The 103,185-nt window shown below is 39.5% G+C and overlaps 1 protein-coding gene across 1 annotated transcript; it reads left to right on the top strand.

Annotated features, from left to right (window-relative positions):
• The first annotated feature begins 19,790 nt into the window (after positions 1 to 19,790).
• On the top strand, positions 19,791 to 89,033 carry PIP4P2 (phosphatidylinositol-4,5-bisphosphate 4-phosphatase 2). The gene is made up of 7 exons (XM_006055362.4): positions 19,791 to 20,000; positions 52,182 to 52,330; positions 59,925 to 60,031; positions 61,500 to 61,623; positions 72,773 to 72,825; positions 87,480 to 87,570; positions 88,214 to 89,033. The coding sequence occupies exons 1-7, from the start codon at positions 19,895 to 19,897 to the stop codon at positions 88,355 to 88,357; spliced, it is 774 nt and encodes a 257-aa protein (XP_006055424.1). The 5' UTR covers positions 19,791 to 19,894; the 3' UTR covers positions 88,358 to 89,033.
• The last annotated feature ends 14,152 nt before the right edge of the window (positions 89,034 to 103,185 follow it).

Genomic DNA, 103,185 nt, shown 5'->3' with positions numbered 1-103,185 from the left:
AACACTGGAATGGGTTGCCATTTCCTTCTCCAATGCATGAAAGTGAAAAGTGAAAGCGAAGTCGCTCAGTCGTGTCCGACTCCTAGCGACCCCATGGACTGCAGCCTACCAGGCTCCTCCGTCCATGGGATTTTCCAGGCAAGAGTACTGGAGTGGGGTGCCATTGCCTTCTCTGAATGGATGGGTATGGGTGAATTAATTCAGATGACCTTTATGTCTACTAATGTGGGCAAGAATCCCTTAGAAGAAATACAGTAGCCCTCATAGTCAACAAAAGAGTCCAAAATGCAATACTTGGATGCAGTCTCAAAAATGACAGAATCATTTCAGTTTGTTTCCAAGGCAAATCATTAAACACCACAGTAATCCAAGTCTATGCCCCAACCACTAATGCCAAATAAAGATGACGTTGATTTATTCTATGAAGACCTAAAAGAACTTCTAGAACTAACACCAAAAATGATGTCCTTTTCTCCATAAGGAATTGGGATGCAAAAGTAAAAAGTCAAGAGATACCTGGAGTAACAGCCAAGTTTGGCCTTGGAGTACAAAATGAAGCAGGGCAAAGGCTGACAGAGTTTTGCCAGGATAATACACTGGTCGTAGCAAACACCCTCTTCCAATAACACAAAAGATGACTCTACACATGGGCATCACCAAATGGACAATGCTAGAGCCATATTGATTATATACTTTGCTGCTAAAGATGGAGACTGTCTATACAGTCAGCAAAAATAAGACCTGGATCCGATTGTGGCTCAGATCATGAGCTCCTTATTGCAAACTTCAGGTTTAAATTGAAGAAAGAAGGGGAAACCACTAGGCCATTCGGATAGGCCACTCAATCGTGCCCTACTCTTTGCTACCCCATGTACTGTAGCCTGCCACACTCTTCTGTCCATGGGATTCTTCAGGCAAGAATACTGGAATGGGTTGCCATGCCCTCTTCCACAGAATCTTCCCTATGCAGGAACTGAAGCCGGGTCTCCTATACTGCACTGAGCCACCAGAGAAGACCTGGGCCATTCAGGTATGAACTAAACCAAATCCATTATGATTATATAGTGAAAGTAATGAATATATTCAAGGGATTAGACCAGAAGAACTATGGACAGAAGTTTTTAACATTGTGCAGGAGGCAGTGATCCCCAAGAAAAAGAAATGCAAGAATCCAAAGTGGTTGTGTGATAAGGCTTCACAAATAGCTGAGAAAAGAAGAGAAGTGAAAGGCAAGGGAGAAAGGGAAAGATGAATCCAACTAAATGCAGAGTTCCAGAAAATAGCAAGGAGAGATAAGAAGACCTTCTTAAATAAACATTGCAAAGAAATTGAGGAAAGCAATGGAATAGGAAAGACTAAAGATCAGAGATCTTGTCAAGAAGATTGGAGATATCGACAGAGCCTTTTATGCAAGGATGGGCACAATAAAGGACAGAAATGGTAAGGAACTAATGGAAGCAGAAGAGATTAAGAAGAGCTGTCAAGAATACACAGAAAAATGAAAGATACTTAGTTGTGTCTGACTCCTTGTGACCCCATGGACTGTATAGTCTATGGAATTCTCCAGGCCAGAATACTGGAGCAGGTAGCCTTTCCCTTCTCCAGGGGATCTTCCCAACCCAAGGATTGAACCCAGGTCTCCCACATTGCAGGTGGATTCTTTACCAGCTGAGCTACATGAGAAGCCCAAGAAAAATGGAGTGGGTAGCCTATCCCTTCTCCAGCAGATCTTCCCAACCCAGGAATTGAACCAGCCTCTCCTGCATTACAGGTGGATTCTTTACCAACTGAGCTATCAGGGAAGCCCTAAATGTGAGACCAGACAGTATAAAACTCCCAGAGGAAAATATAGGCATAACACTCTGGCATAAATTGTGATAATCTTTTTTGACCCATCTCCCAGAATAACAGAAATAAAAACAAAAAATAAACAAATGAGGCCTAATTAAACTCAAAGTATTTTGCAAAGCAAAGGAAATCACAAGCAAAATGAAAAAACAACCAAAAGACAGGGATAAAATATTCTCCAAAATTTACAAACAGTTCATGAGGCTTAATATTATAAAAACAATCAAAAACAAAAAAAAAAACCCCAGAAAACAACAAAATTCTGTAAAGCAATTATCCTTCAATAAAAAATAAATAAATAAATAATGGTCAAACGTCTAAACTGACATTTCTCCCAAAAAGACAAACAGATGGTAGAGAGACACATGAAAAGATATTCATGATCACTAATTATTCAGTTCAGTTCAGTTCAGTCGCTCAGTCGTGTCCGACTCTTTGTGACCCCATGAATCGCAGCACGCCAGACCTCCCTGTCCATCACCAACTCCTGGAGTTCACTCAGACTCACGTCCATCGAGTCAGTGATGCCATCCAGCCATCTTATCCTCTGTCATCCCCTTCTCCTCCTGCCCCCAACCCCTCCCAGCATCAGGGTCTTTTCCAATGAGTCAACTCTTCGCATGAGGTGGCCAAAGTACTGGAGTTTCAGCTTTAGCATCATTCCTTCCAAAGAAATCCCAGGGCTGATCTCCTTTAGGATGGACTGGTTGGATCTCCTTGCAGTCCAAGGGACTCTCAGGAGTCTTCTCCAACACCACAGTTCAAAAGCACCAATTCTTCGGCACTCAGCTTTCTTCACAGTCCAACCCTCACATCCATACATGACCACTGGAAAAAACCATAGCCTTGACTAGATGGACCTTTGTTGGCAAAGTAATGTCTCTGCTTTTGAATATGCTATCTAGGTTGGTCATAACTTTCCTTCCAAGGAGTAAGTGTCTTTTAATTTCATGGCTACACTCACCATCTGCAGTGATTTTGGAGCCCAGAAAAATAAAGTCTGACACTGTTTCCCCATCTATTTCCCATGAAGTGATGGGACCAGATGCCATAATCTTCGTTTTCTGAATGTTGAGCTTTAAGCCAACTTTTTCACTCTCCACTTTCACTTTCATCAAGAGGCTTTTTAGGTCCTCTTCACTTTCTGCCATAAGGGTGGTATCATCTGCATATCTGAGGTTATTGATATTTCTCCCAGCAATCTTGATTCCAGCTTGTGTTTCTTCCAGCCCAGTGTTTCTCATGATGTACTCTGCATATAAGTTAAATAAGCAAGGTGACAATATACAGCCTTGACGTACTCCTTTTCCTATTTGGAACCAGTCTGTTGTTCTATGTCCAGGTCTAACTGTTGCTTCCTGACCTGTATATAGGTCTCTCAAGAGGCAGGTCAGATGGTCTGGTATTCCCATCTCTTTCAAAATTTTCCACAGTTTCTTGTGATTCACACAGTCAAAGGCTTTGGCATAGTCAATAAAGCAGAAATAGATGTTTTTCTGGAACGCCCTTGCTTTTTCAATGATCCAGCAGATGTCGGCTGTGACGGCGCATAAGCATGGCTGAAAGGAGCTACCCCACGTCCAAAATCAGGGGCAGAAGCCGGGAGGACCCCATGCCCAAGGGGCAGCGGCCAAGAGGAGCTACCCCACTAGTTATTAGAGACATGCAAATCAAAATTACAATGAGATATCACCTAACATCAGTCAAAATGACTATCATGAAAAAATACACAAACAATAAATGCTGGGAAGGAAGTGGAGAGAAGGCAGGCCTTCTACGCTGTTGGTGGGAATGTACATTGGTATACCCACTATGAATAACAGTATGAAGGTTCCTTAAAAAACTAAAAATACAGCTTCCATATGGCCCTGCAATTCTACTCCTGGGCATATATACAGAGAAAAACATTGTCCAAAAGTATATGTGCACCCCAATGGTCACTGTACGCTGTTTACAACAGCCAAGACACAGAAGCAACCTAAATGTCCACTGACATAGGAATGGAAAAGGGAGATATGGTACATATATACAATGGAATATTAGTCATTAAAAAGAATGAAATAATGCCATTTGCAGCAACATAGGTGGACCTAGAGATTGTCGTCCTCGTGAAGTAAGTTTTACGCAGAGAAAGAGAAATATTGTATGGCATCCCTTGTAAGCAAAATCTAAAAAGAAATAACACAAATGAACTTATTCACAAAACAGAAACAAACTCACAGACTATGAGAAGGAACTTATAGTTATCTGGGGGAAGAGTGGGGGAAACAGATACTTAGGGGTTATAAGATAGTCATGTACACACTCTTGTACCTAAAATGGATAATCAACAAGGACCTACCATGAAGCACAGGAAGCTCTACCAGGTGTGTGGCAGCATCGATGGGAGGCAAGGCTGGGAGAGAATGGATGCGTGTATGCGTGTGGCCGAGTCACTCTGCTGTGCACCTGGAACCATCACAAAATTGTTAATCGGCTATGCGCCAAAATAAAATAAAAAGTTAAAAATAATAAATAAAGTGGGCATGTGTATATGTAGAACTTACTCACTTTGCTGTACATCTGAAACTAACACAACACTGTAAATCAATTATATTCCAACAAAAATTAAAAAGAAAACTAGCAGCATACTATCATTTTATCATAGTATGGCCACAGGACTGGAAAAGGTCAACTGTCATCCCAATCCCAAAGACAGGCAATGCCAAAGAATGTTCAAAGTACAGGACAGTCACATTCATTTCACATGCTAGAAGATTATGCTCAAAATCCTTCAAGCTAGGCTTCAACAGTACATGAACCGAGAACTTCCACATGTACAAGCTGGATTTAGAAAAGGCAGAGGAACCAGAGATAAAATTGCCAACATCCTTGGATTATACAAAAAGCAAGGGAATTAAATATATATATATATATATATATATATATATATATATATCCACTTCTGCTTCACTGGTTATGCTAAAGCTTTTGTGTGGATCCCAACAAACTGTGGAATATTCCTAAAGAGATGGGAATACCAGACCATCTTATCTGCCTCCTGAGAAACCTGTATGCAGGACAAGAAGTAACAGAACCCGTCATGGAACAATGGACTGGTTCAAACTTGAGAGAGGAGTATGTCAAGATTGTACACTGTCACCTGCTTATTTGACTTATATGCAGACTACATCAAGTGAAATACCAGGCTGGATGAATCATAAGCTGGAATCAAGATTTCCAGGAGAAATAGCAACAACCTGAGATATGGAGATGACACAACTTTAATGACAGAAAGTGAAGAGGAACTAAAGAGCCTCTTGATAAAGGTGAAAGAGGAAAGTGAAAAAGCTGGCTTAAAACTCAACATCCAAAAAACTAAGATCATGGCATCTAGTCTATCACTTCATGGCAAATAGATGGGGAAAATGAGGCAACAGTGGCAGATTTCATTTTCTTGGGCTCCAAAGTCAATGCAGACAGTGACTGCTGCCATGAAATTAAAAGATACTTGCTCCTTGGAAGAACAGCTATGACAAACCTAGACATGTATGAAAAAGCAGAGACATCACTTTCCCAACAAAGGTCGTATAGTCAAAGCTATGGTTTTTCCAGTAGTCATGTATGGATGTGAGAGGTGGACCATAAAGAAAGCTGCTGCTGCTGCTGCTAAGTTGCTTCAGTCGTGTCCAACTCTGTGCGACCCCACAGACGGCAGCCCACCAGGCTCTGCCATCCCTGGGATTCTCCAGGCAAGAACACTGGAGTGAGTTGCCATTTCCTTCTCCAATGTGTGAAAGTGAAGTCACTCAGTCATGTCCTACTCTTCACGACCCCATGGACTGCAGCCTACCAAGCTCCTCTGTCCGTGGGGTTTTCCAGGCAAGAGTACTGGAGTGGGTTGCCATTGCCTTCTCTGAAGAAGGCTGAGCACCAAAGAATTAACACTTTCAAACTGTGGTGCTGGAGAAGACTCAAGAGTCCCTTGGAGATCAAACCAGTCCATTCTAAAGGCAATCAACCCTGAATATTCACTGGAAGGACTGATACTGAAGCTGAAGCTCCAATACTTGGGCCACCTGATGTGAAGAGCTGACTCATTGGAAAAGACCCTGATGACGGGAAAGACTGAAGACCGGTCAAAGGAGGAAAGAGCGGCAGAGGATGAGAAAGTTAGATAATATCACTGACTCAATGGACATGAATTTGAGCAAACTCTGGGAGATAGTGAAGGACAGGGAAGCCTGGCGTGCTGTCACATTGATTCACAAAGAGTCAGACATGACTGATTTACTGAACAATAGCAAATCAATGTTTGTTTGTTGATCTAATTAATATAGATATGTCTAAGAGTCATTAACATTAAGCATAGTATTTTCATTTTTCCTAGGTTTAATATAAGTCAAATAAAATCTTGTTATATCTGTTATAAATTTGTCACCAAAGAAAGTAACCTGATGTGAAGAAACTTCTTAGAAAAGAAAATGTAAATGAGATAAGAACTTTCAGATAAATGCTATTAAGAACAATCATGTTGGACCGGAATTTCTGTCTAAAATAGTCTCTCAAGATTTTAGTAACTTGAATTTCTAGGGTTATCCTAAACTAAGTGATAGAAGATTATTGAATAGCTAGGTCATTTCCAAATATAGTAAGACCCTGAAACATTAATTACTGAACACTGGCATCACCAACTCGATGGACGTGAGTTGGGAGTTGGTGATGGACAGGGAGGCCTGGCGTGCTGCAATTCATGGGGTTGCAAAGAGTCGGACACGACTGAGCGACTGAACTGAACTGAACTTCCTCTTATGGAGAAACTAAAGTGATTTTGGACTATTAATGAATATGTTTGGTGCCATCCTGAGACATTCTCTATAAGAAACCAAAAGTTTTTTTAGAAATTATCAGCGGTAGTTATGTTGGCCAATCTACAGAATGTTAGCATAAAGAACCATTCATGGTTGCTGAAGGAAAGTAGAATGTGTATTTTAGTAAAGGTATGAAGAATGGAATTGCATTTTGTTAGGGGAAAAGGAAGTAAGTTTGACATGGATGTCTGTTTCTGAATGGAAAAACAAAGTTATGAACATAGAAAGTGATAAAAATATTTGTGGACAGTTGACCCTAATAAGAGAGTTTTGTGCATGTTCAGGATTGACTAAGCTTAAAATAAATTTCACTGGGTAAATCAATTTAAAAGTAATCTGGTGCAAAGCTTGAATTTGGCTTTTCTCTCTGTGAAGAGGACAAGCTTTCTTCAGATGTTGAACTGTCTTCAATAATAGATTTTATGCTTCATTACCTCTTAATTGATCTGTTATGTATATGCCTTTGAAATCTTTTATTGTTATTTTGGCTAGGCAATAAATACTGTTTTACAGTGACCTGTAATCCTATCTGACTGAGTGTTATAAATCCATTTTGATATCTATTGACAAAACTTCCTAAATCAAATTCTAATGAAGCCATTTTAACCTCTAGCTAACTTTGGGATGCCTCAAAGGGCCCCTGAAACATCCAAAAGAGAGATATTAAACTAATTAGGTTCATTTAGTATGTTTAATTGCATGGGAAGGATTGTCAAATGAGTAATAAATCTCCTCAGGTTACATTAAATGGTAAATGTTACTAATATGGATATCCTAGAACTATACGGAGTTCTTAAAATTCTGATAGAGCCTGATAACAAATGCTATCAGTCATAATTAGAGTTACTATCTTAGTGTTGTCACTACAGTAACCAAATTTCTTTGTCACTTGCATTATAATCATGAATGGATAAGAAAGCTGTGGTACATATACACAATGGAGTATTACTCAGCCATTAAAAAGAATACATTTGAATCAGTTCTAATGAGGTGGATGAAACTGGAGCCTATTATACAGAGTGAAGTAAGCCAGAAAGAAAAACACCAATACAGTATACTAACGCATATATATGGAATATATATGGAAACAATAATCCTGTATGCGAAACAGCAAAAGAGACACAGAGGTATAGAACAGTCTTTTGGAGTCTGTGGGAGAGGGAGAGGGTGGGATGATTTGGGAGAATGGCATTGAAACATGTATAATATCATATAAGAAACGAATCGCCAGTCCAGGTTCGATGCAGGATACAGGAAGCTTGGGGCTGGTGCGCTGGGATGACCTAGAGGGATGGTACGGGGAGGGAGGTGGGAGGGGGGTTCAGGATTGGGAACACGTGTACACCCATGGCGGATTCATGTTGATGTATGGCAAAACCAATACAATATTGTAAAGTAATTAGCCTCTAATTAAAATAAAAAAATTTAAATAAAAAAATACTTTAAACGTGCCTTAAGACTTTTGTCCTTATATACAGTTATTGTTTTATTCTAATTCCTCTGCAAAAATGATTCCTTTCAAGATTTATAGAAAGGACTTATAGATAAACACAAGTTTCTAACTTTCAGACCATAATGCTGACCTGAGTAAGAAATTAAAGGAAACTAACGGGAAACTTGATGGTATCATGAAAGGTTAACAAAAGGACTGAACTGGTGAACAGGCTTATAACTTTTATGGTTTCCATCTGAAAAAATTACTGATTTGAATCTGTGTTTTCCAGGTGTAAGGAATACCTTCTCCTCAAACTAATTATGACTTATAGTAATTTGGTAAAGAACTGAGAAGACATCAGAAGTAGACAGCTTACTCAAGATGCTGGACTTGACTCATGATCATTTACAGTGTTTTCCTGACTTCTTGGATTTTTACATATGACTCAAAAGTTTTCTATCATGAACATGACCCTATGCTAATTTTAAAAAATCAATCCAGTTGTTGAAAAGTTAAAGTGAAATTCACTCAGTCATGTCCGACTCTTTGCGACCCCATGGACTGTCAGAATACTGGACTGGGTAGCCTCTCTCTTCTCCAGGGGATCTTCCCAATCCAGGGATCAAACCCAGGTCTCCCGAATTGTGAGCGGATTCTTTACTAGCTAAGCCACCAGGGAAGCCCAAGAATACTGGAATGGGCAGCCTATCCCTTCTCTAGGGGATCTTCCCGACCCAGGAATTGAGCCAGGGTCTTGAGCATTGGAGGTAGATTCTTTACCAACTGAACTATCAGGGAAGCCCAACTGAGTGATCAGGGAAGCGAATCTTTGAGTTTTTGGCCAGTTACCTGTGTCAAGTGTTTCTAAATTACCTTGGTGCTTCACTCAACTCCAAGGCTCTAATTGGAAAATGGCCTTTAGGAAATTTATTTAGAAGAAAGAAAGTTCAATTCTGTTTAGGCTACTCTTGATATTAGTAGATAGGATCCTCTTACCTGGCCAACTAGTAATGCCTGTTCTGACCATGGCCAGAAAAATGAATTTTCTTCCAAAGTTCTCAAGCTCAATCAGAACAATAAGCAAAAATTCAGTCAAGGAATAAAACCTCCAACCATTATGGGATTGATTGATGTGGTTAACACCTGACTGTGGTCATGTACGTTTTAAGGCCCCCCTCCTTTATCTTGGGAACAATTAAATTATACTAACCCTTTGACTGTGTGGATCACAATAAACTGTGGAAAATTCTGAAAGCGATGGGAATACCAGACCACCTGACCTGCCTCTTGGGAAACCTGTATGCAGGTCAGGAAGCAACAGTTAGAACTGGACATGGAACAATAGACTGGTTCCAAATAGGAAAAGGAGTACGTCAAGGCTGTATATTGTCACCTTGCTTATTTAACTTATATGCAGAGTACATCATGAGAAATGCTGGGCTGGAAGAAGCACAAGCTGGAATCAAGATTGCTGGGAGAAATATCAATAACCTCAGATAATGCAGATGACACCACCCTTATGGCAGAAAGTGAAGAGGAACTCAAAAGCCTCTTGATGAAAGTGAAAGAGGAGAGTGAAAAAGCTGGCTTAAAGCTCAACATTCAGAAAACGAAGATCATGGCATCTGGTCCCATCACTTCATGGGAAATAGATGGGGAAACAGTGGAAACAGTGTCAGACTTTATTTTTTTGGGCTCCAAAATCACTGCAGATGGTGACTGCAGCCATGAAATTAAAAGACGCTTACTTCTTGGAAGGAAAGTTATGACCAACCTAGATAGCATATTCAAAAGCAGAGATATTACTTTGCCAAGAAAGGTCCATCTAGTCAAGGCTATGGTTTTTTCCAGTGGTCATGTATGGATGTGAGAGTTGGACTATCAAGAAAGCTGAGCGCTGGACAATTGATGCTTTTGAACTGTGGTGTTGGAGAAGACTCTTGAGAGTCCCTTGGACTGCAAGGAGATCCAACCAGTCCATCCTAAAGGAGATCAGTCCTGGGTGTTCATTGGAAGGACTGATGCTGAAGCTGAAACTCCAGTACTTTGGCCACCTCATGCGGGGAGTTGACTCATTGGAAAAGACCCTGATGCTGGGAGGGATTGGGGGCAGGAGGAGAAGGGGACAACAGAGGATGAGATGGCTGGATGACATCACCAATGTGATAGACATGAGTTTGAGTGAGCTCTGGGAGTTGGTGATGGACAGGGAGGCCTGGCATACTGCAATTCATGAGGTCGCAAAGTGTTGGACATGACTGAGCGGCTGAACTGAACTGAAGGATAATCAGCCTAGTATCACTGGAAAATTGGGCTAGGAGTGCCAATGTATAATTTCCCTAAAAAAATAAAAAATAAAGATTGGTACAGAATAGACTAACTCAGACAACCTAAGGATACACTGGGCTCCACCTAATGGAAGTTCTTAGCATAATTCTCATTTATGACTTTAATAATATGGCTAGCTGTGTTATTGGTATTTGCTTATTTTACAAGATTGTGGTTTCTTGCAATTACCAAATATCTAACTAAGCCTCCAACAAAAATAATGATGACTAGGTGACTTGTTGGAGAAGGCAATGGCACCCCACTCCAGTACTCTTGCCTGGAAAATCCCATGGATGGGGGAGCCTGGTGGGCTGCCGTCTATGGGGTCGCACAGAGTAGACACGACTGAGCGACTTCACTTTCACTTTTCACTTTCATGCATTGGAGAAGGAAATGGCAACTCACTCCAGTGTTCTTGCCTGGAGAATCCCAGGGACAGGGGAGCCTGGTGGGCTGCCGTTTATGGGGTCGCACAGAGTTGGGCACGACTGAAGCGACTTAGCAGCAGCAGCAGCAGGTGACTTGTAGCAGTTGATCAGATATATAGCTTGGTATGTGATCAATGATTATAGTCATGCAACTCTAGATATGGGAAGATGCAATATGAGGGAACATCTTGCTGTTCTATAGCTAGAAGATAGGTGTCCAGAGACCTTTGACTTTTAAGACTTAGTCCAGTAGTGGCCTATGAGAAAAATCTTCACCAGACCTAGGAAAGAGCCTTCCTAGCCCCATGGGAGGAAATGGTCATGAAATGCTTCCCAAAGTATGGTTGCATTTGTGAACACAAGGGGGTCCTATCAATTACAAATCGTCACTTGCCAAGGGGATTTGCCATCTGCCTCTGAGGGGACTGACTCGTAAGCTGCTACAGCGGATGACCTTCTACACGCCCTGAAGGGAATCCAGCATGGATAACAGGAATGAGGAGCTTTGTGCTCCAGGAAAAGTGTGGAACAGTTAGATATTTTCAGGATCTGACTTTACAAGCCCAATCCTTGCATCGCCTCACATCTAGAAAACCACTAAATGCCTTCATGGTGACTTCAGCTCCACGTGACTAGCAGAAAATCTTTCGTAAGATAAGTGCTTGATCACATGAACTCCCCCTTCACCAAAATCACATATATTGACCTTCCCTCCTACCTCTTTGAGCACTTCAGAGCTATCTGAGGTGCTTTCTCCTGGGCTGCAGTCCTCATTTTGCCCCAAATAAAGCTTCTCATAACATGTTGTGCATCTTTTTTTTTTTAAGTAGACAGAGGCTCCAGAGTAGCCTGACTCCCAAAAAAAGAATGGACAAGTGGCTCACCCCAGAATGATACCCACAAAAACACAAACAACAACTAAGCTGTGGTCACCAAAACAAAAAATCAAAGGAGGTATAATCTCAGATTCCACCTCTATTCCCAGACGGAGGTCTCCAAACACATGGGCCCAGATCGTGAAAGAGCACAGATCAAGTTGCCCACTTCTCACAAAGGAAGTAGCCCAAATGGAGTGGAGAGAATTCCCAGCCTGGGCAAGTGGGAGTGAGTCACTCCCAAAGACACCAAACGTGGCCTGCAGATCCAGACTTTCCCCGGCTCCAGACAGCCTCGTACCAGGGGTGGCTGGTGCCCTTTGGGGATAGTCCCTCTGAGATCCCTGGAGCAAAACGGGTTCCAGCAGCTGCAGGGGGCTCAGGGAAGGGCCTATCCGCAGCCAAGGTCGACCTGCCACGGGCACAGAACCAGACTTCTGCTCATTCACCAGAACTGTTCTTGTAAGTTCATGTGTTCAAGTTTTGTGTTTTTGGGTTTTTTTTAACCTCATCACCGTTTATTGATTTGTGAACTGTCGAGATCACTGCTGAAATCTGAGACTCACTCATCCCTATCCTCCTCTTGGCTTCCACTTGAAAAGGAAGTCTGGAGCAGGACCATCCCAAACACCAGAGGGTGGAAGGGAGACATGGGGGGGCAGGTGCAGAGGATGCAGGGAGATGAGGGGTGGGGGAGGGGAGGGGACCAGCGTGCATCGTTAGGCTCCTGGGGACACACACACTCCCTGATGCACAATGAGGCCAAACAAATCCAAACGTCAGTCTGGAGCAGAGAAAGGTTTAATGCAGGGCCAAGCAAGGAGACTGGTGAGTCATGCCCTAAAAACCCCTGAGCTCCCCAAAGGGTTTTGGCAAAACACTTTTAAATGCCAGGTGGTGGTGGGGTCGCAGGGTTTGTGGTCAGCTGATCAGCTCATGCCCAGTTCCCTGACTGGCTGATGGTGAGGGAACAGCGTGGTGGGGTTAATTTTATCAGTCCTTAGGCTCCAGGAGGCCTAGGGCTATGTGCTCATGGTCATCAAGTAGTTAGCAGTTTCCATTTGGTGGGGGGGTTTCACTTCTGCAGAACAGCTCGGGAATTGTGCAGCCAATACTGTTACCTAGGTGCTTCAGAGAGAAGCTAAAGCAGAGGAGGGGGGGGAAGGTCCCACAGGGTCCAGCTCAGTAACACAGCTGGCTTCTGAAGCCATGGGAAAAGTAGGTTTCTTATCATAAAATGTGTTTTTACATTAATCAACTGCTTCTGTGGTCTTAAATAGGTTTCTCTATGAAATGTGTGTATGTGTGTCTCCGAGGGCTAAAAGGATTTTTACAAAGCAGCTTTATTCTAGTAGATTGCATTAGTTAAAGCTGCCACAACAAAATGCAAAAGACAGCTTACACAACAGAAGTTTCTTTCCTCACAGTTGGAAATCTGTAGAAGTCTCAGAGCAGGAGCTCAGATTCTGGTAAAGACTCTTTTCCTGACTTGCAGACAGCTGTCTTCTCACTGTTTATTCTCCTGGTATTTCCTCAGTGCCAATTTGTGGAGAGAAAGATAGAGAAAAGCAAAGAATTTCAAATCGAACTTCTCCAAAGCATTATGCCCCTTGAAGAACTCCCCTTTGTCTTTCTTAATGGATTTTTTTTTTTACACAAAATACTTTGTGTGTTTGTGATAGATTATGAAATGACCTCCAGTGAATTACACCTCTCTGCATCCATGCTTCTCTGCATGTAACATGCCACATCTTCCAGCAAGAGACTGAATCTGTCCCTCTGCCTGTCTGAACGTGGGCTGGCCTTGTGCCTTGCTTTGACCAATATAATACGGAAGAAGTAACATTGTACATGTTCCAAAACCTTGGGCTTGTAAAGCCTTGGCAGCTGTGTCTTTGCCCTCTAGGTACCCTGTTTTGAGACTGACATGGAATGAAGAAGCTCAGGGTAAAAGTGCATTTGTAGACAGGGATTTAGCCAATGTAGCTTTCTTAGTACCCAGCTCATCCACCAGGTGAAAGCATCTTTCTGAAAAGTAAAGCATTGCTGTTTTAACCAACGAGGTTGTAAGATGCTGGATTCTTACAAAGCAATAAAAAGTGGTACTGAAAGTACCAGGGCTTCCCTGGTGGCTCAGAGGTTAAAGCGTCTGCCTGCAATGTGGGAGACCCGGGTTCGATTCCTGGGTTGGGAAGATCCCCTGAAGAAGGAAATGGCAACCCACTCCAGTATTCATTCCTCCCATGGATGGAGGAGCCTGGTGGGCTACAGTCCACAGAGTTGCAAAGAGTCGGACACAACTGAATGACTTCACTCACTGAAAGTACAAACCAAAAGATAAATCCAACAGAGATTGGTACTTAAAGTGAGAATAAATAAATAAATGCAACAGAAACTGGTATTGCTCTAACAAAACCCAAGTATATGGTATGCCACTGACCAGGGAGACTGAGAATGCTGGAAGGTGTAGAGGGGAAACTTTTAGTAGAAGCTATAAAAGCAGGGAGGAAATTGCTACAAAGACGTGATAAACTACCAATGAACTACTGCTTGTGGTAACTTGGAAGGTAGAAAATGCACATAATGAACTTGTTGATCTTGCTAATTTCCATCCACGATACAGAAAGTAACAATTAGCTTCATTTATAAGATAAAGGTGTTTGATAAGATAAAGGTGTTTGATAAAAGGTGGCATTTTATATTGCTGCCATAAAAATTATCACAAACTTAGCAGGTTAAACAACATAATTTTATCATTTTATAATTCTGTCAAAGTCTAGGGATGATAAAAATTTAAACTAGATAACTAAAATAATATTAAGTAAGAGTTTTGTTGTACGAAAGGATAGTTTGCAAACTGGGCGTCTTCAGATCCAACACTGAGGTAAAGCTCAGAGGCATGACATCACAGGATGATTTTATAAAGTGGAAGCAAGAAAATTGTTTAACTTTTACAGTGATTGGCTATTACAATGGGGGTTTCCAGGTAGTAGAGGATTGGTTAAAGTGATTATCTTATACCATTTTAGGAAGATGATTATAAGTCACTTATAAGAAAAAACCTAAGTTGATTTTTACTTTTGTTCATGAAATAAGCTAGATTTATTTTGCTTATGTAACTTCAATGATTTTTTTGTCTGCTTGTGGGATTTTCAAACCTGGTTTCTATTTTGTTCTAATTTAATGCTTCTGTAGGTCAGAAGTCCAGTAGTTCTCCCTGGCCCACAGTCAAGGGATTAGCAGGGCTGTGTTCTACCTACAAGCTCTAGAGGAAGATCTATATGTCACCTTGGAAAAAACGCAAGACATAAAGGGTTGTGAGTTTAAGTTTTATTCAGAGTCTTACTGAGGAGTGTAGCCTGGAAGACAGCTCTGAGGAAGTGCTCCAAAGAGGTAGAGGAGGAACCAGAATATATTTATGTTTTTTGGGGCGGTGGGGTGGGGAGGAAGGACTAGGAAATACAAACAGTCAAACTTAAATCTTGATAAAAGATTATTGCTAATCACAAAGAACAAACATCTCAGGTTAATTATTTTAGTGCTTTTCCATATATGGAAGATGCAAGAACCTGGGGTCATTGAAATTCTTCCTAAGACGTGCTTCGATCTAGGGGCCTGTTTATCCAAAGCACAGAGTGCCTCATCCTGCTTTTCATTTTGGATTCCTCTCAGGAGACACTGCAGTGGGTTTCAGCTTAACCCTTGTATAGGTGGGTGATGAGTGATGCTTTTTGTTCTTCTTTGCTCACGATTTCTTTGCTCATTAAAGTTGTTTATAGAATCGACTTCTTTGTGGCTGTGGGACTGAAATCCCCACTTCCTTGCTGCTTGTCAGCTGAGAGTCACTCTTAGCTCTAAAGGCCACCCACACTCTTTACCTCCACCCACAAAGTCAGCAGTGGTAGGCTGTATCCTTCTCACACTTCTAATCTCTCCTCCTTCTTCTGTGAATACTGCTAACTATGACCAGGAAGGTTCTCAGCTTTTAAAGACTCACTGGCCCACCTGGATAATCTAGGATAGCCTCCCTATGGTAAGATCTGCATTGCATAATCACATGTGCTAAATCTCTTTTGCCATGTAAGGTTTCCCAGGTTCCAGGGACTCGCATTAGACATCTTTTGAGGGGTCGTTATTTTGCCTATCACAGAGATGAACTAAAAAAGAACTTTGAGTTTACAACAGTATTTAGAGGAAAAGCAGAGGGCTCAGACCAGTCCAGTAAGAGATTTTTAACAAGAAATGGCCTCAGGATAAAATTTTAATCCAAGGGATGGCTATAAAACCCCTTGTGAAGGCACCAGAAAGATTCAAGCAGTGACCTGAAGACTTCCTTAGCTAAGACAAAGGAGTTTCCACAAATCTGAAGGGTCTCAAATCTGACTTAGCTTCACTTCCATAAAGAATTATGTCTGTGGCTGTGGGAGTAGGAAGTAAACCCTAATCAGATTTATAAGAAGCCTGTAAAGATTTTAATGGAGTTTATAAACTTGGATTAAAAGGAAAAGAGACATTTCACAATTTTTAAAGGACCTCTGGGCCTCCAGTGTTAGACAGGAGGCAGGCTGAGAAGTTATTCAGCTGCAAACAGGAGCCATACCTTATGGACAAGAAGGAACTCAGTGACACAGCACAGAGGCAAGGAGAGCAATAGGTGAGGAAGCTTAAGGACACCGGGAGCAGAATCACCCCTAATAAAGGAGCGTTCCCTGGCTCCAGTGGAAGGCGACTAGTGACATATGCTCAACTGGATTTCAGGAGTCTGTGGTTCAGTGTATGTTACGCTTTTCCCATTCTAAATGCAAGTCATCTCCCTCCCCTCCCCTGACGAAACCAGAGTGTTTATGGCTGTTATCCTCTTCAGTTTCACTGTTAAATGTTGGAGACTGGGGCAGATGGAGACGAGGAAGGCACATCATTTGTCTTTTTTCAGTTCGTGGCTCCCTGAATAAACAAGTGCTGCACTCAAGGAGCTGAATCTGTGGAATCATATTCAAAGAACTTTGTCTAAACCTGGATTGATTTAGATGACAAGATGCACAAAGATGCTTATCCCATACTGTTATTACATACATATCTGCTTATACCATGCTATTATTCCAAAAGTGAAAGTAAATAGTGATGGCAAAATATCATAATCATAAAATGCCTTAGACTGACCAGTATTTTGGGCTTCCCTTGCAGCTCAGTTGGTAAAGAATCTGCCTCCAATGCAGGAGACCTGGGTTCGATCCCTGGGTTGGGAAGATCCCCTGGAGAAGGAAATGGCAACCTACTCCAGTATTCTGGCCTGGAGAATCCCATGAACTGCAGCTTGCCAGGCTCCTCTGTCCACCGGGCTGCAAGAGTCAGACACAACTTAGCGACTAAACCACCACCATTTAACATTTACTGAGTAACCATAAACTATAATATTATCTTTAAACTAGAATGAAGTGATGCTCATCTAAAAAAAGTTTTTTTACTTTTGGTAAAATTTGACATTGTGGCAAATATAATCTCAATATACCCATTACCTGTATCATCCTCAAATGAATTCTGAAATGAATAGAGAAATCACATAAAGAAATAAAGAATGAAAAAAAATTGATACTGATCATTATACCTGGGCAATAAAGGAACTCTAGTTGTAAAGATATAACAACAATAACATAGTCAGATGGCAAAACTCTGGTCTTCTGATATCAAAATGTCAAGAAAGACTCTTTTCACTTTTTTCCTGTTAACGATTTATTTTAGTAAGATTCTGGGACTGCGTAGCATTTGTTCATACACTCATTTATTATTTATTTGGCAAGCATTTATTGAGTGCTTATTAATGTGCTGTGCCTTGTATTAGATACTGGAGATGTAATAGTGAATGAGATAGAGTTGGTTTCTGATCTCACAAAGTCAGCTGGGGTTAAAAGCTGAGTGGGTCATGAAAATGTAAACACAGTATTACAATAAAGTGGGATAGATGACAGGATAAGACACTACAGTCGCCCCTTGTCCTTCTCTGTCCCTGGGGGATTGTATCCAGACCATCCCATCCCACCCCTAAAGGATACCGAAATCTTTGGATGCTCAAGTCCCTTACATAAAATGGCACAGTATTACACAGTATTGCGTGTGACCTATGTACATCTTCCCATGTACTTTAAATCATCTCTAGATTGCTTGCAATATACCTAATATTGATATAATGTAAACAATATGTAAATATTTGTAAAATACAATGTAGATGATATGCAAACAATTGCCTAAACCTGACAAATTTATATTTTGCTTTTTGCAATTTTCTGAAATCTTTTCTCCAAAAAATTCTGAACTGTGGTTGAATCTGTGGATGTGGAAACCCACATATATGGAGGACTGACTTTATAGAAATAGGATTTTGTTCATTCGTCTTAAAGGTTTCTTTATCTCCATAGCTTCTAGGCTGCAAATGTAAAAACAATGCTGTTTCTTTTGTAAACTGTTCCCTTTTGCAGTGAGTGCTACATCTTGAGCCCTCACATTCCAGGTTTCAGAGACCTATAAATGCCCTTTGATTATATCCTATAGGAATCCTTATATTTTATTGTATTCTGATACTACTGACCCACGAACGATGTTACATAATAGAAAACATTATACTTTGATTTTCCCTTAGAATTTCTGGCTGACGCCTAAATGGATTTTTCAGAATAAAGAACATCCTCAAAGGGCATGTAATGTAAGAGGTAGTTTCAAATGTCTAGTTTGCTTTCCCCCTTGCTCCTTTAAAGCCACAGCCCATTTAAAGACTACCGGCCTCATTTTTCGTTTGTTTTTGACTCTGCTGCCTCATGGGCATCTTGAAGACGAAGGCCATGCCCTACTCATCTTTGCAGACCCGTGACCACGTGATAATTATGTGATGAATGACTCAGAACTGTTGCAGAAAAATCATTGGTTTGAGATGATGACTATTTTCCCATTGCATTTTTTTTTAATCTGGGCATGGTCAAAACTTTGATTTAAAGCCATTCTAGTGAGCCACCAAAATAAGAAAAGAAAAAGAAAACAAGCAAGATGAGAATTGTGACCTAACTTGTTTTCTATGGTCTCTTTTACATGTGACAGATTATTTTAAACCATTAGCTAAAGAAAACAGTTTTGTCTTGCATTATTCATAAACTTATTATCATATGTGTGTCAGCGACAATACAGTACAAAAACAAAACTAACATGACAATCCATTTTGTAAAATGAAACTTGTAAAAGCCAACACACTATGCATCATCTCAATAAGGTACTGTTACTAGAGCGCCAAACATATTTAAAAATTAACAAGGAAAAGCAGGGAATGGCACTGATACTCCAAAAATCTACTTCCTCTTAGATATCAGAGGTTGAAAAATGATTTCCCGACAAAACTAGCAGCCCTCGAGAAGGAATTCATAACCCCAAGCTTTCTTAGGGTTAAATATGCTCTCTTCATATAACCGCAGCAAGTTTGACAGCCAAGAACTCCTCTTTCCGCCCTGGAGGAGTTAAACGTGGATTTGTGTTGGCTGTAGTTTTCCTGTCATCAAGCCACAGGCCTTTTTATCCCCATACAGGCTTCCTCTTTCCCCTTCTTTCTCTTTAGCCAAGGAAAAGTCAAGTACAAAGAGGAAAGAGTTGTACCCTTGCATCCCACTTAGCTCCTGTGAGGTTTTGGTGACCCTTCTATCCCACTTGGCTCCTCTGTGTTTTTGGTGACCCCTGCATCCCACTTGGCTCCTCTGAGGTTTTGGTAGCCCTTGCATCCTGCTTAGCTCCTTTGCTTTTGGTAGCCCGTCCATCCCACTTGGCTTCTCTGAGGTTTTGCTGACTCTTCCATCCCATTAGCTCCTCTGTGTTTTTGGTGATCCTTGCATCCCACTTGGCTCCTCTGAGGTTTTGGTAACCCTTGCATCCATTAGCTCCTCGGTGCTTTCGGTGACTTGGCCCCTTTCCCTCGCGGTCTTCCCCAGTGGGCCCTCCCCTCTCCGCACCCCGCCCTCCTCCGCCCCCCGTTCCCCGCCCCGCCCCGCCTCGCCGCCTCCTACCGTGTGACACAGCCCGGTCCTCCGAGCGGCCGCGGCGCCGACACCGCCTCCCGGGGCCGCGGACTCGGCCTGCGCGGCCGCCTCTGCCGCAGTCATGGCTGCTGACGGCGTGGACGAGCGCTCGCCGCTGCTGTCCGCGTCCCACTCGGGGAGTGTCACTCCCACGGCGCCCCCGTACCTCCAGGACAGCAGCCCCCGAGGTAAGGCCGGAGTGCACCTCTCCACTTCACAGGGGAGAAGCCTCGGACGTTCAATAGACCGCGATATCGGAGGCGGAGGCTGGGAAAGACGGAGGCTGGCGGTGCCCCCTGAAGGGGAGCCCGCCTGCCCGGGAGGCCCCCCAGGGGCTTTCTCGGGGTGTAGTTTGGGGTGTGTGTGAGTGTGTGTGTTTCGCCCCTTCCTCCCCACCGGTATGGGATGTGTGCGTGTGCACCCTGTCTGTACTTCGCCACTTCTGACCCACGTACGGGATGTGACATGAATTTCCCAGGCTGGGCTTTGCTGTTTCACAGCAGCTCCTGAACTGCATCTGGATGGTTTGGTGCAGATCTTCCGTAGTCATTCACAGTTCCTTTCGGGTGGCCGAGAAGCCGGGAGTACTGCTCAACCTTGGCGTCTGTCCTTGAAAGGGCTTAGTTTGAAAAAATATGCATCTCCTACCATACTCCGTTCAATCAGGGAGTTGCCTTATCAAAAGGAATGGACGTTACTAATATATCTGAAACCTCTGCCCTTATTACTCCTGCTTGTAAGGAGTATGTGTTAGTTTGAGTGGTAAATGCAAAGGAATAGAAGGCAAGATGGAATATTTTTGATGCATATCTAAGACTGAAATGGACTCTATAACATTGCATATTTCTCTTTATTTCTTTTCTCAAGGTGGAATCAAGAAAGGTTTGATGGCAGTGGGATCTGAAGAAAATGAGGGGGAATCTATTTAGCAAACTATTCAATTATTCCAGTAACTATCCTTGTTCTAAGCCTGTAGTAGAAATAAGGCGGAGTCAGGAGTTAAAGATAACTGGAAAGCAGAGTCAGGGGTTATAGGAAATGGAAGGCTAGACTGAAAAAACACTTAGACTAGTGAAAAGATTGGGCAAATATGGCTCTTGCAAATGTAGGTTGTGTATCTCTCTTTTTTGGATAAATGTGAGAGGTTTAAGGAAGCACACATTAATGATTTTGAAAATGTGAGTGGATCATGTTTCTTGTAACACAACTTTTTCTAAGTTCAAGTCTGAAATTGGAGCAGCTGTAGAGCAAGTTGAACTTGCCGAGTATTTAAAATTTCTGTTTAGCACTTTATAACTTCAAGAACAGCAATCTAGTTCTTAATCCACACTTAACAAGAAGCAGGACAAAGGAAAAAGATGTTTAGTTGTGAATAATTTAGTGTGATTGATGAGTTGAGAAATAAGGTGCTAATGGTACAGATACTCACACATTGAAAACCCGCAAGTCATGTTTGTTGGCCAGCATTAAAGATGTGTTAGAGGACCACTTGGGGGAATTTCCTTTAATGGGCAAATTTGATGTTAATATATTTACTGTTATCTAAATTTTATAGTCTCCATTAGATTTAAACACTTATTAATGACTGTTTCAACTTATCAAGTCACCTTTTTAAGACAAAATATTTGACAGTTTATTGAGAGACAGAGTTTAGATTTAAGAAACTGTTTTATAACAGATTTTCATGCCTTCTATCTGGTATTTTTTTTTTTTTATTTTTAGTCAAATAATAGCTAAATCATCCCACAAAAATGGTCATAGTCATGGATCTGCTTGTAGACTTCTTTATCATTTGCCATGCAGTTGTTTAATCTGATAAGACTTCTGAAATCACACATTAAGGTAAAAGTTCCAGCTAAGGCACTAAGAAAATGAAGTTTTATTCCAGAAAACTTTTAACAACCAAAGAAATTCAATGTGTTATAAAATTCAACTGAGTAAATTTTTGAAGTCTTATTGGCTTCATTTATTGATTCATGAATCAGGCAGCCTCCCATCTAGCATATAGAAAGGAACTCCAGGGAGCTATCAGTACAAAGTTTAAAGACTGATATAGGCAAAAGGCAGTGGGACAGGGAAATTATACTAGCAAAAAGTGGATGGATTGTGGCAAGGTCACTTTTCTTTAAAGGATGGCAGGTCTCTATCAGGCAGGTTGTCTCACTAGTGCTGATCAGGAGATTGCTGATTGATTAGGTTAACATTTCATTTCTGGGAGAAGCATGAAAGGTGAAAGGTGAAAGTGAAGTCGCTCAGCCGTGTCCGACTCTTTTTGACCCCATGGACTGTAACCTACCAGGCTCCTCTGACCATGGGGTTTTCCAGATAAGAGTGGGTTTCCATTTCCTTCTCCAGGGGATCTTCCTGACCCAGGGGTTGAACCCAGGTCTGCATAAGTGATTCCAATTCAGGCTTGTTGTCTTCTTCTTAACAATTGACTTAGCCAAACGATCTTTTCACCTATTGTAGAATTTTTTTCTTAACTGGTCATTGAGACAGGTTAGATAATTAGAAACACTAATATTATATGGCATAATACCCAGGAAGCAAGAAGCATAAATGATAAGTAAAAGGCTTTTTTTTTTTTTTTTTTGCATTTTTGGCAAAATATTTTTTCTAAATAAATAACAAATAAGAATATTGATAAATATTTTGAGAAATACATAGGATCTGATTCTAGAAGACCAGTGCTAGTCACTCATTCAGTAATTCATTGGTCAGGACCATGTGCCAGAGATTGCTCTAGGTAAACAAAACTAACCAAATTCATGCCGTCACGGAATCCACATTGTAATGTGGAGAAAGAATAAGTACAAACATGGTTGAATCACTTCAGATTGCAAGAAACAGTCTTTCACTAGACCAAATATTTTTAGTAGTTGACATCAATTAGAGTTGAGAGGCTTGGGATTCAAAAGACCAGAAATAAAACGTACTTTTTGATAAAGAACTTTGGCTTATGATAATTACCATCTATAATTATCCAGACTTTAAAAAAATTTTTGTTGAAGTGGTTAAAAGCCATAACTAGTGAATATTACAGCTACTAACCACTTCTACAAAAAAAAAAATTTTAAAGTCTGGGTAATTATAGGTGGGTTAATAGCCATAACTAGTCAATATTTGGGCTTCCCTGGTGGCTCAGATGATAACAGATCTGCTTGCAATGCGGGAGACCTGAGTTTGATTCCCAGGGGAAGGCATGGCAACGCACTCCAGTATTCTTGCCTGGAGAATCCCCATGGACAGAGGAGCCTGGTGGGCTACAGTCCATGGGGGTCACAAAGAGTTGGACACAGCTGAATGACTAAGCACAGTGAATATTTCCTCCAATTCAACCTTTCACCCTTTGTGTAACTTTCTAAGAACAGGGATGTGAGATCCCACCAGAAGATGAAATATTTCATTTCAAATAGAAACTTGATAGAAAAAAGAAACTTGATAGAATGTTTACTTATAGACAAGTTATGACTCAGATGGTAAAGAGTCTGCCTGCAGTGCAGGAGACGCAGGATCAATCCTTGGGTCAGGAAGATCCTCTGGAGAAGGGAGTGGCTACCCACTACAGTATTATTGCCAGGAGAATTCCCTGGACAGAGGAGCTGGCAGGCTACAGTCCACGGGGTCACAAAAAGTCAGACATGACTGAACGACTGACACTTTCCCTTTTTTATTGATAACATAGTGAGAGGCAGTTCGTATTTGGGTCTCATTTCATTTGTGTATCAGATCCCCCTGGGTTTCTAAGTAGAATGCTTCTAGTGGTCTTTGCTATCAGTACTGGATTCCTGTGTAGAGTAGGAAATCACCTCTCCATTTGGTATACTTTTCTGCTTTTCTTAAATCATAGAAATTAAAATCAAAGAGTTTTAGCTTCATTTGAAAGGAGATTAGAAACATACCACAAAACTTATTCAGTTTAGCTATATTTACTTGCTTTCTTTATACATCTGCTAATTTTATAGATAGGATGTGGCAAATGAATATGACATCTAAATTCATGAGACATCATCTGTGAAAAATGGTTTATATTTGGGTTGTCTAATTATTTATGCATTGAATATGGGAATGTGATTATCTACTTCACTATAATTCTGTAGGGAAAAGGGTACTTTGTTATGCAGAGATATTTCATTTGTTTAGTTTATTTCTGTTTGTTATTTATTCAGAAAATAAATACTGGAATACTAGCCAGGCTTTGTGGTAAGAAAGGAAAAACAGACATGGCTTTTCTTCCAGGTTAGTGAGGGATATTAAGACAAAAATTACGTAGTCATTCAGACAAATACAAAGTGCAGTGGGGAAGAGGACAGTGCTAAAAATATATCCCATGCCCTGAGGGTATAGAAGATATCATGAAAAGATTTAGCCTGATTAGGAAAGTCAGGAAAGGCTTTCATCAGACTTGATTTAGGTATGAAAGCTGAACAGTAGTTAATTTGGCAAACTGGGGATCAAAAGAACACTCTAAGCAAAAAAAAAAGGGGGTTTGTGCAAAAGCCTTTAGCAGGATAGAGGATGGTGAGTACCAGGGCCAGAGAGAAGGCCAGTGTGGTGAAAGCAGAAACAGCAATAGGAGATGAACTGCAGAATGGGAGTAGAGAGGGTGCTGTGGTTCGTGTTCTCCAAAGACTTTCCTCCTCTCCTAAGAACTATGCTTTTTGATATTCAAGTCCTAGAATAGTTCTTCTCTTTGAATCTGGACTGATATTGTGATTGCTTTTAGGCTACAGAATATTGTAATAGAGACCTGGATGACTGGAGACTAGGCCACAAGAAGTCTTCTAGCTTTTGCTTTGTTGTTGTCCAGAAGCTCAGTTGTATCCGACTATCTGCAACCCCGTGGACTGCAGCTCGCCAGGCCTCCCTGTCCTTCACTGTCTCCTGGAGTTTGCTCAGACTGATGTCCATTGAATCGGTGATGCCATCCAACCATCTCATCCTCTGTTGTCCCCTTCTCCTCCTGTCCTCAATCTTTCCCAGCATCAGGGTCTTTTCAAATGAGTCAGTACTTTGCATTAGGTAACCACAGTATTGGAGTTTCAGCTTCAACATCAGTCCTTCCAATGAATATTCAGGGTTGATTTCCTTTAGGATTGACTCGTTTGATCTCTTTGCTGTCCAAGGGACTCTCAAGAGCCTTCTCCAACACCACAGTTCAAAAGCATCAATTCTTTGCTGTTCAGCCTTCTTTAGGGTCCAATTTTCACATCCATACATGCCTACAAGAAAAAGCATAGTTTTGACTAGATGGACTTTGGTCGGCAAAGTGATGTCCTTGCTACACTGTCTAGGTTTCTCGAAGCTTTTCTTCCAAGGAGCAAGTGGGTTTTAATTTCATGGCTGCAGTCATTGTCCACAGTGATTTTGGAGCCCAAGAAAGTAAAGTCTGTCATTGTTTCCATTTTTTCCCCATCCATTAGCCGTGAACTTATGGGCCTGGATGCTATGATTTTAGTTTTCTGAATGTTGAGTTTTAAACCAGGTTTTCACTCTACTCTTTCACTTTCATCAAGAGGCTCTTTAGTTCCTCTTTGCTTTCTGACATGAGGTTATTGATATTTCTTCCAACAAGCTTGATTCTAGCTTGAGTTCCTCAAGTCCAGCATTTCGCGTGATATACTCTGCATATCAGTTAAATAAGCAGGGTGATATTATACAGCCTTGACATACTGCTTTCCCAATTTTGAATCAGTCTGTTGTTCCCATGTCCAGTTCTAACTATTACTTCCTTGAGTTGCATACAGGTTTCTCAAAAGGCAGGTAAGGTGGTCTGGTATTCCCACCTCTTTAAGCCAGTTTGTTGTGATCCACACAGTCAAAGGCTTTAGTGTAGTCAATGAAGCAGAAGTAGATGTTTTTCTGGAACTCTCTTGCTTTTTCTATGACCCATGGATGTTCGCAATTTGATCTCTGGTTCCTCTGCCTTTTCTAAATCCAGCTTGTACATCTGGAAGTTCTCGGTTCATATATAGTTGATGTCAGGCTTGAAGGATTTTTAGCATTACCTTGATGGCATGTGAATTGAGTGCAATTGCATGGTAGTTTGAACATTTTTTGGCATTGCCCTTCTTTGGGATTAGAATTAAATCTGACCCTTTCCAGTCCTGTGGCCACTGCTGAGTTTTCCAAGTTTGCTGGCACATTGGGTGCAGCACTTTAACAGCATTGTCTTTTAGGATTTGAAATAGCTCTACTAGCTTTGTTCATAGTAGTGCTTTTGAAGGCCCACTTGACTTCACACTCCAGGATGTCTGTGGCTCTAGGTGAGTGACCACACTATCATGGTTATCTGGGTCATTAAAACCTGTTTTGAATAGTTAGATTCTGAGTATTCTTGCCACCTCTTCTTAAACTCTTCTGCTTCTGTTAGATCCATGCTATTTCTGTCCTTTATTGTGCCCATCTTTGCATGAAATATTCCCTTGATATCTCTAGTTTTCTTGAAGAGATCTCTAGTCTTTCCCATTCTATTGTTTTCCTCTACTTCTTTGCATTGTTCGCTTAGGAAGACTCTCTCTCCTTGCTATTCTTTGGAACTCTGCATTCAGATGAGTATATCTTTTTTTTTCTCCTTTGCCTTTTGCTTCTCTACTTTTCTCAGCTATATATAAGGCCTTCTCAGAAAACCATTTTGCCTTTTTGCATTTCTTTTTCTTGGGGATGGTTTTTATCACCACCTTCTGTACAATGTTATGAACTTCTGTCCATAGTTCTTCTGACAGACACACTGTCTATCAGATCTGATCCCTTGAACCTATTTGTCACATCCACTGTATAATTATAAGGGATTTGACTTAGTTCATGATTTAATTGCCTAGTGGTTTTCCCTACTTTCTTCAATTTAGTCTGAATTTGGCAATAAGGAGTTCATGATCTGAGCTACAGTCAGCTCCTGGTTTTGTTTTTGCTGACTCTATAGACATTCTCATCTTCAGCTGCAAAGAATATAATCAGTCAGATTTTGATATTGACCATCTGGTGATGTCCACATGTAGAGTCTTCTCTTGTGTTGTTGGAAGAGGTGTTTGCTGTGACGAGTGTTTTCTTGGCAAAAGTCTGTTAGCCTATGCCCTGCTTTGTTCTGTACTCCAAGGCCAAACTTGCCTGTTACTCCAGATATCTCTTAACTTCCTGCTTTTTCATTCTAGTCCCCGGTGTTTCAAAGGGCATCTTTTTTCCTTTAGTTCTAAAATGTGTTGTAGGTCTTCATAGAACCGTTCAACTTCAGCTTCATCTTCATTAGTACTTCAGGCATAGACTTGGATTACTGTGATGCTGAGTTTTTTACCTTGGATATGAACTGAAATCATTCTGTCATTTTTGAGTTTGGACCCAAGTACTGCATTTAGTCTTTTGTTGACTATGAGGGATACTCCATTCCTTTTAAGGGATTCTTGCCCATGGTCATAGATATAACAATCATCTGAATTAAATACGCCCATTCTGGTTCATTTTAGTTCACTGATTTTAAAAAAGTCAGTTTTCACTCTTGCCATCTCCTGTTTGACCACTTCCAATTTACCTTCATTCATGGATCTAACATTCCAGTTCCTATGCAATATTGTTTGTTATAGCATCGGAGTTTACTTTCACTACCAGACACATCCACAACTCGGCATTGTTTCTGCTTTGGCTCAGACTCTTCATTCCTTCTGGAGGTATTACTTTGCTCTTCTCCTGTAGCATTTGTTGTTCCATCACTCAGTTGTGTCCGACTCTTTGCGACCCCACAGACTGCAGCATGCCAGTCTTCCCTGTCCTTCACCCTCTCCTGGAGCTTGCTCAGACTCATGTCCATTGAGTCAGTGATGCCATCCAACCATCTCATCCTCTGTCTTCCCCTTCTCTTCCTGCCCTCAATCTTTCCCAGCATCAGGGTCTTTTCCAGTGAGTCAGCTCTTCTCTTCAGGTGACCAAAGTATTGGAGCTTCAGCTTCAGCATCAATCCTTCCAGTATTAAGAGTTGATTTCCTTTAGAATTGACTCATTTGGTATCCTTGCAGTCCAAGGGACTCTCGAGAGTCCTCTCCAACACCACAGTTTAAAAGCAACAATTCTTCTGTGCTCAGCCTCCTTTATGGTCCAACTTCACATCCATGCATGACTACTGGAAAAATCATAGCTTCGACTATACAGACATTTGCCTTTAAAGTAATGTCTTTGCTTTGTAATACGCCATCTAGGTTTGTCATAGCTTTTCTTCCAAGGAGCAAATGTCTTTTAATTTCATGGCTGCAGTCACCAACCACAGTGATTTTGGAGCCCAAGAAAATAAAGTCTGTTTCTGTTTTTTCCCCATCTATTTGCCATGAAGTGATGGGACTGGATGCCATGATGATAACTTGGACTCAGGTAGTGGTAGAGGTGGAGAGATAAGAAGACATTAGGAATTACTGACATGGGGCTGATGATAGATTAAATGTAGAAATGAGAAGGAAGTGTCAGGCTATTTCCTAGAACTCTGGCTTGTACAGCCTGGTATGGTTGCTTACACTGAGACATAGAGAACACCAGAAGAGGACCAAGTTTTGAAGAACACAAATCATGAGCTTAATTTTAGACATGATGTATTTAAGGTACTTTCCTATATCCAAAAAGAGATCTCAGATAGGCAATTGGATCTAGGGGTGCAGGGCTAATAATGAGGACTGGGCTGAAAATATAAAATTGTGTCACATATTGGTGATAGCCAAATACATGGATCTTGATTTAGAGTTGCCCAGATCCACACCAGTGTGGCACAGATTGTGATGAGATAGAACATACATGTGTTAAGATGTTAATTATCCTCTATCTGTGGAGTAGCAGAAGCCTTTAGGCCAGTGGCCTCCAGCTTTGAGTATCTATACAAAGATTTTCATTTTCTCTGTGTACCAAAATGTTTAAAAGTTGGAAGCTTATCTGAGCCCACTTAGAGAGAGAACATGAGAAGAGGAGAGAGCCTCGGACAAAGCTTTGAGAAACTCCCACATTCAATGACCAGTTACATTAAGATGAACCTGTAAAAAGGCTGATAAGTTTCTTCCAGTGATGTAGGGTGAAAACCAGGAGACTGTACTCTTACAGAATCAAGGAGAAAAAAACACTTCAAAAAGGGAATGATCAAACATGTCAAAAGCTACAAGAAAGGACAAACAGATATAATCTAAAAAATGTCATTTGAATTTAGTGTCATGAAAGTTATCAGTGACCTTGTTGAGAATTGTTTAGATGTTTATATGCAAATCCTTTTTAAGAGAACTGAAGAACTGTTCATTTCCATCTAATGTAATATGCTAATGTACATTTATTTTAATCATAAAATTACCTCAAATCAACTTCAATAAAGAGGTTAATACTCCTTTATTGCGAAAACAAGCTTAGATTACCTATGAAACATTTTAGAAGGCATTGACATTTCCTTTTCACCTTGTTTCACTTTAAAAAGTGTGTAAATTCACAGTTGCTTGAGGAAATGCTTTCAGTGACTAGAAAATAAATTGACTCCTGGTTGGAGACAGAAGTTATTTAATATGACCCTTTGTACATCTTACTTAGAAATTGCACAATAAGGAAGGTATATTTTAGTGGTTCTCTTATGTCCTCTCCCTGAAGACATCAAAGTGAAAATGGTTCCTCACTTCAACGTCTCTACAGTGGGGCAAAGTTTATTTCACTTAGAGCTATGTCCTACACTAGGCTAGAGTTTCACTAGACGCTGTAGAGTGCCTTGATTCAGGCTGTTGTAACAGAATACCATAGACTGGATGGCTTAAACAGCAAACATTTATTTCTCACAGTTCTGGAGTCTGGGAAGTCCGGGGTGGAGGATCCAGCAGATTCGGTGTCTAGTGAGAGCTCTCTTGTGGGTTGCAGACCCCCCGACCTCTCCTTGTATCCTCACGTGGCGGAAAGAGGGCAAGAGAGCTCTCTTGGGTTCTTTTCAGAAGAACACCAGTCTCAGTCATGAGATCTCCATTCTCATGACCTAATTATCTCCCAAAGTTCCCACCTCCTAATAACCATCATATTGGAGGGGGGTAGGATCCAACATATGAATGGTGAGGGGATCACGACATTCAGTCCATTGCACTGAACTAGCATTCTTTAATCTCTTGGGATAGTCTTAAATTTCTGAACCTCCTTGCATCCTTGCAGAGTTTAAGGTTGGCTGTGGATTGGCAGGATCAGATAATGTCGACCCAGAGACCTACACTTAACCTCCTGTAAGATTAAATTAAATTCTCATTTTATTTGCCAAGGTTTCTGAAAACCCACCAGAAACCAGTTGTCACAATGAGGGGAAATAGGTGCAGCATATTTAAAATCAGCTACCTGAAGCTCCCAGTAAGGGTGTGTATCTGCTGTGATACTGAGAAGGTAGGAAAGCTTGATTTTGTGCTGTGCTGAAGCTCATCTTCCATTTAAGGAAATTTTTTTCCCAATAATTCTTTTTTTGTTTGTTTTTTACTGAAATATAGTTGATTTACAATGTTGTTTCAGGTGTATAGGCAAGTGATTAAGTTATATATATATATATATATATAGCACCCCACTCCAGTACTCTTGCCTGGAAAAATCCCATGGATGGAGGAGCCTGGTAGGCTGCAGTCCATGGGGTCGCAAAGAGTCGGACACGACTGCGCAACTTCACTTTCACTTTTCACTTTCATGCATTGGAGAAGGAAACGGCAACCCACTCCAGTGTTCTTGCCTGGAGAATCCCGGGAATGGGGGAGCCTGGTGGGCTGCCGTCTATGGGGTCGCACAGAGTCGGACATGACTGAAGCGACTTAGCAGCATATGTATATATATATAATTTTAAGATTCTTTTCCATTATAATTTGTTAACAAGATATTGAATATAGGTCCCTGTGCTCTGCTTGTACAAAACAGTTCTTGAATCCAAATCGGCTTCACTGAGACCATATCCTTATGAAGGGAAAATAGAGCCCAAACATTACTGAAGTATATCTTCTTCCAGTTTTCCAATATTCTGGCAAGCCTGTTTCCTATTATAATCCTTTTCTGTTATAATCCTATTCAGCAGGCTCCATGAATAAAGCTCCATGATTCTTTTATTCCATTTTATAATGCCCGCATAGCCTCCTGGCTCTACCAAACATCTTGAAAACGTTTATCAAAGCACATTTCATTCAACCATTTCAAATATTTGAGCACCTGTTACACTGATCCAGATGACAAGGAGCTTACATTTCAGTGACAAATGCCTTTGCTAAGCTTTACAGTTCCAGAAACTGAAGAGAATTAAGCATCATGAGGATAGTTAACTGGCCATGTGGGGAGTATTTCAGGCAATGTGTTCAGAAAAGGTATCTCAGAGATAGCCATTGCTCAGACACCTGAAAAAGAAGTTGAGATCAGTCGTTGGAATGTTAAGGGAGGAGTGTGTCAGGCAGCTGGAACAACAGGCACAAAACATGTTGTTTTAAAACAGAGGACAGTTGTTCAGAGTGTAGTGACTTGGGGGGAAGTATGGTAGAAAGTGTTACAGGTCTAGGCTAGGATACACCAGAAGAGCTTTGTTGATGAAAAAATGCACAAAGTGAAAGTTATGAGTTAAGCTTTATTTGGGGCTAAATGGGGAACATAGCCTGGGAGACTGCCCCTCAGATAGCCCTGAGGAACTGCTCAAGAGAAGTAAGGGAGCGGTCAGCATATATGTGATTTTAGTGAAAGGGGTATGCGTGCAGCGAAGCACTCATTTTGGCAGAATGTTGCTGCTAGTCATGAGGAGCAGCAGTCTCTCCATTAATGATTTTAGTCTTTTTCTAGATATGAGAAGATGCAAAGGGCTTTCCTTAGTGTCTCAGTGGTAAAGGATCTGCCTTGCAATACAGGAGGCACAGGTTCAGTCCCTGGGGCAGGAAGATCCCAGATCTCACATGCTGGGAAGATCCCACATGTCTTGGAGCAACTCAGCCCATGCACCACAACCACTGAGTGTCTGCCCCAGAGCCTAGGCCCCACAGCTGCTGAAGCCTGTGCCCCCAGAGTCCATGTTCCACAACAAGAGGAGCCTCCACAGCGAGAAGCCCCCACACAGCGACTAGAGGGTAGCACCCATTTGCCGCAACTAGAGCAATGAAAATGCAGCACAGTCAAAAAAGAAAAATAAATGAAATCAATAAAATCATCTGTTTAAAAAAAAGAAGATGCAAGAAATTGGGCTCGTAAAATCTTCTCCTGAGAATACCTACCCCTCTAAAGGCCTGTTCTGCCAGTTTTTCCCCCAAACACAGAATGCCTCATTCCTGATCGCCTCCCTGACCTCCTTTCAGGGCGTGCTGAAGGTCAGCAACTACAGAGGCTAGGACTTCATCCTTGTAGAGGCAGATGGCGGGTAACAGGTTTCATGGCAGCTTTGTTGGTCACCATCAGAGATGGGACTGTGTGCTCAGGGTAACGGGAGCCATGGAAATTTTGAAGCAAATGAAAGACATGAAATGTGAAATGTTTTGCCTTTAAGTAGATCATCCTGATTGATGTTTAGAGAATGAATTATTGGGTGGGGGTAGTGAGAAGAGGCTAATAAGACATGAAACTAATCAGAAGGCTGTTGGAGTGAAATAGGCAAGAGGTAATGGTGCTCTGAATCAAGGTAGAGGTGAGGGAAGCAGTAAAATATGGCTAGATTAAAGACATATTTTAAGCAAAGAGCAGCAGGACTTGGTGAAGGATTGAATCAGTGGAAAGAAAGGAATCACACATTTCCCAAACTGAGCTAAATAGCTAGGTAAAAAATGTACTTTTTTTCTAAAGTGGGAAAACTGGAAGAGTTTGGTGTGTGGAGGGGGATGAGAAGAAAGAAGGACAGTGGAAATAAATATTTTGTTCCAGACAAGTTGAGTGTGAAATACCTTCAGTCATCATTCAATTGAAAATGTCCAGTATGCAGTTGGATATGCAAGTCTGGAATCTAGGGAGAGATCAGGCCTGAGAAATACATTTTATTCAACAGTTACCTATTAGATGTATGGTAAGGCTTTGCTGTAGTGGGAGATGATACTTTCAGCTTCTCATCTATTCCCAAGGATTCTTCATACTCTTCAGAAATGTCAGACTTTTAGGATACAGCATTCTGTTAAAATCTTGCAAGATTTGCCAGATGGATACAGATGTTAGATAGATATATACAGATGTTAGAGAGGAGACTCATAGCAGGATGTATGTTCACAACTATATTTCAGAGCAGTAAGCAACTGTCTGGGAAGTGATCAGTGGAAACCCTAAGCCTTCCACTTTAGAGGAAAGCCGACAACCCTGAATACAGCTTTATGCTCAGCTGTTACAAGTTTCCTTTTTATAAGGATGAAGAGATATTGTACAACCTAAGAATGACAACCCTTTAATCAATTTTAAAAGGGAATGCATTCTGCCTGCTGCTCTGTTCTTTTGAGAGAATTTCTACTTTTCTTTTTTTGAGGTTGGGTGGAGAGTGCATCAGAGTTTGTGTTGCTTTGGCACGTCCCTAGATTTTTTCCCTTTCCTATTATAAAGTGAATTTCTTTTTCTCCGAAAGAATACAAATAAATATGTAAAAAAGAAATGAAAAATGTGTCTCCTCTTCCTGGTCTTCAGGTAAGTTCCTCAAGCATTGTGTAACTGAATTCCTGCGTAGCCTGAGATGATCTGCCACCGGCTGTGCTGCTGCTACTGCTGCTAAGTCGCTTCAGTCGTGTCCGACTCTGTGTGACCCCATAGATGGCAGCCCACCAGCCTCCCCCATCCCTGGGATTCTCCAGGCAAGAACACTGGAGTGGGTTGCCATTTCCTTCTCCAATGCTTGAAAGTGAAGTCGCTCAGTCGTGTCCGACTCTTTGTGACCCCATGGACTGTAGCCCACCAGGCTCCTGCATCCATGGGATTTTCCAGGCAAGGATACTGGAGTGGGTTGCCATTTCCTTCTCCAATGAAGGAAAGTGAAAAGTGAAAGTGAAGTCGCTCAGTCGTGTCCTACTCTTAGCGACCCCATGGACTGCAGCCCACCAGGCTCCTCCGTCCATGGGATTTGCCAGGCAAGAGTTCTGGAGTGGGGTGCCATTGCCTTCGCCACCGGGTGTAGTTTGGCCTAAAGGGACCTGACACTTTTGAAATCTGTCAGCCAGTTAATAGCTGTGACCTCAGAGTAGTTACTTTACAACTCTAGGCTCCGTTTCCCACTTGAGAAGGAGTAATATAGTGTGTTCCCTTTTGCTTTTTCATCTCATGACAAAATTGTTCTTGGTAAGGAATCTAGATATACCTAAGATAAAAATATCTATAACTTTAAAATATTGTCATTGTTCAGTTGCTCAATCGTGTCCAACTCTTTGCAACCCCATGGACTGCAGCACACCAGGCCTCCCTGTCCATCACCATCTCCTGGAGCTTGCTCAAACTCATGTCCGTTGAGTTGAGTCAGTGATGCCATCCAATCATCTCATCCTCTGTTGTCCCCTTCTCCTCCTGGCTTCAGTCTTTCCCAGCATCAGGGTCTTTTCTAATGAGTCGGTTCTTCACATCAGATGGCCAAAGCACTGGAGCTTCAGCTTCAGCATCAGTCCTTCCAGTGAATATTTAGGATTAATTTCCTTTAGGATTGACTGATTTGGTCTCCTTGCTGTTCAAGGGACTGGTTATTATCTTTGTTTTTACCTCACTCTTTCACTGCCAATGTCCCTTTTTAACTTAAATTACTATTTCTTCCAGTATACTTTTGAAAATTGCAAAGACAATATATTGAGCATTAAGGAGTGTTACATAGCTCTTTTAAGCATCAGAAGCCCAACTAGCATGTGATACTTTTTCTTCTGTAGAAAGTATTTGTATGTGCCATATGACCAGTTAGAGCACTTGATTCAAAGCATGTATTTCTAAAGGCAGTGGAAAAATCTCTTTTCCTCCCATGCTTTGTCAAGTTGAGATATTTAAGCTTTGCACATCCATAATACAAATTTAAAACCTGTATACAGAAAGCTCCTAATAGTTGCATCTGAACAGGTGAAGTTTTAAAATTTCAGAGATTAAAGTGCTACGATTCACCATCCAGAGGAAAAGCGATACTTAGAAATGATAGTGAACAGACTTAAAATAAGAGACTTTCACCAACACCTGAGTTGTTATTAATCCTAGAACATAGGAATTTCCCGGAGAAGGAAATGGCAACCCACTCCAGTACACTTGCCTGGAAAATTCCATGGATGGAGGAGCCAGGTAGGCTACAGTCCATGGGGTTGCAAAGAGTCAGACATGATTGAGCAACATCACTTTCTTTCTTTCTATAGTTCCTTTTGAAGAAGGAAATGGCAACCCACTCCAGTGTTCTTGCCTGGAGAATCCAATGGACAGAGGGGCCTTGTGGGCTGCAGTCTATGGGGTTGCAAAGAGTAGGACATGACTAAGCAACGAACACATACACACACATAGGAATTTCCCAAATAAACACTGATCTCTACTGAGCTGTATAGGTTCTACCAGTTAATACAAAATTATTTTTAAAATTTATAAGAAAACTATTTTCCAGATTTGCAGAATTCAGGGATCCTGTTCTGGTTCTCTACATAGATAGAATGCTTTGTGCAATGCCTTGCACAACAAAAGTAGTATTTTCATTTACTGACAGTCTCTAATGAGAACATAGGTTATTTTTAAATCTACTAGACATGCCTGAAAATAAGATGGGCTTCATGGAAGACATACATCTTTTATGACCTAGTCTAAGAAGTCACTTCTGCCACGCTTAATTGGTCAAAACAGTTATAAGTCACCTGCATGTAAGGTGAAGAAATATAGACTTCAAATCTAACTCAAGTGTAGATGAGTGTCAAAGAATTTTGCAGCCATATTTAAAACCACCACAATAATCTGTGACATATACACAAATGGAAACACTGTGCAGCTGGAAAAGAAATGAGGAAGTTCTACATACCTCTATGGAAAGATTGCCAGGATATAAAATAAAATGAAAAACGTCAGATGAAGAACGATGAAGGCCTTTTTTTTTTTTTTTAACAAAAATGGAGAAATGAGAATATGTGTGTGTGTATATTAATATTACCTGTACTAGGCTTAAGAAACACTGAAAGGACTTTAAAAAAATGATTTACCTGAAAATCTTTGAAGTGGGCCATGATAAATTAGCACAGAAATTGGAGTAACACTTCTAAGTATACATTTTCTGCATGAATATTGATTTTTGGGTCATGAAAATGTGTTACTTATAAAAATTTAATGTATTAGAAAGCACTTTGGCCACATCATGTTATTGATTCTCGTAGATTTTATCCTTGACTGGGACCCTGAGTACTTTAACATATGCTATTTTTTAGACCCTATCCCTACCTCTCTGTACAGGCCCCTGGAGCAGAACCTTGCATTTCTTTGTGTTTGATTTAGTCCATTGCTCCAACTGGTCAAGATTTTAATAGGAAGTATCCTGTTTTCATATGGGAAATTGTGCAGATGCACATGTGTATGTTTTTCCTAAGACCATACTCACTGCTTCATACCAGTATCATTTATTAGCCACTTCTAGTCTACTCTAGACAAAGATTTACTTTTTGCTTACTGTGGGTAGGTTAGTAGGAAAGGGATTTTGGAAAATGAAGCATTCAAATTCTATCCATTCATCAAAGTCCTTTCTTTTTGTGTAATCCTTTCTAATCTCTGTTACTGGACAACATTTGTTCCCAAACCAATATCTCTCAATGTTTCTACTATATATTTTAAAACTTATTTGTGTGCATGACCTTATCGAGGAAGACAAGGGGGGAGACAGGATTCTTGAATCTTTCATCTCTGAGTTCTACATAGTCCCTTGCACTTGATCTTATATTTCTAGGCATTGAACAACTTATCAGTTGTATGAATGAATGAATGAGAAAACAAAGAAGGATGCATGCTGGTGATTTTGAAGTCACTTAGGAAGTGAAGGTTTATAAGGAGCTGGAAGAACATGAGAACAAAAGGTGGATAGGAGCTCCACCATTGTACTTCCAGCTGGCTACAATGAGGAACTCCCCACACTTAATGGATTAACTTTTGGGTTTTTTTTTTTTAGTGGTTTCTCAGTTTTTATATTTTAATAGGAATGGAAAAGTGGGAGCAGTAATGTTTTATTTTCGTGGGCTCCAAAATCAATTTGGACTTTGCAGCCATGAAATTAAAAGATACTTGCTCCTTGGAAGGAAAGTTACAACAAACCTAGACAACATATTAGAAAGCAGAGACATCACTTTGCTGATAATGGTTTGTATAGTCAAAGCTATGGTTTTTCCAGTAGTCATGTACTGATGTGAGAGTTGGACCACAAAGAAGGCTAAGTACCAGAGGATGGATGCTTTTAAATTGTGGTGCTGGAGAAGACTCTTGAGAGTCCCTAGGACAGGAAAGAGATCAGACCAGGTAATGCTAAAGGAAATCAACCCTGAATACTCATTGGGAGGACTGATGCTGAAGCTGAAGCTTTAATACTTTGGCTGCCTGATGCAAAGAGATGACACGTTGGAAAAGATCTTGATTCTGGGAAAGACTGAGGGCAGGAAGATAAGGGCATGACAGGATGAGATGTTTGGATGGCATCACCAACTTAAAGGACATGAGTTTGAGCAAATCCCAGGAGATAGTGAAGGACAGGGAAGTCTAGCGTGCTGCAGTTCACAGGGTCACAAAGAGTCGGACAAGACTTAGTGACTGAACAACAATAACAACTTTTGTCTATAATCTATTAATCCTTAGGTCATTTTTTTTAAATGAGTGAAATATTTCAAAATGGAAAACTATTGAGTGTAATATTATCCTTCATCTATCGTATCATCTAATTTCATCAGAGCTTAACATTATGCTGTGCTGTTTCATGTGTTTAAGCAAATAACACAGAAATCCAGTTGAGCTTGTTCCCTTCCACATACACTGAGTTGATCTCCCCATATTTTCTCATCTAAAATGCTTTAAAGCAAATTTTGGGATCAGTTATACTTCAGATCAGATCAGATCAGTCGCTCAGTCGTGTCCGACTCTTTGCGACCCCATGAATCACAGCACGCCAGGCCTCCCTGTCCATCACCAACTCCCGGAGTTCACTCAGACTCATGTCCATCCAGTCAGTGATGCCATCCAGCCATCTCATCCTCTGTCGTCCCCTTCTCCTCCTGCCCCCAATCCCTCCCAGCATCAGAGTCTTTTCCAATGAGTCAACTCTTCACATGAGGTGGCCAAAGTACTGGAGTTTCAGCTTTAGCATCATTCCTTCCAAAGAAATCCCAGGGCTGATCTCCTTCAGAATGGACTGGTTGGATCTCCTTGCAGTCCAAGGGACTCTCAAGCGTCTTCTCCAACACCACAGTTCAAAAGCATCAATTCTTCGGCGCTCAGCCTTCTTCACAGTTCAACTCTCACATCCATACATGACCACAGGAAAAACCATAGCCTTGACTAGACGGACCTTTGTTGGCAAAGTAAGGTCTCTGCTTTTGAATATGCTATCTAGGTTGGTCATAACTTTCCTTCCAAGGAGTAAGCGTCTTTTAATTTCATGGCTGCAGTCACCATCTGTAGTGATTTTGGAGCCCAGAAAAATAAAGTCTGACACTGTTTCCACTGTTTCCCCATCTATTTCCCATGAAGTGATGGGACTGGATGCCATGATCTTAGTTTTCTGAATGTTGAGCTTTAAGCCAACTTTTTCACTCTCTGCTTTCACTTTCATCAAGAGGCTTTTGAGTTCCTCTTCACTTTCTGCCATAAGGGTGGTGTCATCTGCATATCATGTATTTTAAAGCTGTGACTCATGAATACTTGTAACCTGCAAGTTGTCATTTAGCGTGTATACCTAGTTGTATGCAAAGGAGTGGCTGGCTTTCTCTCAGAAAATGAGCACAATCTGTGACAGTGAAAATGAGCTGTCTAGGAAGAGTGACAGGGGAGGAATTTGTTTTCTCCTCATGCTGTAGGAGAAGCGTCTAAATTTCTAGGCAAGTGTTTTTTTGCCTTGGAAATTATTTTTCTGTACTAAAAAAAGAGTCTCTATTTTTCTTGAAACACATACTTTCTTGGAAGCAATATTGTAAACAACAAGTTAAGAATGGAGCCATGCATACAAACAGTATGATTTCACATATATAGGGTCAGAAAAAATTCCTTTTTTCAATAAAAATAAGCATAGTAGTTGATGAAATGAGAGAAGAATATGTAATTTATTAACTGTCAATACTGGAAGGAAGTACTAGTGCCACTGATGAAATGCACTAGAATGAGGCAAAAATATTGCTTAATGAGAAATAGATGGAGCAGAAGCTTTTGTCATCCAGGAATTGGTCATTGGCAGATCACTTGGCATTTCATGCCAGTATCTCCAGTTATATAGCAGTATTTTAGAAAAGGCAGAGGAACCAGAGATCAAATTGCCAACATCTGCTGGATCATGGAAGAAGCAAGAGAGTTCCAGAAAAACATCTATTTCTGCTTTATTGACTACGCCAAAGCCTTTGACTGTGTGGATCACAAGAAACTGTGGACAATTCCAAAAGAGATGGGAATACCAGACCACCTGACCTGCCTCTTGAGAAACCAGTATGCAGGTCAGGAAGCAACAGTTTGAACTGGACATGGAACAACAGACTGGTTCCAAATAGGAAAAGGAGTACGTCAAGGCTGTATATTGTCACCGTGCTTATTTAACTTATATGAAGAGTACATTATGAGAAACTCTGGGCTGGAAGAAACACAAGCTGGAATCAAGATTGCTGGGAGAAATATCAATAACCTCAGATATGCAGATGACATCACCCTTATGGCAGAAAGTGAAGAGGAACTAAAAAGCCTCCTGATGAAAGTGAAAGTGGAGAGTGAAAAAGTTGGCTTAAAGCTCAACATTCAGAAAAAGAAGATCATGGCATCCGGTCCCATCACTTCATGGGAAATGGATGGGGAAACAGTGGAAACAGTGTCAGATTTTGTTTTTTTACAGCCATGACATTAGAAGACACTTACTCCTTGGAAGGAAAGCTGTAGCATATTCAAAAGCAGAGACATTACTTTGTCAACAAAGGTCCGTCTAGTCAAGGCTATGGTTTTTCCTGTGGTCATGTATGAATGTGAGAGTTGGACTATAAAGAAAGCTGAGCACCGAAGAATTGATGCTTTTGAACTGTGGTGTTGGAGAAGACTCTTGAGAGTCCCTTGGACTGCAAGGAGATCCAACCAGTCCATCCTAAAGGAGATCAGTTCTGGGTGTTCATTGGAAGGACTGATGCTAAAGCTGAAACTCCAATACTTTGGCCAGCTGATGCGAAGAGTTGACTCATTGGAAAAGACCCTGATGCTGGGAGGGATTGGGGGCAGGAGGAGAAGGGGACGACAGAGGATGAGATGGCTGGATGGCATCACTGATTCAATAGACATGAGTATGAGTAAACTCTGGGAGTTGGTGATGGACAGGGAGGCCTGGCGTGCTGTGATTCATGGGGTCTCAAAGAGTTGGACACAACTGAGCGACTGAACTGAATACCTTTCCTGCTCAAACTCTTCCAAAAAATTACAGATGGAAGAAAACTCTGAACTCGTTCTATGAGGCCACCATCACCCTGATAGCAAAACCAGATAAAGATATCACAAAAAATAAACTTATAAGCTAGTATCACTGATGAACATAGATGTAAGAATCCTGAACAAAATTCTAGCAATCAGAATCCAACAACACATTAAAAAGATCATACACCATGACTAAGTGGGCTTTATCCCAGGGATGCAAGGATTCTTCAATATCCGCAAATCAATCAATGTAATACACCACATTAACAAATTGAAAAATAAAAACCATATGATTATCTCAATAGATGCAGAGAAAGCCTTTGACAAAATTCAACATCCATTTATGATAAAAACTCTCCAGAAAGCAGGAATAGAAGGAACATACCTCAACATAATCAAAGCTATATATGACAAACCCACAGCAAACGTTATCCTCAATGGTGAAAAATTGAAAGCATTTCCTCTAAAGTCAGGAACAAGACAAGGGTGCCCACTTTCACCATTACTATTCAACATAGTTTTGGAAGTTTTGGCCACAGCAATCAGAACAGAAAAATAAATAAAAGGAATCCAAATTGGAAAAGAAGAGGTCAAGCTCTCACTGGTTGCAGATGACATGATCCTCTACATAGAAAACCCTAAAGACTCCACCAGAAAATTACTAGAACTAATCAATGACTATAGTAAAGTTGCAGGATATAAAATCAACACCCAGAAATCCCTTGCATTCCTATACACTAATAATGAGAAAACAGAAAGAGAAATTAAGGAAACAATTCCATTCACCATTGCAACAGAAAGAATAAAATACTTAGGAATATATCTACCTAAAGAATCTAAAGACCTATATATAGAAAACTATAAAACACTGGTGAAAGAAATCAAAGAGGACACTAACAGATGGAGAAATATACCATGTTCATGGATTGGAAGAATCAATATAGTGAAAATGAGTATACTACCCAAAGCAATCTATAGATTCAATGCAATCCCTATCAAGCTACCAACAGCATTCTTCACAGAGCTAGAACAAATAATTTCACAATTTGTATCAAAATACAAAAAACCTCGAATAGCCAAAGCGATCTTGAGAAAGAAGAATGGAACTGGAGGAATCAACCTACCTGACTTCAGGCTCTACTACAAAGCCACAGTTATCAAGACAGTATGGTACTGGCACAAAGACAGAAATATAGATCAATGGAACAAAATAGAAAGCCCAGAGATAAATCCACACACATATGGACACCTTATCTTTGACAAAGGAGGCAATATACAATGGATTAAAGACAATCTGTTTAACAAGTGGTGCTGGGAAATCTGGTCAACCACTTGTAAAAGAATGAAACTAGAACACTTTCTAACACCATACACAAAAATAAACTCAAAATGGATTAAAGATCTCAACGTAAGACCAGAAACTATAAAACTCCTAGAGGAGAACATAGGCAAAACACTCTCTGACATACATCACAGCAGGATCCTCTATGACCCACCTCCCAGAGTAAGGGAAATAAAAGCAAAAATAAACAAATGGGACCTAATTAACCTTAAAAGCTTCTGCACATCAAAGGAAACTATTAGCAAGGTGAAAAGACAGCCTTCAGAATGGGAGAAGATAATAGCAAATGAAGCAACTGACAAACAACTAATCTCGAGAATATACAAGCAACTCCTACAGCTCAACTCCAGAAAAATCAATGACCCAATCAAAAAATGGGCCAAAGAACTAAATAGACATTTCTCCAAAGAAGACATACAGATGGCTAACAAACACATGAAAAGATGCTCAACATCACTCATTATCAGAGAAATGCAAATCAAAACCACTATGAGGTACCATTTCACACCAGTCAGAATGGCTGCGATCCAAAAGTCTACAAGTAATAAATGCTGGAGAGGGTGTGGAGAAAAGGGAACCCTCTTACACTGTTGGTGGGAATGCAAACTTGTACAGCCACTATGGAGAACAGTGTGGAGATTCCTTAAAAAACTGGAAATAGAATCGCCTTATGATCCAGCAATCCCACTGCTGGGCATACACACTGAGAAAACCAGAAGGGAAAGAGACACGAGTACCCCAATGTTCATCGCAGCACTGTTTATAATAGCCAGGACATGGAAGCAACCTAGATGTCCATCAGCAGATGAATGGATAAGAAAGCTGTGGTACACATACGCAATGGAGTATTATTCAGCCATTAAAAAGAATACATTTGAATCAGTTCTAATGAGGTGGATGAAACTGGAGCCTATTATACAGAGTGAAGTAAGCCAGAAAGAAAAACACCAATACAGTATACTAACGCATATATATGGAATTTAGAAAGATGGTAACAATAACCCTGTGTACGAGACAGCAAAAGAGACACTGATGTATAGAACAGTCTTATGGACTCTGTGGGAGAGGGAGAGGGTGGGAAGATTTGGGAGAATGGCATCGAAACATGTAAAATATCATGTATGAAATGAGTTGCCAGTCCAGGTTCGACGCACAATACTGGATGCTTGGGGCTGGTGCACTGGGACGACCCAGAGGGATGGAATGGGGAGGGAGGAGGGAGGAGGGTTCAGGATGGGGAACACATGTATACCTGTGGCGGATTCATTTTGATATTTGGCAAAACTAATACAGTTATGTAAAGTTTAAAAATAAAATAAAATTAAAAAAAAAATTCTAGCAAACAGAATTTAACAACATATGAAAGGATCATACAGCATGATCAAGTGGGGTTATTCCCAAGGATGCAAGGATTTTCAATATACCCAAGTCAATCAATGTGATACTCCATATTAACAAACTGAAAGACAAAAACCATATGATCATCTCAATAGATGAAGAGAAACTTTCAACAAAATTCAATACTCATTTGTGATTATTAAAAAAAAAACCCTCTAGAAAATCAACATAGAAGCAATTACCTCAATATAGTAAAGGCCGTATATAACAAACCCACTGCAAACATTGTTCTCAGTGGTTACAAACTGAAATCATTTCCTCTAAGATCAGGAACAGGAAAAAGTTTCCCACTTTCACCACTATTATTCCACATAGTTTTGAAAGTCCTAGCCACAGCAATCAGAGAAGAAAAAGAAATAAAAGAAATTCACATTGGAGAAGAAAAATATAACTGTCACTGTTTGCAGCTGACATGATACTATACATGCTGCTGCTGCTGCTGCTGCTGCTAAGTCGCTTCAGTCGTGTCCGACCCTCAATGACCCCATGGACTGCAGCCCACCAGTCTCTTCCACCCATGGGACTTTCCAGGCAAGAGTACTGGAGTGGGGTGCCATTGCCTTCTCCAGGATACTATACATAGAAAACCCTAAAAAGGCCACCAGAAAATTCCTAGAACAAATCAATGAATACAGCAAAGGCTCAGGATATAAAATTAATACACAAAAACCCCTTGTAATCTTAAACACTAACACTGAAAAATCAGAAAGGGAAACTAAGGAAAGAATCCCATTCATCATTGTAACAAAAAGAATAAAATATCTCGGAATAAACCTACATAAAGAAACAAAAGACCTGTATGCAGAAAACTATAAGACACTGATAAAAGAAATAAAATATAACACGAACAGATGGAGAGATATAATATGTTCTTAGGTTGGAAGAAGCAATATTGTGAAAATGACTATACTGCCTAAAGCAATCTGCATATTCAATGCAATCTCTATCAAATTATCAATGGTGTTTTCATAGAACTAGGACAAAAACATTTTACAATTTGTGTGGAATCACAAAAGACCCCAAATAGCCAAAGCAATCTTTCTGAAAGAAAAACAGATTGGAGGAATCAGCCTGACTTCAGACTCTACTACAAAGCTACAGTCATCAAGACAGTATGGTATTGGCACAAAAACAGAAATATGGACCAATGGAAAAATGTATATAACCTAGAGATAAACCCACACATATGTGTGTACCTTATCTTTGAGAAAGGATGCAAGAATATACAGTGGAGAAAAGCTAGCCTCTTCAACAAGTGGTGCTGGGAAAGCTGGAGAGCTACATGTAAAACAATGAAATTAGAATACTTCCTAACACCATATACAAATAATAACACCATATACAATACAAACTCAGACTGGATTAACAACTTAAATGTAATACAATAAAGTATAAAACCTGGGTTCAATACCTGGGCCAGACAGATCCCCTAGAGAAGAAAATGGTAACCCAGTCCAGTATTCTTGCCTGGGAAATCCTAGACAGAGGAGCCTGGCAGACTACAGTCTATGGGGTTGCAAGAGTTGGACACGACTGAGCATCTAAACCACCACATGAAGCTCTTAGAAGAAAACACGGGTGTTTGAAAAGACCCTGATGCTGGGAAAGATTGAAGGCAGGAGGAGAAGGCGATTACAGAGGATGAGATGGTTGGATGGCATCACAGACTCAATGGACATGAGTTTGAGTAAACTCCGGGAGTTGGTGATGGACAGGGAGGCCTGGCCTGCTGCAGTCCACGGGGTCGCAGAGTTAGACACGACTGAGCAACTGAACTGAACTGATACTCTTTGACATAAATCACAGCAGGATCCTATCTGACCCACCTCCTAGAGTAGTGGAAACAATAACAAAGATAAACAAATAGGACCTAATTATACTTAAAAGCTTTTGCACAGCAAAAGAGACTATAAATAAGGTGAAAACACAATCTTCAGATTGGGAGAAAATAATTGTAAACAAAGCCACTGACAATGGATTAATCCCCCAAATATAAACAAAATATACATGCATGCAGCTTAATATCAGAAAAACAAATAATTCAATAAAAAAATTTGACAGAAGACCTAACAGACATTTCTCCATGGAAGACATACAGAGGGCCAATAAACACATGAAATGATGCGCAAGGTCACTCATTAGTAGGGAAATGCAAGTCAAAACTAAAATGAGGTATCATCTCACACAAATCAGAATGACCATCATTAAAAATTCTACAAATAAATGCTGGAGAAGATGTGGAGAAAAGGGAATCCTCCTGCACTGTTGGTGGAAATACAAACCTATATAGCCATTGTGGAGAACAGTATGGCGATTCCATAAAAAACTTAAGAATAAAACTACCGTATTGCCAAGCAATCCTACTACTGTACATATACCCTGAGAAAACCACAATTCAAAAAGGCACATGTGCCCCAGTGTTCATTTCAGAACTATTTACAAGAGCCAGGACATGGAATCAACCTAGATGTCCATCAACAGATGAATGGATGAAGAGGATTGGAATATTGCTCAACCATCAGTTCAGTTCAGTTCAGTCACTCAGTCGTGTCCAACTCTTTGCGACCCCATGAATCGCAGCACGCCAGGTCTCCCTGTCCATCACCAACTCCCGGAGTTCACCCAGACTCACGTCCATCGAGTCAGTGATGCCATCCAGCCATCTCATCCTCTGTAATCCCCTTATCCTCCTGCCCCCAATCCCTCCCAGCATCAGGGTCTTTTCAAATGAGTCAACTCTTTGCATGAGGTGGCCAAAGTATTGGAGTTTCAGCTTTAGCATCTGTCCTTCCAATGAACACCCAGGACTGACTCCTTTAGGATGGACTGGTTGGATCTCCTTGCAGTCCAAGGGACTCTCAAGAGTCTTCTCCAACACCACAGCTCAAAAGCATCAATTCTTTGGTGCTCAGCTTTCTTCACAGTCCAACTCTCACATCCATACATGACCACAGGAAAAACCATAGCCTTTACTAGACGGACCTTTGCTGGCAAATAAAATGGAACAAATTTGAGTCTGTTGTAGAGAGGTGCATGAACCTAGGGTGAAATGAAACAAATAACGTATATTAAAACATATATATGGAATCTAGAAATAGAGTACTGCTGAACTTATTTGCATGCAAGAAATGGAGACACAGATGTAGAGAATAATCTTGTGGCAAGGAAAACAGAGAATGGGGCAAATTGGGAAAATAGCATTGACATACATACATGATCATGCGTGAAACAGATTGCTAGTGAGAAGCTGCTATATGATACAGGGAGCCCTGTCTGGAGCTGGGACAGACAGAAGGTGTATATATATATATATATCAGATCAGATCAGTCACTCAGTCGTGTCCGACTCTTTGCGACCCCATGAATCGAAGCACGCCAAGCCTCCCTGTCCAACACCAACTCCCGGAGTTCACTGAGACTCACATCCATCGAGTCAGTGATGCCATCCAGCCATCTCATCCTCTGTCGTCCCCTTCTCCTCCTGCCCCCAATCCCTCCCAGCATCAGGGTCTTTTCAAATGAGCCAACTCTTCACATGAGGTGGCCAAAGTACTAGAGTTTCAGCTTTAGCATCATTCCTTCCAAAGAAATCCCAGGGCTGATCTCCTTCAGAATGGACCGGTTGGATCTCCTTGCAGTCCAAGGGACTCTCAAGAGCCTTCTCCAACACCACAGTTCAAAAGCATCAATTCTTCGGTGCTCAGCCTTCTTCACAGTCCAACTCTCACATCCATACATGACCACAGGAAAAACCATAGCCTTGACTAGACGGACCTTTGTTGGCAAAGTAATGTTTCTGCTTTTGAATATGCTATCTAGGTTGGTCATAACTTTCCTTCCAAGGAGTAAGCGTCTTTTAATTTCATGGCTGCAGTCACCATCTGCAGTGATTTTGGAGCCCAGAAAAATAAAGTCTGACACTGTTTCCACTGTTTCCCCATCTATTTCCCATGAAGTGATGGGACTGGATGCCATGATCTTAGTTTTCTGAATGTTGAGCTTTAAGCCAACTTTTTGACTCTCCACTTTCACTTTCATCAAGAGGCTTTTTAGTTCCTCTTCACTTTCTGCCATTAGGGTGGTGTCATCTGCATATCTGAGGTTATTGATATTTCTCCCAGAAATCTTGATTCCAGCTTGTATTTCTTCCAGTCCAGCGTTTCTCATGATGTGCTCTGCATATAAGTTAAATAAACAGGGTGACAATATACAGCCTTGACATACTCCTTTTCCTATTTGGAACCAGTCTGTTGTTCCATGTCCAGTTCTAACTGTTGCTTCCTGACCTGCATACAAATTTCTCAAGAGGCAGGTCAGGTGGTCTGGTATTCCCATCTCTTTCAGAATTGTCCACAGTTTATTGTGATCCACACAGTCAAAGGCTTTGGCATAGTCAATAAAGCAGAAATAGATGTTTTTCTGGAACTCTCTTGCTTTTTCCATGGTCCATCGGATGTTGGCAATTTGATCTCTGGTTCCTCTGCCTTTTCTAAAACTAGCTTGAACATCAGGAAGTTCACGGTTCACATATTGCTGAAGCCTGGCTTGGAGAATTTTAATCATTATATATATATATATATATATATATATATATATATATATATATATATAATCATGACTGATTTTCATTGTTGTATAGCAGAAACCAACACAATGTTGTAAAGCAATTTTCCTCCAAGTAAAAAATAAATTAAAAAAATAAAATTTAGTAATTTAGTGGAACATAATTGAAACATGACTTCCAAGAGGGACCAACCAGCTGGTGCTGATGTCTCTGAGCTCTGGAGAAAGATTTTATATACCTGGGGAACATGCTGCGAGTCCCTTCTTTTTTCTTTAACCTTGCAGTTTCTGTTTTATTACCTCCTATTAACAGAATATAACCTGCAGACAACTGGCAAAGAAAAAATGTGGTTTGCAGAGTTTTAGTTCCAGTATGACAAAGTGTAGAATGTGAATTTGCAGCTGAGAGTTGATAACCTAATAGCTAGCTCATTTACCTTGCAAACTGGCTTTAGCCAGATGGATCCTTCTGAGAGAATAATGGTTCTAGAAGAACCAAGGAGTCTCTTGGAATAATCTTATTCCTTTGGTTTCAGAGAGGGTAGGAACAGAAGGTGGTCTTCCCTTTCTTTGTGTTGAGCTGGACTGGAGACATTTTATACAGAAAGTACATATTCCATAGCACCTGGGTGCACCCTGTCCCTATCTTTACTCTTTACAAAGATCCTATGGAGGAGATAAAGCCAGAGTTTTACTTACTGGCTGGTTCTTTATACTTTTCTTGCTCATCTTATAATCATAGTGTTATAAAATATCTCTTAGTTTAATCTGATGTTACTTTTCAATTCCGATACAATATCTTTGTCAAGAGCCTGAATGACTGCATATAAAGAGTATATTAGTGGAGTAAGTGAATTAAACTGGACAATATTGTCATTGCAGAGATTTATAAAGGGATAACTGAGGTAATAAAGACCAGAGTTCTACAGCAAAATATTTTCAACCTTTAAAATGCTGTATCTGGGTACATCTGGTAAAAAATGAAGTAGGGATTATTTTACCAGAATGACTTAGCTGGAAAGAGGGACTCTTTTGGCATGAAATAGATACATTTCAGGTCATTGTTTATGATGGGAAAGTGTAATTTGATCACTTTGGGTTTACAGAATAATAATGGCTCTTTTTGAGTGCTTTAAGGAAGACCATTATGTGTGCCTTGTGGTCTATATTGTTTTATCGAATCTGTTTTTCTATGAAATTTTTATCATGAACTAATTGTTTATTCATATCATATTCTAATCTTCATTTTCCCTGAGTATTCTTTCTTATCCCCAAATCCCCTTTAACTAGTCCTTATGTCTTTTCCATATGTTAAATCATTATTCATTAAGAGAGGTAGCTTTCATCATGGAGAGACCTCTAGGCAAGAGTCAGCTCTTGGTTTTGCTGAAGTGCTGTATAAAACTCTATCCAAAAGGTAGAATTTTAGGGCTTCAGTTTTATCTTCCATAAAATTAATAAATTAGGCTATGTATTAGACTAAGATTGCATAAATTTCTAACATTGTATAATTCTGGAACTTTGTAGGGGGTGGTTTCAGGTTTGAAGACTACTGCTCTAATAAATACTGTTCATATGGAGGAAAAAGATTTTTCACGTAGACAACCTCCATAGAAAAAATGATCATTGTTTAAATAACAAGTAAGACTCTTCCAAAATGAAGAACTTTTGTGTCTCTTAATATCCAACGATCCCACATTCTGAAATTGCCATGGACTTTTTATCCAGGGCAGACATTTAAAATAGATATAATAGTGGTGATTTGTTGGCTGCTTTAAAGTGAAAGGAAATAAAATGAACAATCTAAGTTGCTGATTACTGCAGTTTTACAGACTGTGACACAAATTTCTAGAATTACAAGTCCTTTTCAAGAGGAGTTGTAGTTGTAGGTGAAGGTTTCCTTAAGATAAAAGTACAAGATATATCTCTAAATCAGTTTAGGGCTGAAATAATGGACAGAAAATTGAATCGGTAGGCCTGAAAGTACTGTTTAGTGGAGCAATTAGGCTGAAATGTATCTGTCATTCTATTGATCTCTTGGATTGATTGTACTTATCTGGTGGACCAGGCCAGTGTCTCCTAATCCCCTCCCTGTCTGTGCATGTTTTGGAGAGGTTAGTCTACATATAGGAGAAAGCCTTTTTCACAGTCAAGCTGTGCTCTGGTGCTAGGATCCCAGCTCCTCTTTAAGGAGAGTGGTGGTAATATATTTAGTGTCACTTTCCCAAGAGAAATAGATGAGTCCATTAAATTTCAATGATTCACTTATTCACCCACCATTCATTCCATAAATGTGTAGTGAGCATCTGCCATAGACCAGGCACTATGACAAGCACTGAATCTGACCTGAGCAAGTCAGATATGGCCCTGGCCTCGTGGAGGCTTTAGTCTCTCCCATAAGTCCCATTAGACTTCTCATCCTCACTCATTCTTTACACACTCCTTCAATTTCCCAAACCTCCAGAAGGTTTGAGCATATTTTTGTCATTGAAAGTTTTTCTTTTTTTACAGGGTAAAAATTATGTAGTGCAAATCTTAAAGGAAAAGTTCACAGGATTTTGTTGGCTCTGATAGAATTCAAATGCTTCAGAAGATCAACCATTGAAATCTTTAGGAGATTCCATTGAGCAAAACTTGCCTGTTGAAATGGATGGATTTTACCATCCTTATTTGTGGCTTTCATATGTGGCCTTTCCCCCTCATCCTCAAGGCAAAAGAAGAAGCTTTTATTAATAATGGTATTGCTAATATTATTAAAACAATATTTATTGTTGCATATCAGGCAGTGTGTCTTGAATTTCTAGTAAGGTGTGTATTCTATTTGCCAGGACAATGCTTTCTTTATTGAGTTCTGATAAAGTAATCTGCAAATTGCAAGGGCTCAAATGTACTGCTAACACATTGATCCTTTAACCCATTTTTTTCTTCTTCATTAATACATTACAGGTCACTGTGTATCAGCCTTAAATTCTTCCAAGGATTTAAAACTATTTTTATAATTTAGATACCTATAGCTTCTTTTTAAGTTCAGTGTTTGGCAGAATTCTGGTATAAGCCTCCCAGAGATGTGTGCATATTATCATTTCCAATGTGGCCTGTTTCAGAGCCTTGGCTGCTGCAGAAATTTGGCTTATTATGAATATTTGAATGAATATCATTTGTTGCTAATCCTTTTTAAGTCTAAAAATATCTCCATGATGTACCCCAAGCATGCCAGGTGGTAATATGTAGTATTTTGAACATACCATAATGTGCTGTTCTCTAACTCAGTTCTATCAGCTCAAAGTATCACAGAGTTCAGAATCTAATCCAGTGGATAGAAAAATCTCTATTTCAAAAATATCTCCTTTCATGATTAGCTACAATGATTGTATTTTATAGTGTCACAGAAGCCTCTGAACATATCAGTTCTCTTTACCAGGGATTCAATCATGTATTGAGGTGTAGCCTTTTCTAGATGGCCTGTGACAAGACCTTGCCTTGAAAGGGCCTCCTATGCCTGCAGTTAAGATAGCCACACGATGAGGTTAGGCAAGTCCCCTTTAGAAATTCCATCCTGGTATAGTATAGTTAATTTCCTTTCCTCTGACTTTTGTAACAAATAATACTTCTGGTTGAGGAACACAATTCTGAAGTTGGGCTTCTACCCTCTACCCAATCACCCAATCAGTCAACTTAAGGACTCTCAGAAAACAGTGTGTCTGTGTGTGTGCGTGTATGTTTGTGTGTGTGTGCTTGTGTATCTTTGTATTCTGGGAATTTTCAAACACACACAAAATAGTAAGAACAAAATATCTTCTGTGTCTTTATATTCATAAATATCATCATTTTGCTGCTTTTATTTCATCTACTAAACCACTTTTTTCTTGCAGCATTTCTACTAAATCCCAGGTAACATATTTTTACCCATAAATACTTTGAAGCATTTCCTAGAATTTTAATGTTAGGTGAAAGTTTGAGGCAAAAATTGTTGAATTTACTTCATTCTTGTTTTCGTCTGAAACTAGCGTAGTTCCATTAAATTAGAACATGTTCCTTGTTGATAAGTTTAGTTTTCCTAAGTTCATTTTTAGCTCTTCTTGTCATACTCAGCAGTTATTACACTGGTTCTAGTATAAACAGAGCTCAGCAACTACACAATTTATGCATATATATAAGTGATTTAGAAACTCTGTCCTCATTGACTATTTCTGTTTCATAGGAGTCAGATCATTAGTGTAAGATTTTTTACTTTAGACATAAATCATCACTTTCCTATTATAAACTCTAGGCATTTGCACATGGGAATGGAGTGGATGGTTTGAGAATAGGCTAATAAAAGATGTGAACCCAGGTAAGTGTGATTTGGATTTTAGGAGTTAGGAATTATTCTACTTTACGATATAGTTCTATGTGTGTTTCTGTTCTGAAACTATATAATGTTGGCCAGCTTTAAAAACATAAAGAACCGGAGATATGTATTAATAGTTTCCTGCTTTACTTCTATTGCTCATATGCTCAAATCAGTCGTAATAGCTCTGAGACTCTGATTCGGTGGCTACTGTCTTTTCAGCGGAACTCCCGCCTCCATATACAGCCATTGTCAGCCCAGATGCCAGCGGAATCCCAGTCATAAACTGCCGTGTGTGCCAGTCTCTCATCAATTTGGATGGCAAGCTTCACCAGCATGTGGTTAAGTGCACAGTTTGCAATGAAGCTACGGTAAGTGGGGATTTTCGTTAATAAAGCCCAAATTATTATTTAAAACCTTCTCCCTAAAAAAGTGTGTCAATAATGTTATTTAAAAGTAGATGTGGGCTGGATACAGAAATGGCCTTTTTTTTTTTTTTTTCACGTTTCTGTCTTCTCTCTGGCTGTTTCTCTTTTATCATACAAGGATGCCTCCAGTGTTTAAAGCTAACTCCATTATGAAAATTTCATGAGGAATTATTTAAGTGTAATGCCATTTGGCTCTTTATTTTCAAAAATGAGGCTGAATGTGAACAATCGTTTATAATTATCTTCAGTGTTATCCACATCGCAACTGAATCTATTCTGGTTTTTACGGAAATGAAATATACTGAAGTTCCCTATAAATGTGGACTTTGTACTTCTTATGTGGAAAATTATTTAAACTTGTTTACACCTGTAGGATATATAGTTTTTCTGGGACTTTGTGAGTTTGTTACTGACATTTGTGTTGAAGTGCTTATTAACATCTTGTATATTATTCCATTTTTCATATTAAATTTAGTGAAATATTTTTAAAAATTGAAGGGCATTTTTTTTCCTGAACTTTGGGAAGAGCAACTAAATTTTAAGTAAGATTTTTAAGATTTTAAGTAATAAACTGGTCAAGTGTATACTGGTTAAATTAAATATATTTCTGCTTTCATGGTTAGGCTTTAGTTTTAAATTTTCAATCTCAAAATTTGAAATTAATTAATAATTTTATTTTTGGCATTTGAATTTTTTTCTCCTTAGAAAAAGTCTTTAAAAAGTCAATCAATGATTATTGTGTCTCTAAGAACCATAAAAGATGAATATGGGGGACTTTATATGTTTTATGGAAAAGTCATAAGATAAAACCTTCAGTCATGAAGCAATATATTTCATTTTTATAAGGGATATCATTTAGGGAACTTTATTTTATAAATAAATCATACCTACTAAACTATTTTCTTTTTCAGTTGAACACTTAAATGTACGTACATGCTAAGTCACTTCATTTGTGCTTCACTCTTTCCAGAGGAGCCTCTGGACTGTTGCCTGCCAGGCTCCTCTGTCCATGGGATTCTCCAGGCACGAGTACTGGAGTGGGTTGCCATGCCCTGCTCCAGGGTTTCTCCCCAACCCAGGGTTTGAACCCGCATCTCTTACCTCTCCTGTATTGGCAGGCAGGTTCTTTATCACTAGTGCTACCTGGGAAGCCTGAGAGCATTCCTTAAAGTGTTGGGTTCTCTTTTTCCACCTTATTTTCCTCCCTTGTAATACTACTAATTCCATACAAGACAATCTAATTAAACATAATTCATTTTCTCTAGCATATTCACAATTATTTATGTTTCTTTATTAGGGGTAGTAATCATGTAAAGTGTTAGTTGCTCAGTCGTGTCCAGCTCTTTGCCACCTGAAGGACTATAGCCCACCAGGCTCTTCTGTCCACAAAATACTCCAGGCAAGAATATTGGGAGTGGGCTGCTATTCCCTTCTCCAGGGGATCTTCCCAACCCAAGGATCAAACCCAGGTCTACCTGCATTGCGGGCAGATCCTTTACCATCTTAATGGGAGAAAGCAAAGAGGAATTAAAGAACCTCTTGATGAAAATGAAAGGGGAGTGTGAGAAAGATGGCTTAAAACTCACCATTCAAAAAACTAAGATCATGGCATCTGGTCCCATCACTTCATGGCAAATAGATGGGGGGAAATGGAAACAGTGACAGACTTGATTTTCTTGGGCTCCAAAGTGACATCAGATGGTGACTGCAGCCATGAAATTAAGACACTTGCTCCTTGGAAGAAAAACTATGAGAAACCTAGACAGCATATTTTAAAAAGCAGACACATCACTTTGCCTACAAAGGTCCCTCTAGTCAAAGCTATGGTTTTTCCAGTATCCATGTAAGGAGGTGAGAGTTGGACCATAAAGAAGTCTGAGCAACAAAGAATTGGTGCTTTTGAACTGTGGTGCTGGAGAAGACTCTTGAGAGTCCCTTGGACAGCAAGGGGATCAAACCAGTCAATCCTAAAGGAAATCAGCTCTGAATTTTCATTGGAAGGACTGATGCTAAAGCCTAAACTCCAATACTTTGGCCACCTGATGCTAAGAGCTGACTCACTGGGAAAGACCCTGATGCTGGGAAAGATTGAAGGTAGGAGGAGAAGGGGATGACAGAGGAGGAGATGGTTGGATGGCATCATTGACTTGATGGACGTGAATTTGAGCAAACTCTGGGAGATAGTAAAAGACAGGGAAGCCTGGCGTGCTGCAGTCCAAGTGGTCACAGTCAGTCAGACATATCTGAGTGACTGAACAACAACCAATCATATAAAAATTCCAGCCCAGTTTTCTTTATGTCCAGAAGTAGCTTATTATAGCCAAATTTTATTGATCCTATATGAACTCATCACTTCAGAGAACCGGATTTAGACTGTTGGTTAAATCCACAGTGACACATCTATCAGGGGAATCACTATCTCTGGCAGCTGTAGCCTTATAAAATCTATTTCTTAAAATATGAAGCTTGAAAGTCAAAATTGCTTCTTGATCCATGGACTGCAGAATGGATGTTGTGTTAGCAAGCATGAAAAACAACTTAATTTTATTGTACATCTCCATAAGAGCTCTTGGGTGACCAGGTGCATTATCAATAGGAGGTAGTATTTTGAAAGGAATTTTTTTTTCAGCTGTAGGTTTCAACAGTGGACTTAAAATGTTCAATAAACCATTCTGTAAATAGATGTGCTGTCGTCCAGACTTTGTTCTAGTGGCAGTGCGGTTTTAGCATAATTCTTTAAGGGCCCTGGGATTTTCAGAACGGTAAATGAGCATTGGTTTCGACTTAGTCACCAGCTGCATTAGCCCCTAACAAGAGAGTCAGCCTGTCCTTTGAAGATTTGAAATCAGGCACTATTTTCTCCTTTTTGTCTATGAAGATCCTGCTGCTGCTTCTGCTGCTAAGTTGCTTCAGTCGTGTCCGACTCTGTGCGACCCCACAGACGGCAGCCCATCAGGCTTCCCCGTCCCTGGGATTCTCCAGGCAAGAACACTGGAGTGGGTTGCCATTTCCTTCTCCAATGCATGAAAGTGAAAAGTGAAAGTGAAGATCCTAGATGACATGTTTTTACTATATAGGGAAGTAGAAAATATGTTGAAACTATGTTGCTTAGTGTAGCCACTTTCATTAATTAGCTTAGCTAGATCTTCTGATGGAGAAGGCAATGGCAACCCACTCCAGTACTCTTGCCTGGAAAATCCCATGGATGGAGGAACCTGGTGCGCTGCAGTCCATGGGGTCGCGAAGAGTCGGACATGACTTAGCGACTTCACTTTCACTTTTCACTTTCATGCATTGGAGAAGGAAATGGCAACCCACTCCAGTGTTCTTGCCTGGAGAATCCCAGGGACGGGAGCCTGGTGGGCTGCCATCTATGGGGTCGCACAGTCGGACATGACTGAAGTGACTTAGCAGCAGATCTTCTGAATAGCTTGCTGCAGTTTCTACATCAGAACTTGTTACTTTACCTTGCAATTTTTTTTTTTACTGAAGTATGATTTACAATGTTGTATTAGTTTGAAAGTGAAACTGAAAGTCTCTCAGTTGTGTCCGACTCTTTGCGACCCCATGGACTGTACAGTCCATGGAATTCTCCAGGCCACAATACTGGAGTGGGTAGCCTTTCCCTTCTCCAGGGGATCTTACAAACCTAGGGGTCAAACCCAGGTCTCCCTAATGGCAGGCGGACTCTTTACCAGCTGAGCCACCAGAGAAGCCCAAAAATACTGGAGTCGGGAGCCTATCCCTTCTCCAGTGGATCTTCCTGACCCAGGTATCAAACCAGGGTCTCCTGCATTGCAGGGGCATTCTTTACCAGCTGAGACACTTTGAAGTGTATAGCAAAGTGATTCTCATATATATATATATATATATATATATATATATACACAAATTTTCATCTTCATTTACTTTATAGGTTATTATAAAATATTGAGTGTATTCTCTGTGCTATACAGTTGGTACTTATTGGTTATCTGTTTTATATATGGTATGTGTGTATATTTAATCCAAAACTCCTAATTTATCCTTCATTCCTCCACCTTTTCCACTTTGATGACCATCAGTTTGTTTTCTACGTCTATGGGTCTATTTATATTTTGCATATAACTTCATTTGTATCATTTTTTTCAGACTCCATGTACAAACAATAATGTATGATATGAGCCTTTTTTTTTTTGCCTGACATTTCACTTAGTATGATAATGTCTAGGGCCATCCATGTGGCTGCATATGGCATTATTTATTCTTTTTATGGCTGGGTAACATTCCATTGTCAGTCAGTCAGTTGCTCAGTCATGTCCCACCAGGCTCCTCTGTCCATGGAATTCTCTAGGCAAGAATACTGGAGTGGGCTGCCATTGCCTTCTCCAGGGGATCTTCCCAACCCATGGAGAACCCCTGGTTCAATCCAGGATAGAACCCGAATCTCCTGCATTGCAGGGAGATTGTTTACTGTCTGAGCCACCAGGGAAGCTCTGTCAACATGTTTACTTAGTGGTAAATATGAATTTAGAGAAATTAATGCAACTTCTGGTTCTTGATACTTTATATTCTATAGCAATATATTCTGGATATTTTATATTGTCAGATTCTATTATAATATAGTTTAATAAATTACAGTTGACTTATTGCTGACTTATACATATTTCTACCAAGGTTATTTACTTAAAATTTTTAAATCTTAAAAAAAATACATGTTGTAGACTTATAGAAAGCTAGAAAAATAATAGTACATAGTATGGAGAATTCCCATAGGGTAGGCTCTTTACCCACATTCTGTAAATATTGATATTTTACAAAGTAGCTTTCTGTCTCCAAATAAATAAATAATTTTTAAAGAACCTTTTAAGGTAATTGTGGACATGGTGCACTTCAAGCCCTAAATATTTTAATGTGAATATCCTTAAAAAAATAAAAAGAGCATTCACGTATATAATTATAGTAAATTATAAAATCAGAAATTAACATTGATATAGTACTGTTATCTAATCTTTTGACTTAATTCATGATTTTTTAAATATTTATTTTTATTTATTTATTTGGCTGTGCTGGGTCTTAGTTGTAGCACACGGGACCTTTAGTTGTGCACATGGGATCTAGCTCCCTGGCCAGTTATCAAATCCCAGCTCTGTGCAGAGTCTTAGCCGTTGGACCACTGGGAGTGTCCTGAGTTAATTCATGTTTGCCCAATTGTTTGAGTGAAAAAAGAAAATCAGATGCAGAAGTCAATTAAAAAATATTTTTAAAATTTAAATACATTGAATATGTTATATAATATATAAATATAAGTATAAATATATTTAATATTATTAAAATTATAAAAATATATAGAAATTATATGTTGCATTTGGTTATCATGTTTCTTTAATCTTCCTTAATCTGAAATTTAGTCTTTGTCTTCTATTGCCTTGAAAATTTTGAAGAGTACAGGTAAGATATTCTGTAGAATGTTCCTTGTTAGGGTTTGTCTGGTGCTCTCTCATGATTAGATTCAGCTTATACATCTTTGGGAAGTATGCCACAGGAGTGGTGTTCTGTTCCTCTCTCTGCACCATAGCTTATTTACTTTAACAAGCTTACATCCTTCTAATGAAAGGAGTGTTTTCTTTAGTGTTACTTAGTCTAGCTTTTAAATTTACTGTGAAGAAATACTTGCATTAAGAGCTATAATAAGTTTCAAATTTGTGATAAGCTCCTCTTTCCCTACTATTCTTCTTGAGCTTGCTTTCCTCGGACATGTGCAAAAACCCTTGGCCAGGCAGATAGATGATCCTGTCTTGTGAACTTCAAATGGAAAACAATTCCAGGCCAATACAAACTAATTTTGAAACATGCCCTTCATAATTCAATCTCTGCAGTCCCCCAAATTTTATAGAGTGTTTCCAAATACTTGAGCTGTTTAAAATCACCTATGATTCATTGCTAATTATTAGAGAAATACACATCAAAACTACAATTTGGTACCACTTCACACCTGTCAGAATGGCCATTATTAAAAAGACTACAAATAATAATTGCTGGAGAGGGTGTGGAGAAAAAGGGACCCTCATGCACTGTTTGGAGAAGGCAATGGCCACCCACTCCAGTACTCTTGCCTGGAAAATCCCATGGACAGAGGAGCCTGGTAGGCTGCAGTCCATGGGGTTGCAAAGAGTCAGACACGACTGAGCAATTTCATTTTCACTTTTCACTTTCATGCATTGGAGAAGGTAATGGCAACCCACTCCGGTGTTCTTGCCTGGATAATCCCAGGGATGTCGGAACCTGGTGGGCTGCCGTCTATGGGGTCGCACAGAGTCGGACACGACTGAAGTGACTTAGCAGCAGCAGCATGCACTGTTAGTGGGAATGGAAACCAGTGCAGCCACTATGGAAAAGAGTGTGGGAGGTTCATCAAAAAAACTAAAATCAGAGTTGCCATATGATCAAGCAGTTCTACTCTTGGGCATATATCTAGTCATATATCTAAACTGGAAAGGTAGAATAGCAGCACTGTTTACTATAGCCAAGACATGGAAACAGTCTAAATGTCCACTGATGGACGGATGGATACAGAAGAGGTGAGATATACATATGTCTAGACCTAGAGATTACCATACTAAGGGAAGTAAGTCAGAAAGACAAAGGCAAACACCATCTGATGCCATTTACATGTGGCGAGTCTGAGACATGATACAAATGAAACTACCTACAAAGCAGAAACAGACTCACAGACATGGAGGACAGACTTGCGCTTGTCAAAGGGCAGGGGGTTGGAAGGGAAGGACTGGGAGGTTGGGACTAGCAGATGCGAACTCTTAGATCTAGCAGGGGTCCCCAGCGTCCCCAGCCCCCGGGCCACGGACTGGCGCTGGTCTGTGGCCTGTCAGGAACTGGGCCACGCTGCAGGAGGTGAGTGCGGCAGGGTGAGCAAAGCTCCCTCTATATTTGCAGCTGCTCCCCATCGCTCATGTTATTGCCTGAATTCCACCTCTTGTCAGATCAGCAACAGGATAATAAATGTAATACACCCGAAACATCCGGCACTGCACCCTCCCCCCAGTCTATGGAAAAATTGTCTTCCACAAAACGAGCACCTGGTACCAAAAAGGATGGGGACCGCTGATATGTATGATGGGTACACAAGGCACTACTGTATAGCACAAGGGACTACATTCACTACTCTGTCAGCAAACCATGATGGAATAGAATATGAAACATTCCATCAACAAACCATGATGGAAGAGAATATGAAACATTCATCAACAAACCATGATGGAAGAGAATATGAAAAAGAATATGTATGTGTATGACCAAGTCACTTTGCTGTACAGTGGAAGTTAACACAATGTTGCGAATCAACTATATTTCAATAAAATCAATCATTTATGATGTAATTTTCCTTAATTTATACTTCGGTAGCACTATGTGCTAGCACTTTTGGTAGCACCAAAAAGCTTAAGATTTTTAGGATTCATTTCCTCTTTATACACAAGCAAGCTTTGGCAATCTGTACTTCAGTTAATTCGCTTTGTTTGTATTTTCTTCTCTTATCTAGCCAATCAAAAATCCCCCAACAGGGAAGAAATACGTTAGATGCCCTTGTAATTGTCTCCTCATTTGTAAGGACACATCACGGCGAATAGGATGTCCAAGACCCAATTGGTAAGACATAAAGATTCATCTATTCATTCATTTGTTCATTTGACAAGTCCTTATTAAAGATTCATTATGTGGCAGGGTTTGTTCTAAACAGTCTTTATCTTCAAGGTAATTATAAGACCTTCAATATTTTTTCTTTGTTAAAGGAGTGATACTGCTTAGTTTGAAATTAATGGTTACAAGTATTCATAAACCAATATTCTTGAATGAACAATTCAAGTTATCTTGATGTTATATAAGTATTTAATGCACTGTAATAAATCAGTGACTCATTATATTTAACTAAAAATAACTGATTAGTTTATCTTTGAACATTTGACATATTTCATCTTAATTTGGAAGTGTTTTAGTAATCATTGTGCACTTTGCCACATGTTAATACACTAGTCTTTGCTAAGTATGAGTGAGTGAGTGAGTGAAGTTGCTCAGTCGTGTCCGACTCTTTGCTACCCCATGGACTGTAGCCCACCAGGCTCCTCTGTCCATGGGATTTTCCAGGCAACGATACTGGAGTGGGTTGCCATTTCCTTCTCCAGGAGATCTTCCCAACCCAGGGATTGAACCCAGGTCTCCCGCATTGTAGGCAGATGCTTTACCATCTGAGTCACCAGGGAAGTCCTTGCTAAGTATAATCTACTTAAATAAATTCTATAGTTATTTGCCCCTGCCAAATGCCATATGGAGTGCCCCAACAGGAGTATATCAAAACCTTAACTGTATTTTTTCCCTGTGATTTCTGTCATTTTTAATGTTAGTCAGTTGAAACCCTATCTAATGGTAACTGGGAAAACAGAAAGGAAAGGAGCCTACCATTTTCTTTTCTGTCCAACTCTTATTAAATACATACTAAGGAGTACTGGCCTACCCAGAAAAATTTGGTTTGACTCAGCACTTTGGTATCTTCATGGCACACATATAAATGTTAATTTATATCAAACTCAAGTTGTCTTCCTAGATAGGATAAGATAAGGTAAGATGAGGAATGATAAGATTTGAAATTATATGGAGCAGTTAAATGGTTCCTAAGGGCTTCCCTGGTGGTTCAGAGGTTAAAGTGTCTGCCTGCAATGTGGGAGACCCAGGTTCGATCCCTGGGTCAGGAAGATCCCCTGGAGAAGAAAATGGCAACCCACTCCAGTACTCTTGCCTGAAGAATCCCATGGAGGGAGGAGCCTGGTAGGCTACAGTCCATGGAGTCGCAAAGACTCGGACTCAACTGAGTGACTTCACTATATTCACTCACTAAGGTGATTTGATTAGGTCCAATTCCATCTTATTTTGTTACTTTTAAAATATTGACTATTGCTATTTTCTATGATTTTGGCCCTAAAAGCTGAAACTTAATTCACTTAATTTATAAAGCAAGAGTATCTTATTTTCAATGCTGTATCACATGTTTGGGCCCTATATTATAGGTTTTGCCCTCTCTCCATTTGTGGGATAATGAGGTTTTCCCTTTCTCTTTCCACAGTAGACGCATAATTAACCTTGGCCCAGTAATGCTTATTTCTGAAGAGCAGCCCGCTCAACCTGCATTGCCCGTGCAACCAGAAGGTACAAGGGTCGTGTGTGGGCACTGTGGAAACACATTCCTGGTATGTAACAAGACATCTGTCAGAGACATCAATCTGTTCAATGTAGGTCATGATCACACAGATTTGACCACTGCTTGTAGTCTTATAGTTTGGTCCAAGTGCAAATTGACCAAAGGATTAAAATAAACCCTTTTTTTAAAGAAAGATAGTTAATCAGAACTGCAGTTAGTAATATACTGCATTATTTGTAAATTACATATAAGGTGCATCCTCTGACTCATTCATTTGCAAAAAGGGCTCTCTGGATAGGCTAATAATAAACAAGCACCTTGTCCTCTAGGCAGAGCAACTTGGGTATCTTGGTTTAGTGAGCAATTGAATCTACCTCCTACCCTCACCTCCTTAGTAGAGCACAAAACGTACAGCCTCATGCAATGGCCTTGCTTGATTCTAGATTCAAGAAATATTCTTATTACAATTTATCAAAATTTTTATGATTTTTAAATATGAAACTTGGAGTTAAGGGAATAAACTCAGTTCATTTCAGTTCAGTCTCTGAGTCCAACTATTTGCAACCCCATGGACTGCAGCATGCCAGGCTTCCCTGTCCATCACCAACAACCAGAGCTTTCTCAAACTCATGTACATTGAGTCAGTGATGCCATCTAACCATCTCATCCTCTGTCATCCCCTTCTCCTCCTGCCTTCAATCTTTCCCAGAATCAGGGTCTTTTCAAATGAGTCAGTTCTTCACATTGGGTGGCCAAAGTATTGGAGTTTCAGCTTCAGCATCAGTCCCTCCAATGAGTATTCAGCACTGATTTCCTTTAGGATTGACTGGTTGGATCTCCTTGCAGTCCAAGGGACTCTCAAGAGTCTTCTCCAACACCACAGTTCCAAAGCATCAATTCTTCAGAACTCAGCCTTCTTTATGATCCAACTCTCACCTCCGTACATGACTACTGGAATAACCATAGCTTTGACTATACGGACCTTTATTGGTAAAGTAATGTCTCTGCTTTTTAATATGCTATTAAAGTTTCTTATAGCTTTTCTTCCAAGGAGCAAGTGTCTTTTAATTTCATGGCTGCACTTACCATCTTCAGTAATTTTGGAGCCTAAGCAAATAAAGTCTGTCCTGTTTCCATTGTTTCCAAATCTATTTGCCATGAAGTGACGGGACCAAATGCCATGATCTTTTTTTGAATGTTGAGTTTTAAGCCAGCTTTTTCACTCTCCTCTTTCACCTTCATCAAGAGGCTCTTTAGTTCCTCTTCACTTTCTGCCATAAGGGTGGTATCATCTGCATATATGAGGTTACTGATGTTTCTCCCAGAAATCTTGATTCCAGCTTATGCTTCATCCAGCCCAGCATTTCTCATGATGTACTCTGCATATAAGTTAAATAAGCAGAGTGACAATATACAGCCTTGATGTATTTCTTTCCCCATTTTAAACCAGTCCGTTGTTCCATGTCTGATTCTAACTATTGCTTCTTGCCTTGCATTCAGGTTTCATAGGAGGCAGGTAAGATGCTCTGGTATTCCCATCTCTTTAATAATTTTGCACAGTTTGTTGTGATCCACACAGTTAAAGACTTTAGTGTAGTCAATGAAACAGAAGTAGATGTTTTTCTGGAATTCTTTTGCTTTTTCTATGACCCAGTAGATGTTGGCAATTTGATCTCTGGTTCCTCTGCGTTTTCTAATTCCAGCTTGAACATCTGGAATTTCTTGGTACATGTACTGTTGAAGCCTGGCTTGCAGAATTTTGAGCATGACTTTACTAGCGTGTGAGATGAGTGCAATTGTGCAGTAGTTTGAGCATTCTTTGGCATTGCCTTTCTTTGGGATTGGAATGAAAACTGATATCTTCCAGTCCTGTGGCCACTGCTGTGTTTTCCAAATTTGCTGGCGTATTGAGTGCAGCACTTTCACAGCATCATCTTTTAGGATTTGAAATAACTCAACTGGAATTCTATCACCTCCTCTAGCTTTGTTCATAGTGATGCTTCCTAAGGCCCACTTGACTTCACATTCCAGGATGTCTGGCTCTAGGTGAGTGATCACATCATCGTGATTATCTGGGTCGTGAAGATCTTTTTTGTACAGTTCTTCTGTGTATTCTTGCCACCTTTTCTAAATATCTCTGCTTCTGTTAGGTCCATACCATTTCTGTCCTTTATCGAGCCCATCTTTGCATGAAATGTTCCCTTGGTATCTCTAATTTTCTTGAAGAGATCTCTAGTGTTTCCCATTCTATTGTTTTCCTCTATTTCTTTGCACTGATCCCTGAGGAAGGCTTTCTTATCTCTCCTTGCTATACTTTGGAACTCTGCATTCAAATGGGTATATCTTTCCCTTTCTCCTTTGCTTTTGCTTCTCTTCTTTTCTCAGCTACTTATAAGGCCTCCTCAGACAGCCATTTTGCTTTTTTGCATTTCTTTCTCTTGGGGATGGTTTTGATCACCACCTCCTATACAGTGTCCCAAACCTCCATCCATAGTTCTTCCTTGGATTATCCAAATCCTTGACATGGATAATCCTTATCAGTTCAGTTCAGTCGCTCAGTCGTGTCTGACTCTTTGCAACCCCATGAATCGCAGCATGCCAGGCCTCCCTGTCCATCACCAACTCTGGGAGTTCACCCAGACTCACATCCATCGAGTCAGTGATGCCATCCAGCCATCTCATCCTCTGTCGTCTCCTTCTCCTCCTGCCCCCAATCCCTCCCAGCATCAGAGTCTTTTCCAATGAGTCAACTCTTCGCATGAGGTGGCCAAAGTACTGGAGTTTCAGCTTCAGCATCATTCCTTCCAAAGAAATCCCAGGGCTGGTCTCCTTCAGAATGGACTGGTTGGATCTCCTTGCAGTCCAAGGGACTCTCAAGAGTCTTCTCCAACACCACAGTTCAAAAGCATCAATTCTTCGGCGCTCAGCCTTCTTCACAGTCCAACTCTCACATCCATACCTGACCACAGGAAAAACCATAGCCTTGACTAGACGGACCTTTGTTGGCAAAGTAATGTCTCTGCTTTTGAATATGCTATCTAGGTTGGTTGTAACTTTCCTTCCAAGAAGTAAGCGTCTTTTAATTTCATGGCTGCAGTCACCATCTGCAGTGATTTTGGAGCCTAAAAAAAGAAAGTCTGACACTGTTTCCACTGTTTCCCCATCCATTTCCCATGAAGTGATGGGACTGGATGCCATGATCTTCGTTTTCTGAATGTTGAGCTTTAAGCCAACTTTTTGACTCTCCACTTTCACTTTCATCAAGAGGCTTTTTAGTTCCTCTTCACTTTCTGCCATAAGGGTGGTGTCATCTGCGTATCTGAGATTATTGATATTTCTCCCAGCAATCTTGATTCCAGCTTGTGTTTCTTCCAGCCCAGCATTTCTCATGATGTACTCTGCATGTAAGTTAAATAAGCAGGGTGACAATATACAGCCTTGATGTACTCCTTTTCCTATTTGGAACCAGTCTTTTGTTCCATGTCCAGTTCTAACTGTTGCTTCCTGACCTGCATACAGATTTCTCAAGAGGCAGATCAGGTGGTCTGGTATTCCCATCTCTTTCAGAATTTCCCACAGTTTATTGTGATCCACACAGTCAAAGGCTTTGGCATAGTCAATAAAGCAGAAATAGATGTTTTTCTGGAACTCTTGCTTTTTCCATGATCCAGTGGATGTTGGCAATTTGATCTCTGGTTCCTCTGCCTTTTCTATAACCAGCTTGAACATCAGGAAGTTCACGGTTCACATATTGCTGAAGCCTGGCTTGGAGAATTGTGAGCATTACTTTACTAGCATGTGAGATGAGTGCAATTGTGTGGTAGTTTGAGCATTCTTTGGCATTGCCTTTCTTTGGGATTGGAATGAAAACTGATATCTTCCAGTCCTGTGGCCACTGCTGCGTTTTCCAAATTTGCTGGCATATTGAGTGCAGCACTTTCACAGCATCATCTTTCAAGATTTTGAATAGCTCAACTGGAATTCCATCACCTCCACTAGCTCTGTTCATAGTGATGCTTTCTAAAGCCCACTTGACTTCACGTTCCAGGATGTCTGGCTGTAGGTCAGTGATCACACCATCGTGATTATCTGGGTCATGAAGATCTTTTTTGCACAGTTCTTCTGTGTATTCTTGCCACCTCTTCTTAATATCTTCTGCTTCTGTTAGGTCCCTACCATTTCTGTCCTTTATCGAGCCCATCTTTGCAAACCACATTATAAGTGAGCTGACTTCAGTTGTTCAAAAATAAATACTGAGTGTGTACCAGACACTGGGTTACATGCTTGGGAAACAGGAAAGTGCAGTCCCTGCCCTCATGGGATTTTCCAATAATAGCAGGAGAAATACAGTTAAAACAAGAATTATGTGCTGGAAAATCCCATGGACGGAGGAGCCTGGTGGGCTGCAGTCCATGGGGTCGCTAGGAGTCAGACACAACTGAGCAACTTCACTTTCACTTTTCACTTTCATGCTTTGGATAAGGACATGGCAACCCACTCCAGTGTTCTTGTCTGGAGAATCCCAGGGACGGTGGAGCCTGGTGGGCTTCCATCTATAGGGTCTCACAGAGTCAGACACGACTGAAGCAACTTAGCAGCATCAGCAGCACCAGCAGCATTTAGGCTGCAGCAGGGAAATACAGAATGTTCTTAGTGTATATATAGAAGCATCTAGGCTAGCTGAAGTGACATTATCCTAAGAGTAATGGAAAGCTAAAACAGAGATTTAGAATTAAAATGTATTTGTGAATGTTATGTGTATAATTTATTGCATATGGGCAAGTCTGAAGAAACATAAGATATTTAGGCTTTATTATTCAGAAGAATGATGACAGTGGTTATGAATAGCATAAAGAATTTGAGAGAGAATTGGTCAAACTGATATTAGGATAGATAAGGGAATGAGGAAAAAAATAAAATTAAAAACAGCTGTTACAAAGCTTTATATTTAATTTTTGGAATCATCTAGAATTCTAGAGAATGCTCTAAGTCAAGAGGTTAAATAGATGTTTGTGACATGACTTTATACATTTATGCGTAAAAAATTTGGGGTTTAAATATTTTCCCCTTGGAAGAAAATCACTAAGTTTTATGTAAGCCAGAAATGAACTTGTAACTTACTTAACATTCAGTGCAAGCACATGAATCTTATTAGCATAGTAATTATGATTTTAAAATTTTATGTCTTTGGCAGGAAAGGGTGTTTTGTATTAACACCCATGGTATTTAAAGATGATTTCAAAATTCCCAGAAAACAAAGTTTTTGGTGATTAAGAGAACACAGTACATACCTCTAGGGTGGCTATTGCCTTTAAGAGTTTCAGACTAATGATGGATGCTGAGGGTTACAAAGAATAAACCCTCCATTCTCACTTGAGAACATCACCTCATCATTATTATTATGCCAATCCAAGTAATCTTAGATTCTCCGTATTAATCTTTGTCCTTCAGACTTTTAACTAATAGGATAATTCATCTACTTATTCCATACATTGTTTCAGCCTTGGTTTACAAGGCCCATAAGCAACTGAGACAAGTTACAAAGTCCAGTAGCTTTGAAAATTAAAACATGCAAAATCAAGAAGATGAAAAATAGGGCAGAAATATGATGAAGTCATATATAAGAATATAAGTATGCATAATATTCAGTCCTGTGCAGTTGTTAAAATTTTACTGAATTTTAGCAGTGAGCCTTCTATGGTTAATAAAAAGAAGAAAACATGATCTATTACAAGATATTTGTGATGTTTTCTGAAAACTTCACAGCTTTTACTGGAATACTGAGACCTAAGACAAAATCATTCCCATGGGTTAAAATTATAATGGACTGTGTCCTCAATGATATTTTTCATTTATAACAAATAATACAATGTAATATAATATCACTGCCATAATGCTAAAATTATATTTACTAGAAATTCACACTATTCACAGTATTCATTTAACAGCCTGTCTGAAACCGTGGATAGTGTTGAGAAAAGCTAAATTTGTATTTTCCAAAGCATATTCATTAGAATGCTCATTTTACAGGATAATAATAAGTATTATGTGAGTAAAGAGTTATTTCCTACTCCAAGTGAGTAAAAGATTATAAGGAATTGCTAGGATAAAAAAATTAAGCAGAATTTTTATAGGTATATTCTTTAGCACTTTTAGTATATAATGTGTTAAAATAATAATAATTAAATATTAATATTAAACCATTAAATAATAATTATTACAATTAAATTAATTAAACTTAATTTCTTATAAATGATTAAATAATATTCAGATCCAAGAGGAAGCTTTATGTAGTATGTGTAAACATTTTAAGATGTTGAAACAGTTTTGAGGGGATTGTCTAACCAGACTAATGTTTTGGGGGACTTTGTTTAGAAAGTATTTTTCCAGAAGAATAAAAGTGTTACAGACTGGTTCTACATGAACATAAAGAGGTTTCTTAAGATAATTAAACAGCAGAGAGTTTAATTGCATCTATGTGGGGTAGGTGTTTTCCGTTACTGATGGAAGGCAGGTCCACGTGCTGGGTACGGTTGGCATTTCCCAGAAAATCTAACACAACCTATCATACATGCCTGAATCATAGATGATAGTTCAAACTTTGCCCTGAAGTGGGCCAATATAGTACCTTCAGACAGTTTCGATTTTCTTCACTTGTTCATAGGGTTCTGTAGTTCGGTTGCTCAGCAGAGAGTGACAACAGTGAACACACTTTAAAGTAATGACGTGTGTGCGCTCAGTCGCTCAGTTGGCCTGACTCTTTGTGACCCCATGGACTGAAGCCTCCCAGGCGCCTCTGTCCATGGAGTTATCCAGGCCAGAATACTGGAATGGGTTGCCTTTTCCTGCTCCAGGGGGTCTTTCCAACCCAGAGATCAAATGACCCCAGTTGTCTGTTATACCCATTAGAAAATAAAATCTAGTAGGGTACTATCAGCTGACTAGTTTTTAGTAGTATAACTTTCTTATGTGCCTCCTATGATCAATTTAAAAATATACCTTGGTGAAACTAAGTTATCTATTATATATTATAGAATGGTTAGAAATAAGCCAAATATTGGAAGACCTCTACTAAAAACAGTTGGGTTTTAGAGAAGTTGCTTTTAACCTTTCTGATAGAAAATAATTTTTATAATAGCCAAAATGTGGAAACAATGCAAATGCCCACAATGGATGAATGGATAAAAAGGATGTGGGGCTTCCCAGGTGGCGTTAGTGGTAAAGAACCTGCCTGCCAGTGCAGGAGATGCAAGAGATGTGAGTTCGATCCCTGGGTCTGGAAGATCCCCTGGAGTAGGAAATGGCAAACCCTCCCCAGTATTCTTGCCTGGAAAATTCCATGGACAGAGGAGGCTGGTGGGCTACAGTCCCTGGGGCCACAGAGAGTTGGACATGACTGAGTGACTGAGCGCAAACAAAAATACACAATGGAATATTCTTCAGCCACAGGAAATGGTTTGGAGAAGGGAATGGCAACCCACTCCAGTATCCTTGCCTGGAGAATCCCATGGACAGAGGAGCCTGGCGGGCTGTAGTCCATGGGATCACAAAGAGTCAGATACTACTGAGCGACTAACACTACTCCTACAAGGAATGAGGGTATTCTGCCATTTATGACAACACAGAGGACCTTGAGCACATTTGCTAAACAAGGTAAGTCAGACAGAAAGAGAAGTACTGCATGATATCCCTTAATTATAGAGTGGAAAAAAATTGAACCTGTAAAAACAGGAAAATGGTAGGTACCAGAAGATATCAGAACATGGGAGGTGGGGGATAAGACTCATGGTACAAACTTGTAACAATTAGTAAATAAGTCATGGAGATCTAAATAAAGCACAGCATAATGAATATTGTTGTTGTAGTTCGGGGCTCAGTTGTATCCAACTCTGCAACCCCATGGAGTGCAGCACGCCAGGCTTCCCTGTCCTTCACTGTCTCCTGGAGTTTATAATGAATATAGACAGTAATATTGTATTATAATTATGTAATGTGATAAATGTCACTACAGTGACAACCATGTTACAATATATAAATGTATCAAAGTAGTAGACTGTACACCTTAAATTTACACAATGTTACCTATCAAATTTATCCAATTAAAAACAGGAAAAATTAGATATTTTTTTCTATTGACGCTTCAAGTTTTGGCAATAAAATTTTAAGAGTGCAGAGGCTGCATTTTAGATAAGAGAACAGTGATAAATCCTTTCAAAAGGACGGGTTATTTGCATTCATTCAAATAGATTATGACAAAGTTATTTCTAATAATACATGTTTTTCTAGTCTTAGTTTGCTACATTTAAAAGAATTCTTGTAGATAACAGCAAAACCAGATATGCTAAGTTGCTCCCTGTATGTTACTAATTGTACAACTGAGTCTTAGTTGTCAGTTGTAATCAAATTTATCATGCATCAGTTCAGTTCTGTTCAGTTCAGTCGCTCAGTCATGTCCGACTCTTTGCAACCCCATGAATTGCAGCACGCCAGGCCTCCTAGTCCATCACCAACTCCCGGAGTTCACCTAAACCCATGTCCATCAAGTCGGTGATGCCATCCAGCCATCTCATCCTCTGTCGTCCCCTTCTCCTCCTGCCCCCAGTCCCTCCCAGCATCAGAGTCTTTTCCAATGAGTCAACTCTTTGCATGAGGTGGCCAAAGTACTGGAGTTTCAGCTTTAGCATCATTCCTTCCAAAGAACACCCAGGACTGATCTCCTTTAGAATGGACTGGTTGGATCTCCTTGCAGTCCATGGGACCCTCAAGAGTCTTCTCCAACACCACAGTTCAAAAGCATCATGCATAATCTGTGCTGAAATGATAAAACCTGACTAAATAATCTCCTGTAGGTTGGTCATCTAAAAATTCTAGAATTTCTTTGCCAATGTATTAGCCTTCAAACTTGGATTTTGAGTTCAGTTCAGCCCCTCAGTCATGTGTGACTGTGACCCCAGGGACTGCAGCACACCAGGCCTCCCTTCCATCACCAATTCCCAGAGTTTACTCAAACTCATGTCCATCGAGTTGATGATGCCATCCAACCATCTTATCCTCTGTTATCCCTTTCTCCTCCCATCTTTAATCTTTCCCAGCATCAGGGTCTTTTCAAATGAGTCAGTTCTTTGGATCAGGTGGCCAAAGTATTGGAGTTTCGGCTTCAGCTTTCAGCTTTAAGGGGTTTCATAATTGCTTCCTCAGCCACTTTGCTTCTTTTAACAAAGAAAAACTTAAATTTGTTATTTATAAATAAAATTTGCAATGACATTACAAGTTCAACAAGGGTTTCCCTTGTGGCTCATCTGGTAAATAATCCGCCTGCAATGCGGGAGACCTGGGTTCGATCCCTGGGTTGGGAAAATCACCTGGAGAAGGGAAAGGCTACCCACTCCAGTATTCAGGCCTAGAGAATTTCTTGAACTATATAGTCCATGGAATTGCAAAGAGTCGGACATGACTGAGTGACTTTCACTTTCACTACAAGTTCAACAACTATCTTATAACTAATTACAAATACAGAAAAGTAATTAGTAAGATTTCTGTATTCTTCACTTCTTAATGTTCTATGCCAATTTCTGTAGAAATCTATGTAAGTCTCTGTTTAGTGCATTAATTTTAGCATTTTTACTATTAATAATAAGCTTTGAAATAAATTCATTACAAAATAAGTAGCAAAAGAAACAGTTAATGGTGCTTGAAAAAACTGTAGCCTTGGTTTAGCTTTCTCAAATATTGAAAAATAATCATTGTGAAAAGAGTGAACATTCATGTAAAGTTTCATTTCTAGTTTGTTTACCTTGGGTCTGTATATTCCTACTGTGATTGAGAGAGACTATTTCAAGGTTACATAACTTTCAGAAAGTTTGAAATTAAAATGAATAAGAAGAAGTCCAAACTCAGATTTGTCTTTTTAAAAGTTAATCATTAAAAAATTAAAAAGAAAAAAATCATGTATCAGATATTTTCTGAACATTATCTTCTATTGTGTGGAAAACATTTGAATATGCATGACTTATTGAAGCCCCACTATACCTAAAACTTGAGAGTTATGAAGAAAAAAGGAGTGACCCAGAATCATTAACAAAAATTAATATTAATGAAAGAAAGGTTATGTTGATGATAAAACTGTGTACTTGAAGGAATTCTATAAAGGAAGTGTACACTTTTCAAGAAGATATATAGAAAAGCAAATGATGGGAGGCAAAAGCATTGCAGACAGATTCTTTACCAGATGAACCACAAGGGAAACCCTTGTTGAACTTGTAATTGCAAATGTTATTTATAAATAAGAAATTTAAGTTTTTCTTTGTTAAAAGAAGCAAAGTGGCTGAGGAAATACATTTTTTTGTGGCGAAGAGTTACTTTTTTTTATTATTTTTTAATTGGAGGATAATTTCTTTACAATGCTGTGTTGTTTTCTACCATACAACAATGAAAATCACTCAGAACTATATGTATATCAGTTCAGTTCAGTTCAGTTCAGTCGCTCAGTCATGTACGACTCTGCGACCCCATGGACTGCAGCACGCCAGGCCTCCCTGTCCATCACCAACTCCCGGAGTTTACTCAAACCCATGTCCATCGAGTCGGTGATGCCATCCAACCATCTCATCCTCTGTCGTCCCGTTTTTCTCCTGCCTTCACTCTTCCCAACATCAGGGTCTTTTCAAATGAGTCAGTTCTTCACATCAGGTGGCCACTAGTTCTACTTGTATCTTATTTGTTTTATTTATTTACCTTGTGGATTTTCTTCATAAATAGAATAATTGTATTTTAGTATTGAGTCTTAATATCCATGTATTTTAAAAAGCTAGGCATTAATATTCAGAGAAGAAACAACTTTGGAGATACATGACATATGTTTTTATTTTCTGGCAGTGGACTGAGACATAAAGCTGAATAAAATGACCCCAATTATGACATGACATTCAGTTTTCATTGTAAAGCAAACCTAGATTGCATCAGAAAACCGGGAAAACCTTGGGAACTGTTTCGGAGGGGAAATGTTTCGGAGGGGAAATGTAACCTTTATTTTAAGGGAGGGGGAGATGAGCTGGAGGGGGAAAGCTCATATAAACATGAAAAGGTTGATGGCTTCTGTCGTGATCCCTGAGAACATTTGAACTAAAAGAAACAGCTTATCAGATTGGATAGTTTTCAGTTGTTTTTCTTTTCAACCTCTCTTCTCATTTATTTTACAGTGGATGGAATTGAGGTTCAACACTCTGGCAAAATGCCCACACTGCAAAAAAATGTAAGTTCTGTACCACTGGCAATACTACTGGGAAATATTTGAGAATAATTTAAACAGTTCATAATTTTCACTAAAGTCAATTTCGATTTTAAGATATAGTTCAGAATGTATGCATGATTAACATGTTTATGATTTTCAAAACTAAAAAAAAAATACATCTTTGAACTGATTAATATATTCCATTTTGCAATTAAAATGATTGGACTTAACCTATTCTCTAAAGGTAAAGCAATTTCTAAGGAGGTGGACATTACAAAAACTAACTGTAACCTAGTAAGGATTTTCAAATGTTCTAAGTGGTTATAATTTGTTTTAAATAATCTAAAATTTATATTTTTAAAAGTGGGCTGTAATCTAGGAGAAAGCCAGATTTCGGGGAGTTAATTAGGTCATTAGATGGCAATGTTTTTATAATTATTTATCTCTCTTAACTGTTCAATTTCTCTGTGTTCCTAAATGGTGTACCTAGGAAAAAATAACAAAAGGCAATATAAAAATGGGAAAAAGTAGAAGATATTTTGATCATTTTATGCCATCTGTGTTGAGAGTCCCCAAGTAACCCTAAGGGTTTTTGACATTTTAGGAGAACTAGTAGGAATTAGTATACAGTTTACTCACAGCTTTATGGTGAACACATGCAAAGTAAAATCAGCGAAAGAAAAAAGGCACATGAGGCAAAATCTGGAGGAAACCAGGAGCAAGCTTTCAAGAGTCCTCTCCCAGTGGAGTCACACAGGATTTATTCCTCTGTCAGTAAACTGTTAGAAAACATGTGAAATGTTTTGGGGGGCTTCCCCCTTGGCTCAGCAGTAAAGAATCTGCCTACAATGCAGGAGATGTGGGTTGTATCCCTGGGTCAGGAAGATCCCCTGAGGAGGAAATGGTAACCCATCCAGTGTTCTTGCCTGGAAAATTCCATGGATAGAAGAGCCTAGTGGGCTGCATACAGTCCATGAGGTCTTTTAGAGTCGGGCACGCCTAAGCATACACGTATGTGAAATGTTTTTGACAAGAGAAGCTTATTGTAGACTCAATGTCCAAGGTATAATTGGAGCTGGTCACATAGGCACCTGTTGCATAGCACATACCACAATTCCATACTCCCAGAAGGAAAGCGGGTATTTGACATAAACCATAGTTTACTTTGCACAAGCAATTTAGGCATGGCAAACCACTCATCAGCAAGGGAATAGTTAGAACTATTTTGAAATCCAAGTTCCCAGGAGTCAGCCAGCTTGTCTAAGTATAGCAACCTTAGGCCAGCTATATTAACTGTTTTCTGCATAACATCTATTTTGATAATAAAATTTCAATTCAAAAATTACTGTTTTCCACTTACATGTGTGGAAAGTAAGCAAAGGAAATTAAACTGGAATGTTTTGGTAATTCAATATTTAAAATGAAAAATATGAACTCATAGTTAAATTTTTGTGATCCTTTGAATGAAGTAAATACTCTATCTATTTTGAGAGTAAAGTAATTCTAAGAATGGTTTATAGGAGGAAAGAATTTAAAAATGTCTGAGAAGTAGAACATATGTAATGAGATATCTCTTTTTATTTGCGCTTGCTATGATTCCAGCTAAATATAATCCTATGAGAATAACTTTACAGCATATTTCTAGCTTCAAAGGAACAGATATTTCCTTTTTTATTTATTTGTGAAATTAATCATCTTAATGTTTAAGTTAGCTGAATCTAAGACAAGTCTGCACATGGTGAAGCAAAGTGGGTAACCTCAGATAAGTGCACAGAAAATGGATACTTCAGGGACATACCAAACACATGAGTGTGTGAATATGTGTGTGAATAATCCATATTTCTGTATGTTACCTATATTTTCCCAAAAATGAAGACAATTAAATTGCATCCTCACCAGAAGGATTAAATTGGATTTTAAAAAATCTTTTAGAAAATAAAAAACAGAGACTTCTTGTGATTAGCAGATTGTGTACTAAGCATGGTGATCATTCCTTTGTATGTACATATATTATTTGTAATCTTTACAGGTCCTGGGTAGCAGGAATTATTATCCTCATTTTATAAATGAGGAGCTGTTAGAAAGGATAATGATTTTGCTCAAGTGATTTGCTTGGTTGGTTTATTTTAGAACAATGGCAATATTTTGCTAATAAGAAAGAAGTATTGAATGTTTAGATATTCTAACAGAAGGCTGTGTTTTAGTGTAAGAAGAATTTGTATCTCTTTCTTAAGGAACAATTTGCCTAGAAATTCACTTGAAATAAATCAGCTTAAATGTCATTCTTAGAGGAATGTGTATAGAATTGGAATCACATGCTGAACACGAGAGGACTTAGGACATTCATTACTTATTTGAGGAAAGATCATGTTATCACATGAACACTCACGGGTCGTATCTAGATTTCTTTTCTCTTTGAATATTTTTCTTAACAAAATGATGAGTCATCTATTGAAGTAAGATTCTGAGATTTTTATTTTTTAAACTCAAATAGCAAATATCCTAAAATTATTTTTTTGTTATATAAATTACTAAATCATTGCTATGGAACTAGCATTATTTTTCTATCTCACAAAACAAGTGGGGGGAGCCCTTTCCCCCAGGGCTCCAGAGACCAAGAAACAGTTTTTAATCTCACTGTTTCCTATTCACACAATCACTGAGGCTATAACAGCTAATGGTGAGGTTTCTTTTTCGATTAGGCAACTTGTGGCTAATGCTGGACAGGGGTTGTAGTCCTAGCATTCTGAAATGACAACCTGGACCATTTTTCCATGAAAATGTTTTGATGGATTTACAATTAGTGACATGATGACTTAATCCATGATAATTATCAATGAGTATCATTCCTTCTACATCACTGAGGTACTTTTGTGTGGATCTCTTTCTACCATTTTAAACAAGAGCAATTTAAAACTTATTATTCTCATAAGTTGGGGCTTCCCTGGTGCCTCAGTGGTAAAGAATCTGCCTGCTAGTGCAGGAGACATGGGTTCGATCCCTGATCAGAAATATCCCCTGGAGAAGGAAATGGCAACTCACTCCAGTATTCTTGCCTGGGAAATCCCAGGGTTGAAGGAGCCTGGCAGGCTACAGTCTGCAGGATTTCAAAGGGCTCAGAGATGACTTAGCAACTAAACAACAGCAATAAATTCTCATAAATTATCATTTTACTTTTCTGGTTAGTGCTTTCTTTTGTAATTACTCATTAATTCAACAGTCCTGTGCTGGGTACTAGCTGCCCAAAATAAAGATATAATCTTGTCTTTAAGGAACTTTGTCTTATGGATATGTGGAAGAGAACAGACAATTACAATAAAGTTGTACGATAAAGTGCTTTGGAAGGTTATACCTAGCATGTTCTGCTCTGAAGAGATCCTAATCCAGACTGGAGGGAAAGGGAATATGAAAGGAAGCTTCCAGGAAAGAGGGATATTAAAGGTGACTGGTGATGCAATATACTTAAGTGAAGAAAGGGAAGAAGCTACAACCCAGAATACTCTACCCAGCAAGACTCTAGTTCAGATTTGACAGAGAAGTCAAAAGCTTTCCAGGCAAGCAGAAGTTAAGAGAATTCAGCACCATTGAACCAGCTTTACAACAAGTGCTAAAGCAGTTTTTCAAGGCAGGAAACACAAGAGAAGGGAAAGACCTATAAAAAATAAACCCAAAACAATTAAGAAAATTGTAATAGGATCATACACACTGATAATTAACTTAAATGTAAATGGATTACATGCACTAACCAAGGGCTTCCCCAGTGGCTCAGTGGAAAAGAATCCGCCTGCAATGCAGGAGCCAAGGGAGTCACTGTTTCGATCCCTGGGTCGGGAAGATCCCCTGGAGGAGAACATGGCAACCCACTCCAGTATTCTTGCCTGGAGCATCTCCATGGACAGAGGAGCCTGGCGGGCTACAGTCCATAGGGTCACAAAGAGTCGGACACGACTGAAGCGACTTAGCATGCACACTAACCAAAAGACCTAGACTGGCTGGGTAGATGAAAATGTGCATGTATGCACTTCCACTCACCACATCACTCTGCTTAACCCCCCAAATCATATATAAATATCTTAAAAATTTATTTAATTGGAGGACAATTACTTGACAACATTGTGGTGTTTTTTGCCCTCCTTCATCACGAATCAGCCTCAGGTATACATGTATCCCCCGACCCTGAACTCTGCTTGCAGCTCCCTCTCCACCCCGTCCCTCTGGGTTGCCCCAGAGCACCAGTTTTGGGTGCCCTGCTTCATGCATCGAACTTGCACTGGCCATCTGTTTCACATGTGGTAATGTACACGTGTCACTGCTATTGGGTTAATCATGTTTCCATTATGGCTTGCAACTGTAATTATCTTTTTTTTTGTTTGGCTATTGATTGTGAAAATAGATAAATATCTTTTACTATACTGATTGCTGCTAAGTCGCTTCAGTCATGTCCGACTCTGTGCGACCCCATAGATATCAGCCCACCAGGCTCCCCCATCCCTGGGATTTTTCAGGCAAGAACACTGGAGTAGGTCGCCATTTCCTTCTCCAATGCATGCAAGTGAAAAGTGACAGTGAAGTTGCTCTGTCATGCCCGACTCTTAGCAACCCCATGGACTGCAGCCCACCAGGCTCCTCCATCCATGGGATTTTCCAGGCAAGAGTACTGGAGTGGGTTGCCATTGCCTTCTCCAATAGTGATAATGTAACTATTATTCATTTTAATATGTTGAATTAAATGATGGAATTATATATCACTATATATGTATCTAATTATGCTTAAGAATTATATATCACAGAAAATAATAGAATTATATATCACTAACACTATCATTTAGTATAAAAATCTATAATCAGTCTTTAAAATCCAGATGTACATTATAATTATCTTGGAATTTTCTGAAAAATACAAATGCCCAGGTATTGTTACTTTTTCAAAAACTCCAGATGTGATTATAATGAGCAAACTAGCTGGAATATTGAGTGCAGCACTTTAACAGCATCATCTTTTAAGATTTGAAATAGCTCCACTGGCATTTCACCTCCTCCACTAGCTTTGTTCATAGTGATGCTTTTGGAAGGCCTACTTGGCTTCACATTCCAGGATGTCTGGCTTTGGCTGAGTGATCACACCATCATGGTTATCTGGGTCATTAAGACCTTTTTTGTACAGTGCTTCTATGTATTCTTCTTAATCTCTTCTGTTTCTGTTAGGTCCATACAGTTTCTGTCTTTTATTGTGCCCTTCTTTGCATGAAATGTTCCCTTGGTATCTCTAATTTTCTTGAAGAGGTCTGTAGTCTTTCCCATTCTATTGTTTTTTTTGTTTCTTTGCATTGCTCCCTTAAGAAGGCTTTCTTATCTCTCCTTGTTCTTCTTCGGAACTCAGCACTCAGATGGGCATATCTTTCCTTTTCTCCTTTGCGTTTCGCTTCTCTTCTTCTCTCAGGTATTTGTAAGGCCTCCTCAGACAGCCGTTTTGCCTGTTGCATTTCTTTTTCCTGGGGTGGTTCTGATCACAGCCTCCTATACCATGTTATGAGCCTCCGTCCATAGTTCTTCGGGCTCTTTGTCTGTCAGAGCGAATCCCTTGAATCTGTTTGTCACTTCCACTGTATAATCATAAGGGATTTGATTTAGGTTATACTTGAATGGCCTAGTGGTTTTCCCTACTTTCTTCACTTTGTCTGAATTTTGCAATAAGGAGTTCATGATCTGAGCCACAGTCAGCTCCTGGTCTTGTTTTGCTGACTCTATAGAGCGTCTCCATCTTTGGCTGCAAAGAATATAATATAATCAATCTGATTTCAGTACTGACACACAAATGAATATAAATAAAATAGGAAATATGAATATCAGTGGATTGTATTACTGTCAATACATTGGTTATAATATTGTATAAATGTTGCCATTGGGGAAACTGGTTAGAGAACAAATGAGATCTCTCTGTATTGTTTCTTATAATGGCTTTTGAGTCGACATTTGTCTAAAACAAAAAAAAAATTAACCCAAACAATAAGCAGGCAGGTTTTTAAAAACACAATGAAACTTCTAGAAATTAAAAGTTACAGAAGTGAAAATACAGTAGAGCAAGCTAAACAGCAGATCAGATTAATTTGACAGATGAAGCTGTGGATTGGAAGACAGAATTAAGTAAATTACCTAGAATCCATCAGAGAGAAATATAAAAATAAAAAAAGGAATATATGTAGGAACATCTGATATATTTCTAATTTAGGAGGAAAAACTAGAGAATGGGATAGAGGTATTTTGAAGAGATAATCCCTAAGGATTTTCAGAGATATGATAGGTGTGATCCTGTAGATTCAAAAAGCACAATGAAACCCAAGCAGAATAAATAAACGAGTTATAGTGAAATTGCAGACAAGTAAGATAAATAGAAGATATTAAAAGCAGAGACAGAAAAGGCAGATTTTTAGTGTGAAAAAGATAGCAGTTCTGGCAGCAAGCCTCTCAATAGCAACAAGGGAAGCCAAAAAGTTTAAAAATACTTCCAAGTTCTAAGAGAAATCAACTGTCAAACTGTTGTTGTAGACCTATCTAAACCATCACAGGCTAATGAAGTTTAAAAAAAGATATTGGCAAATGCAGAACTAACTAACCAGTCAGAACTATCTTCCCCACCCAGGGATCGAACCCAGGTCTCCCACGTTGCAGGCCGATTCCCACCAGCAGTAAAAACCAAAACAGAGTGGTTACCATTCTGAAACCCTCACTAAAGAGACCGATCAAAGATGAAGTTAGGGGAAGTATCACTGAAGAAATTTCTGCACTGCACGAGTAAAGAAAGTATGAACCAAGAAATGCTAAACATTCGTCAGAAGCACTGACTGTAAAATAGCAAACACAGTAACAATGGGACTTCCCGGGAGGTCCAGTGGTTAAGAATCCACCTGCCGGTGCAGGGGACACAGGTTTGATCCCTGATCTGGGAACGAAGATCCCACGTGAGTGAGTGAGTGAGTGAGTGAAGTCGCTGAGTCGTATCGACTCTTTGCGACCCTATGGTCTGTAGCCCGCCAGGCTCCTCTGTCCATGGGATTTTCCAGGCAAGGATACTGGAGTGCGTTGCCGTTTCCTTCTCCACATGCCGGGAGGCAAATAAGTCCCAGCGCTAACGGCACTGAGCCTGTGCTCTGGAGGCCGTGAGCCCCAGCTACTGAGCGCACGCCCGGCATATGCCCAAGCCCACACGCCCGAGAGACTGTCCTCCAGCACAGGGGAAGCCAGGCAGTGAGAAGTCTGCACAGCGCAGCCAGAGCCTAGATCCGGCTCACTGCGACTAGAGACAGCCTGTGCGCAGCAGCGAAGACCTAGCGCAGCCAAATGAATAAATTAAAAAAACAATAACAGGGGCTTCCCTGGTGGCTCAGTGGGAGAGAATCCATCTGTCAGTTGCAGGATACGTGGGTTCCATCCCTGGTCGGGGAGAATCCCACCTGCCCTGGAGCAACTAAGCCCATGCGCTGTAAGGACTGAGGCCCACATGCCCAGGAGCCCTGCTCTGTAACAGGCCAGGCCCCCGCAGTGAGAAGCCTGCACCCTGCAACTGGAGAGTGGCCCCTGCTTGCCACAACTGGAGAAAAACCCACACAGCAACAAACACCCAGAGCAGCCAAAATAAATAATAAAAGTTTTCATTTTTGTTTAATAAATTTATTAATTGAATAATTCTATTTAATAGATTTTTTAATTCAATAAATGTAAATTATTTGTTTAATAAAAATAGATAAATAATAAAATAATGAGAAAACAATAACAGAAATACTGTTAATGCTAACAAATTTGGAGAAACAAAAATAGAATTGAACTGACACACTGAAGAACAAAAACACATAACATGGGAGTGGAGTATTTGGAGTCAAAGCTTTCTAAGATCCTTGCATGTGTTGGAAAGATAGATTTTTCAAATGATTATAGTTTTTAAAAGGTATGCATATTAAAATTTAAGTTCCACTGTAAATAGAAATATACATGTATATTTAAAATATAATATATAATATGTAAATAGAATATGTATTAATAATATAAATATAATATGTAAATAGAAATATACATCATTATGCCAGCAAATCTGGAAAACTCAGCAGTGCCCACAGGACTGGAAAAGGTCCGTTTTCATTCCAATCCCAAAAAATGGCAATGCCAAAGAATGCTCAAACTACCACACACTTACACTCATCTCACAGGCTAGTAAAGTAATGCTCAAAATTCTCCAAGCCAGGCTTCAACAACACATAAGCCGTGAACTTCCAGATGTTCAAGCTGGTTTTAGAAAAGGCAGAGGAACCAGAGATCAAATTGCCAACATCTGCTGGATCATCGAAAAGCAAGAGAGTTCCAGAAAAACATCTATTTCTGCTTTATTGACTATGCCAAAGCCTTTGTGTGGATCACAACAAACTGTGGAAAATTCTCAAAGAGATGGGCATACCAGACCACCTGACCTGCCTCTTGAGAAACCTGTATGCAGGTCAGGAAGCAACAGTTAGAACTGGACATGGAACAACAGACTGGTTCCAAATAGGAAAAGGAGTACGTCAAGGCTGTATATTGTCACCCTACTTATTTAACTTATATACAGAGTACATCATGAGAAATGCTGGGCTGGAAGAAACACAAGCTGGAATCAAGATTTCTGGGAGAAATATCAATAATCTCAGATATGCAGATGATACCACCCTTATGGCAGAAAGTGAAGAGGAACTAAAAAGCCTCTTGATGAAAGTAAAGAGGAGAGTGAAAAATTTGGCTTAAAGCTCAACATTCAGAAAATTAAGATCATGGCATCTGGTCCCATCACTTCATGGGAAATAGATGGGGAAACAGTGTCAGACTTTATTTTTTTGGGCTCCAAAATCACTGCTGATGATGATTGCAGCCATGAAATTAAAAGACGCTTACTCCTTGGAAAGAAAGTTATGATCAACCTAGATAGCATATTCAAAAGCAGAGACATTACTTTGCCAACAAAGGTCCGTCTAGTCAAGGCTATGGTTTTTCCAGTAGTCATGTATGGATGTGAGACTTGGACTGTGAAGAAGGCTGAGTACCGAAGAATTGATGCTTTTGAACTGTGGTGTTGGAGAAAACTCTTGAGAGTCCCTTGGACTGCAAGGAGATCCAACCAGTCCATCCTAAAGGAGATCAGTCCTGGGTGTTCACTGGAAGGACTGATGCTAAAGCTGAAACTCCAATACTTTGGCCACCTCATGCGAAGAGTTGACTCATTGGAAAAGACCCTGATGCTGGGAGGGATTGGGGGCAGGAGGAGAAGGGGACGACAGAGGATGAGATGGCTGGATGGCATCACCGACTCAATGGACATGAGTTTGAGTGAACTCCGGGAGTTGGTGATGGACAGGGAAGCCTGGCGTGCTGCAGTTCATGGGGTCACAAAGAGTCGCACACGACTGAGCAACTGGACTGAACTGAACTGATACATCTTTAAAATTCAAAATAGTAGGTAGCAAATGAAATAAGAGCATCAGCTGCTGCTGCTGCTAAGTCGCTTCAGTCGTGTCCGACTCTGCAACCCCATAGACAGCAGCCCACCAGGCTCCCCCGTCCCTGGGATTCTCCAGGCAAGAACACTGGAGTGGGTTGCCATTTCCTTCTCCAATGCATGAAAGTGAAAAGTGAAAGTGAAGTCGCTCAGTCGTGTCCGACTCCTAGCGACCCCATGGACTGCAGCCCTCCAGGCTGTCCATGGGATTTTCCAGGCAAGAGTACTGGATTGGTGTGCCATTGCCTTCTCCAAAGAGCATCAGAGTCAATCGAAAAGAAATCTAGAAAAGGGGATGGAGGGCAAATAAAACAGTAGAAAACCAAAATAAGAAGAAATAATCAATGTATGTTAGTTGTCAGAATATATATAAACTTAATAAAACTTGTGAGAAATTATCAGACTAGATTTAAGTACATCTATAGACTCTGATGGAGAAGGCAATGACACCCCACTCCAGTACTCTTGCCTGGAAAATCCCATGGACGGAGGAGCCTGGTAGGCTGCCGTCCATGGGGTCACTAAGAGTCGGACACGACTGAGCGACTTCACTTTCACTTTTCACTTTCATGCATTGGAGAAGGAAATGGCAACCCACTGGAGTGTTCTTGCCTGGAGAATCCCAGGGATGGGGGAACCTGGTGGGCTGCTGTCTATGGGGTTGCAGAGTCGAACACAACTGAAGCAACCTAGCAGCAGCAGCATAGACTCTGATGCTGGGAGGGATTCGGGGCAGGAGGAGAAGGGGACGACAGAGGATGAGATGGCTGGATGGCATCACTGACTCGATGGACGTGAGTCTGAGTGTACTCTGGCAGTTGGTGATGGACAGGGAGGCCTGGTGTGCTGCGATTCATGGGGTCACAGAGAGTCGGACACGACTGAGCAACTGAACTGACTGATATGCAATTGGAAGATGAAACACATAAAATATGAGAACATAGAATAAAAGTAAAAGGTGAAACCATGAAACACTAACCAAAAGGAAAGGTATACCACGCAAACACTAACCAACAGTAAAATAGCAATAGTAATACCGAGTAAAATAGCAGAGATTGCTGTTCTTTTCTTCCTTGCAGTGGAACTGTCAGTCTTAACGGCTGCTCAGCTAGAGACTCCACTTCCTAACCTCTCTTGCAGATAGATGGTTGTGACCATGTGTTTGTGTTGAGGACCATGAAATATGAACACAAGTGATGAATACATCTTCCTGGGACTCTATTTAAAGACAAAACCTGCTTGTCCTGCTTTTTACTCCCTTCTTCCAGTTGCTTGGAGAAGGCAACTGCAACAGGACATTTGTTACCATATTGAGTGAGTGGCAGTCATGGAACAGAACTGTTTACCAGCCCTTGGGTGTACATTTACCTTTGAATTCTTATGTGCAAGAGAAAGAAAGCTACTGTTTTATAGATTTCTCTGTTATAGCATTTTAGCATATACCTTAATTATCTTATATGCTTTAGGGTATTATTATCATTATGGTCACTTCATCAGAAATATAAATTCCAAACTTGTGTGCAACAAGTAATCTAACTTTGATACATGTAAAATAAAAATGAATAATTATAAGAATTATGCTCTTGACAGTCAACATAAATGCTGTCAACTAAAATAAAAACACAGTGTGAGAGTTGGGAGTTAAGTTTCATTGAGGATAGATAACTGCTCCAGAGAGGTAGGGAGGAAGGTCAGTATATTTGTGATTTTGGTGAAGGGGGAGTACGTGCAATCAAGCACCGATTTTTGCAGAAGATTGCTACTGGTCTTATGAAGTCATTAGTTGCTACTAGTGACTCTTACTACCACTAGTAGACATAAGAGGAGTAGACATTAGTGCTTTTCTAGAAATGAGGAGCTGCAAGAATTGGGCTCATAAAATCTTCTCCTGAAAAGATCTGTCTGAAGACCTGGTCTGCCAGATTTTCTCAGAGAACAAAGTGTTTCATTCCTGAACTCCACCCTGAACTCCTTTCAGGGAGTGTTGAAGGTCAGTAAGCTGCAGCAGAGACATTACTTTGCCAACAAAGGTCCATCTAGTCGAGGCTATGGTTTTTCCAGTGGTCATGTATGGATGTGAGAGTTGGACTGTGAAGAAAGCTGAGCGCCAAAGAATTGATGCTTTTGAAGTGTGGTGTTGGAGAAGACTCTTGAAAGTCCCTTGGACTGCAAGGAGATCAAACAAGTCAATTTTAAAAGAAATCAACCCTGAATACTCATTGGAAGGACTGATGCTGAAGCTGAAACTCCAGTATTTTGGTCACCTGATGCAAACAGGTGCATTGGAAACATCATTGGAAAAGTCCCTGATGTTGGGAAAGACTGAGGGCAGAAGGAGAAGAGGGTGTCAGAAGGTGAGATGGCTGGATGGCATCACTGATGCAATGGACATGAACTTGGCAAACTTCAAGAGATGGTGAGGGACAGGGAGGCCTGGCTTGCTGCAGTCCATGGGATCCCAAAGAGTCAGACACAACAGGGCAACTGAACAACAGTAATATCATCCACTAACACAATATGTGATATATGATATGTGTTAATGTATGTTTGTTTAGGAAAGGAGAAAGTACCAGTTTGGCTTTTTGACCTTTGCTATACTTTTACTATTCTGAAATTTTTAAAAAAAAATTAGAAGTAGAGAGATCTGAAAACTATTGAATTTAGAATTTCAGTTGAGAGATATATTTTATGAATTTCCCATAGGCTTCTTGCATATGTATTTAAGATTTTTAGAAGTTTAACCTCTTTAATTTTGTAATCCTAATTCTAACAATGCAAAAAATCAGTATTGTTAAAATGGCCATACTACCCAAAGCAATATACAGATTTAAAGAGATCCCTATCAAATTACCTATGACCTTTTTCACAGAACTAGAACAAATAATTCTTACATTCATATGGCATCATAAAGGACCCAGAATTGCCAAAGCAATCCTGAAGAAAAAGAACAAAGCTGAAGGCATAATGCTCCCAGACTTCAGACTACACTACAAAATTACAGTAACCAAAACAGCATGATATTGACACAAAAACATATATGGATCAATGAAACAGAATAGAGAGCCCCCAAACAAATCCACATACCTATGGTCAATTCATCTTCAACAAAGGAGGCAAAAATATACAATACGGAAAAAACAGTCTCTCCAGCAACGGGTGTTGGGAAAGTTGAACAGCTATATCTCTAATGAAATTAGAAACACTGTCATACCATGCGCAAAAATAACCTCAAAATGACTTAAAGACTTAAACATTAGACATGACACCATAAAACTCCTAGAAGAGAACATAGGCAAAACATCCTCCAGTATAAATTGTACCAATATTTTCTTAGGTCAGTCTCCCAAGGCAATAGAAATAAGAGCAAAAATAAACAAACGGGCCTAATGAAACTTACAGCAAAAGAACCATTAAGAAAATGAAAAGAAAAACTAGTGGCTGGGAGAAAATGACTTGCAAATGATGTGACTGACAAGAGCTAAATTTTCAAAATATGCAAAGAACTCAACAACAGCAAAACAAACAACCCAATTGAAAAACGGGCAAAAAACCTAAATAGGCATTTTCCAAAGACATACAAATGGCCAAAAAGCACATTGTAAGATGTTCAGCATGGCTAATTATTAGAGAAATGCAAGCAAAACTACAGTAAGGTCCCCTCTCACACTGGTCAGAATAGAAATCGTTAAAAATTCTGCAAATAACAAATACTGGAGAGGAGTGGAGAAAAGGGAGCCCTCCTACACTGTTCCTGGGAGGGTAAGTTGGTGCCATAGTGGTGGGGTAGAGGAGAAACAGATTGGGAGTTTGGGGTCAGCATATGCAAACTAGTATATATAGAATGGATAAACAACAAGGCCCAGCTATGTATCACAGGGAACTATATTCAATATCCTGCGATAAACCATAATGGCAAAGAATATAAAGAAGAATTTATATATATATGTACATATATATATGTAAAATTGAGTCACTTTGCTGGACAGCAGAAATTAAAAAAAAAAAAAAAAACATTGTAAATCACCTCTACTTCCATTTTTTAAAGAGCAGAATGATTTTAGATGTTGCTTGTGAAAGTAACTCAGTCATGTCCAACTCTTTGTGAGCCCATGAACTATACAGTCCATGAAACTCTCCAGCCAGAATACTGGAGTGGGTAGCTGTTCCCTTCTCCAGGGCATCTAGCCAACCCAGGGATCGAACCCAGGTCTCCCACATTGCAGGTGGATTCTTTACCAGCTGAGCCACCAAGGAAGCTTGGCTGGCATTATTTACAAGAAGGAAAATGCTAAGTGTCCAATAGTAGGGAATTCATTAAGTTATGTTATATTCATCTTTCAGAATTCTAGTTTGAGAATACCTAATGATGTAAGAAAATGCTTATGCTAAACTGGTAAGTTAGAAAAGATGGCTGTAGAAAAATAGGCAAAATGTTCAGTAGTATTCATGGTAGTGAAATTATAGGTAAATTTCCTTTTTACTCTTTATTCTTATTTTCTACACTAAACATATGCCAACAGTTATAAATGTAAGAGAATCAAATGCTATTTTTAAGATAGCACCTATTTTCCGTTCTGAAATAGAGTTTTTTGGAAATAAAATTTTATTTTGGAAAATCATTGTTGACTATTGTGGGTTTTTGTGGATATTGTCAATGACCAAGACTTGTATTTTGTTTAAAACTACAACGAGTCACACACAAACTCACTAATTATGATTTAGATAGCTCATTAAAAATATCATTCTTTTTTATCATTTTTGTTCTGGTTGCGCTGGGTCTTCATTGTGGTCTTGCAAGCTCTTTGTTGCGGTGCGCAGGCTTTCTCTAGTTGCAGGGAGAAGGCTTCTCTTGTTGCAGTTTGCGGGCTTCTCTAGTTCTGGCTCGAGGGCTTAACTGCCCTGCGGTATGTGGGTTCTTAGTTCCCTGACCAGGGATTGAACCCATGTCCCCCACATTGAAAGGTGAATTCTAAACCACCAGACCACCAGGGAAGTCCCCCAAAATATCATTCTTATTATGCATGTTCTTGTCTCTCAAGTTGAAGAAATAAATGGAAGTATATGTGTTACTGAAGCTGTGAATTAGTACTCACAGTGATGATATGGAGAACATTCATGTAAATACTTAATATTCTGTTTCGTTCTCCTCAATCTACAGTTCTTCAGTGGGTAGTGCACTGCCTCGAAGGCGCTGCTGTGTATATATTACCATTGGAATGATGTGCATTTTCATTGGAATTGGATTAACTGTGAGTATTACTCTATTCATTGTTAGAATTCTTTCCTCTTAACTTGATCAGTAGTAAATGGTGAGGTTTGGAACAACTTCCATTGATCCCTAAAGAACTTGCCTCCCTAACTTACCAGGCCAGAAGCTTCTAAAAAATTTTGAGCAATCTGAAGGTAATCCATGGGCTTGTTCTCAGCAGAGTTTGCTCATCCGGGTGAAATCATGTCTTGGGATCCCTCTGAAGGTTCTTGATATTGGGAACTTTTATCATCCATTTAACAAAAAGTCCATTTGTTTTTATTTAGTGCCAGCACCAGTTTTGCCATGGCCAGAGCTGAAGCAATACTCGTTCAGCTACGATGGTCTAAAAAAAATTCTTTTTATTCAAGTCAAACAAAGATTTATTATCAACATGAGGATGGCATCAGGGATATAGATTAAATTCCTTTATAAATGTTTTAATGGAATTTTGTTGATTTGATAAAAATCTATAATTAGCATAACCTGCTATGTCATTTTATGAAATTTCTGTCAGTGTTAGTCAGCAAATGCAGCAACTCATGTTTTGTCATCTCGGGAATATGTTTCATAAAAATCACCAAAAAAGCCAACACAAATTCTCAGTTTCTAACCTTTTATTTTTATATTGCTTTTTATTTTAGGTTGGCACCCAAGATTTTGCAAGACGATTTCATGCAACCTATGTTTCTTGGGCAATTGCTTATCTCTTAGGTTTGGTCTGCCTTATCCGAGCTTGTTACTGGGGAGCCATAAGAGTGAGTTATCCAGAACACAGTTTTGCATAAGCTTATTTATGACTTTGTGATGCAGTTGAGGGTATCTAGCAGTTCTTGATAAGCTACTCTGGACATCTTTAATTTCATTTTCATTTATGTATGAAGTTTTAAGACTGGGAGCCTTAGATGAACAAACGTTTATTGTACTACATTATAGGCAAATAGTTTATTTTGCTGCTAAGTTTTCAAGCTCCAAATAATAAAGCTTGGTCTTCATGTTCTTTTACATCTCTTAAAGGTATTTTTGATTTGTTCCCAATCATTACACATAACACCACACTTTCATTATTTTTAAATCGATTATTCTATTACTTGCTGGTCTGTGAGTATTCTCAAGGAGTGTTTATAAATATTGCTGTAATGGCTTCACATTTATACTCACTTTTTAATTAAGCTATCACACTTGCTTGCTTTAAATCTAAGCAATATGCATTTTGCTTGAACTGCTTATAGTAACTTTAACCTAAGATCATAGTGACATTGTTCAGGAAAAAAAAATGTTTAGTGTACCTTCAAAGACTTGACATTCTTGTCAGATAAAGACCATTTCTAGATACTGTATGCTTGTTTTATGTTGTTTGTAGAAATAAATAATATTTTGGTAGTAATTTAATATATAAGAATAAAAATATTTATTTGTCCACCGTTGGAGATATGTTGGATAAATGTTTGTTCTCAAAGATCACAGGACTTTTGTCTTTCATTTTTGTCATTGTTTGAAAATGTTCTAGTTATAAAAGTTCTGGCCTAGATTTATGAAATTTAATATTAACCAGCTCTATGTATTCCTTTATGGAACTTGAAGAAAGTGTTTCACATAACATGTTTCATAATATTTAACAGTTTACAAAAATGTATCTATATCAGATTGTCCTCCTTTTCATTAGATCATGGTTGATTTTTCTTATTGGGGTGTGTGTGTGTTTTAGTCACTCAGTCGTGTCTGATTCTTTGCACCCCCATGGACTGTAGCCTCCCACGCTCCTCTGTCCATGGAGTTCTTCAGGCAGGAATACTGGAGTGGGTTGCCATGCCCTACCCATGCCATGCCCAACCCTAACCCTAACCCTACTTTATGGAATACTTGGGGCTTCCCAGGTGGCACAGTGGTCAAGAATCTGCTTGCCAGTGCAGGAGATGCAAGAGACTTGGGTTCGATGCCTGGGTTGAGAAGATTCCCTGGAGGGGGAAATGGCAATCCACTCCAGTATTCTTGCCTGGAAAATCCCATAGACAGAGGAGCCTGGAGGGCTACAGTCCATGGAGTCGCAGAGTCAGACACAACTGTGCACACACACATGGATTACTGAAATGTGAAGGAAGCCTGTGACGTTTTACACGGGCTAAAATATTAAGATTAGATATAGTTAGTTTTATCATCCTTCTCAAAGATAGCTAGTCAAAATGATTGCCAAATTTATTCCAAATACAGATCAAAGACAAAAAGCAATGTTCTTTTCTAGGAATTGACTAGGATTTAAAGAATCACTTCTTGCACTGCCCATCTTTGTAGTTTTAAAAAGAAATTACTTAGCTGAAAGGTAATATTCTAAAGCTTTTGAAGTAGTACTGAATAGAATTAGATAATGAGGTGATCTGAGTAAATCAATTGGCTATTCCAGGGATAAGAATAATATTTTTAACTATTTATGTTCCTGATTAGTATAACAATGTACTCATCAGAGAGTTTGGGGCAAAATGCACATAAACTTCATGGAGTAAATGATAAATGTATAAATGCACTAGCTCAGGATTATATGTATCTTTGAAAATACACTAATAAAGATTATCGTTCAAAAATTACCTTGTTCTATTCCATTAAAAAAAAAAAAAGGTCTTTCCAAAGTTGCCTTGAGATCTTACTCTAAAGTTGTCATGTTCAAGAATGCATATGATGTTCCTTTATATAATATTCAGTTACATTTTTCCAGTATTTTTGTGCTTTATTTTAAATATTTAAACATAAAGATTTTAAATCTATTTGTAATATACTTGATCCTAGGTATGAAATAATCTATTTTTTTCTCAATGGTTGACTAGTTGTAGCAGCATTGTATACTGAATAATACATTCCTTCCCCCATTAATTTTAAACCACATTAAATTATATCCTGTATGATCATATTCCTTTTGGAATATAACTCCATGATAGCAAGAAACTTGGTCTTATTTGTTGCTTTATTTCCAGCATTTTGAACAATGCCTAGTGTGTATGTGTTCAATAGATGCTTGTTGCACAAGTGAATAAATGATTGAATGAATTGGTATGTTAAATTCTTATATACTATGTATAGGTAAATATTTGTATAGACTTGTGATAAGGAAAGACTTTCCAAGTAGAACCTCAAAGCAGGTATTAATAAGAAATTCAACACCCATTTGTGATTTAAAAAAAAACTCTCGACTATGTGGGTGTAGAGGGAACATACCTCAAGATAAGAAAAGCCATATATGACAAGCCTACAGAAATATCATAGTCAACAGTGAAAAGCTGAAAGCCTTTCCTCAAAGATAAGGGAAAAGACAAGGTGTCCACTCTTGCCACTTTTATTCAACATGGTATTGCAAGTCCTAGCTATGGCAATCGGAGCTTCCACCACCAGGTGGCGCTAGTGGTAAAGAATCCGCCTGCCAATGCAGGAAATGCAAGAGAGGTGGATATGATCCCAAGGCAGGGAAGATCACCTGGAGTAGGAAATGGCAACCCGCTCCAGTATTCTTGCCTGGAACATCCCATGGACAGAAGACCCTGGCAGGCTACAGTCCATGGAGTTGCAATGAGTCGGATGCGACTGAGTGCACGCGCGCGCACACACACCCACACACACACACAAACACACACACACAGATACAGCAATCAGATAAAGAAAAGACATAAAAGGAATCCAAACTGGAAAGGAAGAAGTAAAACTGTCACTGTTTACCAATTATATGATACTATATATATAAATGGACTTCCCTGGTGGGTCACACGGTAAAGCATCTGTCTACAATGCTGGAGACCCAGGTTTGAGCCCTAGGTTGGGAAGATCCCCTGGAGAAGAAAATGGCAATCCACTCCAGTACTATCGCCTGGAAAATCCCATGGACAGAGGAGCCTGGTAGGCAAATACAGAAAATGCTAAAGACATCACCAAAAAACTACTAAAACTAATAAATGAATTCAGTAACTTGCAGGACAAAAGATTAATATATAGAAATCTGTTGACTTGTATACACTATCAGTTGACTCATTGGAAAAGACTCTGATGCTGGGAGGGATTGGGGGCAGGAGGAGAAGGGGACGACAGAGGATGAGATGGCTGGATGGCATCACTGACTCGATAGACGTGAGTTTGAGTGAACTCTGGGAGTTGGTGATGGACAGGGAGGCCTGGCGTGCTGCAGTTCATGGGGTTGCAAAGAGTCGGACACAACTGAGCAACTGAACTGAACTGATCAGAAAGAAAACCCCATTTTTGTAAGGGATCATTTGTAAATGATCCATTTGCAATTGTATCAAAAAGAATAAAACACCCAGGACTAAATCTAATCAATCTTTTACAAGAGGTGAAAGACTTATACTCATTAAACTATGACATTAATGAAAGAAATTGAAGACCACACAAACAAATGAAAAGATATGCCATCCTCATATATTGGAAGAATTAATGCTGCTAAAATAAGATTCATTGTAATCCCTATCAAGCACCAATGGCATTTTTCACAGAACTAAGACAAATAATTCTAAAATTTTACAGAAACACAAAGACCTTGAATAGCCAAAATAACTGTGAGAAAAATGAACAAAACTGGAGATATTATGCTCCCCAATTTCAAACTATACTACAAAGCTGCTGTAATCAAAACAGTATGATGCTGGCAAAAAAACAAACATATTATTAATAGAATCAAGAATCAAGAGCTAGAAATAAATCGACACGTATGTGGTCAGTTAATGTGGAAGGAAGGCAAGTACATACAATGGGTAAAGACAACGTCTTCAATAAATGGTGAACAGTTAGATGCAAATAATCAAACTGGACTACTTTCTCATATCACATACAAAAATAAACTCAAAATGAGTTAAAGACTTAAATGTAAGACCTGAAACCATAAAACTCCTAGAAGAAACATAGGCAGTATGTTCTTTGAGTTGAGTCTTTCCAATACTTTTATGGGTATGTCTCATCAGGCAAGGGAAACAAAGTCAAAAATGAACAAACGCGACCACATCAAGCTAAAGCTTTTTCTCAGCAAAGGAAACTGTCAACAGAACAAAAGGCAACCTATTGAATGGGAGAAGATCTTTGCAAACAATACATCTGATACTAGGTTAATATCCAAAATATACAAAAAACTCATACTACTCAACATCAAAAAAAAAAAAAAAATTAAAAAGTGGGCTGAAGACCTGAATAGACATTTTTCAAAGAAGACATATAGATAGTCAAGAGACACATGAGGAGATGCTCAGTATCACTAATATCAGGGAAATGCAAACCAGAGCTGCAAGATACCAATTTACAGAATATTTATTATAAAAAAGATAATAACAAGTATTGGTGAGGATGTGAATCAAAGGGAATTACTGATCACTGTTGGTGTGAATGCAAATAGGTACAGATACATGGAACACAGTATTTAGGTTCCTCAAAAAACTAAAAATAGAACTACCATCAGATCAGATCAGATCAGTCGCTCAGTCGTGTCCAACTGCCTGCGACCCCATGAATCGCAGCACGCCAGGCCTCCCTGTCCATCACCAACTCCCGGAGTTCACTCAGACTCACGTCCATCGAGTCAGTGACACCATCCAGCCATCTCATCCTCTGTCGTCCCCTTCTCCTCCTGCCCCCAATCCCTCCCAGCATCAGAGTCTTTTCCAATGAGTCAACTCTTCGTATGAGGTGGCCAAAGTACTGGAGTTTCAGCTTTAGCATCATTCCTTCCAAAGAAATCCCAGGGCTGATCTCCTTCAGAATGGACTGGTTGGATCTCCTTGCAGTCCAAGGGACTCTCAAGAGTCTTCTCCAACACCACAGTTCAAAAGCACCAATTCTTCGGCGCTAAGCCTTCTTCACAGTCCAACTCTCACATCCATACATGACCACAGGAAAAACCATAGCCTTGATTAGACGGACCTTTGTTGGCAAAGTAATGTCTCTGCTTTTCAATATGCTATCTAGGTTGGTCATAACTTTCCTTCCAAGGAGTAAGAGTCTTTTAATTTCATGGCTGCAGTCACCATCTGCAGTGATTTTGGAGCCCAGAAAAATAAAGTCTGACACTGTTTCCACAGTTTCCCCATCTATTTCCCATGAAGTGGTGGGACCGGATGCCATGATCTTCGTTTTCTGAATGTTGAGCTTTAAGCCAACTTTTTCACTCTCCACTTTCACTTTCATCAAGAGGCTTTTTAGTTCCTCTTCACTTTCTGCCATTAGGGTGGTGTCATCTGCATATCTGAAGTTATTGATATTTCTCCCGGCAATCTTGATTCCAGTTTGTGTTTCTTCCAGCCCAGCATTTCTCATGATGTACTCTGCATATAAGTTAAATAAACATGGTGATAATATACAGCCTTGACGAACTCCTTTTCCTATTTGGAACCAGTCTGTTGTTCCATGTCCAGTTCTAACTGTTGCTTCCTGACCTGCATACAAATTTCTCAAGAGGCAGATCAGGTGGTCTGGTATTCCCATCTCTTTCAGAATTGTCCACAGTTTATTGTGATCCACACAGTCAAAGGCTTTGGCATAGTCAATAAAGCAGAAATAGATGTTTTTCTGGAACTCTCTTGCTTTTTCTATGATCCAGCGGATGTTGGCAATGGGATGCTGCAATTTCACTTCTGGGTGTTTTTGTGAAGGAAAGGAAAGCATTATGTATATGTACCCCTATTTTCAGTGTAGCATTATTTATGATAGTCAGGACATGGGTGCAGCCTAAGTGTCTATGAAAGGATGAATGGATAAAGAAGATGTGGCATGCATAGTAAATGAAATGCTGCTGCTGCTGCTAAGTCGCTTCAGTCGTGTCCGACTCCATGCAACCCCACAGACGGAAGCCCACCAGGCTTCCCGGTCCCTGGGATTCTCCAGGCAAGAACACTGGAGTGGGTTGCCATTTCCTTCTCCAATGTATGAAAGTGAAGAGTGAAAGTGAAGTCACTCAGTCGTGTCCGACTTAGCGACCCCATGGACTGCAGCCTACCAGGCTCCTCTGTCCATGGGATTTTCCAGGCAAGAGTACTGGAGTGGGGTGCCATTGCCTTCTCCAATGGAATGCTACTCAGCTGTGAAAGAAGAATGAAGTCTTGCCATTTGTGATAACATGCATAGACCTAGAGAATATTAGGCTAAGTGAAATAAGTCAGAGAAACACAAATACCATGTGATTTCACTTATATGTGAAGTCTAAAAAACAAAGCAAACAAAACAGAAACAGATTCATTGATACAGAAAGCAAAAAGGTAGAGTCTGAGGGAGATAAGTGAAATAGATGAGAGAGATTAAGAGGTACATACAGACTTTCAATTACAAAATAAATAAGTCACAGGGATGTAATGTATAACATAGGGAATATAATCATCATCAAAAACTTAATATAGGGCATATAGTAAATAATATTTAATAACAATACAGCGATAGGTGGTAACTAGATTTTTTATGGTGATCATTTTACGGTGTTTTAAAATATCAAGTCATTATGTTGCATGCCTGAGATATATTGTAAGTCATTATAATACTTCAGTTTTAAAAAATTAATAGAAAGGATTAATAGCTTGTATGATTAAAAGAAAAAATCATAAGTAAATCCAAAGGACAAACTGGGGAAGATCTTTTAAAAATAGTATAAAGAATTAACCTTTTTGATATGAGAAGTGACTAAAGGCATGATTCAGTTCAGTTCAGTCACTCAGTTGTGTCCGACTCTCTGCGACCCCATGAACAGCAGCACTCCAGGCCTCCTTGTCCATCACCAATTCCTGGAGCTTACCCAAACTCATGTCCATTGAGTCAGTGATGCGATCCAACCATCTTATCCTCTGTCGTCCCCTTCTCTTCCTGCCTTCAATCTTTCCCAGAATCAGGGTCTTTGCAAATGAGTCAGCTCTTCGCATCAGGTGGCCAAAGTATTGGAGTTTCAGCTTCAGCATCAGTCCTACCAATGAACACCCAGGACTGATCTCCTTCAGAATGGACTGGTTGGATCTCCTTGCAGTCCAAGGGGACTCTCAAGAGTCTTCTCCAACACTACAGTTCAAAAGCATCAATTCTTCGGCACTCAGCTTTCTTTATAGTCCAACTCTCACATTCATACATGACTACTGGAAAAACCATAGCCTTGACTAGACAGACCTTTGTTGACAAAGGAATGTCTCTGCTTTTTAATATCCTAAAGCCATTCAAAAAAGAAGAAATACAGTAGTTAATAAACATCATCTTTTAAAAATTTGCTAACATTCAAAGACTATATATTAAAAACTATATGAAAAAAATTTAACCTACCATAACAAAAGTAAAATAGAGCAGAAGTATTGGAATATTCCTGCAGTTTTGAAGATATGGGAAAATACACACATTCTTGCACCTAGTAATTCTGTCTGTTAAGAATTTATCCTAAAGGTGTTATGGATAAAATATTAAATATGTATGTACAACAATGTTTATCACATTTTTATTTAAAATGGGGGTTAAAAGAAGAAAATGTCTAAAAATTCAATCATGTGGACTAGGTGAAATAAATCAGGGTTTCCTAGGTGACTCAGTGATAAAGAATCTTCCTGCCAATGCAGGAGACCCCAGTTCAATCTCTGGGGCAGGAAGATTCCTTAGAGGAGGATATGACAACCCACTGCAGTATTCTTGCCTGGGAAATCCCATGGACAGCGGAGGCTAGTGGACTACAGTCCATGGGGTCACAAAGAGATGGACACAACTTAGTAACTGAGCATGCACAGGTGAAATAATTTATGGTATATCTATACTGTAAAACTGGAGAAGGAAATGTCAACCCACTCCAGTGTTCTTGCCTGCAGAATCCCAGGGACGGGGGAGCCTGTTAGGCTGCAGTCCATGGGGTCGCTGAGGGTCGGACATGACTGAGTGACTTCACTTTCACTTTTCACTTTCATGCATTGGAGAAGGAAATGGCAACCCACTCCAGTGTTCTTGCCTGGAGAATCCCAGGGACGGGGGAGCCCGGTGGGCTGCCGTCTATGGGGTCACACAGAGTCGGACATGACTGAAGTGACTCAGCAGCAGCAGCAGCAGCATACTGTAAAACAATAGGCAGTAATTAAAATTTTCATCTGTTCAATTGGGATGGTTTACAAAATATTGTGAGACAAAATCAGGTCAGAATGTATAGAGTATAATTCATTTCTTAAAAATAATTTTACATATTATGTGTTGAAGAAAATAAGGATAATTAAACACTAAATGTAAGAATTCGTTTTCTGTGCATGATAAAAGATAACTAATTTTTACTTTATTTCTGTACTAGATTAATAGTTGGAAAGTCATGTTTCCTTTTGATAAACAGGTAAGAATGCTAAGTGATGATCGCATCAATATTTGTTACATTGTCATATAGATTCTTAAAGAGTTAAAATAAATTTATTAAAATCCAAGCCAATGAATTTAATTCCTAAAACTTTAAGTTTAAAATTAGCACATTATATATTCAAGCTTAGTCTTATATGAATTATATTTTTAAGTAACTACATCCAAATGTATGGATGTGAGAGTTGGACTGTGAAGAAAGCTGAGCACCGAAGAATTGATGCTTTTGAACTGTGGTGTTGGAGAAGACTCTTGAGAGTCCCTTGGACTGCAAGGAGATCCAACCAGTCCATTCTGAAGGAGATCAGCCCTGGGGTTTCTTTGGAAGGAATGATACTAAAGCTGAAACTCCAGTACTTTGGCCACCTCATGCGAAGAGTTGACTCATTGGAAAAGACTCTGATGTTGGGAGGGATTGGGGGCAGGAGGAGAAGGGGACGACAGAGAATGAGATGGCTGGATGGCATCACTGACTCGATGGACGTGAGTCTGAGTGAACTCCGGGAGTTGGTGATGGACAGGGAGGCCTGGCGTGCTGCGATTCATGGGGTCCCAAAGAGTTGGACACGACTGAGCGACTGAACTGAACTAAACTGAACTGAACATCCAAATTTATGACACTTTATACTAGTGTTATTTAAAATAGAACATGTCTTCCAGTGACTAGTACAGAAGTGGAACACAAAGTGCTGGGAAAATATTATTGGAAAGAATATAATATAGCCACTAGTCAGAAAAGGAAGGATTTATCTGTCCCCTGTGCACCAAAGTAGCAAAAAAAAAAAAAAAAAAAAAAAAAAAAAAGGCCTTAGTTCTTATTAAAGAGGGAAAAGATAGAACCATGATCAGGTGTTTTTGAGAGAGTCATTTGTGAGAATACATGTGTCAATTTGGAAGAAAAGAAAGAATTCTAGAGATATATGGCAAGTATGGTGCTAGCTTCTCAACATGTGCTGTTTAATATTCACAGGAATCCTAAGAAGCAAGTATTCTTGTGTCTCCTTTGCCAGAGGAAATTGACGTGCCATTCCCAAAGATCTGAAAAAGATTTTGTGTAGAACAGGCAACTGCAGACAACAAGCACGCCCTGTTAATTCTGATGCTGGGTTTTCCTGGATCAGTACAGATCCTGGTTTTTCCTGCACAGCACATGTTCAGGTGCGCTTTCTCTGGCACTCACATTTTCTTATATAGAAAAAGCCTTGATTGGATGTGAGTAGCAACTCATACACAACTCATTTCTTTTGCTTAGCTTTTATTTTTGATCTAGCTATTCTTGTGTTTCTATTCTATCATGAAACTATAGCCATTTCCATGTTCATGGTTTGGAAAAATGACTATAAAATCTAAGTTTGCATTTGTTCAGTGTGGTTTCAGTGTACATGCACATATATATAGTAAGCACTAAAGAAAAAAAACCTAATGTTTATTGAGGTGCCTTACATATATTGGTTTAATCTCCATGTTATAATTATCATGATTCCAAGAAGTCAAGAGAGGTTAAATAATTAAAGGTCACTCAGCTTATATGTGGACATCCCCAATGGTTTGTGGTGAAGAGTCCGCTCTCAATGCAGGAGACACAAGTTCCGTCCCTGGGTCTGGAAAAACCCCTGGAGGAGGAAATGGCAACACACTCCAGTATTCTTGCCTGAAAAATCCCATGGACAGAGGTGCCTGGCAAGCTAGTCCAAATAGTCACAAAAAGTCAGAAATGGCTACGAGACTGAGCACAACACACACAGCTTACGTGTGATGGAGCAAGGTGAAATCAGTCTGTCTGCCTCCAAAATTCATCTGCTTTCCCCTACAACTTGAGATTTCATTGTGCATTGCTATGTAGAGAATGACTTCTGAATTTTGTGTCCCCTGCTGTTCACTGTGTGTAACCTATCTCTGGAAAGAAAAGGAAATACTTGTCCTACATATTTATTTCACAAACAATAGAATACTATAGCTTAAAAATGCTTTTTACTTTATTATATCAAACTTTATTAATTTTATTTCATTTTATCTTAACAGTACATGTTGCTATATTGTTCAGTCGCTAATTTGTATCTGACCCTTTGAGACCCCATGAACTGCAGCATGCCAGGCTTCACTGTCCTTCACTATTGCCCAGTCTGCTCAAATTCATGTCCATTGAGTAGGTGATACCATCTAACCATCTCATCCTCCATCACCTCCTTCTCCTTTTGCCATCAATCTTTTCCAGCATTAAGATCTTTTCCGATGAGTTGACTTCACATCAGGTGGGCAACATATTGGAGCTTCAACTTCAACATCGGTCCTTCGAATGAAATAGTCAGGGTTGATTGCCTTTAGGATTGACTTGTTTGTTTTCCTTGCAGTTCAAGGGACTCTCAAGATTCTTCTCTAGCACCGTAATTCAAAAGCACTCAGTCTTCTTTATGGTCCAACTCTCAGGTCTGTTCAGAACTACTGAAAAAACATAGCTTTGAGTACATGGACCTATGTTGGTGAAGTGATATCTCTGCTTTTTAATACGCTGTCTAGGTTTGTCAGAGCTTTCCTTCCGAAGAGCAAGCATCTTTTAATTTCATGGCTGCAGTCACTGTCCGCAGGGATTTTGGAGCCCAAGAAAATAAAGTCTGTCACTGTTTCCATTGTTTCCCCATCTATTTGCCAAGAAGTGATGGGACCAGATGCCATGATCTTAGTTTTTTAAATGTTGAGTTTTAAGCCAGTTTTTTCACTCTCCTCTTTCACCCTCATCAAGAGATTCTTTAGCTCCTCTTCGCTTTCTGCCATTAGGGTGTATCATCTGCATATCTGAGGCTGTTAATATTTCTCCTGGCAATCTTAATTCCAGCTTGTGATTCATCCAGCCTGGCATTTCACATGGTGTACTATGCATGTAAGTTAAATAAGCAAGATGACAACATACAGTGTTATTGTATTCTTTCTTAGTGTTGAACCAGTCAGTTGTTCCATGTCCAGTTCTAACTGTTGCTTCTTGACCTGTATACAGGTCTCTTAGGAGACAGGTAAAGTGGTCTGGTACTCCCATTTCTTTAAGAATTTTCCACAGTTGTTTTGGTCCACACAAAGGCTTTAGCATAGTCAATGAAGCAGAAGTAAATATTTTTCTGGAACTCCTTTGCTTTCTCCATGATCCAATAATGTTGGCAATTTGATCTCTGGTTCCTCTGCCTCTTCAACACCCAGCTTGCACACCTGATGTTCTTAGTTCATGTACTGCTGAAGTATAACTTGAAGGATTTTAAGCATAACCTTGCTAGCATGTGAAATGAGTGCAGTTATATGGTAGTTTGAACTTTCTTCAGCTTGTCCTTCTTTGGGATTGGAATGAAAACACTTTTTCCAGTCCTGTAGCCACTGCTGAGTTTTCCATATTTGCTAACAGATTGAGTGCAGCACTTTAACAGCATCATCTTTTAAGATTTGACAAAGCTCAGCTGGAATTCCATCAACCTCCCCTAGCTTTATTCATAGTAATGCTTCCTAAGGCCCACTTGACTTCATACTCTAGGATGTCTGGCTCTAGGTGAGTTATCACACCATTGTGATTATCCTGGTCATTAAGACCTTTTTGGTATTAAGACCATTAAGACCTTCTGTATGTTCTTGCCACCTTTTCTTAATCTCTTCTGCTTCTGTTAGCTCCTTATTATTTCTATCCCATATCATGCCCATCCTTGTATGAAATGTTCCCTTAATAGCTCCAATTTTCTTGAGATCTCTAGTCTTTACTATTCTATTGTTTTCCTCTATTTCTTTCCATTGTTCATTTAAGAAAATCTTATCTCTCCTTGCTGTTCTCTGGGGCTCTGCATTCAATTTTATACGTATTTCTCTTTCTCCATTGCCTTTCTTTCTCAGCTTTCCTCAGCTATTTGTAAAGCCTCCTCAGACAACCACTTTACTTTCTTGCACTTCTTTTTCTTAGGGATGGTTTTAGTCACTACCTCCTGTAAAATGTTACAAACTGTCCACAGTTCTTCAGGTACTCTGTCTACCAGATCTAATTCTCTGAATGTATTTACCACCTCCATTATATAATCATAAGAGATTTGATTTAGATCGTACCTAAATGGCCTAGTGGTTTTTCCTACTTTCTTCAATTTAAGCCTGAATATTCCAATAAGCAGTTGATGATCTGAGCCGCAGTTAGCTAACTCCAAGTCTTTTTTTTGCTGACTATACAGAGCTTCTCCATCTTTGGTTGCAAAGAGCCTAATCAGTCTGTTTTTAGTACTGACCATCTGGTGATGTCCATGTGTAGTTTTCTCCTGGGTTGTTGGAGAAAGGTGTTTGTTATGTCCAGTGTATTCTTTTAACAAAACTCTGTTAGCCTTTGCCCTGATTCATTTTGTATTCCAAAACCACACTTGTGAGCTACTCCAGGTTTCTCATGATTTCCTACTTTTGCATTCCCATCTCCTATGATGAAAAAGACATCTTTTTTTAGTGTTAGTTCTAGAAGGTGTTGTAGGTCTGCATAGAACTAGTCAACTTCACCTTCTTAAACCTTAGAGGTTGGGGCATAGACTTGGAATACTGTGATATTGAATAGTTTGCCTTGGAAACAAACTAAGATCATCCTGTCATTTTTGAGGTTGCAGCCAAGAACTGCATTTCTTTTAACTCTTTTGTTGTCTATGAGCCTACTCCATTTCTTCTAAGGGATTCTTGCCCACAGCAGTAAATGTAGTGGTCATCTGAATTAAATTCACCCATTCCCATCCAGTTTAGTTTACTGATTCCTAAGATGTTGATGTTCAGTCTTGCCATCTCCTGCTTGACCATGTCCAATTTACCTTAGTTCATGAACCTAACATTCCGGTTGTTATGCAATATTGTTCTTTACAGCATAATCCTACTAATTTTTCTGTGATTTTGTTAATTATAAAAAATAAAATAAATACATATAGTAAAAACCAATATTACAGGAATATTAAATATATGGAAATTGACATACAATGTTTTTATAGTTGTTTTATTCTTTAAAAAATATTTATTTGGCTCTGTTAAGTCTTAGCTGCAGCACTTGGGATCTTTAGTTGCAGGCTGCTAACTTAGTTGTGGTATACAAATACTTAGTTGTGGCATGTGGGAATACATTTCCCTGACCAGGAATCGAACCCAGGCCCCTTGCATTGGGAAAATGGAATGTTAGCCTCTGGACCACCAGGGAAGTCCCTGCAATGATTTTTTATTAAAATAATTTCTTTTTCTTGTAATGGCAGTTTATTTAAATGATTGTTAAATAGCAGCAAATGCTTTAAAAAAAAGTTAATTTTTATATTTATTTTACATGCTGTTTCAAATTTAAATAAATACTATGATTCTTTATGTTTGATAAATGTATCTACATTTGACCTTAAGTTGGAATACCATGTGAAAAACAGAAAAAAAAAAAGCCTATTAAATTTTCAGATAAGGCTAAAGATCTGAGTATAGTTTGTAATTTAACAAGTAAGAGTCTTTGATCTATCACAGAGACAGTCTTCAGTTTTTTAAGTGTAACTAAATCTCATTGTTGGCTCAGATGGTAAAGCATCTGCCTACAATGCAGGAGACCTGGGTTTGATCCCTGGTCAGGAAGGTCCTTTGGAGAAGGAAATGGCAACCCACTCCAGTATTCTCGCCTGGAAAATCCCATGGACAGAGGAGCCTGATGGGCTACAGTCTGCGGGGTCGCAAAGAGTCAGATACAACTGAGCGACTTCACCTTAAATCTCATTTAAGGTAGTTTACAAAATAGGAAGTGATCACAGATTTTGCTCTGTCTTTTTAAATGTCTTATGCTTATGTGTAATGTCTGGATATAGAACTACTATAAATTCCCAGTATTCAAATAATTTCTGAAAAACCTTGCTACAGTGTCTGATATTCTACACCAAATATACCATTGGCTTCAAGTGTTTGGTATTTAAATAATCTTGAAGAAAATGCATTAAATTTTTATTAGTAATTAAGCCTTTATCAAGAGTAAGCTCAGGAGATTTGTAGAGAATTCCTCAGGTTATGCAATGCCTTATTGTTTTCTGGCCTCTTTCTACACATCTGCTATATGATTCCTTTCTTTAAAAGTTTCTCTCTGCCTACTGTCTGCAATCCACAGGTCTTCTTTTACTCCCACATAATGCAGACTTCAGTACCAATGTGAATGGCTTCTCTAGTACTCTGGTCTAGACTCAGTTCTTTGATTCCCTCAAGTTCAATGACCTTTATCTGCATTACATGTCTGCTTTTTACCGCTGTAGCTGCACCATGGGTGCCCATACTTAGAACTACTCCATCT

Source organism: Bubalus bubalis, chromosome 15, assembly GCF_019923935.1.
Source record: "Bubalus bubalis isolate 160015118507 breed Murrah chromosome 15, NDDB_SH_1, whole genome shotgun sequence".
Classification (NCBI taxonomy): Eukaryota; Metazoa; Chordata; class Mammalia; order Artiodactyla; family Bovidae; genus Bubalus; species Bubalus bubalis.
Note: the sequence above shows the minus strand (reverse complement) of the source record. Positions and strands in the feature narration are given on the sequence as shown.

Coding starts and splice junctions, on each gene's coding strand:
- PIP4P2 (XM_006055362.4), top strand. CDS start 19,895: ATGGCTGCTGACGGCGTGGACGAGCGCTCGCCGCTGCTGTCCGCGTCC. Junction 20,001..52,181: donor CCAGGACAGCAGCCCCCGAG/GTAAGGCCGGAG, acceptor CTGTCTTTTCAG/CGGAACTCCCGCCTCCATAT. Junction 61,624..72,772: donor ACTGTGGAAACACATTCCTG/GTATGTAACAAG, acceptor TTTATTTTACAG/TGGATGGAATTGAGGTTCAA.